General features: G+C 38.2%; 3 protein-coding genes across 3 annotated transcripts; 1 reads left to right on the top strand and 2 right to left on the bottom strand.

The window, feature by feature from the left end:
- The first annotated feature begins 60,920 nt into the window (after positions 1-60,920).
- Positions 60,921-82,364, top strand: LOC117299637. Its single transcript, XM_033783186.1, has 13 exons — positions 60,921-61,188; positions 66,875-67,015; positions 68,141-68,259; positions 70,426-70,687; positions 71,579-71,895; positions 72,217-72,355; positions 73,028-73,353; positions 74,052-74,190; positions 75,983-76,317; positions 77,233-77,365; positions 80,052-80,266; positions 81,662-81,794; positions 82,081-82,364. Exons 1-13 carry the CDS (start codon positions 60,921-60,923, stop codon positions 82,362-82,364), a joined length of 2,811 nt encoding a protein of 936 aa, XP_033639077.1.
- A 9,376-nt stretch (positions 82,365-91,740) lies between these two features.
- On the bottom strand, positions 91,741-118,793 carry LOC117299491. Its single transcript, XM_033783034.1, has 19 exons — positions 118,486-118,793; positions 114,748-114,819; positions 113,834-113,893; positions 112,200-112,268; positions 109,515-109,586; positions 108,162-108,230; positions 105,968-106,036; positions 105,601-105,666; positions 105,392-105,475; positions 104,544-104,615; positions 103,363-103,440; positions 102,110-102,253; positions 99,323-99,391; positions 98,707-98,781; positions 98,071-98,142; positions 97,165-97,221; positions 96,286-96,464; positions 93,719-95,824; positions 91,741-93,444 (listed from the first exon to the last, which is right to left on the bottom strand). The coding sequence occupies exons 1-19, from the start codon at positions 118,689-118,691 to the stop codon at positions 93,287-93,289; spliced, it is 3,777 nt and encodes a 1,258-aa protein (XP_033638925.1). The 5' UTR covers positions 118,692-118,793; the 3' UTR covers positions 91,741-93,286.
- An 8,576-nt stretch (positions 118,794-127,369) lies between these two features.
- On the bottom strand, positions 127,370-134,958 carry LOC117299052. Its single transcript, XM_033782455.1, has 4 exons — positions 134,820-134,958; positions 131,374-131,533; positions 128,943-129,149; positions 127,370-127,726 (listed from the first exon to the last, which is right to left on the bottom strand). Exons 2-4 carry the CDS (start codon positions 131,423-131,425, stop codon positions 127,443-127,445), a joined length of 543 nt encoding a protein of 180 aa, XP_033638346.1. The 5' UTR covers positions 131,426-131,533; positions 134,820-134,958; the 3' UTR covers positions 127,370-127,442.
- Positions 134,959-144,179: the final 9,221 nt, after the last annotated feature.

Genomic DNA, 144,179 nt, shown 5'->3' with positions numbered 1-144,179 from the left:
TTTGTGACGAGTAATGGGGAGAGGTTGATGGTATAAAACATTGTGAGAAACGGCTCCCTCTGCAGTGCCATAGTAAAGAAGTAATAATCCACGAATTTAATTTCGAGACCTCAAGTTTAGAACTTGAGGTCTCAAAATCAACCATCCAAACGCACACAACTTCGTGTTGCAAGGTTTTTTGTCTTTCTTCATTTATTTATTTATTTATTTATTTTATTATTTATTTCTTGTTATCCTGGGAGATCCATTAAGTAAGAAAAACTCACTGATCTCCCATGGATCCCAGCTAATAACAATCTATAGAAGTGAACTTAAGATAAAATATTACAAATTTACACAGAAAAACATTGCACATTCATTTAAAAAAAGCACTAGATCCAAGCACACATACATTTTGAAAACTAAAAAAAAAAACTTTTTTAAATAGGACGAAGAAATTTAAAGGGGGAAAAATACACATCCATTAAAAACACACAACCAAATAAAAAAAACAAAAAAACAGATGAACCACAATGGAGTAATAACAAAAGCCAGTAAAATTGGGATTAAGAAAGTCAGTAAAAATGGGATAAACTGGGCTGTTTGAGTTGATTTAAAAATTGATTGAGTTCTTTTGGCTGTAGAGATTTCAGATTATGTTCCAAGCCTGGGCACCCCTAAAATTAAACGTTCTTCTCCCACTTTCTGTTCTAGGGGGCAGAAGGGTCACATTACCAACAGTGCTATTCCTAGTTTGGTGACGGTGTAATTCACTGAATGGAACAATAACATTGCTAAGATAACTTGGACCAGTGCCTGTTAAACACCATGGTTTTTAAATGAACGGCTCTTCTTTCTTCAAGAGTTTCCAGCCTAGTTCATTACGAACAACTGAAGCTGATGTTCTAGATGGGACCTTAAGAATAGTCCGTCCTGCTCTATTCAAAAGAATATGAAGCCGCTGTAAACAGGGTTTTGGATGCATTACTCCAAACAATATCACAGTAATCAAACTGAGGTAATATAAGACTTTTCACAATAAGGTTAAGGGTATGCATAGGCAAGAAATTGTTAAGTCTGTTTAAGATACCTATTCTTTTGGAGACAGAGGATGCTACATGGTCAATATGTTCTGTCCATATCAATTTACAATCAATATGAACACCAACATATTTATAACTGGTGATCTGCTCCAGGCAATTATCATTCACAAAAATATCAAGATTGGGATTCCTTATTATCTCGCAACTTCGATGACCGATTGAGCTCAAATTTTCACAGGTTTGTTATTTTATGCATATGGTGAGATACACCAACTGTGAATGCTAGTCTTTGACAATGACCAATAGTGTCCACTGCCTTTAAGGCCAAATAAGCTTAAAGACCTATTAATAGGGTTCCAAATCTCATTTTCAGCAAATGTTTAAATGAAATATTGTGTAATTATAAATTAAATCATTCATCGATTTACACTAGGGGAATTACAGTGTGAATATTATTTGTCAATAGTAAGTTTTGTAAATGATTACTTGTCAGTTTGGTTCTTTACCAAAGGAACATTTTCAGCAAGAAAGAAGCACTACTTGTAAGACTAGCAATGTTTATTACATCTTTTAATTATGCCCTCTTTCTACATACAACAATACATAACAATAGTTTGTTATTCTACCAGTGAAGATAACAATAATTGATTTGATCCCCCTCCTAAAGAATATTGACAGGTTAACATTTATCGTAATTTTTAAATATTTGGGTACTTTTCAATTTTACAGCTTAACATTTTATAATAATAATAATAAACCCCTTCCATTTTCCAGCTTGATATGAGCACCTAAGGATAAACAATCAACCCTTTCCATTTTTTTAGCTTGATTTCGGCACCAAAGCATAAACAAATCTATCCACTCTCTTTTTTGGCTAAGTTTGTGCACCATTCACTTTGCTCTTCGAGAAATAGTTTATGGAGAAAAACAGCACAATTTACCAACTTTTAAAGGATCTTCAAGAACATTTGCTATATGTAACCAAAAAGGTAAACAAATGAAAATCGTAGATAATTGAGAACCTGTTGTTTCACTGAATAATGTGAGGTTTGTCAAGTGACCCATAGGATAAAACAAACATTGGGTATCTGAACTAGTTTAATGTTTGTTTGGGTTGAAACAACTTGTTTGAGAATTTTTTTAGTTTTGCATAAGCCGGAGCTTGCATAAATGCAAGTTTATCTGATTTTAGTGCTAAATGCTGGAGAGTTTGATTTCTTTGGCCTTCTTACCAATTTGTACCTGATACCGAAGTTGAACAATCTAACGTTTTTGTAGGTGTAATACACGGATTTGCAAATCTCATGGATGATGAAGGTTTGTTTGACAAAGTCGTCTTTTAAATACTCCTCTGTTGTCCTACCCATAAGTGAATTTTTTTTCATCTTCTGATTTAAACACTGCGCACACGCCTTTGATTTTGTCACAGGCAAATCTTTCGTAGATTATAAAATGCAACATTATTAAACGGGTTAAGGTAAATTATAGGGGAAATTAAGAAATAATTGGTATAATTGTAATGGACCCCATCAATGCACAAGACAAAACCTTACTTTAAATTTGAACAAATACTACATACTGTACTTTCATAACCACACAACTTCAATAAACTGTTTAAGTCGACCTCGAGAGAATCTGGAAATTCTGAACCCTCAAAAGCAGCTACATCGCTTAGTGTGAACGTTTTGCGTACTTGTCTAGTGATGTTAATAAATTTCATCCGATGAATATGAAAACAAAACATGTACAAAACTAACAAAAATAATATATATTGTCAGTTTCAAAGTAATGACTCCGCGAATTTTCCTAGCTAAGGGCTTAGAGGTGCATGACAGCTCAATAGTGACCCTATCATCGTTGGACTTACACGTTCTATTAGTCACTACCAACAAGCTTACATTACGTTGCAATTCTCAATAGGCATATAATGAAAGATTTTAAACTGGCAATAATAATACCTTTTGAAAATTTCACTTGACACGAAACTAGTAGTTGAACCCATTTTTTTTATTGTTAAGTGGTACCATTGCTCATTAACCTTTTATTTATACGTCAAACTTAACACAGCCCTGCTTATCGGGGCATTATACATGTTTTGTTGTCATGATCAGAACTCGAACCCAAACCGATGGTCCTGCCAGTACGCTTTGATTCCATTCAATCAAACATGCCATCGATGTAAAATCTCACGTGTTCTTAATTAAACAGCTAGTTTTAAAGAGCTTCAAACCAAACTAAAAGTGAAGAGGACATTCTTAATATAGAAACCAATCTTAAAACCTGAATTCTTAAACGTCATTATTTACACATTTTGCTATGCTTTTTGCAAATTGTTACTTTGTATGTGTTTGTCTGACATACATATAGTTTTGTTTATTAAAATCCTAAATCGTCAATTTTGCTTTCATTATCGCTTGCTTTTTGTTGTATTTTTTTTATATAAATAAAGAGAATCCTAGCATTTAAGAATGGTTACAACTAAGACAGTACATGTACACCAATTAAAACATTCACCTATATTATACAACTTAACAACTCATTTAATGTTATAGAAAGGTTTCCGGAAACACCATGTAATGACTATCTGTAATGAGTTGGGGTGGTTCTGAAAAGAGCGGTTGGTTTTCAACGGGGTCAACGTTGGTTTCATTAAATGTTGAAGGGTTTTAAAACGCAAATGACCATTTCTTTATAATCAGGTGACCTATATACAGAGATTGTTGATTCCATACTTGATTGTGATTTGCTCAGAATTCAAAACTTTGAAAACCGCCTGTGATAGTAACTAGATAAAATAACAATGTGACCTAGATACAAAGACCTGCTGGGTAACCAAATGTAAATGGACTCAATATTTTACCACAGCAAATTATAGGCGATGTGACTGACCTCTGACGTCACTCGAAAACCATAAACATGATTCGCGCGCATACCGCCGGGCAAATAAAGTCAGCTATAAAGTGTAATGCAATCTTACCATGACTACGTGTATTTTTGCCCGGCGAAACATGACGTATACAGTGTGTTTTTTTCAACCGAGGGCGGTTTGAATGTAAACGTATGTCACAAAAAGTAGCATCTGCTGATCTTTATGCATGGGATATTTTCTCCATGTTCCCTTTAAGCTCACCTGGTATTCACTGCCCAGTTTTATATCTATTTCACCTGACACTTTCTTCCAGACTGTTTCAATCTGGTTAGTATAAAGTTATTCAAGAGGTTATCATTAACTTCAAAAGGGAGTATAAAGGTAGTTGTAACCGGATTATCTTCTATTGTTAAATGATGTTTGACTCTTGGGGATTAATCACAGCTTAATGTAGTGTATGTTGTTTGGTTCCAGGAGCCATTGGTGTGGACCTGACAACAGTGGCCGGAAATGGTAGAAGCTGGGTCAGTACGCATGGTTGCTCACCTGGTTTTAAAGGCCCATTCACACGAGCGCTGCAAACGAGGGTCCCGTGCGATTTCATAACATCGATGTTATGAAATCGCAAATCCACGTCGTGTGAATGCTATGTATGTTACGAAATTACCTGGGTCCCGTGTTGTTCATAACACAGATCGAGACCTCCTCCAAAAAATCGCATCGATGTTATAATCACGGGGAGCCATCGTCTGAACCGAATGCCTGCGATCGTAATGAGGGACCGCTGCGTTGACACGTGAAGAACTAAAGAGGAAGAAATGGGCGAACTATAGCATGCATATGTACATGTACATACATGTACATGTATATCTGCTCAACGCTGGACTACGATCCGTTTGGCTGGTGGGTTTTGTGGCCGGATGCTAGACCAGCCCAAACCTTGAAGCAAAAACATTGTTCAAACGGAAGCAGAATACGTCATTTGGCAAAGCTTTTCGATGTTTTAATTCACCATTTGTTATGTCTCATCAATAATTTCATAGCTAAAAAACATTTTCATTCAACAATGTAGCGTTTGTAACGTCCAAAAATCTATTTGAATCATGGAATTTTGTGTTTTTCTTTGACTCGATCATGACTCGACGTTGCTGGATCGCTGCATTTCAAGACAAGCTCAAACCTTGAAGCAAAAACATCGTTCAATCGCAGGCAGAATACGTCATTTGGCTAAGCTTTTCGATGTTTTAATTCATTATTTGGTATGTCTCATCAATAATTTCATATCTAAAAAGCATTTCCATTCAACAATGTAGTATTTTTAACGTCCAAAAAGCTATTTGAATCGTGGAATTTTGTGTTTTTCTTTTTTTAGCTTCGAAAACGTAACCCCCTTCCCGCCGGCCGACGGGATGAGAGTTACGTTATCGCAAATGTTTTTAAAATATTCTACATTTTATGTGACTTAACTGATTTCAATGAAATTGATTTATTTTATTCCTTTTAACTGTAAGGTTTTTGTTTTAACTCAAGCCTCTTGCTTGTAGACTTTTGTCCATGCAGTAGGCCTACCCAAACGAGGGACGTATGTTTACATGTGTGTGTGTGTGCGTGTCGTGTGAATGCTCGCTAAAAAAATCGCACGCGGTAAAGGTGACAGACGGCTGGCGCCCTTAACCAGGGACCCGCGTTTGCAGCGCTCGTGTGAAAGGGGCTTAAGACACCACATGAGATACCAGGGGCTGTTTTTTTTTAACCGTGGAATAATAGATCTAAGCATAAACCGCCCCAGTAATGTTATGTTCAATATATGAATGACACCAAGCGTCTACAACTACCATTGATTAATGACGCTTAGTGGCATCCATCGATAAAGAACAGAAAAACAATTTACATGAACTTTAAGTCACAATGAAATATGGAATAATTGTTGAAAGTGGCTCTGATACTCTTGTCTAATGCTTTTTTACATTACATCAATATAATAGTAATTGGAATTTTTTCGGATACAAATTTGTATTAGTTTTGTGGGCATTTCGTTTCATTCCCCTAACCATCTCAGCCCCCTGTGGAACAGATAGCCTATGCTGTGACTTATTTAGTCACTTACAAAATCGAAACAGTCACAAGACTTATCTCTCATCTTACCATACATACCCAGAGACCGGTATGGAACCCACACTTTATTTGCAACTGGTTAATTAACGTGTTTTAATTAAAATCGATAAGTTAGTTAAACAAAAGACAAATAGCCACTTATTAATTAAAACATACTGATTTTAACGTATACCTTTAAGAAATATGTTCATTTTAAATCAGAAACAATCCTTAAAACATCTTGTTTCCACAATATTGGTAAAACGTTATGTTATAAAGGCTTTTGCCATGTTTTTCTCTCTCGGAAAATAAAGTTTGTTGTTATTATTTTAAAAATGGTTTCTGATATTTAAAAGTTACCATCAATGTATCGATACAACTGATATTAAATTAACGAAACCTTACACTACAAATATTTATAGGTGCAGATATTAATTCAAATAGTTACAAATGAGCCAAAAAATAAAATCGAATGTGACAAAAGTTGTTTAATCCATATAAGCGTAGATTCAACAAGTTTTGTTTTTGTGTGAACATGTTCGCTTGTATAGCATAGCCAATGTTTCACTTATCAATGTTGGTTTCTGTTTTGTTTATTACTGTATACGTTCTTCACAATGGTTTAAAGTATGATAGGTATGTTTAGCTGCGCGTTACGCGAGCAAATGCTGAACGTTTATGTCAGAAAATGGTCTTGTTTTTGGGTGAAGTCGTCGCAACTTTTGGCTTACTGCATGCTCAAGTATCGTAGCGTCATACGTTATCGACCCTCATATGTTTACGAACCCCAAATTTGATTGTAGTTTACCGCGAGATTGTGCAAGCTGCACCGGTGACAGAAGCTATGCAGTTTACTCACGGTCTGTATTTTCATCGGGCTTAATCATGCCGAGAAAAATTTTTCCTGTCGTTGGTTATGCTCAAACATTAATAAAATTATTGATTTTTGGTACAAATCATTTGTGCATTATTATGCCAACATTCAAATGAGTCAAAGAAACTCCTTCCACCCTCGAAAGTTCAAAACAAAATTACTATCTGCTAGATTGAGTTTTATGCTGCTTTAGTCACTAGATGGATCACGTGAGGTGGTTACTATTTGGGATTATATGATGTGCCAATATGGGGAAAAAAAACCAATATTTTAAGTGAAACTGACAAACAATTTTTTTTTATAAGCTGCATACTGTAATAAATTCCGATAAGCGTAATAAATATTAAGTCTACATTAAAGAGAAAATATCATAGATTGGTTTATTATCTCCTGAAACCAAACACTACTGGTCTGAAATAATGCCTTAGGACAAAAATGTAATTAAATTTGTTAATATTTTTGTTTTATTTTGCACGCCATACTAGCTTCTTAATATTCAATAAAATACCAACCAATGAAAGGTGTGAAAACATATGACGTTGCTCCTATGTCGTGCATGTATAAGCGCTGTTAATGACGGACTGTCTCTCGCAACGTAAAACAAAAAATTAAAACAATTCTGGAACCATGAAGTGTAAATGTTATTGTTAAACATTTGGATAGATGATTTGAACGAAACTCATTCAGTTTTTGATTGTGAACAATGTTCCTGTTATCCCACTGAAAACATATGACACCAGGATATATGACGTCTGCGCTCACGTACGTATCTAACGCGAACAATGGTTAACTTAACATTTGCTAAAGTTGGGGGAATGAGTGTTGTCAACTGACAGAGGAAATAGACAACAAAGGCAACTGTTATCTTACCACGGTACGAACAGTTTCGATTTTGAGTGGTTTTAAGTTTTAGTAAAAAAAAAAAAGGACAATGTAAAGTTTTTCTTCAACCGGACTGTACTATTTTATTTTACGGGAAATGTGCTGTGCAAAATTCATATTTGTATTTAATTCTTAGTGCAACGCTTTAACATATTATTTATACATTGCAAATGGTGCCAACTGTTCTTTGCATTATATAGAACTATTTTATGTGAATTGTTGTTAACGTAAACCATTTTTAAAACTTTGCGTTTTCTTTTAGTTGAACCTTACCATTTGCTGAAAGATTAATAACGAGACATGTGTTTTCCCTAAAGGGTAGAGTTATTTGTCTACTTGTTTTGCTTTAAGCTGACCTAAATAATACGAAAGTACTTTAAATACTTATGGTATGTGTATTCTTCTGAATAACAAAATTGTTTCAGCAGCTATCTATAAACTATACGACAGTTAATACCAGATTTCAACATCTTAATTTCTTTAAAATAAAAAGCAAACTTGGTAAAATGTGTTTAAAATATGTATTTTGCCCTCTAGCCATTTCCATTGCCTAAGTCATTGGTTCATTCGAATTAATTAGACTCAGTTTGAAGTGATACCGTCAATCAATAGTTAGATCTGTACAATAATTTGAAGTAAATGTTTCCCCGAGTTTTGTTTTGTTTCATTTTGTTCTGAGTTGCGTACAAATGCAAAAGATACTCAAATATCTCGTCTTTTTTGTTTGCCTTGTTTCGAGTATCGCTTTACAATGCAACATATTATCAAAGTTATTTGGAAAAAACAAAAAACATTACTTCAATATGTGAAAAATAAGATACTCACAATATAGTTTCCAAGGTATGCTAAAATATTTGGCTGGCGTGACAACAGATTCACGTGTATTAATTAATTGAATATGGGAGACCAAATCATTCCTACGTTCTTTGAAGAAAAGGCGTACCTTTCCATTTGTTTTCGGTCTGTCATGTTCAACACTTGAACAATGATGGACATTGTTTTTCGGACTAAACTTGTACTTTAAAAAAAAAAGTTAAAAGTCAAATGATTTCGCTTTGGGAGTTTCATGTCTTAACTGGACTGCGAAAGCCAACAAACTCGATAATACAGGTGTTATATGATTTGAAACTTTGTGTGATGGAAACACGATATGGAAAGGTTTGCCGTATCATCATGTTATGATTATCTCTATTAATGGGTGGTTTTGAAACTTATTTGATTACACAAACCTTTCCATATTCTACAGTTTTGTTTGAGTGTGGCTTAGCTCATTTCTAGGCTGGATCAGTCCATGTGCCACGGTAATGTAACACCCGTTTAAAGGGAAGGTACACGTATGGTAATTACTCAAAGCAAAAGTTAACTTAAAAACTAACTTGGTAACAAGCATTGGAGAGCTGTTTATAGCATACAACACTGTGGGAAACGACTCCCTCTGAAGTATAACGTATAGTTTTATATTAAGAGCTGGTTTCTTTTTTTGTTATAAGACTTTGAAGTAGAAGTCTTTTATTCCTATCTGAAAGCACACTCATGCGTCCAACAAGGCTTGTTATATTATGGCAATTACCAAATGTGTACAGTGCCTTTAAGACTTGGTGAAACAGCTGTTCAATTTGACAAATACTTGCGTCAACATTAGCTTTTGCTGTCAAGGCATTAACTGTTAAGGGGCCCTAGCTATTTTTCTTTCTGAAATCTGTTTAGCCACGAGGTGGAGATTGACGGCGTATTTTGATTTCAGTCTTTGCAATAGGAGAACCATTCCATTCACTAGCTCTAATGACTCGTTTGTATGGACCCATACTATCACCAGGTTTGATATATTCAGCATTAAGGTTATTATCTACACCAGGTATACCAGAGCATCTATTAAACCACCATCCTCCTTCACTGTTCAGACTTGGGCAGTTTGTTTCGTCCTGGTTAATATCTGTGTGATGGTGAATGCTGAAGGCTTGATTGTTGGCAGTCTCAATAATATCATCTGGAAAACATGAAGGTACAAATAATCAATACATCCATGTTTTTTTTTTTTTAATTCCGTGTAATTAAACATCTGGTAGGTTGTTGTTTTTGAGAAGAAATGTCACTGCATAAAATGCGTCAATGCAACCGTGTTCTTGTATTTAAAGAGCCAGTAAAGGATGATCTCAATATTTCAATTATTACCTTCTTATGGTCAAATAGACATCGTAGATACCGGTTAATAACCATTTTACTCTCAAAATTTACAATTCAGTAAATAAAATAACAATATCGAAGAACTTACTTTTGCATCCAATGATTTCAATGGTAACATCCTGACTTCTGTAACTTCCAATAGGTCGGATACGGATGAAGCGTGCTCTTATCGGCTGCTTGAACATAGTGTTTACCAGTGTGGGGTGTTCAGAGTTACCACCAAGGAATGTCTGTAGCACAAAAGATGGAACAATTTGAATGAGGTAAATGTTGATTTATTAAAACATTTCCGGTAATTTTCAGAGCGCAGCACCAAAGCTTTGGAATTCGTTCCCGGACATTGTTAAACTCTCCAAATCACTCAACATATTTAAGAACAATTTAAAAACTCATTTTCATAGAGAAGCTTTTTGTTAAGTTTATTTTATTATTTTGTCGGTTGCTTATTTCATTGCTTATAGTTGATTGTTGGCAGTCTCAAGAATATCATCTGGAAAACATGAAGGTACAGTACCTCAACCAACAACACTCAAGTATCAAGTCCACTATGGAGCAAGAACATTCCGGAAAGTTACCCTTTCTGGATGTTCTCATCACAAGAAACCAAGACGGCACCCTTCATCACAGCATTTACCGGAAAACCACCCACACCGACCGTTACCTACATCAGCGGTCTTTCCATCATCCAGCTATCAAGTCGTCAGTCAACCGTGCGCTGGTTCAGCGGGCTTATACCATTTGTGATCCGGATAGCCGTCAGCCAGAGTTGCAGCACATCAGCACTTCTCTACAGCGGAATGGATACAACGCCTCCACCCGTGCTGGAGTCTATCGCATTCCATGCGAATGTGGTAAGGTTTATGTCGGGAAAACCGGGTGTAACCTTCCCACTAGACTTAAGGAACACCGAGCACACGGAAGGAGGGGGGACTTCAATAAATCCGCTATCGTCAAGCATTCCCACATCACTGACCACCGAGTGAACTGGGAAGCAGCAGAATCCAATCCAGGCGTGGCACCCTAGACGCATCAGAGAGGCCATCGAGATCCACAAGCATGACACCGTACCCCAAGACATCGGCTTCCACATCAGCGACATCTGGCTCCCCCTTCTCCCGACCAATGGATCTTCTATATTCACGGTCACCCCCTAGGCCCCAACCATCTATACCCTCAGTCACCTAGGCCCCACACCCTCACTATCCCTTGTGCTTGTTCATACTGACACGGTTCAGTGAGCACACCCCCCACACACCACCCAAGGCTCCACAACAGGTTTCACCACGCATCATCGAGTTCACTTCCCGCCTGTATTTCCCGCCTTCGTGCATCACCGCTGATCCGCCGCCCAGTACTTAAGCAGCATGCAGCATCAGAGTCCAGCATTCTCCAGAAGACGATCAGAGCATACTGATTGAAACGTCGAGTTAATCAAACGGTTCTTTTCAGAACCACCCCAACTCATTTAGAGATTATTATTACATGGTGTTACCGCAAACTCTTCTATATTTTGCTTATAGTTGTTATTTTGTAGAGTAGCGCTATGAGCACCGCTTGCGGCGGATACCGGCGCTTTATTAAATGTCCATTATTATTAGGATTATTACTACTATTATTATTATTATTGTTATTATTGTTAGTGTGACGTCTTAAAGTAAACGTTGATTTATTAAGTGTTTTTCGTCCCTCATAATACCTCCTGATTGAAAGTTCCAAAATCATTACAGCAGTTTATAACAACACTTTCTGGTTTACCTGAGGTTGTACTGAAGATGCCCCGTGGTTGACTACGTAGTCCCAATTAACGTTGTCGATGCTGTACTGTACTTGGAATTTCGTTTTAGGCCAAGAACTGCCACCAATAGCTTCGGTAATGACTCCTTCAACAAGAGTTACTACCAGTAGATCAATCTGAGATACTAGATCAATCTGAGATGAGACATCAATATAGTAGGCTTCTGTTAGAAGGCGTTGTCCACATATCCAATGTGCTGTAAATATAAAAAAAAAGATTTTGAATGAATGCGTCGTGTTTCTGCTCTATACAATGACAGTATTATTTGGCTTATCTTTAAAACATGGGTACTTTATTGAAAGTAATGTTGACAATGCTACTGTTTAAGTACTTAATGATGCGTTTAGTGGTTCCATTCCAAAGAGTGAAATTATTGTTAAGATAATGTGCATTGGTCGATGGAACCTACCTTTACATCCCAATAGTTCAAGACGTATCCATTGAGAGCCATCAGTCTGGTTTAGTATGATGCGGATATAACGAGCAGTGATTGGTGGATTGAACATGCTGGTAGCTATGGAGTCAGCCGTGGTGTTTCTTTGGATAATCTGTTCGATAAAAACAAAAACACAATTCACTGAAATTGTTAAAACATATCAATCAATTAGTATGCCACTGCAAGCATTAATTAAACTAGCAGTATTGGACGTATAATTGTTCCTAATTCGCATGTCACAACAGTTTAATTGATTTCGAGACCATTAGTCAAATTTTAACAAAAAACAAAATGTGCAGCTATAAAATAGCCATGTGGCACAGCAATACTGTGGTTGTCCACAAACAAGTTCAACCAAGCAATTCCGTTTAACAGGTTTTGATTGGTGTGTGACTAAATTGATTCGTGAAACGATTGTAAAGCGCTATTACGTCAAGAACACAGCGTGATAGATTGGGTATAAATAATAAATTATTGAAACACATCCCATATTTGCATAGAAAGTATGATCCTTGATTGAGATGGTGAGTGCATTCCGGGTGTGGTGAACAACTAGCGAGCAGGTGCGACTTGAAGCAGACTTTGACAAGGGATATTGGAATTGAAGACCTTCGGGTTACAGTTTTTTAATTCCAGGCAAATGTCCCTGGTTTTAGTATTGTTTGATTATGATTGTATTTTGTATGTGTTTTTATGCCGAATAAATAAAAATAATAATAACTTAAGAAGAAATGAAGTTCTTACCCGTGCTGAATTTATAGTATGCCAAGTGCTACGGTCATCACTGTACTCCAGCCGGTACTCATAACTCAAATCTACACTGGATCCCTGACCAGATTCCTGACCAGATCCCTGCAGCATCATAATTCCCTCTACTATGACATTACTTTCGAGATCAATCTGTAACCATGGGTTGTTGTCATTAGGATCAGGGCACCAGCCAATAATACTACTGTTTGCTGACTGAGTGAGTCGTGCATTTCTTGGTTGACAGTTCCCGTCATCCCTCTGCTGTGTACTTGATGCTGTGATTCTGAAGTCTGGAATGCTGCCATCTCCCATTCCGAGAAGATGTAAACAAAAGAAGCGTTCTGCATTATATATAACAAAGGCAAAAGAACAATAATATCAGGTTTTAATCGAAGTGCATTTTTGTGTTATGTGGTGTTCGAATTCTGGTCAAGTATTTAAAAGTGCCTTTACTGAAATTTGTGGTCAAAAATAAAAAAATGAGTGTGAAAAAAATTAATCAAACGACTTTACCATTACACCCAATGAGTTCAATACGCAATCCAGGTTCATCTTCATACTTCTTTGGTATGATGCGGATGTAGCGTGCTCTGATTCCCTCACCGAACATGTTTGTTACTTTGGTATCTTCATCTATATTTGCAGGGAATCTCTGGGAAGGAAAGACAAACGATACTCAATGACAACAATTAATCTCAAAAAATTAATCTGTTAACATTATCTGTAAAGAAAATTTTAAGTTTGGAATGAAACAAATCTTAGCAGCCAAACGTTACAGTTTCTTTCTCATCAAATATGCAGCCACTTGTATCATTGATAAACATTTGTTAATAAACACTATTAACTGCCTCGTAGGCAATTACTTTTGATGTTGTTGATTCAAAATCGTTATTCGATTTTCTGCTACTTTAGTATGACGTCATACCGTTGCATTGTCATCATGTATCCCTCCAATGAAGCGTAGGTCTTGCTCGTTGTCACCGTAAGATACGATAAACTCTGTCACCCAGTACCCCTTTTCGTTGTTGCCCTGTGTAACAACACCTTGAATAAATACCGGGTGCTTTAGATCAACCTGGAACCATGCACTGTCTATGTCAGCTGCTTTCGGACACCAGCCACCGTCTACATCTAGCCGTCCGTAAGGGTTACTTTTGCAATAATCCCCGGTAGATGATGTCGTTACTTTTACATCGGGATTGGTAACATCTCCAATTCCAAGTATGTGGTGACAAACTTTAATAACAAAACAAATGATAATTATTACCCATGAAAACATGATATGAAAACTATAATTGTTACAAATTTTGAAGTTGGTCATGTTCATCTCAGAACAGTTTTGTTTATTCTTAACTACACTGGATAGTTTTGATCACAGCAAAGACCAGGCTCCACATGGTGTGTCAACCTACGAGTTCACCACAATGTGTCAAACATGTTATGTTTAAAGGCAGTGGACACTATTGGAAATTACTCAGAATAATTATCAGCAAGAACCTCACTTGGTAACGAGTAATGGGGAGAGGTTGAAACTATAAAAATAGTTAGAAACGGCTCCCTCTGAAGTGACGTAGTTTTCGAAAAAGAAGTAATTTTCCACGAATTTGATTTCGAAACCTCACGTTTAGAATTTGTGAGAAGGGTGTTTTTGTTTTCATAGTTATCTCGCAACCCCGACGACCAATCAAGCTCAAATTTTGAGAAGACTGGTCTTTGACATTTACCAATAGTGTCCATTGTCTTTAAATTGAGCTTAATTGGTCGTCGAAGTTGCGAGATAATAAGAAAACAAATACTTCTTGTCACACGAAAACAAGTGCTTTCAGATGCTTGATTTCGGAGGTCTCAAAAGCAAACTCGTGGAAAATTACTACTTTCTAGAAAACTATGTTACTTCAGTGGCAGACATTTCTCACAATGTTTGTTTAAATAAGTGCCGTATTTATACAAGGGCACAGTCTGGCAATGAATTGTTTTTAAAATTGTTACTTTTCAGAGGAGAACATTAAACTCGCTTTTTTTAACGAATTGGTGTGTCTCTAGTATTTATTCAGTGTGATTTTTACAATAAACTTGCCGATTGAAACGTTGTGAATGATTGGTGAGTGGGAAACACCATAATATCATTAAATTACCTCTGCAGCCAATGAGCTCAATACGTAAGGCTGGGTGTTCATTCCAGGCAGTTGGTCTGATGCGGATGTACCGTGTTTGAATAGGCTGTTGAAACATATTGGTAACTGGGGTCTTTCCATCAGTGTTGCCAACGAATGTCTGGATAAGACAGGAATGAAAAAAAAAAAAAAAAAAAAAAAAGAAAAAAAAAACAATGGTCATGAATAATGGTTGCACGGCTTTATTGAATTTTTGATATTTATAAGGAATACCGTGTGTCTCAAAAAAAAAAAAATGCCGATAATGTATGATTGTTGTGGAAAAGGTATGGGTAGCTTATGGATTAAACTTAAGTATGACAACAAACCAGGAAATAAATACTGGGCGTGTGGGTGATCACTGCTCACTGGCGAGTTTACTCTCACAGATTGGAAGACTATTTACTGCGCAACCTAATTTGTCACACCCTTTACAAAAGTTAGCAGTGCTCACCCAACCATGAATTTATGACTTTTAGGTGTCAGATACAAAGTTGAGTCCATATTTTGTTTATTCGACAGCCACTTAATAGGTGTGTAGTTTCTTTTGAGACACCTTGTACATGTTGGGATGTAAGTGTGTTGGCGGAGAATTATTACCTGTGGAGTAGTGGTCCCAGACACATTCAGCCATGCAGTGCCATTACTGCTGTACTGTACGTGGAAGCGTGTCACATATTGATTGGAGTTTCGGATGCCCTGTGTGATGATCCCCTCAATCTGCACAGACTCTGTACCCATAAATACTTGAAGCCATGAACCAATGGCTTGTGCATGATCTGGTTTCCAACATCCGTTCTGGTTCAGTCGTGCATTACTCGGCCGATAGTCTAAATACTGACTAGATGCTGTGATCCTAACATCGGGAATACGCATGTCTTCCATTCCTAGTTTTTGTCTACAATATCTACCGACTGAAAAAACAAAGCCAACACAGTTAGCCATATATTATTTTGAGAAACTGTTGATGAAATAAAACCAGTTTTTTATTGAAACGTATGCCAGGAGTCGACTTAAATATTGAATTAAGTTGCGGTTATAAAACGTTTCACATAAAGCAACATAATATTTGAGAACCGGCCCGTCAAAACATCGCTGATAATTCACAGACCACAAATTGGCAATTTGTTCAGGTAAATACAACATAAAAAAGCTTTTAACAGTCGAGCCCAGGGCCAATTTCATAGAGCTGCTTAACGGTAAGCAATTTTTTCGCTTAACGTAGCAAAAATAATTGCTTAAAACCATTCGGATTCCGTGCTAAACGCACACGAGCTTAAGCACGTAAACAATCTGCGCGCGGAGATTTTAGATCGTTTGCTTAAGCAAAACAGAAGAAGGCAGTGTATTTTGCACTGTGTGGATGGCCTATGTCTGCTTAACGGTAAGCAAATATGTTGGCTTAACGTAGCAACACAAATTGCTTAAGCGTAAACCTATTTCACCAGCGGTTGCTAGCTTAAGCACGTAAACAAACTGCGCGCGCAACATTTTAGATCGTTTGCTTAAGCGAAAAAGAAGAAGGTGCTGACAACATGGCTGTCGACCTCTCCCTAACAATATATCAATTCGCAAATTTTGGGGGAATTCACCGCGAATTTCAAATATCCATATTCGCAAGAATATTCGTCCAAGTGCGAGAGTAGCATAAGGAAAACAATTTAGGCTTTAAGGACCCTTTTTGCTTGCTACCGTTTAAAGTAAACAAAACTTGTTTAAATGACTTGGGTACTTTTTGTAACACAAAACACAATGTCCACAGATTTACATTTCTCAAAAACTACAGCACCTCAGCATGTAATATTTTCAGGGAAGCTTCCTACTGTTATTATTTTCAAACTGTGTAAGTTTAACGTAAATCTGTGGACATTGTGTTGTTTGTCCCCTAAAAAGTACTTAGACCCTTTAAGCAAGGCTATGAAATAAAAAACAATTTTAGGTGCACCCGTTTAGCACAAAATCTACCGTAAAGCAGCTCTATGAAAGTGGGCCCTGGTCATTGTGACTAAAGCTACATACCCGTTGGCTGTTTCACGGAGTGCAGAAACATCGAGTAGTTGTAAGGGCCGACATAAAACGGTGTCTTCAGAAAATGACCGGTGATATTATCATCATTGGTCAGTTGTAAACGAATGGTCCAATTTCCTTTAGCATTGGTCAGGCTGTGTAGAATCTCATTGCCAAGCCAGAACTCACCATCCATTGACCCAAAGCCTTTCTTGTATTCTGCCCAGCTGCGGTTGAAATTGACTGAGCCATCATAGCGTCGCTGGAACACCTTGAAAACAATTATTTATTTGTCGATATGATTTTGAACGGGCCGTCAGATTTATATCAAGCTTTTTTCCCGTGTCATCTTTAAACATTATTACGACGGAGTATGAAAGTTTAATAAGCAGATGAACAGTTCTAATAAGAAACAATTCTACACTTTTTCCTTGAACCCGCGGTTGTTTCGCACACATGGCTTGAAATTGACCAACGGTGGGAACGATCAAGGCGATGTACACCGGTGTACTTCACTTGTCATGTTTCTTCAATATCTGACCCCGAGCCATGTAACATGCGTTTTTGTTGCACGTCACGTGATTAGTTATCGACCAATCAAGCCTCACAATGTGTCACTGAAGTCTAACAATGGTATTTGTTGCACGGCACGTGATTGGTTCGACCAAACGAACTTCACATTTTGTTAAAGATGTTTATTATGAGTGATGTACTTACAATCCAGCCGGTATGCTTCGTCATATCACAAAACACCTTTATTCCTTCATCATTCCGAAAGGGATGGATAGTGTAGATACCATCTTTTTGGTGACCAGCATCCAACAAATCCTGACAGTCTGCATGAATATACAGAGCGTTTTTTTCATAAATAAAATCGAGACTTGTTTTGTGTTAACATTCCATATTAATGTGATTATTGATACTTAAAAAACATTATTCGTCGTTGCTTACTTTTTGTCTTTCTACTTAAAAGTTGCGAGATAAATTAAGGTTTCCATGTTTAGCTTGCTTCTACCCACTGGTGTTAGGGTAAACATCGAAATAAGTATACCTGATGCAAAACTAACACCTATATGAATCATATTGCCCATGCGGTACCCACTGCCAATGGGAGACTTTGGGACGCTAGCTGGCAGCAGACTTACCAGGTAAATTTCCATCGTTAACGTAGTTATGAGCATGCGTACATTTACGAGAACAATGGATTTTACTTGGTAAGTCTGCTGCCATCAAGCGTCCCAAAAGTCTCCCATTCGAGGAGCCCCCTGAAACTTCTCATTGTTGTAATGCATTTTTTTCAACTCGGGAAAGTACCGAGTATAAAGTATTGTACACAAGGGTAAAACTTCTTTTGAAGGACATCTTTCTAGCCATGCAAAAGTCGTGGTACACCATACTATCGAATCATACCCTGAATATGGCATTCATAATGGTCGTGTATCTCTTCTTTGTCGTCAGTGAAGATGGGTTGATCAGTGTAGATTGGTTTAATCTTTCTCTTTGGAGCTACTTTGAACAGCCTTCCGGGTCGGATTGAGGTACATGAACACATATCCTCAAATGGTTGGATCCATCGTAGTCGGTTCCCTTCATCTGGATCAGGTTCTTGGGTCAAGTGGCAAACTTTAGTAGCAGCTGCTTCATCGCTATCCAGCAACACAACTAACACAATAAAGAGATACAAAGGCTGTTACGATTTCGTTTGGGTCATGGATTAATCTAACAAAAGAGTCGATGAACAAATTATGACCAGCAACAAGAAATGTCTTCTTGTGATAGTTGCTTTACATCAACAATAAGCGGTCGGTGCTAAACTAACTTAGCTACCTTGGCACATGGCTGTCGCTGTTCTTTGGGAATGTCCTTGTGCCAGTCAAAATCTTACATTTTAACCTTTGCTGTGGTCTAAGAAGCGTTAGTCCATTCAATTGTTGACAGGTCCGGGAAAACCATATCATACCTTTAGCTCGCCTCTAATTTTTCTACAGACTTTAAATTGCTTAGTTGTATGTATGTATGTATGTATGTATGACAAGAATGCATTGGCTGGCCCTTGATCAAGGGCCATCCCAAGATGGGCCATCATAATGTGCACTGAAATGACCAATATGCCATCCCCCAGCTCTACGCTGCTCTACCTAGAGTATCTGTCGAGATCAATGTACATATGGTGAGACTTGCTGGCCACTATGTCCGCAATATATAGCTAGATGTGAGCCCCCATTGTACACTGGGAACTCATTTGTGTAAAATATGAGCAGGGGCAGGAGATAATTCAATTCGTAGATCAGCTGAATAAAGAAGCAACACAACATGAAACAGTGAGCTTAGGACGCTGATGCTGGACCGGGATGCGGGGAAGACGACCATCAGAGTTTCCCGAGAAGGCTTCGGCTAAAGAAAACATCTCGCTCAACTGAGTGTGCGTAACCTGGTTCAGAATTATTGAGAGTAAAATCAAGCATTACCTCGAACACAACGATCGAATCATCTTCCTTAGAATATCAAATGATCAAATAAGGTTTTTATGAATCTAGAAACTAGGGCATAGTATATTAATTTTGTTTTTTACCCATACACCGATGTGTGTTAGCACTGTTTACTCAGTACTTTCCCGAGTACTGTGAAAAAATATCACAGATATGTTACTCGGGTGGGATTCGAACCCACGACCCTTGCAATTATATAACAGTGTCTCACCAATCACACTACCGAGGTTGCCCGGTAGCTAGAGGCAGTTCGAATCCGATGTTTTGGCAGCGTGTACCTCAACGATATAATAGATGTTAAATTTGCATCGGGGATAAAGAATATTAACTTGGGTTTTTACCCATACACCGATGTGTATTAGCACTGTATACTCAGTACTTTCCCGAGTCGTGTGAAAACAAAAATATCACAGGCATGTTACTCGGGTGGGGCACAAGGACTTTATGGCTTAAATACTTGTGTTTTACAAATTGGCCCATTTAGTCACGCGTTGAACATCTTACAACGTGGTTTACAAATGAATTTGTAACAATGGCAGTTACAGTATACCCCTGCATTCACATCGTTATAGACCTTTTCGCAAATACTGGGGTGCGCTAGTAAAGCTTGGAATTAGGTGCATTGTGGTCTAGCTGGTATCCAAATTTGATCGATATCTATCCCACAATGCACCTCATTCAACAGTCTGCGCTTGCGCATTGGTATTTGCAATAAGGTCTATGGTGTAAATGCTTAAGAACATAAAGCAGTGTCGCATTTAATCAATCTGTCAATCAGCGCCTAGTCACAATACAGTGACAACGACAGCGATCACCGTGCAGAGAGAAAGCATTATTTTGGTTGAATAGCTCCACGCAGAATACGCCCAAACCCATTCAGCCAATCGAGTGCGCGTATTGTTAACATTCTCGCTCTCGTTATCGAGACTTGTGCGACCGGGCGTTTACATTGTGGGTTATTACGAAGTGAAACCCAAAGAATGGTGAAAGGCTGAACATCAATACGATAGTGTTCGACTGTTAGTGTCGAGAAAACTGATATTGACGAAAAAGTCTGACTTCCAACAATAATGCTTGATTGAATGAGTTTGTGACCTTGATGTCAAACCCAAAAGTCAAAGTTTCAGATCCAGCTACACAAACATGCAGGTATTATTTTGAAAGTTGTGTCTCATTTCAAGACTTGCGAAAGCTAGGACTAGAAAAGTAAATTGGAACCAGGCTTTGCTAGCGCCTGTAGTAATGTATCTCCGGTACCTGAAGCTACGGCCTCGTATGTAGAAAATAAAGTTACATCAGTAACCGATGCTGACGTGTCATTTAAACAACACTGAAACAACTTTTAGAAATATGGCTAGAAATATTGATAAAAACAAAACACCTTTACTCATGCGAGAAGTGGGTGCAGCGAGGTGAACAAAACATGAAGAACTGTGAATAGTCTTGACGAGTGGCATTGATCTACATGTAGTGGTTGAACCAGGCGAGGGTGGCGTCCAGTATTGACTCTTTGGCGTCGTTTATGGGAAGCAAAGTTACATCAATAACCGATGCTGACGTGTCATTTACAAACTATTGGAGCAACTGCTAAACTGTGGCTAGAAATATTCATACACAGAGAGACAAACCAATCAATCGACAGGTCGGTGTAGCAAAGTGAAAATCACATCTAGAAATGTGAAGAGTCTTGACGAGGGGTATTGATCTACAGGTTGTGATCGACCTCGGCGAGGGGAGCGTTCAGTAAAAACAATACTGACGCGACTGTCGGACTTAAACCTTTTCGGATTTGTAACTGCAACTTTTCTGCTCACATACAAGTACCGTCGAAAATACTGACATCGACAAAGTAGCCAGACTGCCAACAATTGCATGATTAGCTACGGTGGTGATGACCTTCCTGTCAAACCCAAAAGTTGAAACCCCTCTCTTGTTCCAAATTAGGGATAACGAACATGCAGATATGTTTTGGGAAAGTTGTATTTCAATTCGGACGAGAAGTCAGTGTGAACCAGGCTTTGCCAGCGTATGTTGTAATGGATCTCGTTGCCTGAAGCTATGGCCTCGTATGGATAAAAAGCAACGTTTCATTATTACCAGATGCTACCGTGTCAAATAAAAACTACTGAAATAACTTTTAAAATATTGGCTATAAATATTGCTAAAAACGAAGTTCAAACTTGTCATGCGAGAAGTGGGTGCAGCGAGGTGAAAATAACACGTATAACTGCCATGAGTCATGACGAGTGGTATTGATCTACAGGTATTGTTTGGAAAGCTGTATTTCATTCAATACTACTAATAGTTCGGACTAGAACAGTAAAGTAGAACCAGATTTTGCTAGCGCCTGCAGAAACGGATCTCCGGTGCCTGAATTATGGCCTCGCTGGTAGGAAGCAACATTACAGAATCACCCGATACTGACGTTTCAATTAAAACTACCGAAGCAACTGTTTAAATATGGCTAGAAATATTGATACACAATTAGAAAAACTAATCAATCAAGAAGTGGTGAAAATAACATCTAGAAATGTGATGAGTCTCGACGAGTGGTATCGATCTATATGTTGTGGTAGACTGAAATGATGCAACAGGAGTTGGGCAAACTTCAAAAACCAACTCCTGTAAAATAATGTTGTATTTGTTTTCTATTAAAGCCCTTATACACTTTCGGTACAGATAAAAAAGTTCACAGATTTACAAATAATTTACATGGTTTACAGAAGGCAATGGTGAAAGACTTATCCTGAAATATTAGTCCATGAAACGCTTTACTTTTTGAGAAAACATTAAAAGAATATCAATTCTCGATAGCGAGAATTACGGATTTATTTTAAACACATGTCATGACACGGCAAAAACAAGAGTGGCTTTTCCCGTTATTTTCGACCGACTCCGGTGACCGATTGAGCCTAAATTTTTACAGGTTTATTATTTTATATTTAAGTTGTGATACACGCAAGTGTGTAACTTGGACAATACTCTTTACCGAAAGTGTTTAATGGCTTTACACAGTTGGTGTTTTAACAGATGTATTGAAATGTGAAGGTAACAGTATATTGTGCTAACTTTACAAGTTTAAATCAAAGTGTTTGTTTATTCGAAGAAGGTCGAACGCAGAAACATCAAGAGAAAGTAGTAATACTCTCAGAATGGTGAACGTCTTAAGATCAGTACAGACACGCAAATTGTTGGACTGCTAATGTCGAGAATACTGCAGTGTCGATAAGTTTAGTCTTACTGCAAACGAAAGTTTAATTAGCTGATTTTGGCGACCTTCCTTAAAACCCGAACCAAAGTCATAATGTTCAAATCCAGCTATCAATGTTCCCGATATTGGAATATAATTATGCAAATATTACTTGAAAAGTTGTATTTCATTTCAAGGATGGTAATCATTCAAGTAAATGGGAACCAGACTTTGCTAGCGCCTGTAGTAATGGATCTGCGGTGCTTGAAATGTATGACCTCGTATTGATGAAGCAAAGTTACATCAGTACCCGATGCTGACGTGTCATTTGAAAACTACTGGAGTGACTATTGACTTGTGGCTAGAAATATTAATACGAAGAAATGCTGCTTATCATGCGAGAAGATGGTGCAGCGAGGTGAACAACACATATCGAATGGTGAGAAGATTTGACGAGTGGTATTGATTTACTGGTTGTGGTTGAACTAGGTGATGGTAGCGTTCAGTATTGATGCCATGGCCTCGTTAGTAGGAAGCAAAGTTTCATAATAACCGGTGCTGACGTGTCATTTAGATACTCCTGAAGAAACTTTGATTTTTTTGCTAGAAATTTCGAAACAGAGAGACAAATTCCTGAAGCGAAAAGTGGGTGCAGCAAAGTGAAAATAACATCCAGAAAAGAACCTTGAAGAGTGGTTTTGATTTACAGGTTGTGGTTGATGAATATAGTGATGCAACAGGAGTGACTATTTGGGCCAACCTATATACCCACTCCAGTTAAATTTTCTATAAGTTGTTACATTAAACAAAGTTTTTACAGATTTATTGAAAGTTGCAGATAATAGTATAACGTGCCAATGTTACAAATTTAAATCAAAAGGTTTGTTTGTTCAAATAAGGTATTGATATGCCGAAACATCTAGAGAAAGCCGTTACATTTTTCAGAATGGTTAATGGCTGGAGATCAATACGAATATGCAAACTGTTCGACTGGTATTTTCGAAAACACTGACATTCACGGAGAAGTCTGACCGCCAACAAGCGGCTTGATTAAAGTTGGTGACCTTAGTTTCAAACCCAAAAGTAAAAGGTTCAAATCCCGCTGTGGTTTCCAATATGGGAATACAAACACGTTTTTTTTTTTTAAACAAGTATTTCATTTCACGACTTACACTACTTCGGGCTACAAAAGAAAATGGGAACTAGGCTATGTCAGTGACTGTAGTAATGACTTTCCGATGCTTAAAACTTTGCCCTCTTAGGGATAAAGCAACGTTACAACACAACCCGATGCTAACGTGTTATATAAACAAATACTGAAACAACTTTTAAAATATGGCTAGAAGTGTCTTCAAAATCAAAACACAGCTTATCACGCAATAATTGGGTGCGTGCAGCGCGGTGAAAATAACAAGTAGAACTTTGGAGAGTCCTGACGAGTGGTATTTATCTACACTATGGTTGAACTAGGCGAGGTAGCGTTCAGTATTGATGCTATAGCCTCGTTAGAAGGTAGCAAAGTCACATCAATAACCGATGCCGACGTGCCATTTAAAAACTACTGACGCGACTGTTAAAATATGGCTAAAAATCTTGATACGCAGAGAGACAAATTAATCAAGCGAGAAGTGGGTTCAGTAAAGTGTAAATAACATGTTGAACTGTGAAGAGCATTGACGAGTGGTATCTATAGGTTGTGGTTTATGAATATAGTGATGCAACATGAGTGACTATAGGGCCTACCTACATACCTACTCAAGTTACATTTTATATATTGTGTTATAGTAAACAAAGTTTTACATATTTATTGAAAGTTACAGGTAAAAGTATAAGTTGGTTTGTTTGTAAAATAAGGTATTGATACGCAGAAACATCAAGCCTACTTCAAATTGTGTATAACGCAAAAACATCGAGACATACCAATAAGTAATAATAACTGTTTTTATTTTATAACTCGCCTTTTGCCAAATGATACAAAGCGCCACGTATAATTACTGCAAGGAGTGGGGCGAATTTTGAGACATAAGACCTAATCCTTAAGCACCATGTAACGGTTTACAAGGTGCTGCGGCGCAATAATGCTGCCAATCCAGCCAGGAACACCGGGGCGAACCCCTTCTCTTTTCGATAAGTGCACTTTTTTTTATTTATTTTTTTTTTTTTTTTTTACATGGGTTTACACAATACATGGGACAAACGGCTTTACGTCATATCCGAAGGACGAAGCTATGGTCATGTGTCTTGCTTAAGGACGCAAGTGCACGACTGGGGAATCGAACCCACAGTCTGCTGATCAGAAACACCAAAAATTTAATTTGGTGCTTTTAACCGCTCGGCCACGACACTCCCGTAATATGCGCGATTTTCCCGTGGTTTTCGCTATTAATGGACTCGTGAAATAAAATAAAGTTAGACTTTCAGTACAACTTGATACCTTAGTCGGTAAGACCGTTCGAAGTCAACCCCGAAATTGCGAGTTCCACTCTAGTAAAGTTTTGATAACAAAACAACCCATATTAACCGGGCAGGTTCACGGCCCCGATGGCTTAGTTAAACGTCAATAAACATGAATTTTCCACCGGATCCGCTGAGAGACCGGTCAGCTATTGTGAGGTCCAGCTTATTTAAATATGAACAGAAGCAGGATTGCCGCGGCGGCTCAGCGGACTTGCTGACCGGCGGAACCGCAGAGGAACGCGGCTGGTGAAAAAAAAAAATTAAAAGAAATGTCACCAAAACCAAATTTCTAAAATTCCATGTGTGATTATTAAGACTCGGATACATAAAATGCCAAGTCACACTGCAGCGATGACGAAAACGACAACGACGCAAATATAACGCACATAATAATGGTTTAATTGCTTCACGCAACCTTTCACGGCCATTCAACCAATCGGGTGGGGTGCATTAATTACATCATCCTTTTCATAATAGTTTTTGAGCCCTTGTGATCGGGCCTTAAAACCTATGAATTTTAGAAAAGGTTTTCTCACACAAGTTTCAGCCATAAAATCCTGGGCTACTTGTTAGCTCCGTGGTAGTTCTATAGTTTGTGATTCCCGATGTTGTCGCAGCCTAGTTGCAAAAGTAAGCATCATAATCTTGCAGTGACAGGGGACAATTAAACAGTTACGGGAATATTAATTTTTATTTTTACCCATGCACCGATGTGTGTTTAACAGCACTGTATACTCAGTACTTGCCCGAGTGTATTAAACACACGTCGGTGTATGGTTAAACACCAACATTAATATTCTTAATCCCCGATGCAAATTTAACATATCTTGTAGTTACGAGAATATTTTGCAGGTGTGATAGCATAAAACCACGATATGGTTATCATACGGCAAAATGGAACGTCAATGTGTTTATTAACGGGACATGGTTACGGGACGGGAACATGTTAACAACAGGCAACAATAATGCTTGATACTATTTCTTTGTACAACTTTTTTTGTTTGTTTTTTACTTTGGGTATTTCAAACAACTTTTAATTAGGCAGGCATATCTAGATTGTAATATCGACTTTCTGGTTGAAGAAACTAGGGCGTCGTGTAGAGAGCAAACTGATATCAATAACTGTTGCTGACGTGTCGGGTAAATTTAATGGAGCAAACCTCAACAAAGAAGTCCTTCAGGGCTAGGCATATTGATCAAGGGAGTTTTTTTTATCACGAGAGAAGTGTGTGCAGTAGTGTGGAAATAACATCAAAAAGTGTGTAGAGAGCAAACAGTTACTATTGCTGACGTGTAATTTGAAGCTACTGAAGCGCTATTTCAGAAATGGTTGGGGCTAGACAAAAAAACTAGTTTGGGATTCGAACCTGTCACTCAATAATGGCTCACATGTAGGTTAGCATTCAACCGAAAGCCATGGGTTCAAATCCCGCTCTAAAAACCCCAAATTAGCACTCAGAATGTTTATTTGTAAAAAAAACTATTGTAAGAGACTATTTAAAATTTCGGACAAGAAAACAAAAATTGAAGAAATTACCACGTAGGTAGAAAGTAAAGTTACATCAACATCGAAATCCATTGACCAATCACTGGAACACTTTCACACAAAAATGGCCAGAATAAACAACGAACATTTAACGAACGAGGAGTGGGTGCTGCCCCAAAAGTAACATCTAGATTGGTGAAGGGTCTTGACGACCGGTGTTGCTCTATAGGTGATGATCTATAGGTATATGTTGAAACATGAGAAGCTCTCCGGTGAACCAGTCTCCTCTGGTAGTTTTTTTTTGACATGGGATGATAAATCGAACGGTCAAACACAAACACTACGGACTCTATAAACATAGCTATTATGCACATTTTTATCCCAACTTGTATGACTCACTTCTCTGGTAAAAATGCACCTTGCAACATATTATTGTTTATTATTCTATTTTTTTGTACCTGAAGTAAAGGCTTGATGGATCTGTGTTTGACCTCGGCGTCTAAATGCCAAGACAAAGACAACCTGAAAAGAACATCCCCGAGGCCCTTTTTTTGCCGACGACTGTGCATTAATGGCGCACAAGAAATCTGACCTTTAGCTGATTAATGACAAGTTTGTAGAAGCCTCGCAATGTTTTGGCCGTACCACCAGCCTTGGAAAGACATAATGTGGTGTACCAACCAGCCCCGGTTGTTGTCCCTCCACCTTCAATTTCCGTTGAAGGAACAAAGCTAAAGACAGTGGAAAGCTTCAACTTTCTGGGCAGTGTAACATCTAGTGATTGCTCTTCTCTTAACAAATATTACAGCATTAGGATCTGCATGAGTAGTTGAGCCCTCGGACGCCTGCGAGCACTGAGTCTTAAAGGAACACGTTGCCTTGGATCGGTCGAGTTGGTCTTTGAAAAGCGTTTGTAACCGTTTGTTATAAAATGCATATGGGTAGAAAGATGTTGTAAAAGTTGAATACAATGATCCACACAAACATGCCTCGAAACTGCACGGTTTTCCTTTTACCTCGTCGACTAACACGGTCGGCCATTTATGGGAGTCAAATGTTTGACTCACATAACTGGCCGACCGTGTTAGTTCGCACAGCAAAAGGAAATCACGCAATTTCGAGGCAAATTTGTATGGATCAGTGTATTCTACTTTTAAAACATCTTTCCAACCATATGCATTTTATAACAAACGGTTACAAACGCTTTGTATAGACCAACTCGCCCGATCCGAGGTAACGTGTTCCTTTAACCAACATAGCATAAACATTTCTGCCAAATTAATGGTGTACAAGGCAATCGTCCTCACAGGTCTGCTGTGTGTATGTGAAACTTGGACATTGTACATTGTACCTTAACATTCTTGAACGCTTCCACATGCGCAGCCTGAGTTCAATCATGCGTACGGTGGCAAGATAGAGTCACAAACCTGGAGATAATTGACAGGCCAGAGATCCCCAGCAGCGCAGTCATCATCCTTATAGTCCAGCTCAGATGAAATGGTCATGCATCCGAATGGAAGACTCCAGGCTTTCAAAGCAGCTGTTCTATGGAGAACTCTCTCTTGGTAGGAGAAGGAGGAAGACCTCGCAAGAGGTACATTACGCTTGCAAAACTAGCGCAGGAATTCGGCGCTTATACTAAGCGATGAATTGTGATTGTGATCGCAGAATTCAGCGGTAAGCTTCTGAGCCATAACATTTTGGCCCAGGAGTACACACACGCACAAGGCAAAATCCCCGATAACCAGTAAAATAGGCTTGGCTGAAGCACATAATTACTTGATCCCGTAAGCGCCGATTATTTACTAACGGTAAGCAGAGCCATGGGCCAGTGTCAGTTTGTTTGATTGGGAGCTTCAGGTGGCGCTGGATCCTCGAAAATGGCTACGTGCTTTAATTTTGGGAGACATGCTTTTGACGTCATGTCTGGGTTTATCTGTGTTATCCGTCTACGCTACAACAACGCGGCTATTCAAATTGGAGCTCCCAACTATGACGTTACATGAGTGATTACGTAACGGAGCTTTTTGCGAAGATTTTAGAAAAGCGCTAGATGAGGATACAAAACAAAATAAAAAAATAAAATAAATAAATGTATTTTATAGTCATATGACTCGATTGCCTTATTGATTGAAACATTTCAAATTAATTTCAGCAAATTTCACGGCTGGACAATTTCGTTCAAGCATGTCTTTAAAATGAATACATTATTTGATAACAAGCCTCTCTATTGAAATGTGTTGACCTTTTCCTGTACTCGGTTTAACTGTCTCATCGCTGGCTCAATGATACATATCAAATATTATAGGTTTTATCGGTCAATTTCGGAAAATGAGCAGCCAATTTAACCACCAGCTTATTTTATTTGGCACGAAATTGAATGCTACTGGAAAGTGTCATTCTATTTCGTTTTAAGACTAGTCAAATGTACTCTTACGTTATTCGATTTAACAAAATAATCATTCAATTTAACAATTCATCATAGCAGCTTATAAATTCACAGACGCTTCTTGAGGAGCGTGTGTCACGAAAAAGAATGTCGATACGCTAAATTGAACAGAGTGCTAAAGGAATTTGACTCGACTCTAAGCGAAATTGAATGGCCGAATTCTGAATTTAGAACGCAGTAACAACTGGAGAGGAAAACAGCTTTAATTCGAACGCATGAAAATGAAATTGACTGCTCAGAGGAGTCATCCAAACGAAAAGCAAAAGTGTGTAGGAAGCTGTTGTTTAATGTTATGGCTATAAAGTAGCCAATCACTTAGAAATGTTGCCAACGCCCCTACTGCGAGTGATGCACAGCAGTTTGACCTGATTGACAACACGCAATTTGTATCAGCAGAGTATATGGTTTGTACAGGTTCGAATACAAATAACGATGCATGTGTAAAAAGTGCACTTCTTTCTTATTTTAACAGCTGACATCAGATTTGACACACATTTTTGTTCGCATACATTAACCTATGGATTAGGTTTCCATCCATTAACATAGTATTCACAGGAATCGGAGAAAGAACTTAGTACACGTTTCTAACACACATCGGTGTATAAGGGTAAACACAAAGTATGAATTTGTTCATCCCCGATGAACATTTAAAATAAAATAAAAAAGGAACAAAAAAATAGGAATGAATTACAAATAACTCACATCTATTACTTTTTCAACAATTAGTGGCTAGTTTACAAATATTGTCTGCATCGTTGGTTTCACGCAGTCTACGAACCCCACACCAACAACCAGATAAAGTCACAATTAAGTTCAGTATTTGTTTACAATGTTTAGGTGATATGGGGCATAAAAAAATTAATAAATCTGTTTGTGTTTTTATAAGTAAGACCTAAAGTCTAACTGCCCTATATATACATCACGGTATACTAAACCTCAAAGACACAAACCGTTGAGAAAAAGAGTATCACTGTTCTTAGTGTGCATAGAATGAGTGCGACGACTAGTTATAAAAGATCTAGACATTGTACATACTCGGCACAAAAGGAAGAAAAATAAAAAATATACGAAGCTAAGTTTTGGCCATTATGAAAAGTGTTTGGGAGATAAAGGGGAAATGATTTTAGATCGCGTAATTTGGCTAAAGGCATAAAGCCTGACAAACTACACGAAACCTGAGGCTCTGAGGGGTATTTTAGAAAAGGGAAATAGTTGAAAAGACAATTTATAAAAGGGGGGGGGGCTGGGGTGGGTAAGGCTAAAAAAGAATTTTGAAAAAAAAGAAAAAAATAACTTGAAAGACAACTAATAAAAGGGGGAAGGGGGGGGGGAATGGGGTGGGTTAGGTTATAGAAGGATATTTTAGAAAAGCGAAATAATTTAAAAGACAAATTATAAAAGGGGGAAGGGTGGGGTGGGGTTGGGTTAGGTTGTAGTTAGTATGTTAAGCCGGCAACAAAGTATTTAACTTCCTCTTTTAGAAAAATAAAAATGTAAAAGCACGACTCATCAGGTGCAATATGCTTTAAGGAAGGGCAGGTTTCGTCTCAGTGAGACTGCACGACCTGCCTGTTACGTATTTTATAATAAATTTACTAGGTATATAGGGGTAGGGTTGGGATTAACTGTTGTTAAGTGAACATAAATTGTGAAAAACACAACGAACGCCAACAAATGTTTGAAAACTAATAACGTAAAAATAAATAAAAACGATTGTGATGGGCTTACCGTGGACGACTGAGATTAGGTGATACAAGACAGAGAAACGGAAAGATGACCATGACTAATTGATGATAATTGTAAAAGTAAAAAATTATTTGAAAAGCGTATGTGCGTTTGTTTATAGGGCGCGCGCGTGAGATGTGTGTGCGTATATTTACCATTAGGTAGATAAGTAGCGTATGAATGTGCGTGACGCGTGCGTAAGATGATAGGGGGAAAAACATGACAAAATTGAATGGGGGGGCGTTGTAGAATATGAATTATAAACATTTTTTTAAATAAAAATGGGGTGAAGAATTTGAAAGCAAGTTGGAGTGAAAGAAGTTACGAAACTTGAAGGAATAGAGTTAAGAAAAACAAGTCAAAGTGATAGTTAAGTTATAACGAACAGCTTGTCAAGAACCACGGTTGCGAAAATGACGTTGTACTGATAGCACAAATGTTTTTATAAGTAAGACCTAAAGTCTAACTGCCCTAACCTCACGGAATACTAAACCTCAAAGACACAAACCGTTGAGAAAAAGAGTATCACTGTTCTTAGTGTGCAAAGAATGATTGTGACGACTAGTTATATAAGATCTAGACATTGTACATACTCGGCACAAAAGGAAGAAAAATAAAAAATATACGAAGCTAAGTTTTGGCCATTATGAAAAGTGTTTGGGGAACAAAGGGGAAATGATTTTAGATCGCGTAATTTGGCTAAAGGCATAAAGCCTGACAAACTACACGAAACCTGAGGCTCTGAGGGATATTTTAGAAAAGGGAAATAGTTGAAAAGACACTTTATAAAAGGGGGAGGGGTTGGGGGTTGGGGTGGGTTAGGTTATAAAAGGAATTTAAAAAAAAAGAAAAAATAACTTGAAAGACATCTTATAAAAGGGGGAAGAGGGGGGTTGGGGTGGGTTAGGTTATAGAAGGATATTTTAGAAAAGGTAGTCTAAGATAAGTAGCATTTGAATGTGCGTGACGCGTGCGTAAGATGAGAGGGGGAAAAAACATGAACAAATTGAATGGGGGGGGGGGGGTTGTAGAATATGAATTATAAAAAAAATGTTGTTTTATTTATTTTTACGTTATTAGTTTTCAAACATTTTCAACCCCCTCCCCCTTTTGTAAATTGTCTTTTCAACTGTTTCCCTTTTCTAAAATATCCCTCAGAGCCTCAGGTTTCGTGTAGTTTGTCAGGCTTTATGCCTTTAGCCAAATTACGCGATCTAAAATCATTTCCCCTTTATCCCCCCCAAACACTTTTCATAATGGCCAAAACTTAGCTTCGTATATTTTTTATTTTTCTTCCTTTTGTGCCGAGTATGTACAATGTCTAGATCTTATATAACTAGTCGTCACAATCATTCTATGCACACTAAGAACAGTGGTACTCTTTTTCTCAACGATTTGTGTCTTTGAGGTTTAGTATACCGTGAGGTATATATAGGGCAGTTAGACTTTAGGTCTTACTTATAAAAACATTCGAACGCATGAAAATGAAATTGACTGCTCAGAGGAGTCATCCAAACGAAAAGCAAAAGTGTGTAGGAAGCTGTTGTTTAATGTTATGGCTATAAAGTAGCCAATCACTTAGAAATGTTGCCAACGCCCCTACTGCGAGTGATGCACAGCAGTTTGACCTGATTGACAACACGCAATTTGTATCAGCAGAGTATATGGTTTGTACAGGTTCGAATACAAATTACGATGCATGTGTAAAAAGTGCTCTTTCTTATTTGAACAGCTGACATCAGATTTGACACACATTTTTGTTCGCATACATTAACCTATGGATTAGGTTTCCATCCATTCACAGGAATCAGAGAAAGAACTTAGTACACGTTTCTAACACACATCGGTGTATAAGGGTAAACACAAAGTATGAATTTGTTCATCCCCGATGAACATTTAAAAACATTAAACAAGTTGTTGGTTAACAAAAAATAGGAATGAATTACAAACTCACATCTATGACTTTTTCAACAATTAGTGGTTAGTTTACAAATAATGTCTGCATCGTTGGTTTCACGCAGTCTACGAACCCCACACCAACAACCAGATAAAGTCACAATTACATTCAGTATTTGTTTACAATGCTGAGGTGATATGTGGCATAACAAAAATCATAATTCTGTTTGCGAAAACCCCCTTTTAAGTGTTTTAGATTCGGGATTAAGTTGACTCAATAACAGATGAAAAGGAACACGCTTCGTAACTTCAAAAGTGTTTAAAGGCAGTGGACACTATTGGTAATTACTCAACATAATTACTAGCATAAAGCCTGACTTGGTGACGAATAAAGGAGAGAGGTTGATAGTATAAAACCATTTTGAGTAACAGCTCCCTCTGAAGTGACGCAGTTTTCGAGAAAGAAGTAATTTTCCACGAATTGGATTTCGAAACTTCCGAAATTAAGCATCTGAAAGCACAAACTTTGTGTTCAATTTTTTTTTTCATTATTATCTCGCAACTTCGACAACCAATATTGAGCTCAAATGTTCACAGGTCTGTCATTGTATGCATACGGTCTTTGACACTTACCAATAGTGTCCACTGCCTTTAAAAATCTGATGCAGATTTTTAACCAAAAGAATACAATTTGAACTTACCACCAAGAACCAGGAAAAGTAAGAGACTCATGATGTCCTCTCCACTGACGAAAACTCTCTGTAGATCCAGAGGCAGTCAGAATTATTTCATATTCTTAAACAACCAATAAAACAAATGAAACCAAATCCCCAAATTACTCAACAGTGACAGACCGAGATATAAAACTGAGGTGAGAACTTGATGGGTGTTGATCAACAGCTCCTCTCTGTACAGTGAGCAGGTTAGGCTGCAGGCTTCGTTTATATTTGTAAACGAAGAAAGATACACGTTCGGAACCCTGCCTTGTTGCCCTTGAAGCAAACAGTCTCTTGGAGAAAACCAAAGGTTTCCAAATATTGATCAAATTACGTCAATATGAAATAAACCAAAGTTGTGATGCAAGAAGAGTGTGCGTCAAAGTGGAAACATCATCAATAATTGTAAAACTGTCGAGTGATATTGATCTGCCTATGGTACACTTGCGTACAGTACACAAACTAGTAATCAGTGTCAATTTTAAACTTGCCCGTGCTGTCTGGGTTTGAGAATATTTTTCCCTGAAAATGAAATATATCAGGGCATTCGTCTTTTAGAGTGACAACTTTTTTGGAGCGACACTACATCATATCCCACTGTCATATGTTTTCAGTAGGATAACAGGAAAATTGTTCACAATCAAAAACTGTTTTTCAATTCAGCTATCATTTTATTTTTTAACAATAACACTTACACTTCATTGTGTGTTGAAGTTTCTAAAGTTTTGGCTTTACGTTGCGAGAGACAGTCCGCCATTAACAGTGCTTATGCATGCACGACATTGGAGCAACGTCATGTTATGTTTTCACACATTTCATTGGTTGGTATTTTATTGAATATTCAATATGGCGTGCAAAATAAATCAAAAGTATTATTCAATTACTACTTAACAAGTTTAATTACAAAAGGCATTATGGCTACTATGAGATATCATAAGGCATGAAAAAAACGCCCCACCCCTTGAAGCACACACACACTTCATAACAATCCGTTTTCCCCCATTTCAGACCAGTAATGTTTGGTTCCAGGAGATAAGAAACCAATCTATATTTTTTTCTTTAATGTAGACTTCATATTTATCACGCTTAAAATCAGAATTTATTACAGTATGCAGTTAATAAACAAAAAATGTTTTTTTTTCATTTTCACTTAAAATATTATAACTTTTTCGCCATATTGGCACACACCATATAATCTTAAATAGTAACCACCTCACGTGATCCATCTAGTGACTAAAGCAGAATGAAACTAAATCTAACAGATATTTATTTTGTTTCTCTAGAGCAAGGAGAACCAAGGCAAACTTTCATAGTTATTTACATGTCGTTTAAGTAATAAAAATAGGTAACATAAATCCACTGAAATGTAAGATCCTGGATATCCAAAGGCCGGGGAGCTCTTATCTTAAGACTAAGTTGATGTCTGGAATCTCTGCCCTAGTTATTCAAATTATGTGACGTGAAAACTATGCACAATCTTTGAAAGTTGACTCATTATACTTTAATTCTTAGAGTTACCCTCTGTTAATTGCGCGAAGTTAAGACGATGTAAAACTGCAATAAAACGCACTAAAATGACCACAGTTTCATTATTTGGACCAAAGTGATCATGCAACTTGTATACCAAGAAGAGAACCAAATCCAATGCTTATATAGTTTATTTTTTATGTGTGGGGGGGGGGGGCGGTATTCTGTATAGAAAAGAGGGGATACTGCCAACATAAGGGCTAAACAATCGATTGATAAACGTACAACCAACACCAACACAAAATCAACCATTGAACTCAGTACGAGGACGTACCCTTCCCCCCAACACATTTACCAGGTGTTTCGAGGGAATTTTAGAGACACTGGACACTATTGGTAATTGCAAAGACCAGTCTTCTCACTTGGTGTATCTCAACCTATGCATACTAACAAACCTGTGAAAACTTTAGCTCAATTGGCCGTCAACGTTGCGAGAGGGTTATGGAAAAAAAAACGTACAACTTTTGTGATTTCAGATGCTTGAGTTCGAGACCTCAAAATCGAATTACTTCCTTCTCAAAAACTAAGTTACTTCAGAGGGAGCCGTTTCTTACAATGCTTATACTCGTTCACATGAACAAATTTGCCAGATAACACTACTATACATCTTCATCCCGGCTCGCACAATTTACTCACTCCTTTTCGAGTCACCACCAATGCTTTTAATGGGCAAATGGCTTTTTCGGTTGGACTTACGGAATTCTTGAATAAACTCCCCAAGTAGTATAAAATAACGCTCCACAGTTTAAGTCTAATTTTAAGACAGATATTTCTGTTAAATAACGTGTGTTTCTAATTGTATGCATTGTGTAGTTCTTCCTGTATTTTATTTAGGTCTGGTTTGACCTTTCATTTTCCAAAAGCGCTTTGAGACTTCATTGTAATTTTGCCCTAAATAAAAACTCCTATTATTAATGAAATAAAGTGATACAAGCTTTTTACTTGTGCATGATTTATCAGTAATGGCGGTTGAGTATGGGTCAGTACACACTCGTTTCAAAAGGCTATAAGGCACAATAAAACAAAGTGGTAAGCAGAAGATGAAGGCTACAACCACCACTGTATTTACAGGGTATACAAAACACATCTAGAAATGGCAAGAAGCAGACTTGCTGTCAATTGATTGTGATACGAGCGCTTTAGAAGCGAAATATTGTTGGGTCTTAACCCAGGTGATCAACTGGCTGTACTGGCCCAGCTTCAAAATGTTCTATTTTGGGCCATTGTTGTCGATTACACGACTATAGCTGCCCTCCTGGACAGCTGCTCCTGGAACCAAACAATATACACAACCTTAAGCTCGAATTACTCCCCCAGAGTCTATAATCCTTTAACAAAGGCATGTTATACTCCCCGGAACTACGGCCAAGAAGATTCCTTATAGGGCTTATATTCCCAATCACTTCAACAACATTGACCAGAGAGAAACTTGTATTGAAGAACTTAATGGATGAAATTGATTTAAATTCGGCAGTGAATACCATGGGCTTATCGGGGGACGGTTTGTTATCATGGATGAAAATATCTTACGCGTCTATTTGGAATGCGCAACTGCAATTGCGAATGTTTACCCACTATGAATCTTACTTTCGACGTTTCATTTTGAAATCAGCAGAATCGTTGTTTGGTGTGCTTCTTACAATCGACATGTAGGTCTATTAAGACCAATAAACTGATCTTAAAAATATTGCTTTTCACTAAACTTTTTTGTTTTTATGAACGGAAATGCTCCTCTGATTTTTAAGAAAATAGTTGGAAAAAAATGTTCAAAGCGATGTTTCAACCAGGCGATTTTCGTTCGCAGAATTGTGAAACGCAACAGCAGACGGGCGATGTTTCGTAATAACCAACGTCAGGGAGATCACGTTGAGTTTAACCCGCGGCAGCATCGCACGTGATTTGCGTTAACGTTTGCGTCCAATTTGACGACACGATGACGTACACAAGGGACAAACACATGTACATGCATCAACGTAAGTACTCTTACAGCCGTAGTCGCACTGGATTAATATTTTGGGTAACTTTTCCATGACGCTGGGTGGAATTCCGACGGGTTAACTTTACCACCGTCCGCACATGGATTTATTTGACTCTGGTAAACTTACCGAGACCGTGGGTCAGCTAACCGAGCTGGCCCCTCGTTAAACAGCTACCTGAGCGGAATGTTTTCAACAGAAATTGTATTTTTACTTGTTTATAATGCACTTGTTCACCATTTTAATGTAATTTTGATATGTGTACACTTCTGAACTTTTCGTAATTATGGAGGTAAAAATCAGGCCCCTACCTACAGGTTTTTTGAAAAACTAAAACCACTTCTGCCGTTGAGAGCGGGCGTCAAAGGACAATGCCGCTGACGTCATTTGTGGGAGTTTGCTTTGTTATACATCCACGCTGCAACAAAGCTGCTTTATCTACTTATGACGTTTTGAGAGTGATTACGTAACGGGGCTTTTCGCCAGTCTCGCTGAAAAGCTCTGGACAAGGGCATACAAAATGATTGTTTTTTTACACAATTGAAACCTATTTATAATCATATGACTCGATTTCCTTATTCATCGAAAACATTTTAAGTGGAATTCAGCAAAGTTCACGACTTGACATTTTCGTTCAAGCAGGTCTTTAACATAGTTAGATAATCACGAAAATCTTATTCTTCCATGACAAAACATGTCAGCTTCTTCGGGTCACGAACGGATGGGAGATTTAACCGGGTCGTCGCGTCCGCATTGGACTTTCTGGCTCGATTAAACTGACCTGGTCAATCTTCCTGGGCACCTTTGGCTCGGTTAAACTAGCCATTAGTGTCGGGTAATCTGGGAGGAAAACTTCCTGGGCTGTTCGCATTTAACTTAAAATGGGTAGGTTACCAATTGGCTCGGTTAGTTTACCCAAATTAAGTCCAATGCGAACAGGGCTTTATACATTTCGAGGTTGTATTTATAGCTGTACCCTGTACCGAGCAATTTGACGCTCTATTATTAGCTCGATGTAGGGTTCCGTGGCTGAGTGGATAAGAGCACAGAACCGAAGCTCTTGTGGTTCTGTCCAACATAGTGTATGACGCTAAGGTTAACATGAGCAAGACACTTAACTTCATGCCTCTGTCCAATGTTGCAATCGCAATGGGACGCACCTCGGGTGTGAAAAGCGCTATTTAAAAACCTGAATGTTATTTTATATATTCAAGGCAGTGGACGCTATTGGTAATTGTCAAAGACTAGCCTTCACAGTTGATGTATCTCAACATATGCTATTAATGAAATAAAGACAAACCTTGTCAGACGAAGTTGTGTGCGTTAAGATGGTTGATTTCGAAACCCCAAGTTCTAAATCTGAGGTCTCGAAATCAAATTAGTGCAAATTACCTTCTTTCTCGAAAACTATGGCACTTTAGATGGAGCCTTTTCTCACAATGTTTTATACCATTAACCTCTCCCCATTACTCGCAAAGAAAGGATTTATGCTAATAATTATTTTGAGTAATTACCGTTAGTGGCCACTGCCTTTCAAGAGAGACGTGGACTAGCAATAATATAATGGTTTAAATGATTAACTATGTTAAAGTGCTCATCAAGCGTTGCCGATATGCATGGCTTGGTTTCATTGTATGATTACAATGCAGTCTGCACTTTTCCTTGATAATAAATTCAGCACGTCTCAACCACGATACATAAAGTCAGAACAGTTAATCGTGTCGAGGTCAAGCGCAGGCAAACGGGATTTATTTTTAATGACAATTCGGCCATCGAAGTATCTTTGGAAAGGGGTATAATGGAAAAGCATTTAGGGTTCACTGGTGCGAAGGTTCAAGACTTGTTTGCTGTAAAACAACAAGTAGGTATTCTCTATATCTAAAAAAAAGTTCACGTGTTTGTAACTTGAAATACTGGTTCACAAAAAAATCCATACCTAAATAACACCTAAAAATCACCGGTCGAAACTGGTGTTCTTTTGTCGTCTGAGAAACATGTTGAGATACGGATCCCTCTGAAGTATCGTAGTTTTTGAGATTTTCCACGAATTGCCGCGATAAAAAATGAAGGGCTTCTAAACCACGACAGTCTAGGCGCAGCGTGCTCGATAATGAAGCGCGGAGCTCGATTTCATTTGCAGCGAGAGCTGGCCTCGGACCCCTTCGAGATTTCGCGTGAAATTGCGAGCGTTCCGACACTGCTCCTTGAAACCGATGGAAAGTACATTTCCATCAGAGTAAGACCAACATGGTGGGGTAAGTAGCCTTCTCGACAATCTAACGTAGATTTAAAACCCAATTTTTGCCGAATTTAACCCCTCTAAGACATTTATATTTTCAACCGAAGTGTACTTAAGTTTTCACACTTTTCGAAGAGTAGCCTCACTTTTTTGGTGAACTTGACTGTTTCGAGCATAATGGAAACAATTGAGGTCGATATTATGGTAGACGAAGGGTTTGCGGTCCTATTGATGGTACATTCACTTCTGCATGTTTAACCGTTGTCGTGTTTTCGGACTCGTAATTTCAAGAAAAATCACAAATTTCTCCGCTGTTGCGGCACTCATTGTAGCGTGACGTCACAGTAAACACGATTTTTCTGGTGCTGCTTTTTATTTGTTTTGTCGTTGGACATCGTCGTCGTGGCATGTATTTATAAAATATTTTTTTAAATATCAGAAAGAATTAGTAGGGACCTGAATCCACTAAACATTGTTATAATTATTTAAATGCTCATACCGTGGAGGTAGAAATAGACCCTCATTGCTCATACTACAATGACAGTACTAGGTTATTTTGCACACGATGTTTACAAAACACAAGTTTCTGTCTTCAACTTGCTCTTTGTTTTACTGCATTTATATAATTTATGATTGCAGTTGAGTTGTTTCTTTTGTTTTGTGTTAGTTGTCCTCTTATTTTAAGTTTAATATTTAATAACCGGATGTGTTTATACCGCAAACCTTATATTAACGTGCTATGGAGTACAGCGCCCCCAGTTTAGGTCCGTGTACAATGAGAATTAGCCTGGTTATTTCTGTCAAACATTTTTTAAAATAAACTATATGATGGGATCTAAACAATGTAAAATTAAAATCTTATGTTACTTTTTTTCCTCCGAACCTCAGGCCTACCCTTGATGACCTACCGTTGTTTCTAGCTTTTGGATAATTCCATCACAAAGTACTTGTCGGAGAACGTGAAGTTGAACATTGACTGCATGGTTTCTTCCTGATGTTATAACCCAGCCAGATTTCTACGGGGTAGTGTAATGATGCCTGTTCAGGAATGCCGTGCTCAGAGATGTAGTTGGTACCGCTAGGCATGGATGGGTCAAAAAACAGTCTTCCGAGATGAAAGGTGTCGGGACACTTCGTACCTTTGGCACTTCGCACCCTTGGCGCTTCGTACCTTTGCAAGGTACGAAGTGACTTTGGACATTTCGTACCTTGGACACTTTGTACCTTGGACACTTCGTACCTTCTTACAAGACACTTAAGAACCTCGTACTAAGTAAAAGTTCTTGGTGGTTTTTTTTCTCAAGCTAACAGACCCTGCGAATTCAGTTTGCATGCTTGTGACTTTATCTTTATGAATATTTTTTTAATTTAAATCTAAAGCCTCAAGCCTAGTTCATACTTCCTGCGAATGTGAATTAGATACGAATTTTACGTGAATTTTACATCACAACTCTGTTTTCGCTGGGATATTCGCACATCTCAATATTCGCACGTAACGCAATTTTTGCACGTAAAGCAATATTCGCACAATTCAACCTCTGCAAATTATTTGTGAACTTTTGATATCAACATTCGTATCTCATTCACATTCGCAGGAAGTATGAACCAGGCTTGAGGCTTTAGATTTAAATTAAAAAATATTCATAAACCAGGCTTTACTTGAAAAAAAACAACAATCTAGATAGGAACTTTCAGGTAATTTTTTTTTACACAATATTAGGTATGTTTTGCTCAGTTGCCGATGATATGTTGTCATTCATGTAGTTCTTGATATTAACAAACTTCGTTTCAGAGACAGAAAAAAGATAGTTAAAATGTGAACCAGCTTTTCGACAAAAAGATCTTTGCCAATAGTACTGTATATGTAAAATAATTTTAACGTAAAGAGTAAGCATTGTTCAATTATTGCATTACGGGTTCTCATCAAGATAAATTACATTGTTTTAATCAATATTCAATGACAGACCAAAAGAATACTTAATGTTGTATTGCAAGTTGCTTGTGATATTTAGAGATAATATAGGCAAAATAAGAAACTAGTTGAATTAGAAAGTATAATGTTTACAGATCTCCTAATTACCTGGGTGTTCCTGTAACAACTTTTTTGTTATTAATTCTCCGTGCTGACCTAGCATTAAAAATTTATTTAAATAATCAAGACTCTGTAAAATGTGGATAATTGCATGAGAAATTCCTGCAGCTGAAAGAAGAAATCAAATAAATAAATTAATTCATGAAACAAGAAAATAATGTTGCAGTGTTTTTAATAAAAATGTTGTGAACAATTGACCAATCTTGACAGGATAAAAGCATGTGAGAATGGGCAAGTAATGGTGGTCCTTTGAAGGCAATAATGTTTCTTTAATAAAGGTGTAAACCACGGCGCATATCTACTATTATTTTCGGAGGAATGGCATAATAAAATGCTTCCAAATATAATTGTAATGGGCTTGGCCATTGTACGGCAGACCTACTTTAAACGAATCCCTTTTAGACAAATTCACAACCATTTGAAAAGCCTGGCACCTCAATGTTTACCCAACACCGCATTAATCAGTGTGACGTTTGAAGTAGGGAACAAGACATGACTGCTATGTACGGAAACGCTAGGCAATTGCTAGGACAGTGAGCATTGTCCATGTTTCGACCAATCACGTGTGGGCTCTCATTTTACAAGCGAGACATGGCGGACTTCTCGATTCTGAACGGTCACGCCGACGAAGACGGATTCTTTTGGTGAACTTGACTGTTTCGAGTGACCTTAGAAATAACGAATACAGCGAAAGACTACATAAATAGTTTACCTAACAGTCCATCTGTAAAATTCTTCTGCACGACTTCGTTAAATATTTAAAAAATGACGTTTTTGGAGACCCTTATTTCTGCACAAAGAGGGTAACGTTTTTTGTCTTATATTTGTAATTTTTTTATATATAAAATGATGAAATAATTTGTGTAGGTACAATAAAACCCTGTTGCTCCGTGTTACAAGAGTTTTTGTCTGTTACAGTATATAATATTTCCGAATTTGATTTTTTAAAATGTGTCCTCCGAGCTCATTATATATTCATAGCCGCGACGGTCATGAATACGAAACAAATGAAATGAAAGGTTTTTCTGACCGCTGCGCCTTGACTGACGATATAGACAGTCAGAACAGTTTATCTCGCTGAAGTCAAGTCAGTTGAAAATGGATTTATTTTCAATGAAAATTAGGCCACTGAAGTACATTATTAAATGGTGTATAATTGACATCAATTTACTGTATTTATGATTATAATATGCTCCTCTTCGGGGGGGGGGGGGGACTGTGGGTATAATACTCAACTATAGCCAAGGTGACCCTGGTGCGATACCCGGCTAGGCCAAATGTGAGTTTAGTTGCCATACAAACATTAAACATGTTTTTGTTCATAATCACACACTTTTGATGTGATTTGTTTCTCCGAGCGTTTTTTATACTATCGAAAACTGCAGTAGGCTTGTGCATACCCCTACATCATTTATGTAAACCAAAACGAGGCAACCAACATGGTGGTACACATACGCCTCTCTCATTATTAAAGCATGACGTCACACTTGTTACCCAAAGTGAGGCCATAACACGTCACGCCACCACCTGGGCCCAATTTCATAGCTCTGCTTAATATCAACTAATTCTGCGCTTATGATCACGCTTACCCGCATACGGGCAAGCGCCGAGTTTCTGCGTTAGCTTCGTAAGCATAGTTACGTTGAGTACGCGAGCGCAAAAACAAGAACTCACCGCTAACCTGTGAAATACGCTGGCTGTAAGCACATAATTCCTTGCTTCCGCAAGCGCAATTTGTGTGCTTACGGTAAGCAGAGTCTTGGAATTAGGCCCTGTATCAGTCACAAACGGCTGCGCCTATGACCTCGTTTTTTTTTAACTGTGACATCATGCATACATATTAAGAGAGGCGTACACAACGATCGGGTAAGACCCTCCCCAATTGTCATTGACCAATCACAGCCACGAACTTTGTGTCACCATTTGGAGCTTCGTCTGTAGCCTTGTTACAATGATGATTTCAAACTGCATACAAAACAAAGGCTTTGTTTTAGAAGTCGAGAATAGCCGTACACGCAATAGGTATGCTTTACTCATCAATGTTGACATTAGGAGTTGATCAACACAGATATCACAATCATCTCGCTAAAAAAGGTATCTGCCTTCGTTAATACAGTTGTCACTTTGTTTCAAGCAAAATTGAAAGCTCTGACTATAAGTGGAGAGGACAACATGGGTCCTATTCTCTTTTTGGTTGTTAGTGGTAAGTGCAATGTTCGTTATATTTTATCACATGTGCACATCAGTCTCGGAAAAAGATGATTTACTCTTTCTAATAGGATTTTCCAATCAACTCTATCTATCATCTATCTCTTATTTCCTTTCAATTACGTTTGTTATTAAATGTTTATATAACAAATTTGACATTAACACGGACACTGTAATTCCCATTAATTGTATACATATCGAATCTGTTACATTTGTCCATCATCGGGCTCGTTCCAATGCTGCCCATCATTCTCTTTTTCACAGATTCCCTAAATTATGGGACGAGCTACCGGCCTGCATTAAAGATACAATTATCCATAGTTTATCCTCCTTCACAAATTCCCTCAGGAATCATTTATTAGTCCCTGGCGAGGAGGTCCCCTTGACCAAAACAGTTTAACTTTCTAGTTGCCTTGCCCATTCAAATACCTTGCTGCTGTTTTTTGGCGAGCTGCTTTAGCAGAATGCGAGCCTATGTAATACCGATTTTGTCCGTCCGTCCGTCTGTCCGTCCGTCCGTCCGTCCGTCCGTCCGGCCGTCCGCATTTAGACTTTTTGATAGTTTGTTGTGTAAAATAATTGTTTTTACCCTCATTTGCAGTTTATTTGTCTCACACACACAGCCATAATGTGGTTGGATCCATAGTTTGCAAATGGAAATTGTTTAAAAATGTTAGTTTTCAGAGTACAGTATTACCCTCTGGAAATTAAACAGCTTCCTTGTGTTTAAAAATGTTACAGTTTCAGGGTACAGTTTTACTCTCTGGAAATTAAACAGCTACCTTCTGTTTAAAAATGTTAAAGTTTTCAGGGTACAGTGTTACCCTCTGGAAATTAAACAGCTTCCTTTGAGTAATCTTTGAGTAACGGTTTTGCAATGAGCTTTGAATGTGGTTGGATAAGTGTGCAAATGGAAATTGTTTAAAAATGTTAAAGTTTTCAGGGTATAGTATACTTTTCTGGAAATTAAACAGCTTATACATTTCTGGTTTTTCAAATAATGTTGAAGTTTTTGAAATAAAAAAATGTTAAAGTTTTTTGGAATAACAAAAAATGTTAAAGTTTTTTTTTCAGGCTCGAACATTGACATCTGGATTTAAAAGAAACAAACTCAAATTAAATGTTTTGAAATAATTTGTTAAAAAAAAAATCAAACTCTGTCACTGGTTCCAGTTGAATGAGCTGAAACAATGAAGAACATGAAAGACATTAAATGGTCATAAATCCGTATTGCGATGATGTACTGACTTGAAACTGAAGTCAAACATTGCTTCTTACATGTAGATTCATATGAAAAGATAAAACTGAAAGAATTAATCACAGGTTTTAGTTGAATGAGCTAAAACAATGAAAAACATTAAATGGTCATAACTCCTTATTGCAATGATGTACTGACTTGAAACTAAAGTCAAACATTGCTTCTTACATGTAGACTCATATGAAAAGATAAAAATCAAAGAATTAATCACAGGTTTTAGTTGAATGAGCTAAAACAATGAAAAACATTAAATGGTCATAACTCCTTATTGCAATGATGTACTGACTTGAAACTTAAATAAAACATTGCTTCTAACATGTAGATTCATATGAAAAGATAAAACTCAAAGAATTAATCGCAGGCTTCAGTTGAATGAGCTAAAACAATGAAAAACATCAAATGGTCATAACTCCTTATTGCAATGATGTACTGACTTGAAACTTAAGTCAAACATTGCTTCTTACATGTAGATTCATATGAAAAGATAAAAATCAAAGAATTAATCACAGGTTTCAGTTGAATGAGCTTATAAACAATGACAAACATTAAATGGTCATAACTCCTTATTGTAAAGATGTACTGACTTGAAACTTAAGTCAAACATTGCTTTTACATGTAGATTAATATGAAGAGATAAAACTTAAAGAATTAATCACTAGTTTCAGTTGAATGAGCTTAAACAATGAACAAATTGAATAGGCATAACTCCTTATTTCCATGATGTACTGACTTGAAACCTAAATCAAATATTACTTTTAACATAAAGATGCATATGAAAGGATAAAACTCAACGAGTGCATCACTGAAGAGTGCAAAGTTTTAATCAAATAATTATTGCTGCTTAGATGCATATAATATGAATAGATAAAACTCAAAGATCACTGGTTCCAGTTGAATGAGCTAAATCAATGAAAACCTTAAATGGTCATTACTTCATACTTGTCAACGTCCCCACCCCTTTGACCATCAGTTGATCAAATGATTGGTTTTTCTGTCAGTCATTGGTTCTATCTGGTGATCAGCAGCTCGCCATGGCAGCTTCGCTGTTCTAGTTATTTCTCAAATTTATAGTGCCTTTTGCATAATTAACTTGAGTCTGTCTTTTAACGATTTTGTATTTTTAATGCCCATTAGTGCTTTTATGGTTTTTACTGCTTGTATAGTTCTATAGTTTTATACTGTATGTCATGTTTGAATAATGTCCATCTGTAAAGTCCCTTTTTGTCTCTTTGTAATTGTGGCATCAGGAGATTAACTCGATAGTAATTTAGTTTACTTTTTAAAAATCCTTCAGGGGTGCTGCTTTATTTGTTATTGTATTGTATGTTCTTGTTTTTGTTTTCTTATTGTTCTTATTGTCTGTGCTTGAATTTTTGCCTGTGAAATTAATAAATGAAAAATGAAATGAAATGAAATCTCCATCTCCATCACCATTGATTCAGTCAGCAAAACATCCTGCCGGATAAATTAACGCAAGCTTGCGCTCTAAGTGTGGAAATAGACTACTGTGTACTGCTTATTTCCTGTATTCAGCTAGTGTTAAGCTGTTCACAGCTGCAGCCGAGGAGAGTGAGTTCCAGAGTTTAACAATTGATTTGAAGAATCTTAGAATGCCCTAGCTGTGTGACTGACTCGAGTTAGTTGTGGGTTGTTTCCCCTTGTATCTCTGGTATTGGGCGGAACATACTTGTTGATCTTGTAGCTTCCTGCGCAAAATCTAGCTGTTGAACTCTTTCAATTGAAATTATGTTCTGCTTTGTTGAGGGGTTCCACGCAGATGCAGCATACTATCAACACCATCTTTAAAACAAGTCCGATGAAACTCGTTTTTTTATTTTATTTGTTACGTTGTGATTTAGTTAAAAATGGCATAAATACTAGTATTATTAGTATGTTAGCCTAAATGTGATTTCGTAGTTTGCTCTAGGGTGTTCGGACACTCAAATAACGTTAGAATGTTTTGAGCCTTTAAAGTTCATAGTGTAAAATAAGGGGTCTGAATTAAAAATAAACACTGGTGTTAAAGAGCATCCCACTGCCCTTCATTTCACTCCAACCTGTCTTATAGATTGTTTGTTTGTTGTATATAAACTATGTCAACAAAGTGAACATTTTCCTTCTGGATGCAACTTACTGATGTATAATCTTACTATGTCAACATTCCCCGTTGTTTGGTGTATCAATCCATCCTTTAACACTGACCATCCTTTGTCATCTTCACTTTTTACTCCTATTGGTTGAAAGCCACCACCACCATTTGTGAAAAAAACAAAGACTGACTATTGACCCGCTTTTTCTAAATGTTGTTTATATTTTGTTTGGTTTTACAATAACTAAGTCAATTGCAGTCAATTTTATCATCCCATCTTTTGATCTTGTTATTCTTTATTGCCCATGTTTGCTTGCATCATGATGTAACTTTCTGTCTAATTTTACTCTTTCGAAATTCCCCGGGCTGTTAAACATACAATCCATTTACCCCTTTGTTTGGTGCTGTAATCCATCCTTTCATACTGTCCATCCTTTTTCATCAACACTTTACTTCTATTGGTTCATAGCCACCACCACCATTTGTGAAAAAAAAACAAAAAAAAACGATGATTGACGATTGTCCCGCTTTTTCCGGATCCCTTTCCCTACTCCCTTTCCCTCTTTTTGTTTTTAATATAAGTACATGCAGAGTAACAACATTCGCATTGTTTTAGGCGCTGGACAAGGTCCGGTCTGGATCAAAAGTCTATCTACCCTTCAGAGGCAGAAAAAACAATTACAAACAATTGCATTGTCCATCCATTTATAGCAAACAAAAATAGGGGAAACGGATTACGGGAGGGGATCCAGAAAGAAACAGGGAAACTATATAGCCATTCAAAGTTTCTATATTATAATAAATTTGCCATGGCTATTAACAGTTGTTATAGCCACCAATTTTGATACAGTTTCAGAGAACGAAATACTAGTTCGACGACCTATTTTATTTATAAGAATCTGTTTTAAAACAGCTGTTCAATGTTCTTAATAATGATATTAATAATAATAAAAAAAAAACAATATTTATATAGCTCAATATGAATAGGAGACTTTCCAACGCTAGGTGGCAGCAGACATACCGGGTAAATTTCCATTGTTTACGTAGTTCTGAACATGCGCATAATTCTGCGAACAATGGATTTACCCGGTAAGTCTGCTGCCCTCTATCGTCCCAGAAAGTCTCCCATTGGCATTCCTCAAAGCGCTTTACTTATAGTATGAATGTACGTGTTGTTAGTTATCCTGGACATGACTGAGAGTAAGATGATAGTTCATCATTTTGGACCTCCTCCTGATGGTTATACTCCTGGTCAACACTGGGTCACACAAGTCATGAAACAGGTACCAAAACGGAATCGATGTAAGTCTACTCAAAAAGGTGAGCAAAAATTTGTCATTGTTTAATTAATGTGGAACTTCTCAACTCCCAATTATTATTATTATTATTATTACGCTACTCCGTTTGTTCAACATAGAGTTATACATCAATTAATCCACATAGATACACAATCATTATTGGATACCGCTATTACTAAGCAAATACAAACGTTAAATAATATACAAGAATATTATAAACACTGTATTTATTACAGGCATTTTGCATAGGAGACAAAGCGCCAGGTGTGTTGAACAACGTTTGAATAACGATACCGAATCATTAGCAACATGTAATGGTTTCAATGTGCCGTGGCGCAAAATGCTGCCAGTCAGACAAGGAAAACCAGGGCGAACCCCTTCTCTTTTCGAAAAATGCACTGGGTTCGTAAGTTACATAGCACACTGGACCAATGGCTTTACGACCCATCCAAAGGACAAAGACATGGTTAAGTGTCTTGCTTAAGGACACATGTGTCACGACTGGGGCTCGAACCCACACTCGCTTATACGAAACACCACTGTTTGAATTCGGCGCTCTTCACCACGCGGCCACGAAACTTTGCATAATAATGTTGCATTCGTGATAAAATGGCTTATGTTTTTTTATACTACCTATCTGTGTTGTGATAAGCAGGGACCAAAACCGTTTGTTTACTCCAATAAACAGATACATTCAGTGACTGTCAGGCTTTGCTGGATGCTGGTCACAAAGTGGATGGCTTCTACACTATTCACCCCTTTTCAGAATGATGAAGGAATTAAGGTGTTCTGTGATATGACGAAGCATACCGGTTGGATTGTAAGTACACAAGTATTGTATTATTTATGATTGCATCATTAGTTGAAGACATAAACCAGAAAAACATACTGTTAATGTTTAGTTAAACTTCCCAGAAGTTCGAATTTGGCGGCACTTTAAAGTATTTGTCGACGTTCTTCCTTGTATCAGTGGACAGTTAAGTTGGTGTAGATTCAACTGGGAGTTGTATTGGCTGAATAATCATCAACGTTTTAAATGGAATGTTAAGTTCGAGTGACAGTTGATCACCTTCCGTGAACAAATACCATTAATGCACAAGTTATTTGCGTTCAGATGATTTATTTTGAGACCAAAAATTTACACTCTGAAGTCTCGAAATCAAATTAAACAATTTTAGTAAGGAATTACTTCTTTTTCAAAACTATGTTACTTCAGAGGGAGCTGTTTCTAACAATGTTTTATACTAGTAACAGCTCTCCATTACTCGTCACCAAGTAATATTTTATGCCAATCATTATTTTTAGTAATTACCGATAGTGTCCCGTGCCTTGTTTTGTGGTGCCTTGTTTTATCGTGTTTCAATTAATTACAAAGGTGGCCCAGCGGCGTTATGATGGATCAGTAAATATTAACCGCAGTTGGGCTGATTACAAGGATGGCTTTGGGTCAATGGATGGTGAGTTCTGGCTTGGCAACGAGATTCTACATAAACTGACTGATACTGAAGGGAACTGGACAATCCAATTCAGCACGTAATATTTACAGGGAAGCTTTCTACTATCATTATCTTCAAACTGTGTAAGTTTAGTGTAAATCTGTGGACATTGTGTTTTTTGTCCTACAAAAGTTACATAGACCCTTTAAACACCTTGAGAATAATACAATAATTGACAGCTCCTTTATTTCTTGTAAATGCATATCTTTAATTTAATTTGTAGACATTCATAGGCAACACTGATGCAGAAACCCCAGTAACCAATATATTTCAGCAGCCTATTCAAGCACGGTATATCCGCATCAGACCAATATCCTGGGAAAACTACCTAGCCATACGCATTGAGCTCCTTGGCTGCACAGGTTAGTTTTCAACCTACTTGATTTTAGTGTTAGTTTATTCTACATAACGACAACGGACACCCTCGGTAAATGTCAAAAAAGACCTGTCTTCTCACTTTGTGTATCTCAACATGTGCACAACTTAATTGGTTGTCGAAGTTGCGAGATAACAATCTGAAAAACACCCTTTTCACACGAAGTTGTCTACTTTGAGATACTTGATTTCGACACTTAACGCGTGCGGTTTCCAAACCAATTCAAATTACACTGATAATAACTTTTTCCACTTCATGGGAAGCCCTGTCTAACGATGTTTTATAATTTTGAAGACATAATATCAATAAGTGGCGCTGTCTGTTTGGCTGTTGAGGCTTGCCGCTAGTCCTGCCCGAAACAACCGCAGGCTGTAGACGAACGGAAATGCGGTATCGTCCTATAGCGCGCTTGAAGTTGTTGCTTGATTGCGTGCAGACGAAGTAGGACGTAAAACAGAAAAGCAAACAGTCTACCGACCCAACAAAAACCATCCAGATTTAATTGGTATAATGAAACAAAATGAAGCTAATGAATGTTGAGTTATCTGATTGAATCATTATGTGCAAACTTATATAACTATTTTGTCAATATCTTTGTTCGGGGGTGCCAATTCTTTGTTCAACCCCAAAAATCATAATTATAAGCTAATACACAGATCCCTGTGATTTATTGTGAACGTCCAGATTACAACCATTAAGACCCCGGCGCAAACTTATACACCATCAACAAGTTTTTATGCTAACGATTATTTTGGTAAATTATCAATGTGTGGTGAAGATGTTTTCAACTAGTGGTTTAATCCCAACGAGGCCTGGTTCTTGATAATTTACCGAGACGAAGTCGAGGTAAATTATAAAGAGTAATGCCTCGGCGGGTTCAAACCACTAGTTGAAAACCGATTCAACACACTTTGATTCCCATTCATAAATACCATCAAAAACATCATCACTTTTTGGTCAAAAAGTTAAACAAATGCACAAATTATAATTTTTAAATGATTTCTTTAAACACAACACCCCTCCAGCTATGAAATGGTAGAGCTCTCCGCTGCCCTCGCGTAAACAACTCCTTATAAGGGAATGTTGTGGGCGTCGCGCGTATCGCGTGATGTGGCACTTACTGTTTCAGCCGTTGCTCTCGACCAATATGAATGAAGAAACTGTCTTATAAGAACAGGTGCAAGGTCGCGTGTCACGCTTATGAATTAACACTTTTTACCGGTCATTAACAAAAGGTTTATGCACATCCCAACGTGACGCGCTTTCCATCAATATGAGTGGAGAAACTGTCTGGGGTATTTATGAATGTCAGATTCAAAAAGACCACATCAAATCTCTCGGGTCAATAATGTATTGAGAAAAGTTTACAAACAGTATGGTTTTGTAATGGTAAAAGTCATTGATTCAAAACTCGACTTGAAAACCATGTCTACTGTATTTTCCGTTTTCAAAACAGCTGCACGACTTGATAAGTACAATGTTGTGTTTATTTACAGTCAACTGGGTCTGCGGTCAACTTCTTATGGAATCCCATGTAATTCCTGTCGAATCTTCACGGCTTCAGATTGACCTACTCGTGGTAACGTTTGTTGAAGGAGTCATAGCACAAGGAATATATGACAGTAGCTTAAGCGGGCGTGAAAGGGCATTTAAGGTAGAATATAGCTTTGACAACGACACATGGGCCAACGTAAGCAGCGGTCGTGAAGCATTAGCAGAAGAACCTCAGGTAAATAATAATAATTTGGGGGGCTTATCATCCTTACTCGCAGCTAAGAGCTGAATTGCGAAGGACGCGGCTACAACGTGTTCGAGAAGCAGGCATGCAAGGGCGCATTCAGCTGCCAGCCACATCAACCCATTATGCCCACGGAGCACAGCTAAGATCGAAAGTGTTTGATTTTTCCTGAGGGAGGAAAACCGGATAGTCTGGAAAACCCTCGTGGCAGAGCAGAGAACCAACGCCCAACTCAACTCACATATGGCCCCGACCGGGAATCGAACCGGGGTCACCTTGGTGAGAGGCGAGCGCTTTACGCACAGGCCAACCATGCCACCCTGTGAAATGGCAAAACAAATTGATTGCAAAATGTGGCAACACAATGTGTCAGGACACTTCGTACATTGTTCACTTCGTACCTTTGCCACTTCGTACCCTGGACACCTTGTACCTTGAACACTTTGAAGCTTTATGATATAAACAAAAAACAATCAAGCCCAAATGGGGATTTATTTAATTACTGGTTAAATGAAAGTGACACTTCGTACCTTGGACACTTCGTACCTTTGTACCGGACAATTCGTACATTGTGCTACTTCAACAAATAATTTTTTATGTTCGCTGAAAATACTTCACCAAACCAATAATTATAAGGTATGAAGTGACTTTGGACACTTCATACCTTCTTACAAGCAATTCGTAAAACTTGTGTTGCTTAAACAATTATGTTCGCTGAAAATACTTCAATAAACCAACATTTTCAAGGTACGCATTGACTTTGGACACTTGTACCTTCGTACAAGACATTTCGTTCCGTCAGGATATAAATACAAACGAGTCAAACCCGAATGGTGATTTATTGAATAACTAATTTACTGGTAGTGATACTTTGGACCTTGTTCACTTCGTACCTTCTTACAAAACACTTCATACCTTGTCTTACTTAAACAATTATGTTCGCTGAAATACTTAAATAAACCATATTTTCAAGGTACGAAACAAACTTTGGACACTTCGTACATTGGACACTTTATACCTTCTTACAGGACACTTCGTAACTTCTTACAAAACATTTCGTACCTTGTGTTACGTAAACAATTATTTTCGCTGAAAATACTTCAATAAACAATTTGTGTTCTTCTGTCGTGTTGTTTTGCCTCTGTGCAGATATTCCGTGTTAGCACTGACCAACCCACACAAGTAAGCAACATAATTTGAGCAACCAATCAGAGCACGCATCATCCGTATCACACAAGTCGGAGACATTGGATATCCAGCTGTAAGCATTGAACTCATTGGATGCAAAAGTAAGTTCCTTTATAGCATTTGGATACTAAGACTTTCAATCATAACCGCTGGATGTTGTTCTGATTTGTGGTTCAGTTTGGATCAACGCGTATTAATCAATAGAAGCAATCTGATTTTCACTCATTGAGGTTAAGCCATTGCAGTCTCTTCCCTTCATCCCACGTGTGTTCCCCTCTGCACTGTTAACCCCTAGCTTGTTTAAGTATGTTTTCTAAACCCATTCATGCATCCCAACGATGTTTCACTTAGTTATCTGTTCATGTTGTGTTTTGATGTAGCCTCCGAGAAAGACTCTGCTATGGTAGAAACGTGAGGCCGTTAACTATGTGTGTGCTAGTTTGAAACTGTGGTAGATGGTGCCTTACATATTTTGTATTCGGAATAATTATTTACTTAAAACACAACAACAAGCGTGCAGTGACATTCTTTTATAACAAAAAAAGCTGACGATTAAAACTAGACGCATACATACACAAGCTTTAATTTTTAATGATTATGCTATTTTATGTTTTTCAGATGATATTCTTGAGACTACCAACAATCAAGCCTTTAGCATTCATCATCACACATATATTAACCAAGACGAAACGAACTGTCTGAATAGTGAAGGAGGTTGGTGGTTTAATAGATGTTCTATGATACCTGGTGTAGACAATAACCTTAATGCTGAATATATCCAACCTAGTGATACCATGGGTCCATACAAACGAGTTATTAGAGCTAGTGAATGGAATGGTTCTCGTATTGCGAAGACTGAAATCAAAATAAGCCGCCAATCGTCACCTCGTGGCTAAAGTGCTAGGAAATTGAACTCGTTTCATATCAATCGTACAAGTTTAGCTGCTTTCAACCACCATGTGGCTAGGTTACTGCTTGTTGATCTACATGGGGGTGGGAATGAACGTGGGAGCGCAAAGGATCGCATACAATTAGTTATTAAAGCAGCAGAAATGATTATTGTGAAGTCGCGGCCGCTTGTTGACACATCCTGCTGACTAGCAAGCTGACTATGCTACTGAATGTTGCTAACCATCCGCTACATGATGTGCTTGCCATCAGCCAGCTGATTCGTAGGTCTGGTTGTATGCGAATGCCATACTCTGAGATAAATCGCTACCCATCCTCCTGTATCCCTTGTGCAATAACACACGACAATCTCAATTTTAAACGTTAATTATAAATATATCGCCCAGTCGCCAGTATTTTTTTCTTATCGCATGTTAGTAATTTTCTTGTAAGTGTATTTAACCATTGTCTGTTTTTTAATATTTAAATGTGTCAAGGTTTTTACTGTATGCGATCATTTTAATTAAAATGTTTTGATCCAATACAGACTTGTTTATTGTATTGTATTGTATTGTATTGTATTGTATTGTATTGTACTTCATGACAAATACAACGGCCGTTGGCAGTCAAATTATTAGGAACGACGACTTTCACGTTGGAGCGTTAATTCATAAAAATGTTTTACCTAAACACAAATGGTATATGCACTATGTATTATGTATCTTGGCATATTTGATGACTTTTTCTTTTTGCTTTAGCAGTCCAGTTAAAGTATCAGATTGTACCTAAGGGAATTTACGTACACTCAAGTGTCCTCAAACGACTTTGGATATGTTCCGAATATTCATTAGCATATACTAAGTTCCTCGGTTGAATTTGTTTGGTCAAAATATAGCTTGTATACGACATCCAGTTAGGTTGATATTATAACAATCGCATGCAGAATGCCACTTATATGCAGCAAGTCATCTTTTGGATTCATTCGGCTCAAATTGCCTCTACGCTGAACGATCAGACAGTGGAACTTGATCAACATTAATAACCACCAACACACGAAGGAGGGGTTTGCTCGAGAGCTCAAGAAGATTTTAAAGGGTCGGTTATTACTTCACTGGAGCAATAAAAAGGTCTCACTGCTCCGTTTCTCTAACTTTCAGCTCCCCCGTAATTTATATCGGAATTACCTTGGCATTGACGTGCTTTTCTATTGCAACAAATCTCTTTGTTCTGGCGTCGCATTCAAGATCTTTCCACGACAGTCAATTAACTATCAAAGGCCTACTCCACCGTCTACACCACCAATATTTAACGTTTAGTCAGTGACCGTAATGTATTATTTACAGTCAACTGATTCCAATTATTTTACCTTCGAAGGCTATACTTCGCTAAACCAGTAGCAAACTATAACTTTTCTGATGCGAATAAACCAAATTGCCGCTTTTATAATACAATAGCTATTTGTTCTACTACTCAGTATTTGTTCTTATGTAACACAGAGGCATAAAATAAACAATACTTTCAATCGTAATTGAAGGAGTCGCCTTTTCGATTGCGGAACTTGTGGACCGGGATGATAAACCCGTGTTGATGAACACGTGAACCCATCTTGGCATTTTTTGTTGTTGTTATGTTTTGTTTTGAAATGAACAACAAGCTCTTTAAAGGTTCTATCTATAACTTTTGTTGCACAAAAAAGACAATGGCCACAGATTTAGTGTAAACTTACACAGTTACAAAATAATGATAGAAGAAGGTTTCCCTAAAAATATTACGTGCTGAGGTGCAGCTCCAGTTTTTGTGAAAAGAGTAAAACAATGTCATAAAACAAATTTACGTCTTACGAGACGAACATTATTTTAATCATTTACAAACGCATTTTCATGACATTGTTTTACTCATTTATCAAAAACTACAGCACAATAGTAATATTTGAAGGGAAGCTTTCCACTATCATTATCCAAAAAACCTGTAAGTCTAATGTAAATCTATGGACATTTTGAAAATGTACCCAAATCCTTTAAATACATATATTGATAAAAGTGGCAGTTCATGACACTTAACGGCAGTGGCACTATTGGTAACTACTCAAAATAACGTAATTTTCGAGTAAGAAGTAAATATCCACGAATTTGATTTCGTGACCTCAGATTTAGAATTTGAGGTCTCGAAATCGAGCATCTGAAAACGCACAACCTCGTGTGGCAAGGGTGTTTTTTCGTTCATTTCTCGCAACTTCGACGACCGTTTGGTCTCTAATTTTTCACGGGTTTGTTATTTTATGCGTAGTTGAAATACATCAACTGTGAAGACTAGTGTTTGACTATAACCAATATTGTCCAGTGTAACATTTTCGCAAACCAATTATAACACAGGAAGTTATATATCTTTCTCCGGTAATAAGGAAACCAAAACAAATATCTTTGAAGTTCAACATCATTGAATAATCAGACGTGGAAACAATCCAGATGATTAAGTCATTCCGTACAAACTTAGCCTCACTGCCGTCCCAAAAGAGGTGCAGCAACTGATCGCGCTTTTCATTACAAACTTAACCAATGTCACAGTTCTATTATTGTGTGGAGAAGGGTGTTCGTTGAGATGAGAAAATGAATGCGTTTATCTTGGAAATAGTGTAGCATAGCGTTTTACGTAACCATAAAAGGAACTTGATAAACCTCATCACATTCTGGGGAGAGCTCAAGCAAAGTGGTCCATTCTCTTGGCATTTAGTCTCTTTTAGGTATTCGATAGTGAACTTCAATCTCATTTGTCAATGTCACAAGCCAAACAGTTGTTTCCAAGCCCTGTTGATGTGTGTTAAGAATACCAAAGTATTCGATGAAGTACATTTTGATGTTTGTTGTATATTCTTTTATTTTTTTTATCCATAACTTTTTAAATCTCTTCAGCGAAATTGTAGACATTGTTGGCATAATAGGTTATTGATGTCATGGATACAACATGGATAAAGGACACGCAATACTATTTAAACTGAGAAATTTCCATGCGTAGAACTGTTCCCTACACACGCGTTATACCATGGCCAAGTCAACCATTAAAGCAGTTTCTGTTTTCCAAACTGTTTGGTAGCTAAATTGATATGAAGGTCAAATTAAATTGGTCGCCAGGACAAATGTATAGCACAGCTCTCCCTACTTAACTGCAAGGCCGAAATAGTTGAAATAATGGTTGCCACAACACAAACCTTTTTTCGTATGTGGGTCAACTTTGCGTGGTAAATTGAATGCAGTCAAACTATATAGGCACTACCAATGATAAACAACTATCCGTTGCGCTCTGTAATCTCGCCCTGTCCTTTTTGTGTCACGTGTGATGAATTCTAACTTACGATTGATCCATTTTTACCTCGGTCTTAGGTGTTCACCACAATTTCCCAGCTCTCTCGAAATTTTCGTTTTATTGTTGTTTGTCTTCAGAAGTTTTATGTTCCAAATTTTGTGGCGCTAAATGGTATTAAATCATTTATCAATAACATCTCCTGTTTGTTTTTTTCCTGTCACACCAAAAGATCTCGCTTATTTCTCCCGTTGGATTGGTCCGTTTGTATCTCAGCCTTGGGTGTTAGCCACAATTTTTCCAGAACAATGGGTGCGTTCGATAAGCTTCCCTGGGTCGACCCCGCGGTGCTCACTCGGGTGAGCCCATGACAAGAGCTAATCGAACGATCACACTCGCCCTCTTGTGGTGACGGCATGCACATTTGGTCACCCACAAGTGGCCCACTCCACAAGCAGGGCACTGGGGCTGACCCGGGTGAGCCCCGTGAAAGCTATTCGAACGTACCAGGGCAGACCGGGGTCGACCCAGGGAAGCTAAACGAACGCACCCATAATTTCTGCCTTGTTAATACCAATCGGGAGGGTTTCGGGATATCATAGTCAAAGGTCGCGCGCGTCCAGTAGCTTAGCGCAAACAATTTAAGCAAACAACACACCACTACACGGGGAATTAACCGACGGGGTGCGGGGTGGAGCACGTGGGACAGGGAGAGGGAAGGGACACTTAGTCGTACACGTCTGTGGGGAGGAGGTAGGGCAGCGGCAAACAAATACGGGAACAAATCAAAAGGTCCGAGGAAATAATACGGGTAAACGGAAAATAAAATGGACTTATTGTGATATGGGACAAGGAAACAATAAATTGGACGGGGAAAATAAGCGAAACGTGAAACAACCACCAGTGAGACCCACGCGAAACGTGAACTGTGTTATGGGCCGGCAAATAGTGCACACAAATGTACACCTTTCGGCGGACGGGGGAAAGGCAAACAATGACGGGGAAAATGAACAGGGCTGGGGTACGGAAAAAGGGTAACTGAAAAGGGACTTTGGTGATGTGGGATATGGAACAGGAAAATAACAAACTGAACGGCGAAAATGTCACACCGTGAAACGGGGATAGAACCACAACCAGGACCCGTGCGAACCTGGAAAATATTAGTTATGGGCAAACATTGGTAAGTAAAGAATTATTCCAACGCAAACGGTGGAAACGGAGACACGTCATTTTGATTGCTAGAAAGTCTCCCGCGAAGCGCGGTATCCTGCTAGTATACGATAAAGCCAGTGATTGTAGGTGACCATAATGTTGCTGCTGTAGTGGTGACTAGTGAGTAACACGTCAATGCAGTGGAAGTGTTCAACTGATGTTCACTTATCTCCTGGGCTCTGACTGCAAACCAGTTTTACCAAAAGGTAAGTTGCAAACACCTTCTGATCTCCTTTAACATTTTCTTATACGTTTAGTATTTATTTAAAAACTGTTTTGATGTATGTAAATAAAACAATTAAAATAATGAGAATGTTTTTGCCAAATACCGCAGAGATTTCACAAGTGAAAGAAGGGCCAATTGCGTGTTATGCATACCCATTCCTTAAGTAGCAATGCAAATCCAGCCATCGAATGACCAACGACAAAGGACATAATATTGGCTGTGCACGCGAGCCCCTTCAAAAGTAAAGTCTTTCTTAGATAAAGAATTACAATACATCAAGAGTTACTACTCGAAAGCTTCCTTGTGATAAACATATATACATGGGTGCAAGCACCCACCTAAGATATTGTCTAAAATACCCCCACAAATTGAAAGTCATTGTAAGTGTTATGTTAAAGGAGCACGTTGCCTTGGACCGGTCGAGTTGGTCTTTGTAAGCGTTTGTTATAAAATATGATTTGAAAGATGTCTTCAAATTTTTGACTCCCATAATGGTCAGCCTTGTTAGTTCGCAACGCAAAAGGAAAACCATGCAATTTCGAGGCAAATTTGAGTGAACCATTGTATTCTACTTTTGAAACATATTTCCAACCATATGCATTTTAACTCGAGTTATTTATTTATTTGCAAGTTTTAGCTGTAAATTGGCTATGGCCCGGTATCTACGATGTCCATTTAGCCATAAAAAGGTAGCAGTTGAAATATTGAGACCATGCTTTATTGGCTGTTTAACATCACCAATGTAAAGATTTTGGGGGCAAACAAACGGCTTCAAACATAATTTTGCGTACTTAAGTATTCTTGTATTCTGGATTTTGCGAGGTGGGTCCTATTTGAACAGAAACCAACGTAAACAAGGCTGTTCCAATTTATAGTTGGTTTGCGGATCGCTGTTAACACTATTCATGGTGTTATTGACGCAAACAATTATCATAGGAAAACACATTCTCATGTTTTGCCGAAGCTCCATGGTTTACGCTTTTGAGATGGCCACTTGTTTTGACTATTGGGTGTCAGCGTGGTCAGTGGACGACAAACACAAGCTACTTGTAAGGGGGGGGGGTCCATGTGTGATTATAAGCATATGCTTTACACCTTACTTCATCATAAATGACTTGGTACATTATCCAGACCATAATTTTAACTGAGTACAAAACTATACCGAGCGGGTATTTACAGCTTCTTTACCGGCCATCACCATAACAACGTGTCAATTCATCATCTCAAGAACCTCCGTTTCCTGGTAACCAGTGTCAGCAACCCAACTCAAAATATCGACATGAAAAGCTAGGCCGTCTCAACTTCAACTATCACATAACTAGTCCACTCTCCATCTATCGTCGCGGCAACAAGTTTCGCCAAGCACCCGACTACAACAACCTGGAAGACCTCAAACAACTATTTCAAAGAGTCAACGAGAAAATAGTACGCTGCCGTCATCATATCAGACAATGGGTCAGACTACGAACAGCAAAGTTTGAAGGTAGTTCAAATGATTGGACGACTTTGGCGTGACTTGAACCTTGACTGCCTGTGCATTGTGGCATATTCACCTGAGTACAGTAGGTTTATCTTGGTAGAACATTCATGGGCCCCATGACTATGTGGTTAACATGGCTTCAGCTACAGGCTATTTTACCCGGATACGGAAAGACTCCACAATAACAAACAAAGTTAACGCAACAAGAGAGGGAAACCAAAGAAGCTATTGTTCTTGATTTTGCAATTGATGACGTCCACCGCTACCTCGAAGGAAGAGTCTACTACTCGTTCCCACTGAACACAGTCCCTGTTCCATGACACAGAAGAGGCTAAAATTTAGGATCTCACCAATGCAAGCCTTCTAACAATTCAGCGAGATGATACTCTGAGTATTATTGTAGAGTAACTTTAATGTCTATCCCGTCACTCTACCCAGCGGTCGTTTCAGCTGGAGTTTTTGAAGTGTGATCATTGTTGCAAGAGGCCGATTCGCGAAACGAACTGATAACTTTTGTTCGTGAGTTTGCAGATGGAACTTCACACCGAAACCATCCGAGCAACATCCAGATCACTTCATGGCATGGCATCAAATGGCTCAAAGGGCAACTGCAGGAACACTTCAGTTTGCAGACTTGGACGAGGGTCTTGAGTCGAGGTAGTAGTTGCTGGGCAGAAGTCACCCTGCTATGAGATCAATGCTTGTGTTTCCTAGGGCAGTATTCTTGGACCTACTCTGTTCCTGATCTACATCGAAGATCTGCATGATGTGATCCGCCATTCAGAACTTATCGCCTGTGCTGATGACACTGTAAGATTCAAATCCATCAAGAACTTACCTCCTGATACAAGATAAAGCATGATAATAGCTGCTGCTAGTCAACTACAAGAAGACTTGGAACGATTAAAAAACTGGGGTCAGACTTGGACAGTTGAATTTGAGCCTACCGAGAGTCAGTGTCTCACTGTGTCCAACATGAAGGACATCCAAAATCATTCACCTATCATGTTCCAATGCCAGGTTGTCAGCTTCTTGAGCTTCTCGCAAACTGGAATGGAAGAAACGTCTAAAGAATATCACTCGCACTGCTGGTCAGCGTACTTCAATGCTGCAGAGATTGGGTCCAGTATTTAACAAGGCTGGTCTTGTTACCATCTACAAGACGTACATCATAAGCAAGATGGAATACGCACCTCTAGCTTGGATGGGAGCTAGCACAGTCCACCTTTCGGCTCTTGATAAAATCTAAAGGAGAGCATGTCGCCTGATAGGATTAAGCCAGGAAGAGTAACTAGGCATAATCTTAGCAGTTTATCCCATCGAAGAAATGTAGCAGCCTCCATAGGATGCAGTGCATCAATTGCCCCAATTTGCTGAAATCAATTGTCCCGCCGGTGAGGCAATCTCTGCTACTCAACAGATATGCACTACAGTCCCCGGTCCCTCAGGGTGTGACTGTCAGGGTGTGACTCTGCGAAGTTGTGACAGGGCTTTCCTGCAGCTGTGAATATCTGGAACAGCCTACCATCATCGGTTATCTCAGACATTACTACCCAGGGCATGCAGTCATTCAAATGTAGAGTAAATAAATACCTTAAGTAACGTCCTGTTTTATGGCAATTATGATTGCAATGTGTGATGCTAGTTGTTGTGTCTCTCATCACTTTCTAGTGAGTGAGGCATAGTCCAATTAATATCTCCTTTCTTTTCTTCTTGTTTTTTTTTCGTTTGATGGTCTGTTGAAATAGGCACTTAGCTATCACTTTGGGATATTATGCTTGTTTTCTTTTTGCACGGGGCACTCCTTAAAAAAAAGAACAACATGAAATTATTCCAAATTAATTTATCTGACGAGGACGTACTGTTTGAAATCACATTTGCAAATCACACCCAAATTCGACATTCTGTTCATACGTATCATAAATACATACACATTAGTATGGAAACATTCTTAGTCGGTCACAATCAACCGAAAAATGAGTTCGTCTCGAATGTTCAAGTGCATACATGCATAAAAATTTACATAATGTACCCATCTGCCAGCGCTAGGCAAATCCAACCAGCAAATACATGGCACACAGAGGTAAATTAGAATGTATTATACTTCATTGTTTTTCACGATTCAAAATGTGGTATCTTTTGACTAGTATTTTAGAAATTAAGAAAACAAAGCCCACAGATAAAGCGTTACAACATTTCAGTTTTGAAATTCATATTAATAGTCTAAGCTTCGACAGCTATAGCTATAATTCCAATACAAATGACAGTAATCCGACTGTAGCCCTTTTGTTCGGACTCCAGATACCAGCCAAGCTCAGTGCACAGGAGCGCTTGGAGACCCCCCCCCCCAATCGTTTGAAAACTGCTGCTGAATCGTTTCTCACTGTAATAGTTTGCCAATCGTGTGACGGTTGCCGTACCGGCCATAAATGGACCAAGCGCCCTATGTTCATAGCGATGCTCCTTTTCTCACAAACTAATCGCATCACTAAAGTGGCTTATTTATATTGATATTACTTAATCAATATTTTGGAGACCGTTTTAATTGACTTCATCAGAGACCTCCATGACAAAATGGCAGACGTGTAATACTTGTACAATGAATCGCTTATTATAAGAATATGATCTGTTAGATGACACATAATAAAATACCGCCTCTATTTCAGCTCGCTGTCTGCATTCTTACTTTGTTTCAAGAAGATTCAAAAAGCCTGACTGTCTCTGGTGATACAGATACTGTTCGGCAGTGGAGAGGACACGATGGGTCCTTTGCTGTTCCTGGTTCTTGGTGGTAAGTCAAAAAGCTTTTGTATGTTCAAATTTTTCAAATCTGCATTCTAAACATGTTCCTTTAACTGAAATTCCGTCGAATTTGTTCCAATATTTAAATAAATATAATTTCATATGTAAGTTTATGTTGAACAGTACGTTTAGTTAATTTGTGTCACTAAGATATCACAGACAATAACATATTTCAAACGTACTGCATCTTGTGCGCTCGTGTTGGGTAATTGGACTGCGTGAAACCCATGCTGCAGACAGATAAGAATTTACTACTACTTTACAAGTGCCTGAAAAGTGCCTTCCGGTGTGGCGGTTTCAGTCTTCCGCCGTGTTCAATTTTCCGGGTGACGTAGTCGGACATATCAGCACGTTGTTCGAACGGTTTTAGCTTTCCGGCGTGTTCAGTTTTCCGGGTGACCTGTCAGATACCACCGCGAGTACCCTGGCGAGTACTGTAGTTCTCTCAGCAGTGACCCCCAAATTGTTTATATTACGATTCTTTTCTGTGTAGTCACATAATCTCTTGCCCCATCTTTTCATGTATTCATGGGTACAACTTTAGGCAGGTCACACTCTGCTTGCATAAAAAACAACTCATACGATCCACGCGTTTGCCGCTAGTTGTACTCGACTCGTGGACGCCGCCATGACAGCTACCGGAGGGTAATGGATGACTCAATACGGCACTAAAAATTAACACAGCGGAAAGTTGAAACCGCCACACCGGGTAGTACAAAGATTGTTAATGAAGGGAAGCTTGATATGAAATAAACAAAATATATGAAATATGTGTATCATTACTGATGTAGGCATCTGTCAATTTTGAATACAAAACATGTTCACTGATTTTCCGCGTAAATTGAGTCAAACCAAAATATAATCTGTTGTAATACATATTCCGTGTTGTCAATCATATCAAACTGCTAATAATAATAATAATAATAATAATAATAATAATAATAATAATAATAATAATAATAATAATAATAATAATAATAATAATAATAATAATAATAATAATAATAATAATAATAATAATAATAATAATAATAATAATAATAATAATAATAATAATAATAATAATAATAATAATAATAATAATAATAATAATAATAATAATAATAATAATAATAATAATAATAATAATAATAATAATAATAATAATAATAATAATAATAATAATAATAATAATATAATAATAATATAATAATAATAATAATAATAATAATAATAATATAATAATAATAATATAATAATAATAATAATAATAATAATAATAATAATAATAATAGTAATAATGATAATGATAATAATAATAATAATAATAATAATAATAATAATAATAATAATAATAATAGTAATAATGATAATAATAATAATAATAATAATAATAATAATAATAATAATAATAATAATAATAATAATAATAATAATAATAATAACAATAATAACCGTAATTATACCGCGCCTTTTGCCTTTTGACACAAAGCGCCAGGTATTATTACTGCAAGGAGTGGGCGAATTTTAAGATATAAGACATAGTCCTTAAGCACCATGTAATGGTTTACAAAAAAAGTAAGCAGGGGAAATAATAATGCGTAATTAGCATTCAGATAAAACTGCCATTTCACATCAAATTTGCATGTAAAATTCTCTGTCATTCCTTCCAAATGAAGTTTTAAAATAGTAGAAAAAAGGAAGTACTGGAAATGGGCATAATTTGCATGTACCTACAATTGCGTTTGTTGCCTTTATTTTTTTTAATAATTGTATGTATGCACACACCCTTATAGTTGTTGAAATGATATCATTGCATCTCAAATTCATAGACAAATGTATCCCTAAATCAGAAAACCCACCCAAACAAAGTATCACTAATTTTCAAAGTATTTTAAGCTTGGTGATATTATGCACTTACAAGAAAAGAAATATAGACTGCTCTTTTAACTGATGTCTGATTCATTTGCTTATGATTACGTGTGTTTTAAAATACACTTTAAACTAATGGACTATTGACTGCCCTTGAAAATTATGTTTAGCATTCCCAAAACCAAATACAGTTAAATACAATCAGTAACGAATACAAATGTGTGATACTTCAAATTACGGTTAGCCCGTCACTAGTCTATCCCTGTACGTCCACGTATGATGGATGGCTTGATGAATGGCACGCAGTACAATTATGACTTCACGAATATGAACGGTTGTCTTGTCTCCACTTCAGGAGTTCAGTGGCCCTCTGCTTTCAGGTCATCATACACAACAATAGGGAGTAACTTGTTAAATAATAACCGAAACTGTGAACGCTTTTCGGTTACATTTCAACATAAATAGTACAATGAATGAATGCCAGTGAATGAACAAACAATACAGAAACCAACCATGTTTACAAATTAACGATCTCCGTACATTCGGAAAACCTTTTGAATTTTTATAATTCAATCTTCACTTCAATCTGACGATATCTGCTCGTTCACAAATTACCATGCCTTTATGCAATTTAAGCAGAGTATCGAATACATATTTCTTTACACATCATAAAAAAAAAGAATCGTAACCTAATTAGCTCTGTTTTGCAGATAGATTTTGATTACGTTTTAACAAGACAGAGTTCTTGTTGATTGTCTACCTGTTGCTGCGGGAAGCTCCACGCAGTTGGTACGGTCCCTAACACTCTAGCTCACCATCAAACTCACTCATTCCAAAATCAACAAAATAACAAACGCCAAGAAACGGCAGACTAAACAACATCAATAACATAACTAAACAGGGACAATATCCACGACCAGAGAGGAACCAGCTAATTATTCCATTTATCTATTTCTCAAGGAACATTGCAGAATGTTATTTGTTTGCTAAAGATACAGTTGATGGGAGTAAAAACACTTCATTCTATCCACCACAAACATGCAAACATGTAAAAGTTTAAGTTCGATCGATCATCTGGGTCACGAACAAAACAGAATGAAAATCCGATCACACTTTTTATAGGAAGTTCGTTTAAAAAAAAAAAAAAAAAAAAAAAAAACGTAAAAGGGATGTTTTCTACTATCATCGTTGTTAGACCGTGTAAATTAAATGTAAACGTTGATCTCTGACGAGTGTTGCTATTACCAGTTATGTAGGGTCCCATTAAACTTTGTTTTCACTGGCTTGGTTCTAACAACTGTATATGCCGCAATTGTAACAAAAAAAAGGAAAAAAAAACTATGAAAATGTTTGAGAGAAAAGAAAAGATTGTTTAAAGAAAAGATCAATGACATAAGCAACTCACATGAAACAAAAAGTGGATTCTGGTTTATATTAAGTTAGTTTAAAGTGTCTATGTACCTTTTCCTAACATAAAACACAATGTCCACAGACTTTCATTAAACTTACACAGTTTGAAGATTGTCATAGTAGAACGCTTCCCGTTAAATTTAACTCACTGAGGTGCTGCGGTTTTTGAGGAATGAGTACAACAACTAATAGTCGTCTAAGTTTTAGCATGTAAACATGTTATGCTATGATTATGGTATAATATCATAACTGGTTAATGGGTGTTTTCATGTTAAAATAACTTTCGTCTTCCTGAGACGAACATTATTGTTTTACTCTTTTCTCAAAAACTACAGAACCTCAGGTAGTATATTTGAAGGGAAGCTTTCCAGTATCATTATCTTCAAACCCTGTAAATATTATGTAAATCTTTAAAGGCCGAAGTCTTTACTGCACGGCCACGACCCTGCATGGATTTAAACGGCTGTTTAAGAAAGAGTCACTACTCATTCATTCGCATTCGTCAACGCCATTTTGGTTAGCAGGCGTAATAAAATATGATTTTTTTTTAACTTTGTTTTCCGACGTATATAGCTCTGTATGTGTGGTGTATTTTTATGAGACAATTTTTTGATACGTGTTTTTTTGCGCGTGATGCATCCTCGTATCCATGCGCTAAAATGGCGCGGCAATAATGATCACACCTGGGAACGTAGTGTTGGGGCAGCACAAACGCTATTTGGTCATTGTCAACCGTTCATTTTCTTTAGTAATCCTTGAATTGACTGACAGTAAGATGATTGTTCATCATTTTGGACCTCCTCCTGATGGTTATACTCCTGGTCAACACTGGGTCACACAAGTCATGAAACAGGTACCAAAACGGAATCGATGTCAGTCTACTAAAAAAGGTGAGCAAAAATACGTTTGTTTTGTTTTCTTTCTTTTTTTCTCTTCTTCTTCTTTGCAAGTTCGCACAGAACAAGGCTAAAAGCCACATAGGTAAAGGGCTACATGTAGGGAAAACATAAACATGCCGAAACGCAGTAGGACAGTAGGAAGTGACATTCCTCTTAAAAAAGGCAGATCATAGGATGAAGGAAGACATGCACCAGGCAAGGAGTTCCAAATAGACGCAGTACGATTGAAAAGCTACTGCAGTAGCTCTTTGTTCTACATACCGGCAGAGCCAAAGAACCCTATAAGGATGAGAGCAAGCAGAAAGATTGGTCTCATTCATTCATGCAGTCGATGCATAGCATCGGATGATGGCCCTCTAAACACGTTGGTCCTCCATAGCTGTACGCAGCTCATCCCGACGCAGTCCAGAGTCCCGGCACAAGGTGTCCACATAGGTGGTTTGTGGTCTACCTCGGGAACAGTGACCTTGAGTAGGGGCCCAAAGCACAAGCTTGCTCACTGCCAGCTCATCATGTCTGAGACAGTGACCTGCTTGTCTCAGCCTTCTTGCCCTAATCTTGGTGCTGACTCTCGGTAGTCCACCGTAGAGTTTCAGGTTTGTGACATGCCTCTCCCAATGAATCTGTGGACATTGTGTTATTTGTCCTACAACAAAGTACATACACCCTTTAAAGCCATTGGACCCTTTCGGTAAACAGTGTTGTCCAAGGCCCACACTTTGTGTACCACAACTTTTATATCAAATAACAAACCTGTGACAATTTAGGCTCAATCGGTTATCGGAGTCGGGAGAAAACAACGGAAAACCCACCCTTGTTTCCGCGCGATTTGCCTTGTCATGACATGTGTTTTAAATAAATCCGTAATTCGGAGAATTAACGAGAATTTATATTGTTCTGCTGTTTTCTCAAAAAGTAAAGCATTTCATGGAATAATATTTCAAGAGAAGTCTTTCACCATTGCATTCTGTAAACCCTGTAAGTTATTTGTAAATCTGTGAACTTTTTTTTTTCTGAACCGAAAGGGTCCAATGGCTTTAAACAAAAATCTTGTTTATTGTTCGTTTTTACTTTTAATAAAAATAAATATGTTTTCCTATTTGTATTTTCATCCAGACTGTCAGGCTTTGTTTGATGCTGGGTACAAAGAAAGTGGTATCTACACTATCCATCCCTTCCAGAATGACGACGGAATGAAGGTGTTTTGTGAAATGACGAATCAAACAGGCTGGATTGTTAGTAAACGTTTTAATAAGTACTATTTATTATTGATGCAAATTTAACATAATTTCGATATTATGTCGTTGCGGTACCCGCTGCCGAAACAACTGGCAACCTCGGTAGTATAGTTGGTAAGACACTGCTCTAGAATTGCAGGGTCGTGGGTGCGAGTCCAACCCGAGTAACATGCCTGCATTCAAAAGACTCGGGGAAGTACTGAGTATACAGTGCTAACACACATCGGTGTACGGATAACAACCAAAATTAATATTCGTTATCCCCGATGCAAGTTTAACATATATTATATAAGTTTTGTTATTAGAACTATAGAGCCTACTGTGCATTAGTTGGCATAATAGACAACAAGTATTCCCCAATGAAACCGCAAATGATGATATTGCACGATTAACAATTGGTCCTCGAAAAAAACATGATTTAGCCAAAAACTCTGTTGATAGTAAAATCACCCTGACGCAAACTGTTTGGTTCGTTTAGAAAACTCGACTAAAACTTGCTTAAAGCCATTGGACACTTTCGGTACAGAAAAAAAAGTTCACCGATTACGCATAGCTTCCAGGGTTTACAGAAGGTAATGGTGAAAGACTTCTACTGAAATGTTATTCCATGAAATGCATTACTTTATTAAAACAATATCAATTCTCGATATCGAGAATAACGGATTTATTTTAAACACATGTCATGACACGGCGAAACGTGCGGAAACAAGGGTGGGTTTTCCCGTTATTTTTTCCCGACTCCGATGACCAATCGGGCCTAAATTTTAACATTTTGTGATTGTATATAGAAGCTGTAATACACAAAGTGTTTGCCTTTGCCAATACTGTTTACCGAAATTGTCCAATGGCTTTAAAAATGGTCCATTACATATTGTATCGTTTCCCAACGTGCGTGCTTCCTAATCAACAACAGTATTTCAACGATAAATCATAATATATCTACTTTTAAGTAGATGAATACCAAAGTATACATTAATTTACTTTTTGCTGTAATAACTGAGATTATGTTGCATCAAAGACCAGTCTTCTCACTTGGTGTATAGAAAAACATATGCATGAATTAACAAACCTGTGCAAATTTGAGCTTAATCGGTCTCCGAAGTTGCGAGATAATATGAAAGACAAAACATCCTTTCACACGAAGTTGTGTGCTTTCAGATGCTTGATTGCGAGACCTCAAATTCTAAAACTGAGGTTTCAAAGTCAAAATCATGGACAGTTACTTCTTTTTCGAAAACTGCTCCACTTCAAAAGGGAGCCGTTTCTCACAATGTTTCATACTATCAACCTTTCCCATTACTCGTTATCAAGTAAGGTTTTATGCTAATACTTATTTTGATTAATTACCAATTGTGTCCACTCCATTTAAGTGCTAACTGTAACGTCGGTTGATTGAAAACGATGTTTATTTCTTAGTTGTTTCTATATTATTTCAACTTCTCCAACATACAATTGTATTATCTTTTGCCATGCACTATTATTCAACTGCCTTGCACGTCAACTAGTGTCAACAAACACAGCAAACAAATAAACAATATTTGTCTAACAGCTTCAAAACAGCTTTAACAACAACAAATCCAGGAAAAACTGGGAATTTCATAAACTGGCCACGAGAGGGCGATGTAACCCACAGCTCCTACCTGTATAAAACAGGCCCTACCATTTACCAAGCACACCTGACATAAAAAAAAAAAAACTACGAACAACTATCCCATTACAAGAAACCCTCCTCAAAACATAGGAATAAACTGGGAAGAGAATCCATAAAATTTCCCCAAGTCCACCTGGTCTAACGTACATGAAACGCTCCCGTAATGGCATGACCTAGATTACACAAAAGTACGAAACTATCCCAAAATAAATAAATTAACCCCAAGAATTACCACCTAAAATCACCAATATTTACAGCAAAACCAACAATGATAAATTAGCAATGCCTAAAATGTCCTCCTACCGCTGGTTTGGGATCCAGGGTCCTCCAAAACTAAAACATAAATTATATAAATGCATAGCGCCCTCAATATTGTCCAAATTGTTAAACTAATCCAACTCGCAACACTAACGTTGAATCGTAATCTGGAAACAATTTCGACATTTAAATAATAAGAACACACAGTCCGATGGTTTTAAACTTTCACGGGTTATTTTGTTATATTCTTCAAGGTTGTCCAGCGGCGCTATGATGGATCAGTAAATTTCAACCGCACTTGGGCAGAATATATGAATGGCTTCGGTTCTTTGGATGGTGAGCTATGGCTTGGCAATGAGATTCTACATAAACTAACTGATGCTGGAGGGAACTGGACAATCCGTCTGGTCCTAACCAATGAAGAAAACACAACGGGTCAATTGCTTGAGACACAGTTTCACGTCGGACGTGTCGATTACACCATGTTTTTGGAGCACTCCAAGATACAACCAACTGGTATGAAAACATGCAATTAAATCATAGGCGCTGTATTTTTGCGGGCCCGTTACTTTGTTGGTATGACACAATTCAAAACTGTCATTTAAATGTAATCACACTGTACACTATTGGTATTGTCGGAGACCAGTATTCCCACTTGGTTTATCTCAACATAATAACATAGCAAACCTGTGACAATTAGAGCTCAATTGGTCGTCAAAGTTGCGAGATAATAACATAAAAACACCCTTGTCACACAAAGTCGTGTGCTTTCAGATGCTTGATTTCGAGACCTCAAAATATAATTCTGAGTTGCCGAAATCAAATTCGTGGAATACTTCGTAATTTCAGAGGGTTTCTCACAATGTGTTTTACTGTCAACCTCGTTACCAAGTAAGCTTCTTTGCTAACACCATTAACTCAATCAGTTGACTACTGGTAAAAGTTGAAATCATAATTGCTAATAAATTACATCAACAATTACTCTACATAATTCCTTTAAAAGAACATTAGAAAACATGTTTGCTAACAAATCAGTTGCTGGCAGTGTAAACAGTTTATGTAATCCACCATAAACATAAACTGACACACCCCTAGAAGTTTGAGATCGATCGGCCATCTGAGTCACGAGAAAATAAGGAAAAACCGATTACACATTTTGCATGACATCGATGCAAAAACTAAAATGAATAAACGCTAAGTGAGCGATAAACTCCAAACGGGGAAAAACTAGTTTATTTATTTCTCATCAAGTTTGACATTTTAGACCAAAATATTTCAAGTGATGTTTTCTGCTATCATCATCACTAGACCGTCTAGGTTGTATGTAATTCTGTGACCTTCACATGATTTTTGATCTTACCAGTTCTGTAAAGTTCATCTAAGGCTAATTGTTGTATTGTGTTTCAGTTGTTGGATATTGTAGACACAAACTGGGAATGGAAGACGGGAGTATTACTGATGATAGGATCACGGCATCCAGTTATAACAATTTATACTATCCGCCAAGAAATGCACGACTGAACCTGAAAAGTTGTTGGTTCCCAGCCGATGAAGAACTCGATGATTCATGGCTTCAAATATACATGGGTGCAGAGACTTGGCAAATCGAGGGTGTCATCACACAGGGCTTTTATGGTAATGATTTCTATACGACCCAATACCAGGTACAATACAGCACTGATGGCACTGCATGGCTGTATGTTAAAGGAGCCTCTAATCCACAGGTAATAATGCACAGCAAATACACAAATCAACACGTTTGTATAATAAAACAACACGCTTCAATAATGACATACAGCCACTGTTTCCTGTTTACTTTGTTACTGCAGACAAGCTCTGGCAAAACGTTTAATTTATACAATTTCCTAAAGCTAAACAGCCCTAGTCTTGACCAAGGTCCGACTATTTATCATTTTTAATTCCAAACATGTACCCCTTATAAACAATATAATCCACTAAAACAATACAAATACAACATTCGTGTACAAAATCGTAATTGTAAATTAAACATTTAATTATGTTTACCTATGTTGATATATTGACAGACATTCAAAGGCAACTCTGATAGCAACACTCAAATTACCAATATGTTCCAGCAACCTTTTCAAGCACGGTACATCCGCTTCAGACCAACAGCCTGGGAAACATACCCAGCCCTACGTGTTGAACTCCTCGGCTGCAGAGGTATTATTTTTAGTCAATTACCACGTAATTAGATAGCAGAGTTTATGTACAAATCACACTCAACTCAACTGAGAGACACCGAACTTATACAAAACGCGACGCTTTTTTTTCTTCTGAAAAGTTACAAGTAAGAAATCGTTGCCAGACATTGCATACGCGTCATTGACCGCCGTCTTTGCTGTATTTTACACGTGAAAAGTGCACGAGAGCCACGCGCAGTGCGTACACGCGTGCAATGTTCACGTCAAAAATACATCAAAGATGGCAGTCGATGACTCTGATTGCATTCCATCTATTGTAAACCTTTAGACAACACCTAAGCTGCTGATATATGGTGCGTTCGTTTAGCTCCCCAGGGTCTACCCCGGTGTGTGGCGTTTTTTATTCCCAGGACGAAGGTGGATAATTATATGCACAAGTTCGTTCTGAAAAAGAAATACTCCTCACACCGGGGTCGACCCAGGGAAGCTAAACGAACGCACCCATAGTGTCATGGGCATGTATTGTGAGAAACAAGAAAACGTGTTTGAAACGTAAACCAATGTCTCAATAAGAATAGTTGAAATTATTTATAAATGAACAAGATCAACTTCAAAATTAACTATATTTTAAAGTTTAAATTCAACAAACTATGTTGATCTGAAGGAAACGCTGTTTACAATTTTTTTTCAGTTAATAAAGTCTGTCACCAGAAGCTTGGAATGGAAGACGGTACCATTCCTGATGAAAGCATAACGACATCGTCTACTGACTACCTGGAATGCACAGATCACCCTAAAGGAAGGCTAGAGGTGTTCGGTGGCTGGTGTCCCAAATTGAACGACCTAAACAGTGCATGGTTCCAAGTGGATCTAAAGCTCCCGGTACTGATTCAAGGTGTTGTTACACAGGGTAGATACGACAACGAGTTGTACTGGGTTACAGAGTTCATCGTATCTTACGGTGACGACGAGCAAGACATGCGCTTCATAGGAGGGACAAATGAGGGCAGTGCACAGGTATGACGTCATAATTAAATGGCAGATAAAAACCTTTTCTGTTGATTGTTAGCAAACATAACCTATGTAATTGATCATCAGATAATTTATTTGTTCTTCACCGATTCACTGAAACTGGCAGATTCACTATTCCTTCACAATTATTTTCAGATTTTTATATTGCACTTTATTAATTTGAACGAAATGAACGCTTAAACCAGATTATGTGATTTGTTTTTAAAGCATGACGTTTAGAAACTGCAGTAGTAACCTTCTGCATGTTTTACAATATTAACTTAAAGGAACACTTTGCCTTGGATCGGACGAGTTGGTCTATAAAAAAGCGTTTGAAACCGTTTGTTATGAAATGTATATGGTTGGAAAGATGTTTTAAAAGTAGAATATAATGATCCACACAAGTATCCCTCAAAATTGCACGGTTTTCAATTTACGTCGCGAATTAACACGGTCGGCCATTTATGGGAGTCAACTTGTCGACGAGGTACAACGGAAACCACGCAATTTTGAGGTAATTTGTGTAGATCATTGTATTCTACTTTTACAACATCTTTCTAACCATATCAATTTTATAGCAAACGGTTACAAACGCTTTTCAAAGACCAACTCGACCGATCCAAGGCAATGTGTTCCTTTAAAAACCTAATCTACCTAATTGGTAGATCAAACTATTCTGTTCTGATATTGCTCTTTCTTTACAGAAATTCACTGGAAATACAGATAGAGATACAAAAGTAACTAACACGTTCAATGAGAAAGTAAGAGCGCGCCACATTCGCATCACACCAACTGGGTATCGTGATCGTCCAGGACTGCGCATTGAAATAATTGGATGCAATGGTAATAAAGTAAACTTGGTTTTCTAATTGAGTTTTTGGAACATATCCAAATACGCCTCAGGTTAAATCAAATACGCGTTGCAGTCCTTATAACTTGCGTGAAATTGTAAAATCATTACAAACAAAGCGAAGTAAAAGAAATAATTGTATTTTGTACAGACTTTGGCGATATTTGTTAATATATATATTTTGAATTATTATTATTATTTTTCTTCTTTTTTTCATTTCCAAAGATTCGCGAATTTATTTTAAAAAAAAAAACAGTTAATTGCAATTAAGTGCAAATTACTAACTCAACTACTTGAAAATACATTCTTTGTGATTTACATTGTTCCAACATTATTACAGTCACCTGGAAATGTTTTTTTTTTTTTTTTTTTTTTTTTTCGAAATAAAGCTTTTGTCACTAATATACGTTTTGATGAGTGGAATGTGAATGAACAGTTAACAAATGTTTTAAAGGCAGTGGACACTGTTGAAAATTTTCAAAGACTAGCCTCCACAGTTGGTGTATCTCAACATATGCATAAAATAACACACATGTGAAAATTTTAGCTCAATCGGTCATCGAAGTTGCGAGATAATAATGAAATAAAAATAACCCTTGTCGCACGAAGTTGTGTGCGTTTAGATGGTTGATTTCGAGACCTCAAGTTCTAAACTTGAGGTCTCGAAATCAAATTCGTGGAAAATTACTTCTTTCCCGAAAACTATGGCACTTCAGAGGGAGCCGTTTCGGACAATGTTTTATACCATCAACCTCTCCCCAATTCTCTTCACCAAGAAAGGTTTTATGCCAATAGTTATTTTGAGTAATTACCAATAGCGTCCACTGCCTTAAAAAAAAATTTTTTTTATCTTATTTACAAATTTAAGAGTAGGCCCCGACCCGAGAGGGCGCCGTTCGTGACGTCAATCGAGGCACGATATTTGAAAAGAAAATGTTGCACAGTGTTGTAAAAGACGTCGAACCGGACCGCATAGGCACTTGCACTTGTGAGTCTGACCAGCCATGCAGACTGACCCCATCTTTAGTTGTTTTGTTGCATCAGCAGCAATACACTTGATGGTCGGCACTGCCGGAAAAATGCAAGAAAACGTGTGTTCACTCTACGCATCAAGGCAAAGTCTGCCTCGATTGACGTCACAAAAGGGGTAGGCGGAGTCAAACCCCCAAACAACTTTCTATATTGTTTAACCATGTACATCTTGACAACTCTTAATAATGTGACCGGCTCTACAAAAATGGGTGCTAAGGGACAAAATAAGAAAAATGAGTTACATACTCAGCTGAATTGGTGTTATTAAGCTTTATTTGGGTGTAGGTTTGAACCATGTGGCATTTTGCGTTCTGGAGATATACTGATATTTGCATATTCATAATTTAATGAAAGTGCTTTCAGAGATACAGCTTCTTAAACCTAGCAAACTTTAAGGGAAGTTACCTAAACATTTTACAAAAACCTTGTTTTTTCAACAAATATAAATCAATAAAAATGACATTTCTGTGAATAAAACATGGAAGTGTTTATGCAATAGAAGCCAATAAACCAAGAAAGAAAAAATCATGCTGTGAAAATATTTTCAGGATCTCAACATTGAACGCCTCTTTAAATGTAATTAGCATATCGTCCCTAAATACCCTTTTTTTTTTTTAGAGCGGGTCACTTATGTTTGAAAATATAAAAATTATATTTCCAGGTGACTTTAAGTTTAAAACTAGACAGTCGTGACCATAATAACTTTCGAAAATTTCATAAACAAAAACAAACCGCACTGTTTGTTTCCTTTAGAACGCTGGTATTGTTTGGATCGTCTTGGAATGGGAGATGGCAGCATTCCAGACTTCAGAATCACAGCATCAAGTACACAGCAGAGGGAAGATGGTAACTGTCAACCAAGCAATGCACGACTGACTCAATCAGCAAACAACAATACTATTGGCTGGTGCCCTGATCCCAATGACAACAAACCATGGTTACAAATTGATATGGGATTTAAAGTCATAATGGAGGGAGTTATGATGCTGCAAGGATCTGATCAGGGAACCAGTGTAGAAATGAATTACGGGTACCAGCTAGAATACAGTGATGGCCAGAGCACTTGGGTTACTATGAGCTCAGGCCAGGTAAGAACTTACATCTTTCCTGTACACTGATGTTATTATTGTTGTCTCTTAACAAACACATTAATGTATATTTGGTTTGTGGTAACAACGTGGCCCAATTTCATAGAGCTGCTGAGCACAACAAATTGCTTAGCACGGAGTTTCTTCCTTGATAAAAACATGATTACCAACCAAATTCCAATGTGATGTTCAGGATAAGCAAACAACAGTGTCTTACCAACTAGAATATTCTTTATCCCCGAAGCAAATTTAACATCTATTATATCGTTGCGGTGCCCGCTGCCAAAACATAGGATTCGAACTGCCTCTAGCTACCGGGGAATCTCGGTAGTCTAGTTGGTAAGACACTGCTCTAGATTGCAAGGGTCGTGGGTTTGAATCCCATCCGAGTAACATGCCTGTGATATTTTGTCACAGGTCTCGGGAAAGTACTGAGTATACAGTGCTAACACACATTGGTGTATAGGTAAAAATCAAAATTAATATTCTTTATCCCCAATGCAAATTTAACATCTATTATGTCGTTGCGGTACCCGCTGCCAAAACATAGGATTCGAACTGCCTCTAGCTACCGGGGAATCTCGGTAGTCTAGTTGGTAAGACACTGCTCTAGATTGCAAGGGTCGTGGGTTCGAATCCCACCCGAGTAAATTTGTTTCTTGTCAAATCACAAAGTAACTATGCCAAACACAGTCTAGCTGGTTTTTTTAGGGCTATATTTAACTAAGTTTATATAATTGTTTTTATTAAATCAGACTTCTGTGCTCAAAATCAAATCCCCTTTTATGATATGCCGATTATTAATTTGATTGGTCTACTGTGGCTACGTAATTTTTTTGGTTTTACTAGTGACTTGCTATTTGATGGACTAGTTTAAATAAATAACATAACTTGTAATTTTTGTTTCGGTAACAGATTTTAAGAAGAAAGAACAAAGCAGACTTGGTAGCTACAAGTATGTTCCATCCACCAATCACTGCTCGTTATATTCGCATCATACCAAACCAGACTGATGGCTCTTCATGGATACGTGTTGAACTACTTGGATGTAAAGGTCGGTTCGATCGAGATGTATCATGCACATTGTTTAAATACAAAGTTATATTCGTCTGAAAATAGCAGTGAACTGACCGTGAATTATTTTATAGAATCAAACAGCAACATATTAAACATTTTATTGCTTAGTATTTTAGAAAGGGTCATGAAAAAGTTTGCAAGTAAAATGTTCAAGTGAACAGATTAGATCAACTTTTTCTTAGCTTTTTGAAGCAACTCACAACTCTAACATGAAAATGTTTTCACAGATGGTGAAGGCAACATAGATGTTTGGTTATCTTTCTTTAAACAGCCAGAAAGGATGATCTCAAATAATAATAATAATAATAAGACATTTGTAAAGCGCCTAATGCAAAAGCCTCTAAGCGCATTAAAGAAACAATAAAATAAACAATTAGAGAAAGATACAAGATACAAATAGGCAAACTACAAAAAAGAAGCTTTAAACAAATGAGTTTTCAACAAGGACTTAAAACATTGTAAAGTATTAGCTTGGCGAATATGCACAGGAAGACTATTCTAAAGAAACGGTGCGGCGTAAGAAACAGATCTGTGGCCATAAAAAATGGAAGAAGCTCTAGTAGCAGAAAGCAATGACTGTTGAGATGATCGTAAAGTCCGAGTAGGGGAATAATGATGAACAAGTTCAGGTAAATAAGCAGGAGATTGACATGTTTGGGCCTTGAAAGTTAACAGAAGAATTTTGTAAACTGCTCGAAACTTAACTGGGAGCCAATGCAATTGCATTAGTACAGGTGTAATATGGTGTGACAAGGCAGACAAGAAACGTGGCGAGCAGCAGTGTTCTGTACACGTTGAATTTTAGCAAGATCTTTATAGGGGAGTCCATACAGAAGTGAATTGCAGGAATCAAGTCTAGTAGTGACGAAGGCATGAACATGAAGAAGAATAGTTGCTTCATCCAGGTAGCGGCGAATTTGTGATATTTTCCTAATAGCCATGAGAGCTCCTTTGCAAACATTATCAACATGTCTACTCATGCACAATGATGAATCCATAATAACACCGAGGTTACGGGCAAATTCAGATGGTTCAATGACAGACTGGGCAATTTGTATTGTTGGCAACGAATTTTTTTTTGCGAAACGAGATCTCAAAAATAAAATCTCAGTTTGTGAGTCATTCAAAGCAAGTTTATTTGACAACGCCCAAGATTTGACACCTTGAATGCACACTTCAACTTTTGCAATGGCAGAAGCGCGATCAGCTAGATCAAATGTAATGTAAAGCTGGGTGTCGTCAGCGTAAGCAACTCGAGAAATACCATGGGCAGCAATGAGGTCTTGCAAGGGTGCACTGAACAATATAAATTCAAGTGGCCCAGCTACAGAACCTTGTGGAACACCACACCAGAGATGATGGCGATCTGATTTAACATTGTTGATGAGAACATGCTGGGTTCTGTTGTTCAGATAAGAAAAGAACCAGCTAAGGGCAGTTCCAGTAATATATAGATATTACAGTTTTCCAACAGCTGCCGTCCATCCAGGAAACATAACAAATATAACGAGTCTCTTACCTCACACTAAAACAGTGTAAAAATGGGTTTTCTCCAGAACGCTCAAAGCTAAATTTCTGAAAAACGTGGGGTCAAACAATCCCGCGTGACAAAGGAATCGTATAGTCAGTGGCGGCTATTTGGTGTGGAAATGACAAAGCTGGAGAACTGTGTTCAAAACCAATAGGGGGAATTCGTCACTGGCGTCCAGGGTCTTTATAATAGATAAGCCGTTTTTAACTCTCGACTGAAAAAGCCGGGCGCCCGGGTGCATTTTTGACTCGAGATATTTATTACTAAAGCAACTTTTGAGAGTAAAGTGGTTATTAACCGGTATCTGCGATGTCTATTTGGCCATAAAAAAAGGTAATAGTTGACATATTGAGATCATCTTTTATTGGCTCTTTAATGTAACGGCAACAACAACTTACTAGTAACATAACCCCTTTTCCCCACAATGTTTAAACATGGGAATTGGTTCTTACGATAAAGTCTCCCCCCCTTTTTTTTTAGTACCAACAAGCTCTGGATGATAAGTGATTTCTCAAGAGAGTAGTGACATTTTAAATTGTAATTTTCACAGATTAGGTTATTTGTTTATGAAGTATTTATAAACTCAAATGACCAATCAACACGCAATGGTTAAAGGAACATTAGAAAATTAGTTTCTGCTAACAAAACAGTTGATGGCAGTGTAAGCACTTTATGTAATCCACTATGAACGTAAACTCGATCGGCCATCTGGGTCACGAGAGAATAGTGAAAACCCGATAACAATTTTCGCATTGCATCAATGCAAACATAAAATTTAATGATGCGCTCACTAAGCGACAAACTCCAAACGCTAAGTTGGATTATTTATTTCTCATCAAAGACGACATTTCAGACAAAAAAATGTACAGGGATGTTTTTACTATCATCATCATTAGACCGTGTAAGTTTCATGTAAATCTGTGATCTTCACGGTTTGTTTTTATTTCTTACCAATTCTGTAACGTTCTTTTAAGTTAACTCAGGAAACACTGAGTCAAATTTTAGCCTTTTTTTTCGAATAAACCTTTTATATAGAGAAAATTCAGATTTACTGCTACTTTACAGAACGGGAGCACATCGCTTTAAACTAAGGTATTCAATCATTCAAAATTGTTATGTTTTACAGTACGCTGGGTATGTGGACAACGCCTTAATATTAAGAGAGCCCTCAGCACTCCCTACGAACCACTGAGGACTTCGATTGACGTACTGCTAGTAACTTTAGTTGAGGGAGTCATAGCAGAAGGGGCAAATGAACCGTCATTTCAGGTAGAATACAGTCTCGACGGCACTACCTGGGTCTACGTTAGCCACAGGGGAGCACCTGAAGGAGAACCTCAGGTAAAATGCTTCGTTGTTGCATTAACAGAATGGTTCTTCAAGTTGACTAGTTTTTATTATGATGGACTTGTTTCTTAATTATCTTTAAACAGAGACAATTGATACCAGACACTCGTACGCACAAAAACATACGTTTACCTTTAAGACACTGGACACTATTGGGAATTATGAAAGACCAGTCTTTTCACTTGGTGTATTTTAACATATGCACACAATATCAATAAATTTGAGCTCAATCGGCCATCGTAGTTGCGAGATAATAATGAAAGAAAAACACCCTTGTTACACGAAGTTGTGTGCTTTCAGATGCTTGATTTCGAGACCTCAAAGTCTAAATCTGAGGTCTCGAAATCAAATTCATGGAAAATTACTTATTTCTCGAAAGTTACTTTACTTCAGAAGGAGCCGTTTCTCACAATGTTTTATACCACCAACCTCTCACTATTACCCATTACCAAGTAAGGTTGTATGCTAACAATTATTTTAGGTAATTACCAATAGTGTCCACTGCCTTTAAACAGCTACCCGAGCGGAATGTTTTCAACAGAAATGGTATGTTTACTTGTTTATAATGCACTTGTTCACCATTTTAATGTAATTTTGATATGTGTTCACTGAAATTTTCGTAATTATCCAGTAAAAAATCAGGCCCCTACCTAAAGGTTTTTTGAAAAACTAAAAACACTTCTGCCGTTGAGAGCGGGCGTCAAAGGACAATGCCGCTGACGTCATTTGTGGGAGTTTGCTTTGTTATACATCCACGCTGCAACAAAGCGGCTTTATCTACTTATGACGTTTTGAGAGTGATTACGTAACGGGGCTTTTCGCAAAACTCGCAAAAAAGCTCTGGACAAGGGCATACAAAATGATTGTTTTTTTACACAATTGAAACCTATTTATAATCATATGACTCGATTTCCTTATTCATCGAAAACATTTTAAAGCCATTGGACCCTTTCGGTAAACAGTATTGTCCAAGTCCCACACTTCGTGTATCACAACTTATATATAAAATAACAATCCTGTGGAAATTTAGGCTCAATCGGACATCGGAGTCGGGAGAAAATAACGGGAAAACCCACTCCTGTTTTCGCGCGTTTCGCCGTGTCATGACATGTGTTTATAACAAATCCGTAATTCTCGTTAACGAGAATTTATATTGTTTTACCGTTTTCTCAAAAAGTAAAGCATTTCATGGACTAATATTTCAAGAGAAGTCTTTCACCATTACCTTCTGTAAACCCTGTAAATTATTTGTAAATCTGTGAACTTTTTTTTTTTTTTTCTGTACCGAAAGGGTCCAATGGCTTTAAGTGGAACTCAGCAAAGTTCCCGACTTGACATTTTCGTTCAAACAGGTCTTTAAACCAATTTTTGCTTTCTCCTGTGCTACAGACGTTCCGTGGTAACATTTATGGGCTATCCGCACCGTTAACGAGCATGTTTGAGCAGCCAGTCAGAGCACGCTTCATCCGTGTAACAGAAGTTGATTATAAAGTTGTGAGAGTTTCAATTATAGGATGCAGAAGTAAGTTCCCCAATTTTAGTTCAATAACTGAATGTCAAGTCTAACGGCTGAAGTTGTTTTACTTGTTAGTTTTGCTTTAATCTTTACATATAAATCAACACAAACGATCTTAAAACATGTGTAAAACATGTACGGGGTGCCATGAAATTGTGCTTTACCACATTATTCAAATTATTATTATTCTACAACACACGTACATGGGTGACATTCTTAGAAAAATAAAATAAAATAACAAACAAGTTAAACTTACACAAATCAAATATGTGTACTTTATTATGTTTTCCAGATAATATTCTTGAGACTGCCAACAATCAAGCCTTCAGCATTCACCATCACACAGAAAATAACCGAGACGAAACAAACTGCCCGGGTCTGAATAGTGAAGGAGGATGGTGGTTTAATAGATGCTCTGGTTTACCTGGTGTAGATAATAACCTTAATGCTGAATATGTCCAACCTGGTGATTCTGTGGGTCCATACAAACGAGTCATTAGAGCTACTGAATGGAATGGGTCTCGTATTGCAAAGACTGAAATAAAAATACGCCGTCAATCTCCACCTCGTGGTTAAAAAGGTTTCATGATACAAATTTGCTAAGCCCCATTGACAGTCAAATGATTAACAAAAGCAAAATCGCATATTGGTGCATTTATTTGTCAAATTTAGGACCTGTTCAGCCAAGTCTTAAGCATGTGTTACAAAACCCCAATCTGATTTAGACTTACAATGGTCTTTCACAGTCAAAATATAAAGAAACGCAGACTCGTATGTTTGTGTATTATTCATCAAATGTGTTAGCTAAAAGTCGAATGCACCATGTGACTGGTAACCTAATATGTTTTACTTGGCAACAAAAAACTAGGCACTATTTGTTATAAACGTTCAGTAAACCACAGAGTACCTTCATTTAAACAAAAGCGAGCTCACACACAATGTAATCTCTGAGGTCACTCATAAAACCATAACATGATTTGCGCGCATACCGCCGGGCAAAACTTTTGTGCATTGGAAACCAGCTAGAAACTGAATGCACCATGACTACTCGTCTTTTGTTTTGTCAACAGAGGGCGGTTTGAATGTAAACATAGGTCACATCGTCTATATAGGGTGCGTTCGTTTAGCTTCCCTGGGTCGACCCCGATGTTGCGTACTATATTTTTTTCAAGGACGAACGTGGGCACACAATTATCCCACGTTCGTCCTCGAACCAGGAAAAAAACCCAGACACGTCACCACGTGAGCCTTCCCGTGGTGACGTCAGTGCACCTTGGGCCAGCCCCAAGTGACCTAGTCTGGTTCCCAGACCCAACAATCTCCGACTAGGCTCTGTCGAATTTAGGGTCCGGTATCACCCAAAATCACGTGACCAAAATGGAGGAATTCCTCCTCTTTCGAAGTTATCCGAAAGTTCCGAACGTGTTGTCGTCAACATTCGGACAGTATCGTTGATGTTCGGTACGGACTCGTAATGTCAGTCCTGTCGGCCGTAGATCCAGGAGTTTTTATGCGAGTTATTGCCAATGCAGGCGTTGTGCCTAAATAAAGCGTTTGCAAAGCGATGCGACAAGTTCAAAATATATAAACCTGGGAAATCGCTCCGGGATCTGGTAAGTTTTTGTCCTTTTTCTTCAAAAATATTTTGACTTGAGTGTTCATAAAACATTGATTGAGGATTAAGTTTCATGATTTTTAAAAGTGGTAAAAATGGGGCAAAATCTGGTGACTAGCTGTCGAAATTATACGTGTTGAACCAGATTGTCATTAATTGACGATCTCGAAACCCTCCGGCCTGGCGGCCGTTGGGAGGAGGGTTATGTTATCGCAACTAGTAGTACGTGCAGACATGGTTTCCCTGGAGATGACCCCCGACCATGACAAGTTGCGCCATGCTCTATTTTTAACCGTGGGTGATACCTGACCTAAGATTTTTAACAAGAGACGTAAAGGAATCTGTGGTCAGGGAACCAGACTACAAGTGACCCAATCCACAAGTGGGGCTCTTGGGGCTGGCCCGAGGTGCACTGACGTCACCACAGGAAGGCTCACGTGGTGACGTGTCTGGTTTTTTTTCCTGGTTCGAGGACGAACGTGGGGTAGATGTGTGCCCACGTTCGTCCTGGAAAAAAATATAATACGCAACATCGGGGTCGACCCAGGGAAGCTAAACGAACGCACCCATAGCGTTTCAACCGCAGCCTGAAGTTAACTTGACATGTACTTTGAATAAGAACCAATTGGCGGTTGGGAATTATACGGCGTGTTGAGATCATGCTCTCAGTGTGGTAACAAACACGGCTTTCGGATGAAAATAATTATTTACACAATTAAATTCGGCCGGGTTTGCCCTAAAATCTTTAATAATACATATTTTGCACTTATAATCATTGTTTTAATCGTAGTAATTTTGAATTGTATTTTGTGGATAGCTGCTGAAACCATATTTAAAATTCAGAAGAAGTTATCACAAATGTTAAGTAAAATATACTTTCGTACACAGGGGAGACCTACAAACTGGTAAATAAGTTACAGTTACTCTACGCTTAATGGGAAACACAGGTATATAAATGAATTTATGGGCAATGAGTGGGGTTTAACTTAAGGAAAACAAACCTTTGTTATTGATTTGAATTTTACAGAGTTCCAATTTTAATATGTTAGGTAAAACCCTTACCTTATTTCTAATGAAAACACAATGTCATTGTCCCTCAATGTTGGTATGGTCTGTTGGGGAGATGTTGATCACCTCGAAACTCGCGACTTGTTTTAAGATTTGTTTTAATGTAACCAAAAATACAGGTGAACACACTGAATGCTATCGTATCACCATAAAAAACTCTTTCATTTTTACCACGGTACGCACGGTTAATATTGTTGTTTGACAAGTTTAGTTAAAGAGTAGCATTTGGAATGGATAAATGTGATAAAATACCAGGTGTTTTCCAACCGGGAGGTAATTTGTTCGTACAAAACTGCCGTATCGTTTTGTTTGTAGAAAATAACATTCAACGTATCAAATTTGCGTTTTTTTTTGAATTGCGAATTGTGCTGCAAAGGTAAATCATCCGTTCGCTAGATTCGTAAAGACAGTGTTAAATTTGTTGCTTACATCAACTTAAAAAAAAAAAAAAAAAAAAAAAGTCACCTGGAAATATAATTTGTTTTCTTTCAAACATAAGAGTATATGCTTACGAACAATAAAACAATTTTTTTAGTTATTGTTTGTCACGATTTATATGTTTAAAAAATATATAAAGTTTTTTTGGGGGCTGACTCCGCCTACCCCTTTTGTGACGTCAATCAAGGCAGACTTTGCCTGCAATGCGTATAGTAAACACACGTGCAAAGTACATGTATTTCAAAAAGTGTTTTTCTGCATTCAGCAGCAATACACCTGGTCGGCATCTTTTAAACGTACAAACTCACGACTTGGTCCGTACATGTACTTTGCAACTGTGTTTACTCTACGCATTACAGGCAAAGTCTGCCTCGATTGAAGTCACGAACAGCGCCCTCTCGGGTCGGGGTCTACTCATAAAATTGTAAATAACATAAGAATTGATTTTTTTTAAACCTTAGTTAACTGTTTATTCACATTCCACTCATCAAAACACATTATATTAGTGACAAAAGCTTTATTTTGAAAAATACCACTTCCAGGTGACTTTAATTCAAATCAATTACAAAGGTTTAGTTTTCTTTAAGATAAATTAAACCCCACTCGTTGCTCATAGAGTTTCTAGACATGTGTTTCCTTCTCACACGAGGCAACTTTAACATGGAGGTAAACCAAGTGCAGTGAATGTTACATATGACTACTTTGGTGGCTCATGAGTATTTTTTTTCCAACAACGTTGTTCAGTCCCCACGAAAATTATGTCACTATTGAACTGTGATTGGCTTTTTTTCTTGGAGATTGCCTGGAACTGGTTGACTGTATTGCTTTATGTGACATGGATCGTATGCTACATTTTATATGCTTAACGGGAAGGTACACGTTTGGAATCACTCAAAACAAATATGAACTTAAAAAAAAATGACTTGGTAACGAGCAGCTGTTAATGGTATAAGACATTGTAGGAACGACTCACTCTGAAGTAATATAGTTTTTGAGAAAGAGGTAATTTCTCACTAAAACAATAAAATACTTCTATCTAGAAATCTTGTATTCCTATCTGAAAGCACACAAATTCGTCCAACTAGGGCGTTTTTTTCTTTCATAATTTTCTCGCAACTTCGATGACCGGTTGAGCCAAAATTTTAACAGGCTTGTTGTTTAATGCTTATGATGGGATACACCAATTACCAAACGTGTACCTTCCCTTTAATCACTGGATAAACAAGTTAGGATGGACAGGGGAAGATTAGTTCTTGCATGCTTTGTGAACATAAGCTGTAAAAATAAAATGGCGTAAACAACTTTGAACAACGACCGCCAAAATGATAAACGAACGGAGAAGTTGTACCTTTGCGTTGAAACAGGTGGGGATACTTTGATCGAAACTTGTTCAATCTAAATTATCACACTCTCAGCTTGATTCAAGAATTTCTGTCGCATTAGATTTTTACTCAATTGTAACGTATTTAATTAATGTCTGCACCCATCAATGTTTGTGTGTTAAAGTAGTATTATATTGGTGCTAATTAATAAGATAAATTATTGATAAAATTGTCATTTCAGAAACCATCTTTAAAGCTAGGTTTAACAAAACAAATAGTTTGACAAAATTACATACATGTAAAAAAGCTGCGATTGAGCAGAAGATTAAGTACAGTTTCATATTTTGTCAAGAGTGAAAACAAGGCAAAATTAACTAAAACAAACACATAAATAAACCCTATATCTGGGTAAAAGACGATGTTTTAAGAATGGTTTCTGATTTAAAGTGTTGTAATTGTACTTGTAACTGATGAAAAAGCTCTAAAATTAACTGAGTGTGGTACTTGGCATTAATTAATTAACAAGTTCAGTAGCTAGAGCAATGTGGTTTGGGTTCAAATCCTGGACGCCGTGTATGTATTTTTAAATGAGAGATAATTATTTCGAGTGTTTGGATTTGTGTTAGTGGCTTATAGGTGCAGCATTAAGATTTCTGTCTTCAGAGAAATAGTTTAGGGGATACAACAAATGATCCGCAAAACTGATGGAAATTGTAAACAGAACAACCAATGTTGGTGTTATGTGTTATGTAATCAAATCAGAATTACAAGCAAGGAAACTCAGGACGAGACAAAAACATGAACACACTTGATAGTTTAGTCTGTTAAAATAGGTCACAACAACTCATTAAACATCATTCAACTAAATTTTAATAAGAAGTAGATACAACTCTCCGCCCCATATAGCCAGTTTAAAAACAAATACAGAGTCTCTTAGTTAAAACAGAACAACACATAATAAACTAGACGAACAAGGTGAAATTGAAGCAGCAAGAAATATGTTGAAGAACGAAAATATTATAATTGACATTTATTTACAACAGGTAAAGGCAAATGCAGCCAACGAGCATTAACTGGTATGCTTTGTATAGTTTGCTATGGTAAACAATGGATTACATTTACATACTATGGTGACCCAACAGGTTTCTTACTGTCATAAAACGGTTTGTTTAAGGTTTTAAATTCTGAACAAATCACATAAAAAATTAATTAATAATTTTTCTCTAGGTTACTTAATTACATAATAAGTGTCATTAGCATTTCTTAACCTTTCAACATTTATTTCGGTGTATGTAATGGTAATAAGTTGAAATAATTTTTAACGCTAGAGTTCTTGTTTGTTTAATTTAAAAACCCATCGAATTGGTAAACTTAGGATTTTTTTTTTTTGATGAGTACACAAATATTGTGTTCGAACAAAATATAATTATATACAAACACATTTTGCGAAAAGTAAAACACGTTTATTGATAACGATAATAATTCGAGCTTTGAGAATGGTTTCTGGTTCAAGAATTTCCGATTTAATCGTAACTTTATAAAGCTTTAAAAAAACACTGATTTTAGACTGAGATTTTACTTCATCGGCATGTTAATAATGAATGTTTTTTCAAAGTAAAGTTGCTAAGAGGATCGGTTTGTGGGTTCGAATCATTGTCGATACAAAATTGTGTTAAGCCAACACATAAAGCCTCGATTAGCAGGGCTATACAGTTTGACGTAAAAACAAACATTTATCCTTGACTATAAAAATGTATTTATATCTCGATTGTTATTTTCAACGTAAAGTAAACTTGTTTGTGGTATTTAATACTAGACTGTTTCAAGGTTTCAGAATTTCCAGATTCTCTCGAGGTCGCCTTACACAGTGTATTATCTTCAAGTACGCGCTAATCATCCAATCAGATTGGCAGAATGGAGTGGTGATAAAAACCTATGTTGCACAGCTAATATCACTACCATGCGTCTTGCGTGTTCTATGTCCCGCGCCAAGTTTGCTTGAAGATAAATACGTTATCACACGCGCGCTCGTGGAAATACGGAAAATATAGCGCGTCTGCGTCCCATATCCAACTCGGCCTTCGGCCTCGTTGGATATGGCACGCAGAAGCGCTATATTTTTCCGTATTCCACTCGCGCTTGTGTGATAACTTATATTGATGTTTCGTGGTAATGTACGTACAGTAGTAGTATATTGTGCAAATTTTAATTCCGCTATCGCCATGCGCATTTGTTGGTGGGGTTTGTATCACACATACATGTAATAACAACTATCAATGTAATAGCAACTATCAATGTAATAGCAACTATCAATGTAATAGCAACTATCAATGTAATAACAACTATCAATGTAATAACAACTATCAATGTAATAACAACCATAAATGTAATATCAACCATAAATGTAATAACAATCAACAATAAATGTAATAACCCAATCAACTATAAATGTAATTAAAATCAACCATAAATGTAATAAAAGCCGTTACAAACACAAATCTTCAATAATCATTGACAAATCTTGTACTTGGACTAACCCTTCCTTAGCACACAATTTGTAAACACTTTCCTTTTAATTTCCTATTAATTCATCAAAAACTCATTGCTAAAATGTTGCGTTTCATAACTTATAAAGAAAACGCCTGTGTCAACAACATATATGTGTACTCGAGAGAAAAATAAAGTTGACCTTACAGGTGGGACAAAATAAGGCTAATTGCAACAAAAATTGCTAGACGAACTCCAACCATTGTTTGAGGTTTTCCATTTAACGCCTTATTAAGACATGTAACACGCGGTTCCTAAAAAACTCCCCAGTCCATATAGGGCACACAAATATATGTGACATAAATCCCCGCTAATCTGGGACAATCTAACAAAAGGTTCATGACAGTTATCAGATAATCCCTTAATCCTATAACAATAGCGTTTGAAGTTGGTTTGACAGTCCTTCCACCAATGTCTTTTGCAAGGGTTCACCTATTTTTAATGGGTCTCACTTCTTCTTGTTTTACATCTTGCTGAATGGGTTTTCATAAACCACAAGATTTCCATTCATAAAATCTAGATGGGCAATACCTTGTTGTACCTTGTTGACCAACGCTGTACAGGGTATAACCGCATGTTAGATTTTGGTTCCACTTATCTTTCGATCGATTAACTTCGGTATCAGGTACCAATATTATTAAGCAGGCCAAAGTAAAGCGTTTTTACTGATATTTTGTACATTTTTTTTGTGTTTTTCGCTGCCCTTTAATCAAAAATTGTAAACGGAATGTTGTAACTCGAAAAAATCATCGCGGAATAGTTTGCGGTAACACCATGTAATGACTATCTCTTAAATGAGTTGGGGTGGTTCTGAAAAGAACCGTCGAATTAACTCAACGTTTCGAGTTTACATGGTGTTGACGTAAACTTTTCCATATCTTATTTCCACCATGCAAAGTTTCAAATCCTACTTAAAAAAATTATAACTGGTTTTCGTACAACCAAAGTATTACTGACATCACAGCTACGTAAATTTCCACAAACTCAATATGATAAACCTCCAATAAATGCACATGTTGTGTAAGTAAAGGGTTCACCAATTTAAATTGAGAAACCTTAAAATATTAAAATTTAATACCCATTTGAGGGTTTTCCATTCTTACTTAATGGACCGTTACAGAACTGGTAAGAAAAAGAAACCGCGAAGATCAAAGATTTACATAAAACCTACACGTTATAATGATGATAACAGTAGAAGACATCCCTTGAAATATTTCTTTCAAAAATTAATGTCTTATTTGGTGAACAATAAATAATACAATTTCTCATTCGGAGTTTCTCGCTTAGGGAGCATTTTATTTAAGTTTGTTCTGGCATCGATGTCATGCAAAATGTGTGATCGAACGGCCAGGAACTTGTGTGCTAGCAAAACCAAGGCAGTGGACGCTATATGTAATTGTCAAAGACTAGCCTTCACAGCTGGTGTATCTCAAAATATATTACAAAATTTGATTCCCTTTTTAAATGTTTTTTTTCTTAAAGATCTATATTTGCATGGTTAACCTTTAGAACACATACTTTTAGGCAATAGAGCTATGAAAAACAACAGTTTTGTGTTCTACTTATGTCTATTATTTGTGTTCTTATGCGCGAAATGGTAGATCAAAACATCACTTTACTAAGTAATTCGTTTTCACCATAAATGGTGCGTTGGTTAATTTTAAACGGGAATAACTCAGCAACGCGACACACCCCAAAGCTTACACTAATACCGAATTACTGCTGCTGGTGTGTTCTTTCCAACCATTCATATAACTCAATTCTTGAAATAGTCAAGTAAGTACTCGAAATAATTATTAGCATCAAACCTTACTTGATAGTGAGTAATGGGAACAGGTTGATAGTATAAAACATTGTGGGCAACGGCTCCCTCTGAAGTGACGTTTTGAAAAAGAAGTAATTTCCCGCTAATTGCGAGACCTCGGTGGTTTATTTCAACGAGGCCTGGTTCTTGATAATTTTACCGAGACGAAGTCGCGGTTAGTTGAAAACCGATTCAACACACTTTGATTCCCATTCATGAATACATTTTTGGTTAAAAGGCGTATTAAAGTAAGAAAATGTCCGTACGCCTGTGTTTTCCGGTTCCGTTCGTGCGCATGCGCGTAGAGTATTGGTGCATATTCGTTGGTTTTCCTTTTACACACAGCGCGGCCCACTCACCGACAGCGCCTGCATCGCCCGTAACAAGAAATGTCTTGCATCAATACTAGCGCGGAGTCTCCACTCACAACACTTTTATAAACAGTGTTTTAACAACCCCACGTGACGCGCTCTCCACCAATCGGAATAGCGATATTGTGTGAGGTATTTATTAGTAAAGGGTAAAGACGCAGCCTGGTCTGTTGTCGTGCGTGACATTATGGGGGTCGTGCTTGACATCTGGGGGTGCCGCGTGCGCATTGACTAGAGGCTAAATCTCATATTATTAGTAAACCAAAATACATCATGCATATGACTTTCAATATACTGTTTAATTAACTGCTGGTCTACGGCACCCAGAGCTACCAGCCAATAAAGTCATCGTGTGGGAGCCCACTCACGGCAGGCGTGGCCCTAGCCTTTAGTCAAGGCGCACGCGGCACACCGGATAGCACGCACAGCCCCAAAAATGTAACGCACGAAAAAAGACTATCACCGCGAGCGGCGAAGCCGCGAAGCGCCTTTACCATGTCGTTTTGGGGGCCTTATTTCTTTACATTTGCCAACGATTTCGGTGGGAGAAAATGTAACGAATTTGCATCAAACGAACTTGTGACGTCATGCAAGTAATTGTGGCTTCTTATTGGCCAGCAACTCACCACGATAATGCATTATGCATAACATTTTCTCCCACCAAAATCGTTGGCAAATATAAAGAAAAACATGAGGCCCCCAAAACGAGTTGGTAATAGTCTTTTTTCGTGCGTTACATTTTTGGGGTTGTGCGTGCCATCCGGTGTGCCGCGTGCGCCTTGACTAATAGCTAGCGTGGCCTCGGAAGACCCACTAACACCATGCTCAAGACGCTGATCGAGGATGCAGGAGTAGTCAACAGGGAGGAGCTAATCAGCTGTATCCAGGATAGAGTTGTGTGGCGTGTCAGACATAGAGCCCGATGTTTGAACATGCGGCAACGCGACAACATGGGTCGACCGAGTGAGTGAGTGAGTGAGTGAGTGAGTGAGTCTACGATTTACAAAGCGTATATTAGAACAAAAAACATATTAAAACCCATGCTTGGTTTACAGAAACTAAACTTTAATACAGAACATGGTTCGACTAATCGGCTGAAATAATTTTTAATAGCAATAACAGTTCATTATTTTAAAGGATTAAAACAGTGTTGAAGTATATAGCCCGCCCGAATTATTTAAAACAAAATAATAATACAAACAACCATAACAAACTCTGAACATAAAACCAAAAATAAAAAAAAGACAAAATGGGACTTTGCTCAAATTGTGTTCGATTAATGTTTACTCATTCCTGTATAGGATTAAGTCAAGTAAATAATTGACATTTGTACCATTCATATCTAACCACCAACCAATACGCTTAAAGTAGTAAACAATTAGCATTATTATTACAGAGTGTGTTGTTTTAAACTCAATGTTATATCATTACTTGTTGAAAACCGTTATTGTTACATCTTAGCTTGAAATATTTTCGTTTGAAAAACACAGTTCAATTAAAAAATCGCAAGGGCGGTATAACATTAGTTATATTGTGTAAAGACTTTTACAAATAAAAACAGGTATACCTGTATGGTTAACATATACATAAGAATATAACAAAATACAATGTACGACTAATTAACGTACATATTATAACAATTAGACAGACTCTCAAGTAAACCACATGCCTAGTCTGGTAGCCAAGCCCCTCAAACTTAGTAACATCTACATGTACTTAGTTACCGACTCCACTGGTTTCCGTTGGTCTGCTCGTAATAGAGAGGTTTCGCTGAGTCGCGAAAACGAATACGCATACAGATATCGAATCGTACGCGTTCGCGTCAAGTGAGCTGTGTAGTTTTGTTTCTCAAAATTCAAACGAATACCCTCAACTTGAGGCTCAAGAGGGCGCTATTAACCAAATGGCTGCACCCATGGAAAATCGCCATTTCTCTTTTTCTGAAGCATGGTGGTTAACAAATGTCCAACTACATCCATGTGATACCTCTAATAGACATGGTGAAAACCTGGTACATTAAACAAATAACAATCCGCTACAAAAACATGAACAAAATTATACTCGTTGTTTACTTACGTTTATGTCGACTATTTCTAACTTGTGTACAACGGTTATACGTCACATGGACCTCAAAAAGTGATGACGTATTGTGACGTATCCGCTCACGTTGGAGTATCGGTGACTCTGCGAAACCTCTCTATTGTTTGTCAATATTCACCAATAAGCCTTTTCAAAGTATGGCGGACATAATGCTACAACACCGTAAGGTTTGGGTAATGTTGTAAGTATACATCCAAACCATACAGTACACTCATAATCACGCCCGCCTTTCCTCAAAAAGGGTGTTCATCATCCAGCAGATAACCGTGGCCTTCTTGCTCCTTCCTGTAGCGTCTCCGGCACCATCTACACATCTGCACCAATGAATTTTTTATACAAGCGAAGCATCCATGTCTAGAAAGAACCTTGATGCCAGTCCAGACGGAGCTTACTAAAAATACAAAAGAACATAAACAAGTGTTACTTGATTGTGTTGAAGGCAACTACAAGCAACATATTATGAGGAGAAAGGAGGACAATCGGAAAAACGCCCATCGCGTTTTGAGAAATTCCTTTATCGGAGAAGATGTTCGTCCTCCAAGCAGCAATTTTAGCACGAATACAGAATGTCTGGTCGAAGAGGGCGCTTTACCATAATCGAAAACCTGGAAGTTATTGCCGGCTAGTTATCATAATGAGAATTAACTTGAGTGTTGAATACTTACATGCGACGAATACAATAATGCTGATATTCAGAAGAACCAACGTCATTGCAAGAACTCCCTTTCTATCTTCTACAATTGGCCCATAGTCATTTGGCATGAGGAGTAAGGACGCCGCCAACATGTTTATGAAGATGATACCAAGCGAGCACATCTGAAGCCGCTGCTCCGCGGCATCCTTCATTGGTTTCAGGTAGGCGTGGATGAGCAGGAAGAAGACAGACAAGAATACAGACACAAAGAGTGTGAAGTGGTCCTCGGGTCCGAACAGCAGTATGAAGAGCGTCTGCAGGATCTTACGGGTAAGTTCAATGATCTCCCAGTACCAGAACTCAGCTTTGTAGTTTTCACACAGAAAACTGTCCCAGCTGATTTTGGTATCTGGCTCCAAGGTGTCAGTGTCAGTCCCTTCTGACTCTGTCGCAAGGTCATCAGTATCATCTGTCCTATACAGGGTGGGATCGAGCAACACTTGAGCGGAACTCTGACTCGAAACATGTGCTTCTGTATCCTCTATCCCATCATTGAAGGTATCGGGTAACACTTGATCTGAATTCTGACTCGAAACAGGTGCTTCTGTATCCTCTAACCCATCATTGGAGGTACTGGGTAACACTTGATCTGAATTCTGACTCGAAACATGTGCTTCTGTATCCTCTATCCCATCATTGGAGGTACTGGGTAACACTTGATCTGAATTCTGACTCGAAACAGGTGCTTCGGTATCCTCCATCCTATCATTGGAGATACTGGGTAACACTTGATCTGAACCCTGACTCGAAACAGATGCTTCATCTTTTCCATTGTTGACCATGCTTTTGCTATACCACAGAAGTATGAACAATGCGAGCGGGAAACCAACAACGTATACCATAGCTGTTTGGGCGGCATAGTTGTAAACATTGTGTTCTGGGCTCTCACAGTCTATTGCGTAATCATACCTCAGCAAGGTGATGTTGAGTTCTTTATCCTCATCCATGTAAAACAGCTTACACCCAGTCGGCAAAAGGCTAATTATAACACTGCAAACACTTGGGTACGACAGAAAGAGCAGAATGACAACAATAAGGAAACACCTTTGTTTACTTTTATTGAGATCATCTCTGAACCGTGAAGACAACCCTTGTGCCGTCGTTAGGTGACGTTTTCTGGATGCGTAGTAACAACAAGCAACAAGAACAACCGCTATGATGAACCCGAAACCGACCAAGAATTCAATGTAAATATTGGGGTAGGTGAAATCCGGAATAAAGCATCGAGGACTAATCAACCAACCAACTAAGCTGACCTCCATTGTCTTAAAGACTGAACCCAATGTCTGCAAATTCCTTGGCCAGGGAATGTCGTCTAGTGCAGAGAATATCTCCCCCATGACTTGGCAAAAACCAACCACGATTTTCCCGCGTGCTAAGAAGATGCTCACAATATTTCGTTCATTCCGACGATGCCTTCTATATGCATCCCACACAAAGAAACCGACTATGATGCAAACAGCAAGCAAGATGCAGAAGACTTCTACAGCAAATAACGGCCACTCAGGACATTCCAAACAATGGCCAAGCCAAGAGTAATACTTGTTTGCACATTCGGAACACAGCCAGCCCTTGTAGCCTTCACTGCAAGTTGAGTCGATACCAATTCCACCATTTGGACACACGTCGTCGCGGGAACATTTGTGTACCTGGGGTAATTTACCGCCAAATCTCTGCGCACTTCTGTCATATGAGTCATTCATAATGCATATATTGTTAACAAATTTCATATAGGAATCGTGGTTTTCCTGCGAGATCCGTTCTTCTTGTGAGGTCCAGTTCCACGTCCACCAGTAGCCCGGAAGAAGATGTTGATATTCCCCGGAGCAGTTGAGCCCTTCGTGGGGACACTGATGACATTCGCCAAACCGGTCAGTGCGGTAATAGTTGTCCACACACGGACAAGCCCGGAACCCTGCAGTGGTACTTTTATCTGTTCCTGTTGGACACACCTTACAATCAGTACCTCCCTTGCCGGGTGAAGCTTCAGGTGATACGTACGTTCCGATGTTGCATATTTCACACTTCATCGTTTCGTTTTCTGAATACTGACCAGATACACTTTGGTAAAACCCGCCTGTGAAAAAATAAATAAAAATAATACCATTATAACAAAATTAGGGCAGTGGACACTACTGGTTATTACTCAAACTAATTATTAGCATGAAACCTTACTTTGTGACGAGTAATGGGGAGAGGTTGATGGTATAAAACATTGTGAGAAACGGCTCCCTCTGAAGTGCCATAGTTTTCGAGAAAGCAGTAATTTTCCACGAATTTGATTTCGAGACTTCAGATTTAGAACTTGAGGTATCGAAATCAACCATCTAAACGCACACAACTACGTGTGGCAAGGGTGTTTTTTCTTTCATTACTATCTCGCAAGTTTGATGACCGATTGAGCTCAAATTTTCACAGGTTTGCTATTTTATACAAATGTTGAGATACACCAACTGTGAAGGCTAGTCATTGAAAATGTCCAATAGTGTCCACTGCCTTTAAACAGACAAAAGGTCACTACTTGTCATGCCATGTTACCTGGCGGACACGGGGTACACCCTGCTGATGAAGATACTCCGTAAGTCCCCTGCCCACAGGGCTTGCATTGACGCTCAAACAATGAAACTATCAGGCATTCTAAACCCGCAGGTGATAATTGATCTGATGCCGAGTACCTCATATCGAATGAAGGTATGAAGTTATCTCCGACTAAATCCCTGTGAAAGAAAACATCATTACACAAATTAAATGTCAAGGCAAATTTAATTTCTAAAATTAACGGACATAACCTGGCTCCATTTCCCGCCTCTATTTCCCGCCTTCGTGCATCACCAATCCACATCCACAGTCTTACGCAGCATGCATCGTCAGAGTCCAGCTTTCCCCAGAAGACGATCAGAGCATACTGATCGAAACGTCGAGTTGAAACCAACGGTGCTTTTCAGAACCACCCCAACTCATTAGAGATAATCATTGCATGGTGTTACCGCAAACCTTTCTATATCGTATTTTCACCATGCAACGTTTCAAATCCGACATAACAGTTGTTTTAATAGTTGTTCAATTTGCACCGGGGATAAAGAATATATATTTGTTTACCCATACACCGATGTGTGTTACTCAGTCCTTTCCCGAGTCATGTAAAAAAATATATCACATGCATGTTTCTCGGATTTGAACCTACGACCCTTGTATTTCTAGAACAGTGTCTTACCAACCAGACTACCGAAGTTGTCCGGTACGAGGCAGAGTTTAAATCAGAAATATGATTAACGAGTGAGGATTATAATTAAACAAAAAAATACACCAGCAAAGAAGCAAACACACAAATTGAACAAAAATCACACTACGATTTTCGACAGAAGAATTGTTCATACAAACAACTCCAGTCTTGGTAACGACTTTTCAGGTACTTACACAATTATGTCAGTCCGGACCATGTTTGGTGCTTGTCGTAGACTTTTATCCACAGATCTTTATATAATACCATTAATAATAACAACAACAAATAATCAGAACATTGATATCAAAGGTTTGTATGTTCACTTATTGTAATGAAAAGGACAACCAATTGAGTTTTATTTTGCAATTTGTTTGCAATGTTGTTCACGGTTGAATAGTTTGTTGACATAAAACAAAAAATTATGGGCGGTTATGTTTGTTTTGTTGTATTCATAAACAACTCAGACAGTTTCAAAAGTATTCCTTTTGGTGGAGAGTACGTCATGCGGGTTTGTATAACCATTTGCTTATCACCAATAAAAAGTGTTGAAACATGGGCGTGACACGCGAGTTTGCACCTGTGCTTATAAGACAGTTTCGTCATTCATATTGGTCGAGAGGAACGGCCGAGACAGTTGTGCCACATCACGCGATACGCGCGACGCGCATAGCATTCCCTTACAAGGAGTTTTTTACACTAGGGTCTTTACTGGATGGGTGTTGTGTTGAAAGAAATCATTGACCATAAGTGTTGATGTTTTTTTGACCGAAAAGGAATTTATGAAGCGGTATCAAAGTGTGTTTTTAAAAGAGGTTTTCAACTAGTGGTTTAAACCCGCCGAGGCCTGCCGTCGATTTCACAAAGAGTGAGAACTCGTCTTATCTGGTAACTCGTCCTGACTTATGATTAATCTTAAGGTCTGCGTGCTACAGTGCAGGGTTGGGACTCGTTTAAGTCCTAAGATTAATCTTAAGTTAGGAGAAGTTTTGTGAAATCGACGGCTGGTTCTTGATAACCAAGAACCAGACCTCGTTGGGATTAAACGATTAAACCACTAGTTGAAAACCTCTTCACCACAAATCAATTCCCTTAATACTTACACATAACAGTCCGGCCCCAAATCTGGCCAGATGGTATCCTTTATATGTTTTATGGGATTTCCGTGCATCAATCTAATAAACATGATAACAAGCTTTAAATACAATTATGTTTTCAAAATAACTCACTATGACAAATAAAAACATCGGGGAACTGATGGAATAATGTTATACTAAACGCAACATATTACACAAATCAGACAAATATGTGACATGATTACTGCACGGGTCAGATAAAAAAAGAACATCCCTTCATTATGAGTAATGAGAGAGGTTGGTAGTATAAAAGATTGCAAGAAACGGCTCCCTCCGAAGTGACGTAGTTTCCAAGAAAGAAGTATTTTTCCACGAATTTGATTTAGAGACCTCAGATTAAGAATTTGATGTCTCGAAAACAAGCATCTGAAAGCACACAATCCCATGTGACATGGATATTTTTTAGTTCATTATTAACTCGCAACTTCGACGACCAATGGAGCAAAAATTTTCACAGGTTTGTTATTTTATGCATAATGTTGAGATACATCAAGTGAGAAGACTGGTGTTTGACAATTATCAATAGTGTCCTCTGTCTTTAAGTAATACATGTAGTGTTGCTGTAATATTTCTGCCACAACCTTCCCATATCAGTTGACTTACATTTGCTGGAGTGTGTCTCCTTCCGTAGCGAACGGTCTCACTCCAACCTCTGATAAATTACCCTGAAACATCACACTGGTAAACGAGGGGAGTAGCAAGAACAACAAATTGTTAAAATTGTCCACTTTTAGTTAGCGGCATCATAACCTCGGCTTGACTATTACTACAAAAACATTCACGTCTGAACATTAAACAACATATTTCATAAGCCATTCACATTAATGTGCTAGTTGTACATCCACGCATGTGTACCAAAACTAATGGGACACTTTTGGACGCTAGGTGGCAGCAGACTCACCAGGTAAATTTCCATTGTTTACGTAGTTCTGAGCGTGCGCACATGACAGAGAACAATGGATTTTCCTGGTAAGTCTGCTGTCACCAAGCGTCCCAAAAGTCTCCCATTGTTTGGACTCGTGCAAAAGAAAATGTCGAAATGACGATAGATACAATTTAACCTTTAATTGGAATTAAGGCCGAGTAAGAACTAAAATTTTTGTTCCGATAAAACAAGTCATCTTTCTGAAAGATTGTTATACGAGAACCAGAGTTTTTTCAAGTCTTCTAATTAAGATTATACCCTAACACCAGAGAAACATTGTGCTTCTTTACTTACAGGTATCTGAGGCTTGTCTCATAAAACTGAAAGTCTGCCAATTGCTTTATCGGGTTTTGATAGATGTGTCTGCAAACAAATCGAAATAATAACAAGACATGTTAATACAACGCCTATTGGCTTATTTTGTGTTATGTAACTCTTTTTTGGTTAAGCGCATACGTACTGGAAAATTTTGGGGATTTCGGCTCGTCAAGTGCAAAAGATGCAGCTTAAACAGGTACAGACAATCACACACACAGAAGAAACACACACACACACCCACACCACGTATGTCTATGGTGTCAACCGACGGCTTTTCTTTGTTCTCCCATTATTGTCTGGACATTGTTTACTTATCAGATAGATGATAGATGGATGATATTTTGTTTATTTCTTTTTAACATTCGTGGCCAACGGTCAAATTACAGTAAAAATTACAATTCATATAAAAATAGTTTACATACAAAAATAGTTACGTATAAAAATATACTGCTAGCAATAGCTTTGGTCACCACCTTCCACCCCAAACGACCCAAACTTCCCTCAATTCTCAATAATAACATGCCAATCCTTCACTCCTCCAGCATGTAACACCCAGCAATCCCCGAGGTTCACATGGTTGCATTCCGCCGCCCTAAGAACCTTGGTGACATCCTAGTCAGGGCCAAACTTCCCCCAGGTACAGTCCGAACACAACCCTCGACAGTACCCGTTCCAAATGCAAAACGCGTCTGCACATTAAGCCCTCACTTAAGGTGAAGAGTCATACCACTGGCTCTTCATACAACATCAAGACCGACTCTGAATGTAGCACGTCTAATGTAGCCTATGTAATATCATGTAAGAGATGTGGGATACAGTATGTGGGAGAGACTAAGACCTAACTTAGTCTTCGCTTTGCGAATCATGTCTCTTCCATAACGACCAAGAAACCATACCCAGTCTCTATCCACTTCAACAGCCCCAATCATAGTGTCATTGATGTTGAACTTCTGGTGATTGAAGCTTGCAATGGTGATGACACACACCGCAAGAATAGAGAATCACACTGGATTCACCAACTTAAGACAGTCAGACCCTTTGGACTTAACATAAACACTGGTGTTAAATAACTTCCCATTACCCTCCACTTCACTCCTGCCTGATAACTTATATGTTGTATATATTCTGTTCATAAAATATAAATGAATTTTTTAGGTGTTCGGGCCAACAGCCCGGAACACCTCTTATTTTTGTTCGTTTTTTTTTCTTTTTCTTCAAACTTCTTCTTCTTCTTTTTAGGTGTTCGGGCAACAGCCCGAACAACTCTTTGTTAGGTGTTCGGGCAACAGCCCGAACAACTCTTTGATTTTGTTCGTTTTTTTTTTTTAGGTGTTCGGGCAACATCTCAACTCTGTAAACGCCCCACAGCCATGACCCCATTTCGATGTTGTCTTCCGGGTCATAAAAGGGGTTGAAAATTTCAAAATTCACGTCTAAAGAACAACGTAAATCCCAAATTGGTATGTGCATAGACATTGCACGTAGGCATACACACAACGTGTAGTGTATTAGCGGTGCAGCAGAGTCGCGCTCCAGTGATCATCCATAGAGCGCGAAAAAGCTTCATGAAGAATAGTCTTCGTTCAAGGCGGTTAAAACATACATGCCCCTTACAGTCTTTTCTACAGTCGTCAATATTTCCTAAGTTTATATTTCCTAAACTACATAAGCTATTTTGACAATCTATACATCATATAATGGCTTTACGTACTTTACAGAAATGGATATGTTGGTGAACTTTCGTTGACCTTTTGACCTGTTTAAACCGGAAGTGACTGTGAAATGATTTAAAGGGGCGTTGTTTATTGCCTTTTAGGTTGAAATATACATCCTTTGATGCTTTACTATCACAGCATACAAGTCTGGCAAAGGTTTTGGTTTAAAACAAATATTACCGATGACGTCACCAAACATACACTTTTACTAGAGTAATCATGTTGTTTTGACAGTTTTTGCAATTTGAATCATTTATTACAAATCTTGAGAACAAAGCAAGGTATAATATTTGTTTTTTAATCCAGGCTTTTACTCCCGGAAACCGAACACCTTGAGTTTGTTCACAAACTCTCAATCTCTAGTTAAAAGTAGTTTTTATGAATTCATCGCTATAACTATCTGATGTAAGTAACCCCCCCCCCCCCCCCCCCGTTTTTCCACAGGTCCCTCATACCTATTTTTAAAATCATCATACCTTTAATCTTGCTATTTTTATTATTTGACCGTTGTTAGTTGCATCATGATGCGACTTGCTCTCCAATCCTACCCTTTCATGTTTCCCTGCATTGTTGTCGAACAATAATATTGGTTCATAGCCACCAATCTTGTTTCTGAAATACAAACTTTGATTGGCTGGTATTTTCCCGCTTTTTTCTGGATCATTCCCTTAATCCATTTACCCTCTCTTTTTGTATAAATTGATATGTATTTGTTTGTGTCACAACTTATATATAAAATAACGAACCTGTGAAAGTCTAGGCTCAATCGGTCTTTAGAGTCGGGAGAAAATAACAAGAAAACCCACCCTTGTTTTCGCACGTTTCGCCGTGCCATGACATGTGTTTAAATATTAAATCCGTATATAATGTTTTCTCAAAAAGTAAAGCATTTCATGCATTAATTTTTCAAGAGCAGTATTTCACCATTACCTTCTGTAATTCCTCTAAGTTATTTGTAGAGCTGTGAACTTTTTGTTCTGTACCGACAGTGTCCAAAGGTGTTAAGAAATAAGTAAAAACTAAATCGCTATTATGCATAACAACTTACAGAGACACCAGAGAGTGAAATCCCTTGAACATGGTTTCGTCCAGAGTGGTGATGTGATTGCGCTGGATGTAGAGGTCAAACATATCGCTTTGGTTTCGTAGAAGTTCCCTGGGAAAAGTTGACAGTTCATTCATTGATAGATCACTAAGAAAAAAAAAAAAAAAAAAAAAAAAAAAAAAAACATAAACATTTTTGGTAAACCTTTTGATCGATTACTGGATACGCAAAATGAGCAGGGCATTGTGTTGAAAACACTAGTGCGCCCCGTCAAGCGGTATATAACCAATACATTAATGAGTATTTTCTGTCCACTTGAGCCATCAATCAGAATGCTTGTGTAAACGTGGTTTTGAAAAGTGTTTTACGAAAGTGTTGTTTAGTGTACATAGCGTCATCGGCCACCATGTTTGATGATACACAAATGATAAGTGCACGTGTTTACGCGCTTCGCACGTATTTTATATAAAATAATAATAAATAAGGGAATCAATGTGTGGTGAAGAGGTTTTCAACTAGTGGTTTAAACCCAACGAGGCCTGGTTCTTGGTAATTTTACCGAGACGAAGTCGAGGTAAGTTATCAAGAACCAGGCCTCGACGGGTTTAAACCACTAGATGAAAACCGTTTCAACACACTTTGATTCCTATTTATAAATACCTTTTCGGTCAAAAAACACACTTTGTGGTCAACAAGTAAAATAAAAGCAACATTTATAATTGTTCGACGATTTATTTCCACACAACACACCCCTCCAGCTATGCAATGGTAAGGCCCCCGGGATCGGGTAAACAACTGCTTAGGGGATGCTGTGCTCGTCGCGCGCACGTGATGTGGCACAACTGTTTCAGCTGTTGCTCTCGACCAATATTAATGAAGAAACTGTCTTATAAGCACAGGTGCAAGCTCGCGTGTCACGCCCTTGTTTCAACACTTTTTACTGGTCATTAACAAAGATTTATACACACCCACGTGACGCGCTCTCCACCAATAGGAATAGCGTTACTATCTTAGGTACTTATGAATGATAATTTTATATCTATGATCCCGGCAAATGGAAACAATCCATCAATAATAACAGATGTAAACCCCATTTATATCGAAAAGTATAGCTTTCATTTTCCGGACAGGTTTTTGCATCAAACAGAAGATAAATGATCTATAGAATGTTTGCTTTTTGAATGTGGATGTGGACAATTGCAGCTCGAAATCACCTGTTTTTTAATCGATCCTTTAACCCAGGCTTGACTACTTACAGCGAAAAACCAATTTTCAAGTTGGCAAACAAGTCATTCGGTAGTGACTCATCCTTCAGCTTGTTTGCAGCGAAAGATCTGGAAAGTAAAAACATGAGATGAGTTCGTGAACAACGTTTTAATTTAATTTTCAAAAGGACTGGACTTGCGATAATAACAATTACCATAGTTACATGTTACAAGTTGTGTGCCATGTATGCTACAATCAACACATGCAAGGTATACAGTGCTCTCAATAAACGTTGTCTCACATTAGCGGGAAAAAAACCAAGATCCCGCGAAAGGCGACGTACGTGAAAACCCCAACATCGCTGACGGTTGGGAACGACATTCAGCGTCAACACGACGACATGGGACGGATAGCTGCGGCAGGGAATCAAGTTCCTAGCGGATTCATCAGCGGCAGTTTGACACTATTGATAAGTACTCAAAATAAATACACCATAAAGCCTCACTTCGTAACAAGAAATGGGGAGAGGTTGATAGTATAAAACATTGTGAGAAACGGCTCCCTCTAAGTGACGTAGTTTTCGAGAAAGAAGTTATTTTCTTCGAGTTTGATTTCGAGATCTCAAGTTTAGAATTTTGAGGTTTTGAAATCAAGCATCTAAAAGGACACAACTTCGTGTGACAAGGGTGTTTTTTTCTTACATAGTTATCTCGTAACTTCGACAACCAATCGAGCTCAAATTTACACATGTTTGTTAGTTTATGCATATGTTGAGATACACCAAGTGAGAAGAATGGTCTTTGACAACTACCAAAAGTGTACAGTGTATTTGACTGCACTCGGTCTAAAGCGAACTCTATAAGGTCTTCCAACAAGTTGAAAAACAACAATCACAAACATCGTAGCTTCTGCCAGTCTTTAGTATTTGTGTATTGTCGAAAATGTATCCCCAGCCCGTATTTAAAGGGATTGTGAAATGTTCTTAGAAGTACTAAAACTCACTTAAAACTTCCATAACCCAGATCGTTCTAGATAATTCATAACGGATAACGGATTGACTGCGCTCGTTGTATACACGTTACCACATGTACATGTAAGGTCTCAAAACACTACCTGCAATGTAGTATTCGAGAACTGTTTTATTATGCACATAATTCTCGTTTTGCTATTAATTTGACTTCGGAGAAGGATTTATCCACATGAGCATCAAGTAACAAAAAGTTATACTTACAGATATCCCAATCGATTAACACCTTTGAAAGCTGTTGGAGAAACCTCACGAATGTGATTGTTAGAAAAGTCACTGTAAAAATAAATGAACACAAACCAACATTTTGAGCATTGGAACATTGTGTAGATGGTCTGGTGATAATAATAGAGGAAAGAACAGGGGAACAACGAAGAAGAAAAGATATAGACAAACAAAATACAAAAGTAAGAAACGTTTTTGAGCATTATAGTTGTATCCTCATTTTAAGTAAAATTATATTCATAATAAATATTATCATCTTTACGCACGGACATCCCTGTAGCTGACAGTTACATCTCATGAATTAAATATCTTCATTGATGATTGAAAACTCAGGTGTTTCATTTGTTGGTTTTTCATGAACGCACTCTATGAAAACGAATTACAAGGAACATACATTATTTCACTTCCAGTGACAACAAAGCCTACGTCTCTCGTGGTTGATTTGGTTCATTGCTGATTTCATCGAGCACACATTCGCTTACAGATGACCACATCGTGACGTCACTTTATGTTGCAACTCTTTTGTACAATGTCTTAGTATGTGTCAGTGTTCACTATGGCAGTAAATTCTCTTTGAGGTAAATGTGAAATCTTGCAATTCAATAAAACGTAAACAAAGTACAATAATTTTGATTAAAGAATAACGGAAAAGAGAAACAATTAAACTGCCAAAAATGAAAATTATTGAGAAAGTATTCAAAACCTAACCAAAATATAAAACTTGTTTTTATAAGTCTTGTCAAAAAATAAAAAATAAAATAAAAAAGTAGCATTTGTCTTTCAAAATTAATTTCGGAAAAACCATGATACTAATGAAAAATACTCACACACGGTTCAGTTCTCGTTTCGAGTCTGTCTTATCTGAAAAAAGTCCATCTGGAAGTTCCTGTATATTGTTTCCAAACAGTCGTCTACAATTGATTGATTAAACGTTAAAGAACAGATCAGCGTTAATGACCAATGATAGTTTAAAGGCACTGGACACTTGGTAATTACTCAAGTATAATAATTATCAGCATAAAGCTGACACACTCACACATTATGCTGAAGGCCTCCAAGTGTGAAGCTCTTAATCCGTGTCAGTCGACTTTCAATAATGTGTCTGCAAGAAATGTTTACACACCAATTACAACCATTAGAGAGACTTCACGCGAATGGACATTCAATGTGAAACAACAGTTTCTTCAATGCAATTCACCTCTGGGGTGGATTTCACAAAGAGTTAGGACTAGTCTTATCTCGAGTTAAGACGAGTTACTAGTCCTAACTTAGGACTAGCCGTACGTTTTTGACATCTCTTAGGACTAGTCCTAAGTTAGAGACAAGGAAATGTGATTAGAAACAATGAAACGTGATTAGAAACAAGGAAATGTGATTAGAAACAAGGACATGTGACTAATTACATATTCCAAAAGCTTCCACCGCCAAACATAACTGGACTCAGCTCTGCAATTCGGTTGAAGTTCAAAAGTCTGCCAAGGGAAGAAAAACAAACATAATTATTGTATTAACTTGTTTATAAAGCAGACGCAAATCGTTTTTTTTTTTTTTTTTTTTTTTTTTTTTTTTTAATAAACAAATTAAAACAACCTTCGAAACCAAGGCTTCAGCTAAGCCTCTTGATTTGGCCAAACCAGTAACTTTGAAACATACACATTTGTCACAAAACTTCAAACGTTCGTGGTTTCAAAAACACATTCGGGTGCAAACTCTGACCTACATTTTCCAAACCGGCCGCCATTTTCATAAAACAAACTCGTTGACACACTTTCTTGTACATTATATGTACTTTATTTACACAACTTTGGTTGGGCGCCAAATATGCTGTCATGCTAGCAACGGAACGAATATCGAGACTAGTGTTGATCTTCCTTCATTGACTGCTGTTTAAGTGCACTTTCAAAATCACACTGGGCTGCTTATAGTAATACTAACTATGTTGATCATTTAAAGTGCTCCAAGTGTCAATGGTGACACTCTGCTATGCACAATGACACTAAACAACCAAATGTTTAAAGGCTTCTGTTTTGAGATGATTTTTATTTTATTTATTATTTGAACAAGTATCTGCTAAAGTGTATCAATGATCCCGATGACAATACTGTTTCTCCTCGCTTACTCACCAGGGCTCAATTTCATAGAGCTGCTTAGCACAACAAAATATGCTAAGCATGAAATGTCTTCCTTCATAAAAACAGGATTACCAACCAAATTTATATTTGTTTTATATTTATATTGCTTGTTACTGGTACTCAGCTGTTGTTTGCTAATCCTGAAAATTACGTGTAAATTTACTTGGTTATCCTGTTTGTATCAATGAAGAAATGTTATGCTAAGCAAATTTGTAGGCTAAGCAGCTCTTCGAAATTGGGCCCAGAACCAAATCATCCGAGCACTTAATAATCTCCACTGTCATCTTCTTGACATAGAACTCAATTTAATATCTTGCCTCACACATTCAAGGCTACAACTATTAAGCTTAAAGACAGTGGGCACTATTGGTAATTGTCAAAGACTAGTCTTCATAGTTGGTGTTTCTCAACATATGCATATAATAACAAACCTGTGAAAATTTGAACTCAATCGGTCGTCGAAGTTGCGAGCTAACTATGAAAGAAGAAAAAAAACATCCTTGTCACACGAAGTTGTGTGCTTTCTAATGCTTGATTTCGAGACCTCAAGTTCTAAACTTGAGGTCTCGAAATCAAATTCGTGGAAAATTACATCTTTCTCGAAAACTATGCCACTTCAGAGGGAGCTGTTTCTCACAATGTTTTATACTATCAACCTCAAGGGCCCAATTTCATGGCTCTGCTTACCGACGAATTCTGACCTTGCGATCAAGAATCACAGCTTACGTGAAAGCTTCGAATTTCTGCGTTAGCCTTGTAATTGTATAATGCCTATAGTAACGTGAGTACGCACGCGCATGAGCCAAAATTCGCCGCTAACCCGTGAAATACGCCCCGTGAGCACATAATTCCCTGCTTCCGCAAGCGTCGATTATGTGCTTACGGCAAGCAGAGCCATGAAATTGGGCCCAGGCCCCAGGTCCATCTTAATCACACATACTCTATGCCTATATTCCCCAAAATGCGTGCCGGAGACAACGCCTTTTCCAGCTGCGCACCACGTCGATGGAATTCTCTGCCAGACGAGTTAAGGGACACACATCTGCCATAACTCAAACGCAACCTTAAATGCAATGGACATTGCTATGTTATCAAAACACTCTCGTGATTTCGAGTAGTGGGGAGAGGTTGATAGTATAAAACTATGTGAGAAACGGCTCCCTATGAAGTAACATCGTTTTCGAGAAAGAAGTAGTTTTCAATAAATTTGATTTCGAGACCTCTGATGTAGAATTTCAGGTCTCGAAATCAACCATCTAAAAGCACACAACTTCGTGCGTCAAGGTTCATTATTATCTCGCCACCTCGACGACCAATTGAGCTCATATTTTCACAGGTTTGTTATTTTATGTATGTATGTTGAGATACAGCAAGAGTGTCCAGTGTCTTTAATCTGTTCAATCTCCATAATTGTATTGTTCGCTTTACAAATTTGTATATTGTAATAGTAATATTGTGAACTTACATCATGGTGTACTTGGACGTAAACAAACCTCCGGGTTCTATTTGACCTATTTTGTTCTCGTCCAATCGCCTGTAACCAAGAACACGTAAGAACAGTAAACGACCATTAGGTATGGGTGAGTGTGATCGTTCGTTTAGCTCTTGTCATCGGCTCACCCGAGTGAGCGCTGCGGGGTCGACCCAGGGAAGCTAAACGGACGCACCCTATATTATGTCATGGCTAGTGGGGTAGATGGACTTCATGTGAGTTAGAGGATAGGTACTTACTTGTTTATAGGAAGTTGAACTGACAATATAAGATCATTGATAATTAGCTTTCCAGTAGCCACTAGAAAGTCACTACAAAGTGCAAATATTTAGTAGTTTATATTTCAAAATCTGTCGCTTTTAAAGAGGGCTATAGTATCATGATCAAATCATGGAGTGTGAGAGCTCAATTCAGTTACTGCAATGAGTTGACTACTTTCAACAGACTTGACACAGGGGAGGTGCCATTGCATTTATGGGTGTGAGGAATGGTTATTTCTTGCACAGAAACCACTTCCGTTTTCTCGACATGTTATTAAACCACAGTGAAGTCACGTTGAATGTCGTTGGTAGTTTTTAAAATAAAAACAATTCTACCCAGACCATATTATAAGCAACACAATCACAATTCATTTTGGAAAACCGTTGACCCGACAGTTACACAACGTTATGCGTATTAAACAAATCAGTATTGACAGCCATGTTTGTTTGATTATTTTGTTGTATGCAAATGTTTATCTTAACATGTTAATCTCGTCTGTTTTAGCTGACCTATAATCAAAGGTATTGCATGTGTTTAACGCCAAACGAAATGATAAACTACCACGACGTCAAACTGTTCAGTTTGATTGTTTACTAGAACTACAACGTGGATGTTTTAATAAAAGGGAAAACACACTTCAAAGGTTGATGTTTTTTTTTTGGTAGGACAAAAACACAATATCCACACATTTACATTAAACTTATACACAGATTGAAGATAATGATAGAAGAAAGCTTCCCTAAAAATACTACTTGCTGAGGTGCTGCATTTTTGGACAAATGAGTAGAACAATGTCACGCACATAATTCCCCTCAGTGTTCATAAGACGAACAATTTTTAGCATGTAAAATCGTATTTTCATGACATTGTTTTACTAATCTCTCAAAAACTACAGCACATCAGCAACTAATATGTTAAGGTACGCTTTCTACTATCATTATCTTCAAACGATGTAAGTTAAATGTAAATACATGTATGTGTACATTGTGTTTTGTGCTACAAAAAGTAACCAAATCCTTTGAAAGGAAAGTTAAAAAATAAGGCAATATACATAGTAAATCTTACAGTTTGACTAAGTCGGTGCAGTTTCGAAATGTATCCCTTCGAATAATTTCCAAGTTGTTTCTTCTGAAAGATCTACGGAGGAAAACATGCCAGTACAAAAACAAATAAGTTGCACAATATATGCGTCCGTATGCATATCTGTCGGTAAAGTCATTTGTGTTGTCTGGCTCATAAATTCGTTTCATCAGCTGCTGGTCGTATTTTTTTTGTTTTCTGACTGGCTCATAAGCTGCCGCATACTCATTGCATTTGACATTATTTTACCCTTAACCGACGCTTGAAGTCGGCGACTGGCGGTGGCAGGGGTAAGAATACCCTCACCTCACCCTCACCTCACATGTCTTTGCTTGTTTGCCTTTTATCAGTCTACTCGCAGGTCACTAATCTCCTTTGTGATTTATCTGCATAACATGCATCATTTGTTTCGTGCGTGACCTCTGTGTGACTATTTAATTAGTCAAAAGGGCTTCTGGAATTCGGCCATTTTCAGCCTTTTCTGAAAAGTCTCAACAAAAATAATGTACCAGTAAATTGAAACGTAGAGCATATATGTCGTTATGTATACAAACAATCGGCGCAACTCAAGTTTTAAAAAGAGAAATTTGTACGTAAACAATTGCTTCAAAAACAGACAAAAACAAGTCACAAAAACACGGCAAATTTTCCCGTTATGAATGTCGGCAACAGTACCCAATTAGTATGTATGGATAGATCATTTCATATTATACCTGGAAATGTTAAAAGCGATACCGGATCGTACCTAGTCCAGTCAGGATACAGCGATTTCCACCGTTAATCCATATCTCACATTACGAAAAACATCAATTAGACAGAATGGTTTCCCTACACGGGTGATTGGCTGACGATGACATCATCGACGAATATGGCAGCATGCTGTTTTTCGTTGGCATGGTAAAAGCGCTTGTCTAAACTATGAGCTGAATAAGGATCAGCTCATTCATCCCATGGTATAGACGGGCTCTTTTGTTATTGACTAACGCTGCATTTGTGGTCAGGGCACCCTACCCACGAAAACCAGCATGCCATATTAGTCGATGATGTCATCGTCAGTCAATCACCGTGCAGGAAAACCATTCTGTCTAGTAGTTGATTTTTTCGTAATGGGAGTTTTGGATTAACGGTGGAAACTTGCTGTATCCTGACTGGACTAGGTACGATCTGGTCTCGGTTTTAACATTTTCGGAAAGACTATTAAATAATCTGTCCATATATACTAATTGGGGACTGTTGCTGACATTCATTGCGGGCAAACTTGCCGTGTTTTTGTGACTTGTTTTCTTCCTTTTTGAAGCAATTTTTTACATACAAATTTCTCTTTTTTAAATTTAAGTTGCAACGATTTTGTTTTCATACAAAACGACATATATGCTCTTCATTTCAATGTACTTCTACATTATTTCTGTCAATACTTTTCAGATAAGGCTGAAAAAGCCAGAATTTCAGAAGCCCTTTGGACTGATTATAATGATAAACATTTCTATGGTGCTCTACAATATTAACACAGCGAATTATGTATCCAAACTGAGGTCACGCATGAAAAATCACGCCAACTCGGAAAAAAAACGCCACACCGCGGGGTCTACCCAGGGAAGATGAACGAACGCATTCAAACATATGCATTCAAAGTACATAGCGGACCTGAGAGCAGCGTACTGTTTGAGCATAGTGTTTGAGGACCTGTTTGAGCATAGTGGGTGCGCTTTTATCCAATATCAATGGTTGCGTTCGTTTAGCTTCCCGCTTTTGGATAGGGGCACTTGGGGGCTGGCCCGAGGTACTCTGACGTCACCATGAGAGGGGTCACGTCATGATGCGTATTTTGTTTTTCAGGTGGAACGTGGGTAAATATCTGCACACGTCCGTCCTTAAAAAAAAAAAATAGGCGACTTTTCCAGTACGAACGTGGGGTACTTATCAGTGCTGGAAAAAAAATAAATACGCCACTTGGATGAGCACACCGGGGTCGACCCAGGGAAGCTAATCGAACGCACCCATTGTATCCGCTGGATCTGGGAAGCTGGGATCTGTCTTTTTGGACGGTACCTTATCATTGGTGCCTGCAAACGTTTCATTGACCACGGCCCATCAGCGTTGTGGAAAGGGGTTTTACGTTTGTGAGTAATTTCAAGGGGATGGGGTGCTTCGGGGTAGCTTACCATTGATTGCTGGCAGATTTAAAGGAACACGTTGCCTTGGATCGGACGAGTTGGTATATAAATAGCTTTTGAAACCGTTTGTTATGAAATGCATATGGTTAGAAAGGTGTTTTAAAAGTAGAATATAATGATCCACACAAGTATCACTCAAAATTGCACGGTTTTCCTTTTACGTCGCGAACTAACACGGTCGGCCATTTATGCGAGTCAACAATTTGACGCCCATAAATGGCCGATCGTGTTAGTCGACGAGGTAAAAATAAAACCACGCAATTTCGAGGCACATTTGTGTAGATCATTGTTTTCTACTTTTACAACATCTTTCTAACCGTATGCATTTTATAACAAACGGTTACAGAACGCTTTTCAAAGACCAACTCGGCCGACCCAAAGCAACGTGTTCCTTTGAGACCAGTGCCGTTCGCAAATTTGGAACTCACACCGGTGAACTACACAAACAAAATCTTAATAGTGTGTTTGAAAAAGGGGAAAAGTGGTAAGTACTTACACTCTCTGCAACTTGTGACCGTTTATTAAAAACATTCTAATATCTTGCAAATGGTTGTCGTCACCAAGCCTGAAATCAAAACAGTGTAACAGTGTGATAGTAAACCCGCTCAGACAATTCGAAAATTAATTCGATAATGTATTTACTTAAAATCTGCAAAAAAAATACTTAAATATTCACCATTTTGTTTAAAGGGAAGGTACATGTTTGGTAATTGTCAAATACCAGTGTTCTCACTTGGTGTATCCCATCATAAGCATAAAATAACAATCCTGAGAAAGTTTGGGCTCAATCGGTCATCGAAAATGCGAGAAAATGATGAAAGAAAAAAACAGCCTTGTTGGACAAATTTGTGTGCTTGCAGATAGGAAAAAAGACTTATAGCTAGAAGTATTTTATTATTTTATTGAGAAATTACCTCTTTCTCAAAAACTACGTTACTTCCGAGGGAGTCGTTTCCCACAATGTTGTTTACTATCAGCAGCTATCCAATGCTTGTTACCAAGTCAGTTTTAAGTTAATATTTGTTTTGAGTAATTACCAAAAATGTTCCTTCTCTTTAAGTCTAAATATTTTCATAAGTAACAACCGAGACAATCAGAGGACGATATACCACTCCTGCATAGCCATTATTAAATATCCCTGTGGATAACTCTTTAAAGCAAGTGCTTTTAAAACTCCTGAAATACAAACTGGACACATTACCAAAAAGAAAAAGACACCCACATCGCCGTTACTCCACACTGCGACCAACCACTGCTACACGATTTGTTCTTAGCACACTGCACCCAGGTTTTGGGAATTGCAAAATAGCATGTGGGAGTATGCCGTAGCTGCTGCAGAGTGTGATGAACCAATACTGAGGGTGCGTTCGTTTAGCTTCCCTGGGTCGACCCCGATGTTGCGTATTTTATTTTTTTCCAGGACGAACGTGGGCCACACAATTACCCCACGTTCGTCCTGGAAAAGTCGCCTATTTTGTTTGCCAGAACGAACGTGTGCAAATGTTTATCCACGCTACACCTGGAAAAAAAACAGACGCATCATCACGTGAGCCTTCTCGTCGTGACGTCAGTGCACCTCGGGTCAGCCCCAAGTGACCCTATCCACAAGTGGGGCTCTTGGGGCTGGCCCGAGGTGCACTGACGTTACCACGGGAAGGCTCACGTGGTGACGTGTCTGTTTTTTTTTCCTGGTTCGAGGACGAACGTTGGGTAATTGTGTGCCCACGTTCGTCCTGGAAAAAAAAACGCCAAACACCGGGGTCGACCCAGGGGAGCTAAACGAACGCACCCATTATAAACGATCCACTAAACCTTTCGTAGAAACAGGAGGAGGAGACTACCATTCGTAGATCAATTCAATTCAATTCATTATTCACATCACGTTAAAAACGATAAAAAAGTGCCTTCCAGTGTGCATCAATGATAACAAACACAGTATTTAAATAACAGTACAACTGAGCCTAGGACGCTGATGCTGGACCGGGATGCGTGGAAGACGACCATCAGAGTTTCCCGAGACTGACCCGCGGCTTGCTGCATGCACAATATCAATACTTTATTTTCATTTGCGTTAGGCAAATACAACACAAACAGTAATAATAATATTGACAATAATAATAATCAACTTACAGGGAAAGAAGGAGTGGTGGTACTCTAAAAGGCTTCGAAATAAGATTGCTGGAAAATTTCCTGTAATTAACAGAATAAAAGGAAATCAAAACAATCAGGGAAACGCAGTTTCCTTAAACATGTCAGTGGGGTAAATTGATAAACAGTGTTGTAATTGTTTTATGTTATTATACAATTTTGTTTTTAAACAGCCACCGAAATACACATTTCCCTCATTTTACATTTGTCATAAAACTTAGCAATGTCAATTTTACAGCATATAACTTTACATTAATTGTAGTTCTCATAAGGTTTTTTTTGTATTTTGCTTTTAAATACGGGAATCAGAGTGGAATCAAAGTTAAATAAATGCAAACATTATAATTGCTCAATGATTTTTTCAACACAACACCCATCCAGCTATGAAATGGTAAGGCCCTCGGGTAAACAACTCCTTATAAGGGAATGCTGTGCGCGTCGGCGTATCGCGTGATGTTGCACAACTGTTTCAGCCGTTGCTCTCAACCAATAGGAATGACGAAACCGTCTTATGAGCACAGGTGCAAGCTCGCGTGTCACGCCCACGTTTCAACACTTTTTACAGATCATAACAAAAAGGTTTATACACACTTACGTGACGCGCTCTCCACCAATCCAGGAAAAGCGAAACTGTCTGAGGTATTTATGAATTATTAATATTTTGTGCGTATACATTATCTTTTTTGTCTTTCTTTTTTTAATCTAAACATGTATTTTAATCAGTCTTTGGATGGAGTGCGACAAGAATATTTGTTGTTTAAATAAACCAGTAATAACATTCAATGATAATTTGACAGTCGAAATTAATTTTGTATGGTCAGCAAAATGTATACAAAACTACCCACCGGCAGCCGTGCCTATGATTTATTCACTATAACGTTAAAGTCAATACTTACAGGAAAATGAGCCGAGGAAACTGCATCAACCAATCCTCCGGTATTTCTCGCAAGAAGTTCACACTTAGGTCTCTGTAACACAAGTGAAAACAGAACATGGCAATCTAATCGGCCAGTGTCCAATCAAATATACCATAGTTGGTCTTGGGTGCGTTCGTTTACCTTCCCTGGGTCATCCCCTGTGTGTGGCGTTTTTTTTTTCTTCCCAAAGACGAACGTGGGTAATTATCTGCACACGGTCATCCTGGAAAAAAAAAACACGTCACACACCGGGGTAAACGGTTAGCTTCCCTGTGTTCGGCCCGCGGTGCTGACTCGGGTGAGCCCCTGACAAGAGCTAACCGAACGATCACACTCGCCATTTCGTGGTGACGTCATGCATCCGGGGCCATCCCCCAAGTGACGCACTCCACAAGCAGGGCAATGGGGGCTGACCCGGGTGATCCCCTGGAATGACGTCAAAGCTATTCGAACGTATAATACCGGGGACAGACTGGGTCGACCCAGGGAAGATAATCGAAACGCACCCAATGATAGGTCACGAATTACGTGTCTCTGATGCATGACCCATTTCTAGGTCAGCTGACACTGGAACTGATCAAACTTGAATTAAAATCGAAATTTCAAAATAGCCTTGTTTGTTTACTAGTTTTAGTTTAAATCTTTATAAATAAACAACCTTATTACGACAGGGGCTGTCAAGGTCTTACAAAAGTATAAAAACTGTCATCTTGAGATGTCAAAAACCATACCCCTGCCACTTCGTGTATCACAATTTCTATCTAAATAACAAACCTGTGAAAATTTAGGCTCAATCGGTCATCGGAGTCGGGAAAAAATAACGGGAAAACTCACCCTCGTTTATGCACGTTTCGCCGTGTCATGACATGTGTTTAAAATAAATCCGTAATTCTCGATATCGAAAATTTATATTGTTTTAATGGGTGATTGCCCTATTCCCCCGTCACCCCTATGTTCCGACACCCCAATGTTGCGACACACGTATGTTCCGACAACTCAACCTATATTCCGACACCCCTATATTTCGACAACCCAAACACCCCTTTGTTCAGAGTCCCTGCACCAACATTTTGTGTTTGCCGTTTTTCAAGAAAAACGGTGCGACTTAAAGAAACTACACCTGACAACAAAGAACAATAAGTAAAGTACCGAGTATTTTATTGCGAGCTTACTCGGAGAGTCATATAACTCATGTTTAATTTATACTTCCATAACCACTCAACAAATGAAACACATGCCTTAACAAGCAACAAAATCATGTGTGATTCGATTATCTTACATTGACGTCGTGACTTTTAAAAAAATAGTACAAACTCAACTTATGAATGTTGAAACTTATTCCCGGCCGAAATTCGCCGGGAAACATGTAATACAAGTTGCGTTTTTGTTATTGGTCCACATAGTAATATTGTGAGAAGATAACTTGTCGGAACATAGGGGTGTCGGAATATAAGTTCAGTTGTCGGAACATAGGGGTGTCGGAATATAGGGGTGTCGGACTATAATGGTATCGGAACATAGGGATGTCGGAATATAGGCTGAGTTGTCGGAACATAGGGGTGTCGGAACAAAGGGGTGTCGGAATAGAGGTGTGTAACCGTTCACTGAATAATACTTTAATATAAGTCTTTCACCATTACCATTTTTAAACCCTGTAAGTTATTTGTAAATCTGTGAACTTTTACTTGTTTTTCCGTACCGAAGGTGTCCAATGGCTTTAAAGCCATTGCACACTTTCGGAACAGAATAATAAAGTTCACATTTTACAAATAACTTACAGGGTTTACAGGAGGTAATGTTGAAAGACTTCTCTTGAAATATTATTCCATGAAATGCTTTACTTTTCCAGAAAACATTAAAACAATGTACGTTTTCGATGTCGATAATTACTGATTTATTTTAAACCCATGTCATGACACGGCAAAACGTGCGGATACACGGGTGGGTTTTCCCGTTATTTTCTCCCGACTCCGATGACCGATTGAACCTACATTTTCACAGGTTTGTTATTTTATATAAATAAGTTGTGATACACGAAGTGTGGGCCCTTGGACAATACTGTGTACCGAAAGTGTCCAATGGTATTAAAATGTTTATTGTAAGTTGTTTACCATCCAACTTCCATTGCTGGTATCATTATTTGCTATCATGCTTCAAATCCAAGATGGTGGCCAATACCGGCCATTTAGACAAATTTATTTGGAAATGTCGTATATCACCCAAAAGAAAAAAAAACATAACAAAACACGGTTTAAAATGTTTGTTGTATGTTTGTTACCATCACAATTTCATTCTAGTATCCAATTTTTGTTTGCGAAGTTTCGTAAATTCGGATTGTTTTGATAACAAAGGTTTAAAACAAATCACTCAAATCAGAAAGTGAGAACAAAAAACAAACTCAGAGTTAGCAACAGCAAAACCTTACATCCAAACAATCAAATATCACCCAAATAATATGATAACAAAACACGGTTTAAAAAGTTTTGTTATAATATGCATTTTACCATCCCACTTGCAGTTCTAGTCTGCCAAAATTGGAACAATGACGAACACATTGTATATCAGCCTAAAATTGTGATACAGGCATTTATTAGTGAAATGATTAGATTAATGATTTTGGACACACTAACACTATATGTTGCTACCTTGCACCAAGACCATACGGCCAACATGGCTGCCAAAATGGCCACCAAAATGGCTTCCACATTTTGTAAAGTTTGTAGAAAAGGTTTAGATCTTAAGAAAATAATATGCTCTTTCTTGATTGTGTATTGTGATAAATAATGCATTAAAGGCACTGGCTGGATTTCACATAGAGTTAAAGTCACCTGGAAGTGGTATTTTTTCAAAATAAAGCTTTTTTCACTAATACATGTGTTTTGGTGAGTGGAATGTGAATAAACAGTTAACTAAGGTTTTAAAAAATCAGTTCTTATGTTATTTACAAATTTAAGAGTAGACCCCGACCCGAGAGGGCGCTGTTCGTGACGTCAATCGAGACAGACTTTTCCTGCAATGCGTAGAGTAAACACAATTGCAAAGTACATGTACGGACCAAGTCGTGAGTTTGTAAGTTTAAAATGAAAAAAAAAAATATTTTTTTTCCGGCAATGCCGACCAGGTGTATTGCTGCTGAATGCAGAAAAACACTTTTTGAAATGTACCAACTCACGACTTGGACGTACAAGTACTTTGCAGGCAAAGTCTGCCTCGATTGACGTCACAAAAGGGGTAGGCGCAGTCAGCCCCCCAAACAACTTTATATATTTTTTAAACATATAAATCGTGACAAACAACTACTAAACAAATTGTTTTATTGTTCGTAAGCATATACTCTTATGTTTGAAAGAAAACAAAATATATTTCCAGGTGACTTTAAGACTAGTCTTATCTCGAGTTAGGACGAGGTTAGGACGAGTTACTCGTCCTAACTTAGGACTAGCCACACGTTTTGTATATCCCCTAGGACTAGTCCTAAGTTAGGACTAGTCCTAACTCTTTGTGAAATCCACCCAGAATAAGTGTTAGCATAACAACTCGACTTTAATTATTGAAACAAGTCAGTCTGCGAAGTTTCGTAAATTCGGATGGTTTAGATAGCAAAGGTTTCAAACAAATCTCTCAAATCAAAAAGTGATAAAAACACAAATCATCAGAGTTAGCAACATAAAAACCTTACATCCAAACAATCCTAGAAACAAACACAACACAACTTACAGTATCGCAGTGTCGTTTGGAATGCCTGTCGGCAGCTTAGTCAGACCCCTGGTGCTGCAGTCAACTGTCAATGACTGTCTATCGCAATGACAAACCTCACACGCGTTCCCCGTAGCATTAGCTCCAACTAGTCCATTGATTAGTACACAAGCAATCACACCTAAACAAATAGGTCGTAAGACGCCTTTAAATCCACGGTCGGCCATATTGTATAGAACGACCTACTACAAGGCGATCCTGGAGACTGCTAAATCTGCTAATGATTACCATCAAATAGGTTGTGTTGAAATGTCAGATTTATCCGGAGATGTTCGTAAATGTTGTTTCAATCTTCCGTGACCAACTGTCCCGGTCGTTGTGATTGGAACTGTTTAAATATAAGTTTATTAAGGCAACAGCAAAACCACGTGTCGAGTTACCTATGTCAACAACTCTGAAGTGTTTATGTTTAAAGTGACGCACGGAAAAGCGGGTTTTCCCACAAAGATCGCAAAATTTCGAAATACTGTAAGAACCGAGCCAGTATGAATGTTGTTCTGGCATGAAAAGATTGCACTAGGTTAAATACAGTGGACACTATTGGTAATTGTCAAAGACTAGCCTTCACAGTTGGTGTATCTCAACCTATGCATAAAATAACTAACCTGTAAAAATTTGAGCTCAATCGGTCATCGAAGTTGCGAGATACCAATGAAAGAAAAAAACACCCTTGTCACACGATATTGTGTGGGTTTAGAGGGTTGATTTCGAGACCTCAAGTTCTAAATCCGAGGTCTCGAAATCAAATTGATGGAAAATCACTTCTTTCTCGAAAACTATTGCTCTTCAGAGGGAGCCGTTTCTCACAATGTTTTATACCCTCAACCTCTCCCCATTACTCTTCACCAAGAACGTTCTTATGGCACTAATTATTTTGAGTAATTACCAATAGTGTCCACTGCTTTTAATTCTACCCGGCTGATTCATACCGTTAGGGAAGTCGCTTTGTTTCGGTTTCCCTTTCCCTCGGGGAAATCCCCACAAAAAAATAGACCTTTGGACCAGTGCAGTTGAATTTGGTGTAGCGGGTAAACCTGATAAGCTTTGGCACTCAAATTCTAAAAATCGTTTATTGAGGAAGTCAAGAAAAACAGAATTACTACTTCACCCATAAGAGGAGTAATTAAAGGAATGTTACAGTGAGAATTGGTATCAAACAAAAATCTTGAAGTATACATATTACATAAAACTTACACAGTCTAATGATGATGATGATAGTTGAAAACATCCCTTGAAATATCTATGTCTGACATGTCATATTATTTAATGAGAAATAAATAATCTCACTTCGCGTTTGGAGTTTATCGCCCAGCGAGCGTTTTATTCATGTTTATTTTGGCATCGATGCAATACAAAAATTGTAATTTGTTTGTCACTATTTTTTCGTGACCCAGTAGATGACCGATCGATCTCAAACTTCTACAGGGGAAAAGGGGAAGAGGTATACATCGGTATATAAATCGAAATATGCTGCACACGATTTACACAACCGAAGTATGTAGTGAGTGAACGTTACAGAATTGGTAAGAAAACGAAATCGTGATCACATAATTTACATCAGACTTACACGGTCTAATGACGGTGACAGTAGAAAACATCCCTTGAAATATTTCTGCCTCACATGTAATACTTCATGAGAAATAAATAATTTAATTTTGCGTTTGGAGTTTATCGCTCAGTGAGCGTTTTAGACTTTTTTTTTTTGCATCACTGTCATGCAAACTTTTTGCAATGTGTAATCGGCTTTTCACTCTTCACTCGTGACCCAGATGGCCGGTCGATCTCAAACTTCTACAGGTTTGTCAGTTTATGTATATGGTGGATTACACAAAGTGCTTACACTGCCAGCAACTGTTTTGTCAGCAAAAAACACCTATGTAATGTTCCTTTAACAAAACAAATGTAAATTGTGCCATTTTGTATTATACACAACTAAGAAAGGCGAATACAATTCCAGGAGGAGGAAACATATGCATTGACATAGGCTTAAGTGCAACTACAAATGGACCAGGGGTGGATTTCACAAAGGTAGTTCTAACTTAGGACTAGTCCTAGGCAAAAGCAAAATAGTTACCGATTATAGAGCATTGTGTATCCATACCTTAGTATAATGTGTAAAGTATGAAACGGGGGCCCATGACGTCTCAAATGAGAACTATCCTGGGGGACCCACCGTGGTGCAGTGGTAGGGCCTCGGACTCCCAAGCCAATGGTCCGCGGTTCGAGCCGCGGTAGTGGCAGTGTGGTGAGTGACATGAGTTGGCTGGTCGCAAAGTCTCGACTATCCGCGCAGTTGCACCCTATTATCCGTGTATTTCATGTTTATTTTGTATTTTCTTTTATTTAAAAATTGTATACTTAAAAATAAACTGGAACGCAAATAGTATGAGAGGTAGCCCAGTTGAAGGGCTCCCGACCCTACACATAAAGGTATTGTGTTCGAATCATGCGTGTTGTTTGTGTACGTTTTTACGCCTGTTCATCCTAAGGTTTAAAATAAAACTCGAACGCAAACTCGGCAGAATGAGCTGTGGCCCAGAGGAAGTGCACTGGACTCAGCACCGAAGTGTCCCGGGATCGAATCCCGCTCTCTCACATTTAAATGTTTTTAAAAATGTACTTTTAAATGTCATTATTGTAAGTGCATATGTTCGTTTTATGTTTCTTTCCAACTCTCAAAATATATTTCACAAAATAAATACATGAAAACCACATAACGTCATAAAATGCTTAGATTAATTACGCTTTATATAATTTAATTGGTATAAATAGAATAAAACAGAGTGCTATACCTGTACCTAACGTTAAAGCACGTGTTGCCAATGCCACAGTATCAAGTGTAAAGTATGAATCGAAGATTCATGAATTCTAAAAAGCGAACTATCTTGGGGGGACCCACCGTGGTGTAAGGTGTAAGGTGTCGGACTCCGAAGCGAAAGGTCCCCGGTTCGAACCACGGTGGTGTCGGCGCGATGAGTGGCCGGCTGCGACGTCTCGACCTCCCGGTTTGAGCGCGGTGAGTGGCCGGCCGGTAGCTTTCATTTTTTTTGTTCGGTTAAATTGTATATTTTGTTAATTACAGTTGTTCATATTTGGACTTCAAAAAAATAAACTCGAACGCAATTTAAATTATAGGAGGAGAGGCCCAGCCGTTGCCTTTCGAGTCTACATCCGAAATAAATAGTTAGACTATAATTCTGTTTGTTCATTATAAAGTTTAAACTCGACCCATCTTCAGTAAGAAGAGCAGTGGTCGAGAGGAAGGGCTCCCGAGTCTGCGCTGAAAGGTCCCGAGTTCGAGTCCCGTCAACTTGTATGTTTTTCTTTTTTGTTCTTTTTATTTTTACTATTAAATTAAAGGAGTGCATATGTTCGTGTTAAGTTTCTTTTCCACTCTCAAATTATACTTTTTAAACGAAAATTAATTTTGTTTTGTGGTATTGAAATGTAAGAACATGTTTATCGAAACTGGCCGGAAAAAACACACTTGTTATAACATTATAACATAATAAAAGATTGATTTATGCTTTCTCTTATTTAATAAAACATATTGTATTTTATAATAAAAATTATGTTCAGAGTCCCTTAAAACATAACTTGTTATACATGAAGTATTAATCACTGTTTGTTCATGCCATAGTATCATGTGTAAAATTTCAGGAAGTCTCAAATGCGAATCATCCTGGGAGCCCACCATGGTGTAGTGGTAGGGTGTCGGACTCCGAAGCCAATAGTCCCTGGTTCGTGCCACGGTGGTGGCGGCGCGATGAGTGGCCTGCCGCTAAGTCTCGACTCACCGCCACTCAAATCGACCCAATCCCTGGTTTGCAATTCGTATATGTGACCCGCTCTGTGAAAATGAGTCAGATGTAGGCAGTTTCAGGAATTGAGTTATATGCATGGCTGGAAAGAACACATCAGCAGCAGTAATTTGGTATGTGTCTAAGCTTTGGGCTGTATCGCGTTGCTGAGTTACTCCCGTTTGAAATTAGCCACTACACCATTTTGGGGGGGAAAAACGAATTACAAGTAAAATGATATTTTAAACACCCATTGTGTGCAAAAGGATACAAATGAGAGATAAGTATGATCACAAAAGTGTTGTATTCGTAGCTTTATGGTGTTTCGTTGTTGGTCCATGTTGGGGTGTTTGGTTGTTTGTTGATGTTGGGGTGTTTTGTTATTTGTTCATGCTGGGGTGTTTGTTTGTTTGTTGGTCCATGTATGGGTGTTTGGTTGTTTGTTCATGTTGAGGTGTATGGTTGTTTGTTCATGTTGGGGTGTTTGGTTGATTGTTTATGTTGGGGTGTTTGGTTGTTTGTTTATGTTGTGATGTTTGGTTGTTTGTTAATGTTGGGATGTTTGGTTGTTTGTTCATGGTGGGGTGTTTGGTTGTTTGTTAATGTTGGGGTGTTTGGTTGTTTGTTCATTTGATTACGATCAAATAGGTTGTGTTTAAAATGGCAGATTTATCCGGAGATGTTCGTAAATGTTGTTTCAATCTTCCGTGACCAACTGTCCCGGTCGTTGTGATTGGAACATTTTTAAATATAAGTTTATTAAGGCAACAGCAAAACCACGTGTCGAGTTATCTATGTCAACAACTCTGAAGTGTTTATGTTTAAAGTGACGCACGGAAAAGCGGGTTTTCACACAAAGATCGCAAAATTGCGAAATACTGTAAGAACCGAGCCAGTATGAACTAGGTTAAAGACAGTGGACACTATTGGTAATTGTCAAAGACTAGCCTTCACAGTTGGTGTATCTCAACATATGCATAAAATAACTAACCTGTAAAAATTTGAGCTCAGTCGGTCATCGAAGTTGCGAGATAACAATGAAAGAAAAAAACACCCTTGTCACACGATATTGTGTGGGTTTAGAGGGTTGATTTCGAGACCTCAAGTTCTAAATCTGAAGTCTCAAAATCAAATTGATGGAAAATCACTTCTTTCTCGAAAGCTATGGCACTTCAGAGGGAGCCGTTTCTCACAATGTTTTATACCCTCAACCTCTCCCCATTACTCGTCACCAAGAACGGTTTTATGGCACTAATTATGTTGAGTAATTACCAATAGTGTCCACTGCTTTTAATTCTACCCGGCTGATTCATACCGTTAGGGAAGTCGCTTTGTTTCGGTTTCCCTTTCCCTCGGGGAAATCCCCACAAAAAATAGACCTTTGGACCAGTGCAGTTGAATTTGATGTAGCGGGTAAACCAGATAAGCTTGGGCACTCAAATTCTAAAAATCGTTTATTGAGGAAGTCAAGAGAAACATAATTACTACTTCACCCATAAGAGGAGTAATTAAAGGAATGTTACAGTGAGAATTGGTATCAAACAAAAATCTTGAAGTATACATATTTACATAAAACTTACACAGTCTAATGATGATGATGATAGTTGAAAACATCCCTTGAAATATCTATGTCTGACATGTCATATTATTTAATGAGAAATAAATAATCTCACTTCGCGTTTGGAGTTTATCGCCCAGCGAGCGTTTTATTCATGTTTATTTTGGCATCGATGCAATACAAAAATTGTAATTTGTTTGTCACTATTTTTTCGTGACCCAGTATATGACCGATCGATCTCAAACTTCTACAGGGGAAAGGGGAAGAGGTATACATCGGTATATAAATCGAAATATGCTGCACACGATTTACACAACCGAAGTATGTAGTGAATGAACGTTACAGAATTGGTAAGAAAACGAAATCGTGATCACATATTTACATCAGACTTACACGGTCTAATGATGATGACAGTAGAAAACATCCCTTGAAATATTTCTGCCTCACATGTAATACTTCATGAGAAATAAAGAATTTAATTTTGCGTTTGGAGTTTATCGCTCAGTGAGCGTTTTAGACTTTTTTTTTTGCATCACTGTCATGCAAACTTTTTGCAATGTGTAATCGGCTTTTCACTCTTCACTCGTGACCCAGATGGCCGGTCGATCTCAAACTTCTACAGGTTTGTCAGTTTATGTATATGGTGGATTACACAAAGTGCTTACACTGCCAGCAACTGTTTTGTCAGCAAAAAACACCTATGTAATGTTCCTTTAACAAAACAAATGTAAATTGTGCCATTTTGTATTATACACAACTAAGAACGGCAAAATACAATTCCAGGAGGAGGAAACATATGCATTGACATAGGCTTAAGTGCAACTACAAATGGACCAGGGGTGGATTTCACAAAGGTAGTTCTAACTTAGGACTAGCCCTAGGCAATAGCAAAATAGTTACCGATTATAGAGCATTGTATATCCATACCTTAGTATAATGTGTAAAGTATGAAACGGGGGCTCATGAAGTCTCAAATGAGAACTATCCTGGGGGACCCACCGTGGTGCAGTGGTAGGGCTTCGGACTCCCAAGCCAATGGTCCGCGGTTCGAGCCGCGGTAGTGGCAGTGTGGTGAGTGACATGAGTTGGCTGGTCGCAAAGTCTCGAGTATGTACCTAACGTTAAAGCACGTGTTGCCGATGCCACAGTATCAAGTGTAAAGTATGAATCGAAGATTCATGAAGTATAAAAAGCGAACTGTCTTGGGGGGACCCACCGTGGTGTAAGGTGCAAGGTGTCCGACTCCGAAGCGAAAGGTCCCCGGTTCGATCCACGGTGGTGTCGGCGCGATGAGTAGCCGGCTGCGACGTCTCGACCTCCCGGTTTGAGCGCGGTGAGTGGCAGGCCGGTAGCTTTCATTTTTTTGTGTTCGGTTAAATTGTATATTTTGTTAATTACAGTTGTTCATATTTGGACTTCAAAAAAATAAACTCGAACGCAATTTAAATTATAGGAGGAGAGGCCCAGCCGTTGCCTATCGAGTCTACATCCGAAATAAATAGTTAGACTATAATTCTGTTTGTTCATTATAAAGTTTAAACTCGACCCATCTTCAGTAAGAAGAACAGTGGTCGAGAGGAAGGGCTCCCGAGTCTGCACTGAAAGGTCCCGAGTTCGAGTCCCGTCAACTTGTATGTTTTTCTTTTTTGTTCTTTTTATTTGTACTGTTAAACTAAAGGGGTGCGTATGTTCGTGTTAAGTTTCTTTTCCACTCTCAAATTATACTTTTTGAAAGAAAATTAATTTTGTTTTGTGGTATTGAAATGTAATAACATGTTTATCGAAACTGGCCGGAAAAACACACGTGTTATAACACTATAACATAAAAAAAGATTGATTTATGCTTTCTCTTATTTAATAAAACATATTGTATTTTATAATAACCACATGAGAAACTCCAACCTGTATGCTGGCTGGCCAAAGGCCACAGAGAAGATCCGTGAACGCCGACTCAAGCTCGCTGGGCACTGTGTCCGCCACTTGGAGCTTGCCGCTTGCCCAACCATCCTCTGGGAGCCCACCCAAGGCAAGGCCTCGCGTGGGAGAAGATGTCTCTCCTTTATAGACACACTAAACCGAGACACCGGCTTGACCAGCGCTGAGGAACTTCGCTCCTGCATGCTGGACCGGAACATCTGCAGAAAAATCACTGGGCAGGCTCGAGCTTCTAGATGGCGCTCGACATGATGATGATGATGATAATAAAAATTATGTTCAGAGTCCCTTAAAACATAACTTGTTATACATGAAGTATAAATCACTGTTTGTTCATGCCATAGTATCATGTGTAAAATTTCAGGAAGTCTCAAATGCGAATTATCCTGGGGGGACCCACCATGGTGTAGTGGTAGGGTGTCGGACTGAGAAGCCAATGGTCTCCTGTTCGATCCAAGGTGGTGGCGGCGCGATGACTGGCCTGCCGCTATAAGTCTCGACTCACCACCACTCAAATCGACCCAATCCCTGATTTGCAATTCGTATATGTGACCCGCTCTGTGAAAATGAGTCACATTTAGGCAATTTCAGGAATTGAGTTATATGCATGGCTGGAAAGAACACATCAGCAGCAGTAATTTGGTAAATGTCTAAGCTTTGGGGTGCATCGCGTTGCTGAGTTACTCCCGTTTGAAATTAGCCACTACACCATTTTGGGGGGAAAACGAATTACAAGTAAAATGATATTTTAAACACCCATTGTGTGCAAAAGGATACAAATGAGAGATAAGTATGATCACAAAATTGTTGTATTCGTAGCTTTATTGGCTAAAAGTAAGTGTTCTTAAGGTTAACCATGCAACCAAACTTTTGTTTTCTACATTTTCCACATTAAACCGCCCATAACTTAATACTGCATTTTGGTGACATGTGACTCATTTTCACAGAGTTGTTCACATTATTTCATGTAACTGTAAAAGATGTCTCCAAACCCGAGAAGCTTTGCTTTTTGGGAGAACCCCCACCGACCCACCAATTAACCAACTACTACTGTGCAAGTAATCAACATGGATTGTACAAGTAGCTATCGGTATAAATGTGAATAGTAAACTTGCGGGTACAACCATGAGTACAATCTCTTTAAAATGAGTGGTGGCTCCAAAAAGAGTAAACATCCCTTGCAATGCAATACCAGTTTATAAACCATACATTCTTTCAAAAAGTGAAAATGGGGGGGGGGGGGGGAGGTAAATGATAATCATTGTTTTCGAAAATATATTGTAATACTACATTAATATAAACGTATTCATACAATAACAAACCTGTGAAAAATTGAGCTCAGTCGGTCATCGAACTTGCGAGATAACAATGACAGAACAGAAACACCCTTGTCACACGAAGTTGTGTGCGTTTAGATAGTTGATTTCGAGACCTAAAGTTCTAAATTATAGGTATCGAAATCAAATTTTGGAAAATTACTTCCTTCTCGAAAACTAAGGCAGTGAAACATTTGTAATTATTGTTTTATATATTGTTTTCATAGGTTTGTTTATTAATATAATAAGCAGTGATACACGAAGTGTGGGCCTTTGGATAGCAATATTAACCGATGTTGTGCGATTGCCTTAAAACAGTCGGGGGCAAGGGACATTTTGAGTGAAATCACATCCATTGAAAGCGGTGTTAAAATATAGTTCCCCGCATGATTTCTGAATCCAAAACCCATATGAGCATGCATAAAACAAAGCGCAGTCGTTGGGGTCTACTTTGAACGTGTTGTCAGCACCGCATGCAGTACCCTCTATTTGAAGAACCGCACCAGTAGTTAACATGAACTGAGGGTCATTATCCGATGAAGCGCCCTCATCGACCACTGCATCACTTTCCACATTGCTGCCTGTCCGTCCACCTAAAATATTCAAAGATATATAAATTAAAACAGTACGGACCAAGTTCCATTATTGAAAAGTAGCATGTACTTTTGGCTAAGACAAACAACATTTACACTAGTTCACAGCTTTGCATTAAACTTAATGGTTTGATTGTTAAAAATAATAATAATAACATAGTATTTTATAGCGCACGTAACTACAAAACAAGGTACTCAAGGCCCTGAGTATATACACACTTTCAGAAAGAAATGTATTGCAGTGATGAATTTGGAGACACAACTATTTAGCACTTTATCATAATAAGGACTTACATGGTGCTACGGCGCATACAACAGCCACAGCCAGGAACACCGGGGCGAACCCCTTCTCTTTTTGAAAAGTGCAATGGGTTATTTTACTTGCGTTACACAACACATGGGACCAACGGCCTTACGTCCCATCCGAAGGACGAAGCAATGGTTAAGTCTCTTGCTTAATGACACAAGTGTAACGGCTGGGGACTCGAACTCACACTCTGCTAATCAGAAATACTAGAGTTTGAATTCGGTGCTCTTAACCGCTCGGCCACGACACTTGCCTTGAAAACCTCCCTTAACATGCTATTGGCTGAAGTGCTGAAGTTTTTGAGAAACTGGTACAAAAAATTCACACAAATGCGAAAAATTAAATAAAAAATACAGCATATTTTGTAATTCAATTGATGCTTACCTTACACTAATCATAGTTTTTAAAATGGATGTATTAAAATATTTGTACAGTTTGTTTTTAACCCAGTAATAAAGGAACTAGACACTATTTTGTAATTACTTAAAATAGTGTCCAGGATAAAAAACTTACTTTGTAACAAGCAACGGAGAGATGTTGGCAGTATAAAACATTGAGCAAAACGGCTCCCGATGAAGTAAGGTAGTTTTCGAGAAAAAAAAAAACATCCCACTAAAATATTTGAATTTGATATCGAGACCTCGGAATTAGACTTGAGGTCCCGAAATAAAGCATCTGAAAGCACGCAACTTTCTATGACAAGGTGTGTGTTCCTTTAGTATCTCGCAACGAACAATTGGGTAAAAATTTTCACAGGTTTGTTATGTTGTGCATTTGTTGAGACAAACTACGTCAGAAGACTCGACTTATATTTGACAACTACCAAAGGTGTCCAGTGTATTTGATTATGAACACTCACAACGCAAACGCTTTATGGTTAGATGCAGAAACTCCCTATAACAATATTACCTGAACAGTTGAGCCAGTTGTTTAATTCGTCTGCACTTGACATAAGGACATCAAAGTAGATGACTTCGAAGTTGCGGCCAGGAGTACGTGTGTTCATACCACCCAGTTGAATCTCAGTACAACTACAGGGATCTTCCACTGGGATGACCCATCGGTATATGTTCCCTGCACTCGGATCCGGTTCCAGACCAATAGTACAAACCATTGCTGCATGATGCATGAGAAAAAAAACACGAAAAATTTATTACAATCCACTCTCTCTAAAGTCAACCGATGCCATTTTCCATAAAAAAAAAAAAACATGCCCGCATCAGCTTGGAAAGTAAGTATCAAAATGGCTTCATAAGGATTCGTCTTTTTCTTCTGAAAACGATAAAATCAATTTCGCATGTATCAGTACGCTTTGGCTTAGTCTAGCAACGTGGGTATAATGGAACCAGATCATATTGCACCCCAACCTCATTGTTGTTATGGTGAGTTTGTATTATTGTATTTCTACATGTGGACCATAGAGTTATATATAAGAACTAGAGGGCGCACTGGCCTATTTACGCGCTCCGACATGCGCGCAGGCGGCCATTTTCTAAGTTGACAAAACTGGCATCTCACAGCGTGTGTTTGTGCGGCCATTTTGTAAGTTGAACAAACAGCATCGCATGAGCGTTCAATAAAAAAAAACTCAAACGTGTATTTCATATTCAACGCGCGTGCAGAATAACGCGCTTGTCATCTTACGGTCCCGTGGCGTTTGTGAACGAAGCATCACTCGTGTGCCCTCTAGTTCTTATATATAACTCTATGATGTGGACTAGTATACAAAATATTGACTGCTTCGAGTGCTATGGTTAAAACTGACTCCCGAGGTGATCCCCGGAGGGTTCTATTTACCCGAGGCGAAGCACGAGTAAAAACAGTAAATATTTGTTTTATAACACCCACAACATTTCTAAACACTGTACTATTAAGTTACAGACCTGAATGCTACATTACACGGACGACGCGAATGCAAATTGCGAAAAATGTTACTGTGCTGCATGTCGTGTCATGTAATCCGAAATGGTTAGACTATTGATTTATCATCCTCGTACACGTAACGGACGTTTTGGTACTGCACGCCGTGTGATAGTCGGACTATCACACGGCAAACGATGCACTATCACACAGCCGCCGTTTCTAGTATAACTAATACATATCATGTGACGCGCTCTAAACCAATGAAAGGTAGAATGTTCTTGAAGGCAGTGGACACTATTGGTAATTACTCAAAATAAAAATTTCCATAAAACCTTTCTTGGTGACGAGTAATGGGGAGTGTTTGGTAGTAAAACACGTTTTTAGAAACGGCTCCCTCTGAAGTGCCATACTTTCGAGAAAGAAGTAGTTTTTCATGAATTTGATTTCAAGACCTCAGATTTAGAACTTGAGGTCTCGAAATCAACCATCTAAACGAACACAACTGTGGGGTGTTTTTTTATTCATTAATATCTCGCAAGTTCGATGACCGATTGAGCTCAAATTTTCACAGGTTTGTTATTTTATGCATGTTGAGATACACCAACTGTGTGGGCTAGTCTTTGACAATTACCAATAGTGTCCACTGCCTTTAAAGGCAGTGGACACTATTGGTAATTGTCAAAGACTAGCCTTCACAGTTGATGTATCTCAACATGTGCATAAAATAACTAACCTGTGAGAAATTGAGCTCAATCGGTCATCAAAGTTGCGAGATGATAATGAAAGAAGAAAAAACTCTTGTCACACAAAGTTGTGTGCGTTTAGATGGTTGATTTGAAGACCTCAAGTTCTTAATCTAATTCGAGGAAAATTATGTCTTTCTCTAAAACTATGGCACTTCAGAGGGAGCCGTTTCTCACAATGTTTTATACCATCATTTTATGCTAATATTTTCAGTAATTACCAATAGTGTCCACTGACTTTAAGAGGTGTTAGGATACGAGTTAATTACAATGTTTGCGCGCCTCGCCAGGTTACATGGTCATAGTCAACACAATAATGATTTTTTAATTTTTGTTTTGATGGTTTGTAGAGCTCGTTTAAAATTTCAAGACAGAGACACGACAAACAGACAGACAGAGACACGACAAACATACACATGGACAAACATATAATATTAGCATACAATACAAACGGGAAAAGACGGGCAATGCAAACCGACAAACTAGATGTACTTAACCAATCAAACTGACAACACTTTAGTAAAATATACAGTGTGAAACAAAGGATGCTTTTAAAAATAAAGTTAATATCGATTCAGAAACACAATGGATTGTGGGAAGGAATATGGGGCTGTTCTAAGCAGTTCCTACGACTCGCGCACGCAACGCCTATACCTTTGTGTTGGTTCAACAGCGCCCTCTCTTGATATTTTGCTATTTGCGATAGACCTTGTGAACAAGTGATGATTACTTACCATTAATTTGGTTCAATACAAGCAAGCCGACAGGTATCAGAAGCAACAGCATTGTTGATGTTCTGAATGAGACGCTTCTTTACAGTTTGACAGTGTCATAGGAAGTGACACTCAACTGTTCCACTTCCTTGTTTTCGGATTGGAATGCAAGTCGCAGATCCTGTGTGAAACGATTGAGTTGAGTTAGAAGGCTTAAAACAGACTCTTACGGATTGTTGATGGTCATGAACTAAAATATTCATTATGCAAATCAAAAATCATGTAGATGTTACCAACATATAATTTCATGCCAAGCTTAACCAATCGTATTATTCACTCCGAAAAGACGTGTTTAAAACTCACTCGTATACACTGTGCTAACTGTGTATTCATTCCGCTCCACCCAACCATATAGACCGTCACGTCGCTCAACGCACACCAAACGACTCTTGTGCACAAGTCATCCGCACTCGTACCACTAAACCCGCATGCGGAGGCCGTCTGAAGGCCGGTTTCTTCATCAAAAATACAAAATTAATACGCATTAAGTTTGCGTTCGCGCGCGGAAACGAACGCGTCAATTATGTTCATACATTCGTCCGGTGCAAGGATTTTTCCTAAAATAAAATGCCTTCCGTCCAAATCTTTATCGCAAATGTTCTCAATTTCCTTCCATGATGTCACTGTCCTTTTTACATCTCGGTATTCTTTTAAGCTTGTGTTACACAGATTTGGAAAAAGAAGCACAGTCTTTATCTTTTCGTATCAGGTTCTTGCCATTATTCACTGAAATTGCATCTACGCATCCGACAAAATGTTAAAATATTTCAATACGTCCGACTACGCATCCGATTATCCGACCTAATTTTTCATTTTGAAAAATTCATACGCATTTGCAAAAAACGATTACGCACTGCGCGTCCTTTTACGCACTGCGGACTTTAAAAACGGGTTCGAACGCTGCGTACGCAGTGAATACGCAGCGAGCAGAGGGCCATACTCTCGTTTTAAACTTTAGAACTCTATATAATTTAACTTGTGTTTATCATATAATAAAACAATTGTTATATAGCACATATCACCGTGACGTCCCTGTGCACTGTAAAAAGGAAATCCACAATTATTGTACAAAGTAAACAGTTATGTTTTCTGATGTCTCAGCCTGTTTGACAACCTCTGGAAGACTGTTCCATAACTGAACTGCTGCATATTTGAAAGAATGGGAACCGTACGAACTGGTTTTGAAAACTGGGGGAGTCAGAAGGGTATTGTTTAACTGATTGAAACGTCGAGTTGAAACCAAAGGTTCTTTTTCAGATATGTTTACCTCAATCATGATCCATATCTAATTTAACTGTTCCAAATATTAATCCTTGGTCTACAAAAGATTCAAACGATTTCACGTCAATTCTGCAAAGACTCGTGTTTCAAAGGAACACGTTGCCTTTGATCGGTTGAGTTGGTCTTTGAAAAGCGATTGTAACCTTTTGTTATAAAATGCTTATGGTCCAATGGCGTGGTTTTCCTTTTACCATGCTTTTACTTTGCGAACTAACACGGTCGGCCATTTATTAATGGCGAGCCGTGTTAGTCGACGAGATAAAAGGAAAACCACGCAATTTCGAGTGATACTTGGGTGGATCAATATATTCTACTTTCAAATTATCTATCAAACCATATGCATTTTATAACAAACGATTACACACGCTTTTCAAACACCAACTCGACCGATTCAAGGCAACGCGTTTCTATTAAATTGACACCATGTGGGTGTTCTTACAAAAAAAAATAATCTAAATTTAAAATAGCACGTATTTCTTCAAAATTATTTACAATGGTATTATTTTAACAACTTATGTTGTTAAATAAAATGTAGGTGTCAGTTTTATACCCCGGTTTTTGCAGTGTACGTTCTATTGCACCCCCTTGTTATGTTATGGGGGAAAACATAATAACCACTGATTAACCAAACGATTTATGATAGAAATGCACAACAAGAAGTATGTTGCTTAAAACATTTCGTGTTCTTGACATGCTTTCTTTTTATCCAAATATATATTACTGTAATGTTCAGTCCGTCTGATAATAATATTCATAAAACTTCCTCGTTTTGCCATGTCTTTATAACCGTATGTCTAAAACAAAGGGATTGCTTTTTATCTTTTGAGTATAAATCGTTGTGTGGTCTCTAAGCAACATATGTGTATTAATAATTGATTTAGCAATTTTACAAGTGACACAGTGATGAGTACAAACCTTCGAAATGAAGAATACACATAAGTTAATTTGGCTATAACTGCGTAAACAATGAATAATTCAACGTTCTATTTGTCGCATGCGTTTTGAATATTCTCTGTGGTCAATCGTTGTCCACAAAAGGGACACTACCGGCTATACTCAGTTGTGGGATTTAGAAGAAAAAAAATAACCAGAGGTTTAGCTTGCAACCCATTTTACCTGTTGGGGTTTCATCACAACCGAATCAAGCACTTCGTTCTCTATTAATGTGTTATATTTCTGTAAGTTGCAAGTACACTTTTCTAAAAACATAAATCAATTTAATTGGGGAATATATAACAGGAAAAACAACGTTCTAGTGGTAACTGGATAATGCTCTTTAAAGCCATTGGACCCCTTCGGTAAACAGTATTGTCCAAGGCCCACACTTCGTGTATCACAACTTATATATAAAATAACAAACCTGTGAAAATTTGGGCTCAATCGGTCATCGGAGTCAGGAGAAAATAACGGGAAAACCCACCCTTGTATCCGCGCGTTTCGCCGTGTCATGAAATGTGTTTAAAATAAATCCGTAATTCTCGTTAACGAGAATTGATATTGTTTTACTGTTTTCTCAAAAAGTAAAGCATTTCATGGAATAATATTTCAAGAGAAGTATTTCACCACTACCTTCTGTAAACCCTGTAAGTTATTTGTAAATATGTGACCTTTTTTTTTTCTGTACCGAAAGGGTCCAATGGCTTTAAAGGATATGCGGTACTCGTATGCCCGCTATAGGCAACTGTACGGCAACGCTAACGGAGCGATACAACAGAAACCATTAATAAGGTAAAACAAAATATTCCATCACCTAAAGTTATGTAAACATCGTAACAAATTGAGAAAAAAAAACTAGTTTTGTTTCGTGAAAACGAGATAATGTTTCGAATGAGTGAAAAAAATACACTATTTCGTTGGAACGAATGAAATTACATGTAGTAAAAACGAATTCTTTTGAGGCAACAAAAACATATTTCGAGGAGGGGGAGGGGGGAGTAAAACTGAAACCCCCTTAATAAATATGTATAGGCCTATGGCAAAATAAGCACATTATCAACTGGGTGAAACCCTTCCCTGCCCCCCAAAAAAATACTTAAACACGATATGATTACACAGACAAGTATGTGGCCTAAAACTATGTGTACTCTTGTGGATGCTAAAGCGATGTTGTATAAAGCCAGACCTACCTTTAGTTTAAACCAGAAGTTGCAGGCATGGGGGAGCGAATACGTTGTCAGCCGCATCCAAAACAAACGGAGTCGGAGTAGTACAAAACCGTAACTGTACTACTCTAAAATTTAAATACCTCTGTGATAACTTCAACTCTGTTAGATATGGTATGAGAACGGTATACCTAATGGCGTACTGCTACCTGCGGCATATTACAAGCGTTAATGGGCCTTCACGGAAGCAATTTTAGTTCCATGGTCACTAACATTGTCCTCGATTAGACCGCACCTAATAGATCAATATGGACGTTGAGTATATTGAAGTCATTATTATTGCATATAGGATTTGAGGCATTGCATGGTGAGGTATCAATGTATATTTGGTTTGCGGTAACACCATGTGTGTATCTACTTGCCAGGTAGAGTTGTTCTTAGGGAACTGTCTTGCTTTATTCTACTGCCGTGGAGTAGATAATCGGAGGTTCGGGAGACTTCTCAGTTCTGAAAAGAAAGTCTCCTGACGATGACTAGAGCAAGCTAGTCGAAACGTTGAGACCAATTTCAGAACTGACTCCGCGGCAGTACAGTTAATTACGATCCTATAAGCTAAAGTAGTAGTCCAATCTAATTTCTATACCATCCGCCCTGGTAATAGTTAAATAAGCAGGACAGTTCTTTTCAGAATTGAGAAGTCTCCCGAACCTCCGATTATCTACTCCACGGCAGTAGAATAAAGCAAGACAGTTCCCTAAGAACAACTCTACCTGGCAAGTAGATACACACATGGTGTTACCGCAAACCAAATATACATTATTATTGCACATATTCAGCAGCGTATTTTGTTTTCATACAAAACGACAGATCTGCTCTTCATTTCAACGTACTGCTACATTATTGATGTCAATACTCTTCAGATAAGGCCGAAAAAACTGAATTTCAGAAGCCCATTGGACTAATTATATTCAAACCGAGGTCACGCATGAACAACCACACCAACCCATGCATGGCTGCGTTTGGGCGGCTGTAAGCAATAATTATTTCTGACGTCATAACCAAAACGGTAACCGAGCTCACAACTCGGTTATCGATCAGTCTGAACAGCAGAATCAACGGCCGACAGTTTTTGGTTACAGTCGCCAAAACGCACACCAGATAAAACTGGGTTAACGCTCATTAAAACGCATGGGTTTCGGGTAGACTGGATAATAATTACAAACAAGTGATTCGGGTTGGATGGGGAGTTAAATGAACACGTTGCATTGGATCGGTCGAGTTGGTCTTTGAAAATCGTTCGGTAACCGTTTGTTGTAAAATGTATATAAAAGTAGAATGCAATGATCTACACAAATACGCCTCGAAATTGCGTGGTTTTTCTTTTTACCCTGTCGACTAACACGGTCGGCCAATTTTGACTCTCATATGGCCGACCGTGATAGTTCACGACGTAAAAGGAAAACCGTGCAGTTTCGAATGATACTTGTGTGGATTATTATATTTTACTTTAAACAAACATATTTCGAACCATATGCATTTCATAAAAAACGGTTTCAAACGCTTTTAATAGACAAACTTGTCCGGATCCAAGGCAACGTGTTACTTTAATAATGTTGTCTAACCAGTGTGTTTATGGCAGTGTCTTGTCATGTATGCTAGTTTACTACATTTGTATTTAAAGTCGCTTATCCTAAGATTCAAAATTAAACCTGAACGCAATATAACCAAGAGGAGCAATGGCCCAGTGAGAGGGCTCCAGACTATACACTCAAATAAACTGAGTTCAAATCGATGTTACTTTACTACGTTTTGATTTAAGGTTAATCATACTAAGCTTTAATAACGAATCCCGCCTCCTACAAATTCACCTTCGAGGCAATTTTGTTTGGGAAACAAAATAATAAAAAAATATTATGAAAACAAAAAATCACAAGTTCGTTTTAAGTTCATTTCCCGATACGGGCGTTGGGTTCCACTGCGCGGTGAGGCGAGTCTTCGCGGCCGGCCACGGATTCCGATACCATCCAGTACTGATCCATGGTGAATCCCCTATACTTCTAGCGTTGATCAAGGCGCTACAGCCCGCCGCCACCTGCAAAATCCAAGTCCCCATCACTGAATTCCTCCAGCGCAGCCCCATACATAATACGATACGTGTACAGCGTATGTACATATACATACTGTACGTGTTCATTACCATCTGTATAGTACACGTACGGTACATGAGTACTTTCTAAGTAGCACCTGGATGGTTTTGTATCTGCCAACATTTTAGGACGGAGCTCATTGTGCTAATGTTTACTAACAACCCGTTCTCATTGGTTGTTGGTTGACCTATAAACTCTCGCCGCGATGTCAATCACAACGGTCTGCAAGCACTCGCACGTGCTCGCCGACGTGACAAGCCGTGGCTGCATGTTTTATGCAAAAATGGCAATGAAGCTTTCAATAAGATAAAGCAACCATACGTTGTGTAAAATGTGTTTGAGACAGGTTAAAAAAAGTATCCAGGTGTCATGGGATTACGGCAAGATGGCTACTTGTTTAGAATTATTAGATGTTTGGCATATGACAGTACAACACACGTCCCCATTCCCTTGAAGCACAAACACTTAATAACATTATGTTTTTTTTCCATTTCAGACCAGATAAGATAAGAAACCCATCTGTTGAATTCGTCTTTAATAAACACCATGATACTATGGCATGAGAATACAGTGCTTTGGGTAACAATGATGTATACAGGGTACCTGAACTTTACTGGTCTTACGCTATTTATAAAATCAGCTTCGACAAACATAAAATATATAACACAAATTCAAATGTCCGCAAATTTGTTTTTTGTTCAAGCTGTTATTGCAGTTTATTTTTTATTTGTTATTATTATTTTTTTTTCGTTCAAAGTGGACTAATTTTTTCATTAAAACTTCCCATTGTTCGTTTTGTTTTTGTTCATATTTTCGTTTATGTTTATATTTTTTAGGAAGACTTTTATTAACCATTCTTGAGTTGAATGTCTTCTACATGTTGTACAACTGATGAAAATAAATGGTTGATGTACCAGCTCCTGTTATCTGATTTTACGACAATGGGTGAATTATTCGTACTTCTTTGTTGTCTATCAATGAAACAAAAAATAACTGAAACGAATCTGAATCGTCCTATTAGAAATTCCATAGGTTTCCTCCCGATTCACGTGTAGGGCAGAGGGTGCCACTGCGCGGTGAGTCGAGACTTTGCGGCCGGCCATTCACCGCGTCGCCACCACCATGGCTCGAACCGGGGACCGTTGGCTTGGGAGTCTGACACCGACGGATTACACCATGGTGGGTCACCGGCCATTTTCGACAAGCATGTAATTTAGTTTCAATACCACACAATAAATTGACATTCATATCCTCATAAAAACATATTTTGAGAGTGGGAAAGAAACATAACACGAACCTAAGCATTTTTTTAATATGACATTTAAACAAAAATATGTGTGTATATTTTTCAAACACTTTCAGTTTTTAGGCAGCGGGATTCGATCCCGAGACCTTTCGGTGCAGAGTCCGGATCCCTTCCTCCGGGCCACTTCTCTTCTTACGTAAGTTGTATTCGAGTTTATTGTTAAACCTTGGGACGAACAGCTTTCAATCATAACATAGTAAAAGAACAAACATACAAATTATTTCGGATGTAGACTCGGAGGGCCTTCCACTGGGTCACTCCTCTTATAACTTAAATTGCGGTGAAGTTTTATTTGTAAAACAACTTTAAATAAAAGAAAATACAAGTTAACGGAGTGCTTCTGAACGATGAGTGGATGCTTCGCGGCCGGCCACTCACCGCGCTGCCACCACGGAGGCTCGAACCGGGAGGTCGAGACTTCGCAGCCGGCCACTCATCGCGCTGCCACCACCGTGGTTCGAACCGGGGACCTTTCGCTTCGGAGTCCGACACCCAACCGCTACACCAGGCGGGTCCCCCCAAAAAACAGTGCGCTTTTTAGACTTCATGAATCTTTGATTCATACTTTACAAATGATATTTTGGCATTGACAAATGGTGCTTTAACGTTAGGTACAGGTATATGTATAGACTCAGGCACTTTGTTTATTTTGTTGTTCATTATTTATTGGAATAGAAAGAGCATCAGTATTCTGAGCATTTTATGACGTTATATGATTGTCATGCCAATGTCGATACACTTATTATTATAATTCAATACCACAGATTCAAATGCATTGCCTTTGACAAATATATTTTGGGGGTGGGAAAGAAACATAAAACGAACCTAGTAATTAAATTATTTTATTTATGCCTTTTTCAATATGGCATTTTATGACATTTAACAAAATTATACAATTTAGTTTTAAAACCTCGATTTGTGAGGCAGCGGAATTCGATCCCGGGACCTTTCGATGCAGAGTCTGGAGCCCTTCCTCTTGGCCACGTGACTGCTCATCTTACTTCAATTGCGTTCGAGTTTAATTTTAAAACCTTAGGATGAACCACTGTTAAACGTAACGTAGGAAAAGAAGACATATGATTTGCACCCATATTTTATTTATTGATTTAATTATTTTATTTATTTATTTTTTGGGGGGCGGGGGGGGGGGGTAGAGTCTGGAGACAATCCACTGGGCCACTGCTTAAAGTACTTAAATTGCGTTCGAGTTTATTTTCAAGCCCTAGTAAACTTAAGTGATACTACACGATTAGTCGAGACTTCGCGGCCGGCCAATCATTGCGCAGTCACCACCGTGGTTCGAACCGGGGATATTTCGCTTCGGAGTTCGTCATCCACCCACTAGCCCCCTCCCCCCATCCCCCAGACAATTCACTCTCTAGCAATTGGACAGTATGGATTTTATATTCATACTTTACAGATGATAAGATGGCATGGACATGCAATGCTTTGTACTTTGCAAATAATTTGAAAAAGGAACACTCTAAACACAGGATGCTATGGTATGGAAAAGTCGGTGCTCTGTACTTGAGTAAAGGTATGTATACAGGGAATCTGAACCGATCATAAACTATGCTAGACATCACATATGGCACTACGGCATTGGAACAGTGCTTTAAACAGACAATAAAAGATTATCTCAATATTTCAACTATAACCCTTTTATGGCCAAATAGACATCGTAGATACCGGTTAATAACCAGTCTACACTCAAACATTGCATTTAATAATAAATAACTCGGGTCAAAATTTGCATTTAATAATAAATAACTCGGGACAAAAATGCACCCGGCCGCACAACTTTTTCAGCCGAGAGTCAAAAACGGCTGATCTATTATAATGACCCTTGACGCCAGTGACGATTTTCCCCTAATGGGAGACTTTCTGGGACGATAGAGGGCAGCAGACTTACCGGGTAAATCCATTGTTCTCAGAATTATGCGCATGTTCAGAACTACGTAAACAATGGAAATTTACCCGGTATGTCTGCTGCCGCCTAGCGTTGGAAAGTCTCCTATTGGGTTTGAACACAGTTCTCCAGCTTTGGCAAACTCAGGGCACTTTTTCCACATCGAATAGCCGCCACTGACTTCACGATTCCTTTGTCGCGCGGGTTTTGTTTGGGGTGACCTCACGTTTTTCAGAAATTTAGCTTGGAGCGTTCTGGAGAACATTTTTACCATGTTTTAACGTGAGGTAAGAGACTCATTATCTTTTTTTATGTTTCCTATGGACTCCAGCTATTAGAAAACTCTAATATTTATGTATTTGAGATCATCCTTTATAGGTTGTTTAAACTTAGGTACAGATTTTGATACATGCACTCTGTATTACTTTCTTTACACTGTTTATTCAACTAGAGAAAGCATTCAATACCACAAATTCAAATGCATTTACTTGTACTTTAATGTTTTATTATTTTTTTGAGAAAGGTAAAGATACAAAAAACACATTAATGTACCTTTTTTAAGTATTATGGCATTAACAAAAGAAAACATTTTTCTTTTTCAAATACCTCGAGTTGTGTGAGAGCGTGATTCGATCCCGAGACCATTCGTATCCCTTCCTCTGGGCCTCAACTCCTCTTATAACATTGAGACTTTGAAAACCTTTGGTTCATACTTTACACATAATACTACGGCATAAACATACAATGCTTTACACTATATTTTCATTTATAAAAAAATATGAATTAATGAACTCTGATCATGTTTTAAATAGACTGTATTTCATTAAATAGGAGAAAGCATAAATCAATGTTATTATTTTACAATGTTATTATTTTCCGGCCAATTTCGATAACCATGTTATTAAATTCAAGACCATTAATTCGAATTCATTTCCATGTAAAACAAAGGAAAAACATTAGTAGGAACAAATCTTAAAACGTACTTTTGTTTAATTTAACATAGAAAACAAATACATATTATTGTTTTCAAAAGATAATGTCATAAAGCAGCGGGATTTGAACTCGGGACCTTTCTGTACGGAGTCCGGAGCCTTTCCTCTCTTCCATCTAACTTTGCGTTCTAGTTAAACATTAAACCTTGGATGAACAGTTTTTAATCATAACATAGTAAAAGAACAAAATGTACATTTTTTTTTAAGAAGTCGACTCGGAGGGTCTTCCATTGGGCCACTGTTCCCATAACTTAAACTGCGTTCAAGTTTGTTTTAAGTCCTAATATGAACACCTTAAAATAAAATAAAATATAATTAACGGAGAAGTGAGTGCTATTGCACAACGGGTGGATGCTTCGCAGGCGGCCGCTCACTGCGCTGCCACAGCCGAGCTCTAACTTGGAGGTCGAGGCTTTGGGGCCGGCCAGTCACCTCGCTGCCCCCACCGTGGCTCGAACCGGGGACTATTGGCTTCTGAGTCCGACACCCTACCACTACACCACAATGGGTCCCCCGAGAATAGTTCGCATTTTAGACTTCATGAATCTTCGATTTATACTTAACACTTTATACTACGGCATGGACATACAGTGCTTTACACTTAAATAATTTGCAAAAGGAATTCTCTAAACACATGATGCTATGGTATGGTAAAGTCAGTGCTTTATACTTACGTAAATGTATATGTATGCAGGGACTCTTAACCAATTATAAATATACCAGACTTCATGGACCTTCGGTTCATACTTTACACACTATACTACGGCAATGGAACAGTGCTTTAAACTTTGGTAACGAGTATGTATACACTGGCACTATGAGAGTTACGTGAAGACCTCCTCGGCCGTACTTTAACAACGGACCGGATCTTCACGTAACGCTCGTGGGGGACGGAGCGCCGCTGGCCCCCACGAGCCACCTCTCCGACGAGTGTAACGCTCGTGGGGGACGGAGCGCCGCTGGCCCTCACGAGCCACCTCTCCGACACGTGCCTCCGACTCTATGTATTATCTTATTTACACCTTTTATTAGAAAAGGCATTAATCTGAGCATTATTCTAAATGACGTTATGGTGTTCCGGCCAACTTAGATAACACATTGTTATTAGTATACAAATTCAATACCACAAATGTAAATGCATTTCATTGGAAAATAGTTTTGAGGATGGTAAAGAAACAAAAAACAAACCTATGCACTTTTAAATGTGACTCTTTAAAAACTGATTTATAAAAATAAAAAAAAAAACGCTTCGATCCCGGGACCTTTTAATGTAGAGGCCATAGCCCTTCTTCTGAGCCAAAATTCATCTAAATAAAATTGTGTAAGATTTTGTTGTATTTTATTTATTTATGTATTTTTTTATTTTTTTTTGAGAGAGGGGATGTAGAGTCGGAAGGCTCTACACTGGGCCACTGCTCATCTTACTTAAATCGCGTTCGATTTTATTTTGTCAGCCCCAATATGAAAAAAGTTGTGTAATACAATAAAATGCAATTTAACCGACAATGTGTGCTACTGCAAGATGGGTAAAGACTTGGCGGCCGGCCACTGACTCCGCTGCCACCAATGTGACTCGAACAGGGAAGTCGATAGCTTCGCAGCCGGCCATTCATCTCGCTGCCACCACCGTGCTTCGAACTAGGGACCTTTCGCTTCGAAGTCCGACACCCACCCACTACACCATGGCGTTTTAGACTTTACAGTGCTTTTAATAGTTAACTATAATGTTTCTACATTCATCAATATATTTATGAACAGTTAAACAGTGACTTAAAATTATCATAACTATACACACAATGTTAATATTAATTTAATAACTGCATTTATTGAAACTACAAACGATAAAGAGAAACACAGTCCAAGTGTTTGTCTTGGTTGACTGACTTTAATATAAGTTATCACACAAGCGCGAGTAGAATACGGAAAATTATCTTCAAGTACGCGCTAATCCTCCAATCAGATTGGCAGAATGGAGTGGCGATAAAAACCTATTATTGCACGGCTAATATCACTACCATGCGTCTTGTGTGTTCTATGTCACGCACCAGGTTGCTTGAAGATAAGTACGTTATCACACGCGCGTTCGTGGAAATACGGAAAATATAGCGCGTCTGCGTCCCATATCCAACTCGACCTTCGGCCTCGGTGGATATGGGACGCAGAAGCGCTATATTTTTCCGTATTCCACTCGTGCTTGTGTGATAACTTAAATTATATAACACCCAAGCAGATTCTTGCCATTTGATTGGAGGGTTGTCTGTCACGTGATAGCAAATAAAAGTACCATGCACGCTGAGTCACTCACCGTGCTTTTTCGTTCCATCCGAAAAAAACCATTGCACGCTGCCAGCGTGCAATGGTACTTTTCGGATGGAACGAAAAAGCTGAGTAAAAACATCACTGCGTACGCGTAACGCAGCAGTGTTACTGCAAGGTAGTAAAATTACTAGCATTCGGCTTCTACAATTAAAAACTGTAGGCCATACGCTTTGTTTGTTTTGAATGTTGTATCTTTCAATCAAAATAACAAAGATCTACCTGGTTGTTATATAAAACAAATAATGAATGTTTTTCATTCGTGCAATGGTGCAAAATGTTCATTTGTTGAAAGCTGGATTGTTCCATTAAACTCGGCTCCGCCTCGTTGAATGGAACATTCCATCTTTCAACTCATGAACATAATTTGCACCATTGCACTCATAAACATTCATTATGTGTATAATATAGCGCTTCTGCGTCCCATATCCAACGAGGCCGAAGGCTGAGATGGATATGGGACGCAGACGCGCTATATTTTCCGTATTTCCACGAGCGCGCGTGTGATAACGTATTTATCTTCAAGCAAACTTGGCACGTGACATAGAACACACAAGACGCATGGTAGTGATATTAGCCGTGCAATATAGGTTTTTTATCACCACTCCATTCTGCGAATCTGATTGGAGGGTTAGCGCGCACTTGAAGATAATGTTGCATTTAACCGTATTGACGAGATATAATAAAAAGTACTATCGTAGTTTAAGGGCATAC

The sequence above is a fragment of the Asterias rubens genome, chromosome 14 (assembly GCF_902459465.1).
Source record: "Asterias rubens chromosome 14, eAstRub1.3, whole genome shotgun sequence".
Classification (NCBI taxonomy): Eukaryota; Metazoa; Echinodermata; class Asteroidea; order Forcipulatida; family Asteriidae; genus Asterias; species Asterias rubens.
This window is presented reverse-complemented; position numbering and strand designations above follow the sequence as displayed.

What these genes read in the sequence shown, in the direction of transcription:
- LOC117299637 (XM_033783186.1), top strand. Translation starts at nt 60,921, where the DNA reads ATGATAATAGCTGCTGCTAGTCAACTACAAGAAGACTTGGAACGATTA. An exon ending in TGCTGCAGAGATTGGGTCCA is followed by an intron (nt 61,189 to 66,874) that starts GTATTTAACAAG and finishes CATTTTCTTTAG; the next exon opens with TAATCCTTGAATTGACTGAC. An exon ending in CTCCAAGATACAACCAACTG is followed by an intron (nt 70,688 to 71,578) that starts GTATGAAAACAT and finishes ATTGTGTTTCAG; the next exon opens with TTGTTGGATATTGTAGACAC.
- LOC117299491 (XM_033783034.1), bottom strand. Translation starts at nt 118,691, where the DNA reads ATGGCCGACCGTGGATTTAAAGGCGTCTTACGACCTATTTGTTTAGGT. An exon ending in TTGAAAATTGGTTTTTCGCT is followed by an intron (nt 102,254 to 103,362) that starts GTAAGTAGTCAA and finishes TTTTTTTCTTAG; the next exon opens with TGATCTATCAATGAATGAAC. An exon ending in GAGACAAGCCTCAGATACCT is followed by an intron (nt 98,782 to 99,322) that starts GTAAGTAAAGAA and finishes CTCGTTTACCAG; the next exon opens with TGTGATGTTTCAGGGTAATT.
- LOC117299052 (XM_033782455.1), bottom strand. Translation starts at nt 131,425, where the DNA reads ATGCTGTTGCTTCTGATACCTGTCGGCTTGCTTGTATTGAACCAAATT. An exon ending in TGTATTGAACCAAATTAATG is followed by an intron (nt 129,150 to 131,373) that starts GTAAGTAATCAT and finishes TGCATCATGCAG; the next exon opens with CAATGGTTTGTACTATTGGT. An exon ending in CAACTGGCTCAACTGTTCAG is followed by an intron (nt 127,727 to 128,942) that starts GTAATATTGTTA and finishes TGAATATTTTAG; the next exon opens with GTGGACGGACAGGCAGCAAT.